Source organism: Ruditapes philippinarum, unplaced genomic scaffold (assembly GCF_026571515.1).
Source record: "Ruditapes philippinarum isolate M1 unplaced genomic scaffold, ASM2657151v2 ctg2298_1_1_1_1, whole genome shotgun sequence".
NCBI lineage: Eukaryota > Metazoa > Mollusca > Bivalvia > Venerida > Veneridae > Ruditapes > Ruditapes philippinarum.
Window position 1 is genome coordinate 28,531 of NW_026867384.1, and position 122,275 is coordinate 150,805.

The 122,275-nt window shown below is 32.2% G+C and overlaps 3 protein-coding genes, 1 long non-coding RNA gene and 1 pseudogene across 7 annotated transcripts in view; 3 read left to right on the forward strand and 2 right to left on the reverse strand.

Annotated features, from left to right (window-relative positions):
* Positions 1-4,658, reverse strand: part of LOC132735912 (uncharacterized) — a 4,964-nt gene extending 306 nt beyond the window's left edge. Inside the window, exons 1-2 of one of the 2 annotated variants that reach the window (XR_009626516.1) lie at positions 4,517-4,658; positions 3,274-3,390 (exon numbers count right to left, since the gene is read on the reverse strand). This is a non-coding gene — a long non-coding RNA (uncharacterized LOC132735912). Of the gene's footprint in view, positions 1-3,273; positions 3,391-4,113; positions 4,264-4,516 lie in introns of those variants that run through there. The other variant, XR_009626515.1, reaches the window with a different exon arrangement.
* Positions 4,659-9,284: 4,626 nt separating this feature from the next.
* LOC132735925 (mitochondrial uncoupling protein 4-like) lies at positions 9,285-27,470 on the forward strand (annotated as a pseudogene).
* A 12,491-nt stretch (positions 27,471-39,961) lies between these two features.
* LOC132735918 (protein flightless-1 homolog) lies at positions 39,962-79,426 on the forward strand. 2 transcript variants are annotated; one of them, XM_060722956.1, is made up of 31 exons: positions 40,027-40,101; positions 40,394-40,657; positions 48,083-48,193; positions 48,543-48,695; positions 49,201-49,286; positions 53,671-53,747; positions 54,143-54,331; positions 55,154-55,270; positions 57,237-57,295; positions 58,068-58,225; positions 58,652-58,736; positions 59,123-59,276; positions 59,747-59,900; positions 61,781-61,863; positions 63,376-63,426; positions 64,215-64,327; positions 64,539-64,724; positions 65,501-65,557; positions 66,151-66,266; positions 67,149-67,284; positions 67,982-68,066; positions 68,805-69,199; positions 69,657-69,753; positions 70,057-70,237; positions 70,718-70,934; positions 72,446-72,483; positions 73,392-73,515; positions 73,903-73,992; positions 74,689-74,781; positions 75,323-75,436; positions 76,021-79,426. In XM_060722956.1, exons 3-31 carry the CDS (start codon positions 48,113-48,115, stop codon positions 76,153-76,155), a joined length of 3,624 nt encoding a protein of 1,207 aa, XP_060578939.1. In that variant the 5' UTR covers positions 40,027-40,101; positions 40,394-40,657; positions 48,083-48,112; the 3' UTR covers positions 76,156-79,426. The 2 variants fall into 2 exon arrangements, with proteins under 2 accessions (XP_060578938.1, XP_060578939.1); XM_060722955.1 differs by lacking the exon at positions 40,394-40,657 and having other exon boundaries at positions 39,962-40,101.
* Positions 79,427-82,150: 2,724 nt separating this feature from the next.
* LOC132735917 (ubiquitin conjugation factor E4 A-like) lies at positions 82,151-104,291 on the forward strand. 2 transcript variants are annotated; one of them, XM_060722952.1, is made up of 21 exons: positions 82,151-82,425; positions 83,007-83,049; positions 85,631-85,714; positions 87,086-87,142; positions 90,987-91,109; positions 91,615-91,718; positions 91,987-92,157; positions 92,808-92,958; positions 94,009-94,214; positions 94,829-95,014; positions 95,553-95,670; positions 96,378-96,593; positions 97,000-97,245; positions 97,676-97,935; positions 100,075-100,235; positions 100,703-100,895; positions 101,207-101,320; positions 101,793-102,044; positions 102,237-102,488; positions 102,992-103,149; positions 103,616-104,291. In XM_060722952.1, the coding sequence occupies exons 2-21, from the start codon at positions 83,028-83,030 to the stop codon at positions 103,746-103,748; spliced, it is 3,207 nt and encodes a 1,068-aa protein (XP_060578935.1). In that variant the 5' UTR covers positions 82,151-82,425; positions 83,007-83,027; the 3' UTR covers positions 103,749-104,291. The 2 variants fall into 2 exon arrangements, with proteins under 2 accessions (XP_060578935.1, XP_060578936.1); XM_060722953.1 differs by lacking the exons at positions 82,151-82,425; positions 83,007-83,049 and adding an exon at positions 84,756-84,804.
* Positions 104,292-105,195: 904 nt separating this feature from the next.
* On the reverse strand, positions 105,196-117,507 carry LOC132735923 (cytochrome P450 4F8-like). The gene is made up of 12 exons (XM_060722962.1): positions 117,438-117,507; positions 115,867-116,026; positions 115,281-115,462; positions 114,360-114,484; positions 113,733-113,795; positions 110,551-110,674; positions 109,949-110,081; positions 109,053-109,182; positions 108,398-108,542; positions 107,608-107,744; positions 107,067-107,132; positions 105,196-106,689 (listed from the first exon to the last, which is right to left on the reverse strand). The coding sequence occupies exons 2-12, from the start codon at positions 116,024-116,026 to the stop codon at positions 106,584-106,586; spliced, it is 1,371 nt and encodes a 456-aa protein (XP_060578945.1). The 5' UTR covers positions 117,438-117,507; the 3' UTR covers positions 105,196-106,583.
* Between the last annotated feature and the right edge of the window lie 4,768 nt (positions 117,508-122,275).

A 122,275-nucleotide genomic window follows, 5' to 3' on the forward strand; every position in this document is an offset into this window, starting at 1 on the left:
TAGTCTATGGGGCGGTTCCAAGTCCAATGCTGTTGTGTTATGGGTCTATTTATTAATATGTACACAGAGTGTGCACACGTGTTGCTAGTTCTATCGTTTAATTACCACTGAATGTTCCACGTATATAAGTGGCGGGAAGATAATGGACATGCGCATTACAGTATTAGATAGTACATCTACTACTGCTTAACAATCAATTCTGATTATGACTAGCAGGAGCGTTATCAGGGAACTGTTAATAAAACAAATTATTTATATGCAAATTTAAAAAGTTAAAAGAAGACTATTAATTTAGAAGACATAGCGTGCAATGGGTCAAACCTCTCAGTAAAGATGTTAAAACTGGGGCTAGACTGAACAGTTAGGGGAAGGCTATTCCAAAGACGTATGCTCCTAGGAAAGAAAGAATTTTGATGGTATTGTGTCCTCGAGAATGGTATCAGATAGTTCAGAGATATCTTGTTTGAGTAAGGAGTTGGTGGTCAACAAAAACAATGTTGTTTTGGATTTTATACAAGTAGGTCACAGCACTGATGTTTCGATGTTGTTCAAGGGTTTGCCAATTAAGATCATTTATCATTTTTGAGACACTACTTGTATATTTTATAATCATATCTATTAGCTGATATTTTGGACTTGCTCTATCTTATAAATTAAGTATTTCTGCCAAGGATGCCAGTCTATGAAGCAATATTCAACCCGAGGTCTAACATAGGTCTTGCAGTTTCCTTTATCTTTTTATTTGGGGTTTTAACATTTCTTCTAATGAATCTAAGGGAGTTATTCGCTTAATATGTAATATTGTTTATATGTTTGGTCCATGAAAGGTCTTGACTAATAGTGACTCCTAAGTATTTTGCTTCTTGGGTTGAGTTTAGTTGAATGTTATGGAGGGTGTAAGGAGATATTACAGGGTTTCTTTTCCCTATTATCCTGAGAACTTCACATTTATCAGGGTTGAACTCAATGGACCAGTCTTTTTCCCACATGTCTAAAGCAGGAAGGTCATCTTGGAAGGTTTGGGCATCTTGTTTAGATCTGATGGTTAGGTAGACAACAGTATCATCTGCAAAGAGTCTAACCTTACCTTTGACACTATCCGGGAGGTCGTTGATATAAGAAAGGAAAAGGCAGGGACCTTTTACCGCGCCTTGGTGGACACCTGAGAGGACTGGTAGAATTCCTGATTTTTGACCTTCAACTACAACTTGCTGCGAGCGTGACTTAAGGAAGGAATGGACCCAATTTGTAACCTCGTGACTTATTCCCAATCTTTCCAATTTACTCACAAGTTTGTGATGATCCACCTTATCAAATGCCTTACTGAAATCCATGACTATGACATCAGTTTGCTGGCCACTTTCAAGATTGTCATGAATTTCCTTGGAGAACCTTACTAGCTGGGACCCACAACTCCGTTTTGACCTGAAGCCATGTTGATAGGGACTAAGGATGTTGTGCTTATTATAAAAGGACATAATATTGGACACTTAGATGTGCTCCATCAATTTGGACGCTATGCATGTGAGGGAGATTGGTCTATAATTGCTGGGTTTGCATTTTGGGCCTTTTTTCTTGAAAACTGGGGCAATTATTGCATGCTTCCAGTCTTCTGAGACAATACCTGTTTTTAGTGAGATCTGGAAGATGTAGGTCAGTATTGGAGTAACCTCCTGATGGAGCTCTTTTAGTAACCTAGGGGATATTTGGTCAGGACCAGAAGCTTTATTTGGGTTTAGGCCTTTTAAAAGTTTTGATTATATTACACTTTGAAAATATCAGGTACCATATTTATTACTATATTTAGCATAATTTAGCCAATAAATACCTATATAAATTGAAAAATCAAAATTAAACACTTTTTTCTTTCCAAATGGGACATGAGAGATACATAAATAATGTTAAAAGAAAAAAAGAAAGAAAAAAAAGTTGACCCTTCTGGGGATTGAACCCATGGCCCTCATTTTCAATGTAGTTAACAGTAGTTCTAGCCTATTTGAATACTCTTCAAAGCGGAGGTAATGCATTAGGGTGCTAATACCTTAACTCCATCTTCCTATATAGGTACTTCTGGCATAGATGGGTGGTGTTTTGGAATAAGCTTCTGTTTGCAAGCCTGGGATAAGCTAAGGGGCTGAGGCCGAGAGAAGACAGACTCAAACTTGGAGTTAAGGATATTTCCTTTTACAACTGGATCAGTAAATGTTTGACCTTCTGATTTGAGGGGTGCACACTACAGCTTTCAGTTTTGTCACTTTTAACATACTGGTAGATTTTTTTGGATTTTTTCACGTTCTGGGAGTCTTGGCTGAAAATGACTGAGTCTAGGTATTGCCAGTATGCTTTCCTTGTTTCTCTTTGGAGTTCACTTTTAAGTACTTTGAGCTTTTTGACCAAATCATTTGATGGGGACTTTGATCATTTTATGTTTGTATAAGTTCTATCACGTTTCCTAATTTTGCGAATTATGGACTTGTTTAACCATGGTAGATCTCGACGTGTTTTAGTGACTTTAGTTGGTATGTGAATAGAACAAATGTGGTTTAGTATATGTATACAACAAATGCTGTCATGAGGTCGGTGTGTAAATGAATACTTTTAAACTAGTGTATTATTTAAAATATTTATAAAATGTGCTTTGCATGGTTACTAGTATAAGGCAAGTTGAATAAGACGTGAATGTGTATTCATTTTAAGTTTTATATCACTATCATTATATCTGAAAATAGATGTACCATGTAAAAAGGAAATGACACGATTAATATCTTATATCTTTTGTAAGTACAACATTTGCATTAAGGCAATTGCAAAACCTAGTTTCTGCTGTCAATGAATTAAGATTTTTACGCATTCGACAGTGGTTGTTCCGTGTACTTGAATAAAGATTATATGAAATAGGCTAAAGGTTTGAATATGGTAATTTTTTTATCGGATGAATTGAAGTAATGTCAAGACTAACATAAACTTGTCAATTGAGCGCTTTTCTAATGTTGTTAGCATGCTTTTAAAATGTAATCACTGATGTTGACGGTGATTAAAAGGCAGTTACGGCAGATCCTAAAGAGAAGGATGCGATGGCTGAACTGTGCTTTGGTGTATTCAAAGTAACTTACTGCGGTTATCCCGAGGGTAAACACACCACCTCAAGAGAACCTACATATAGATAGACAATCGGAATACTTTGGACAGAAGATGCGATTGCCTAGATAGGAAAATTACGAAATAGTACGGACTTTCAAGAGCTATTTGTAAATGAAGAACATTCAAACTCACCAGATTCTGCAACCATTGCTGACACGGCCGACAAGACGAATTTGTACGCCAGCTTCTCTCCAGGCGAGGGTGTGATCTGCACATCATCATCCGCCATGTTAGCCTGTTTGTCTTAAACTAATAAAATTAAAGTCAAGAAATTTGCATTTATAATAAACATCATAGGCTTTACATACAGTTTATTTTTCTTGATTTGCTTTAGCTCGAATTTGACTTGCTTACTTTTTTTTGAATATGCACCTAACATTTCATCCATCATATATCAAGCAATGACAATTTTAGAAATAACAAAAATGACATAAATGGAATAACATATTTAATACTTAACGCAGACTTCTAAATGCAATTCCTTTGTTACTGTATTTCGAAATACTGTATTACGAAAAGTGCCAGAAGTTAATGTTGATGATTTATTAAAAATAACAAAAGTTCATAGTCTGATGACAACAACCGCGCCCAATTATCCTTTAACAGTTTTATTACACTCAGCTTTGATCTTAATTCATTGCCATTTGAGAAAATTGCTGTTTCACATCCAAAAGAGGTACTATAAATTGGCATAAAATTCAACTTATTTAGAATATCCTTTGACCTCAACACAATCTACCCGTTTTACATATAGAATAATGCTAGACTTTTATTTTAACATTGAAGAAAATTACCGTTCATAATTTATGCTGCAGACTAATCAATTACTTCAAATAAGACTTTTGTCCAATATTGGTTTCCGTAGTCATTAAAATCAAACATTACATCTCGAAAGCGTTCATTTATTTCATTTTGTTAAAAAAACATATTTTACATATTTACATCTTTTTATCATTTAATGTCAATGCTAACCTTATGCGTATATCCGAATTAGTTTCATTTGTCCCACATTATCAACTTCTTTCAAATGCGATAAAGCAAAGGGTTGATTGTACGGGCCATTCTTATCACAAGAGGCCGCAAAATATAACCTTGAATATAACCGGTCACTAAAAACTATTTATAACGTCAGTGATAGTTTTATCCACCAATTATTCCCAACCCAAAAATGAAATTTCTTAATAAAAGCTTGTTCTGACACTGTTAATGCCCTTTTCTGCTTAATTATAATGAGATAAAACTCTTAAATTACAAACTATTGAACAGTGAAAATACTGTTTTCATATTTCTCGACAAAACAGTTATTTTTACATTACCTTGTAAAATGTTTTTTTTTTTTTTTTTTTTTAAATATCTTTAAAACAAATATTTTTACCTAGATTTAAAGCAACATTTTTATTCCGATTTGTCATCACAAACCCCTTCCTTCGTTTAAATGTCGTTGCCAGATGAAAGATCATGTTCTAGAACTGCCTGATAATGAGTCTATAAGACAAATGACATCAAAGTGACAATCCTCTTTCCTGGAACATATTTGAAACACTTTGTGAAGAATAATCTTGTGCAACAGAAACACAGAAAAATTCTTTTACGAAAAAATAATGAATGAATATGCATGCTATTTACTTTTGAAATGAAATTGTTATTATTATCTAAAAAGACCATATTTTCAAAAGATTGTGTGAAATATCAAATATGTTAAAGTTACAAGTGTCAACAGGAGACCCTATTTTAGTTTTGTAAAATGCTCCGTCGAATTGAGGGGGGTATATCACAAAAAATGAAAGTCATTAAAACATCCATTGGAAATATTTCACAAAAATGGATGTCATTAAAACCTTTATTGGAAATATATCATAGAAATTGTATTCTTTTATTGGAAAGAAAAGGTACTGTTTCATTGGAAATGAATCATATAAATGGTATTTCTTTCATTGGAAATAAATCATGGAAATCATGGCACACTTTCATTTTGAAATATATCAAAGAAATGGTACACTTTCAGTGTGCAATATATCACAAAATTTGTACTCTTTCATTGAAAATATATCATAAAAATGTAACATTTTCATTGAAAATATACACAATCACCGAAAATTTATCACTTTCATTGGAATTATATGACAGAAATGGTACACTTTCATTTGACAAAAGTGTACACTTTCATTTGAAATATATCATTGAAATTATTTTATTTCATTTTAAATATGTCAATGAAATTGTACTCTTTCACCGGAAATATATTACAAAAATGAACTCTTTCATTTAAAATATACATTATCATTGAGAATTTATATCAGAAAATGTAAACTTTCATTGGAATTATATCACAAAAATGGCACACTTTCATTTGAAATATATCACAAAGATTGGAAATACAGGTATATCGCAAAAAAACTGGTGATCTTTCTTTTGAACTACATCATTTTAAATGAAACACCTTAATTGGAAATGGTACACTTTTAATTGGCAAAATATTACAGTACTCTTTAATCGGAAATTTATCACAGAAAAGGTTCTCTTGCATTGATATACGTGTATCACAAAAATTGTACTTTTTTATTGGAAATATATCACAGAAATGGCACTTTTTCATCGGAAATATTTCAGATGATCGCATACTAAAACTCACATACCTGCAATTATATCACAGTCAAATTGCTAATATAGAATCATTTGGATTAAAATAACACAAAAATACTAGGATATTCCCCGTTTTATAAAAATCAATGAAACAGAAAACAAAACAGTTTACACAGTTTATATGTACAGGCGGGTGTATATTTCAGATATATATATACTCGTACTTAGTATTCCAGCTCACGACAGTGTAATTGTAAGTTACACAGACTTTGTTGTAATATGTATATAATATATGTTTAAATATCATTTACTACTTTAAAGACCATATACATGTAATTAAACATGTTTTATATACAACAGATGTGACATTTAATGATAACTACATGTAGATCTAATCACAGCAAAAGTATTTTCATAAATGTTGTATTAACCAGAATATCATTAAATAGAAATACAGCATTTACCTGTATCAGTTAATCAGAAAAAATAAATCATACCTTAAGAAATCATATAGTGAAAATATCCACAATAAAATGTGCATCTTTTTCATTCGAGCGATAAAATTTTAATATTGATTACTGTATGGTGGATGGTACGCGCCATCATATAGTAGAAATAAATCTTTCGTCTCGTGATACAGCTTAAAAAGCATCAAATTTAAATTATAAATTATTGTAGATAACCATTGCTTTAAGGTCACACAATAATCCACAGACTGTACTTCAAGTGAAGGTTATTGACTCTGTTAAACATGTTTAGGTGTTCAGTTAAGTGGGACGCATTTATTGGGTAAACGGGGCAGTCAATGGCAGTTTAAATAAACTTTTTTTAACCTTTTTAAACTGAGTAAACTATATATAATTCTATTCGCAATCTGGAAGACTGCGGGTTATGTTTTACTGAAGGTAAAAAGTAGATTACTTCATGTCTGTTGTAAGTAAGACATTAACTCTTTCCACGTGAAAGTGTATATGTGCAAATAAAGGGCTTTTAAAGCATCATGCCTAAGATTTTCATGAAATTTATAAAAATGTTTTAAAAAGTAAATATTGTGAAGTGAACAAGGAAAGTAATTACACATTGCAAACGGCACTTTAAATCTACGAAAATTACCCCCCTCTCTCCCCCCAAAAGAGTCAGAATATGCAAACAAGCCTTGACTGCGTCAGCCACGCAGTAGAAACATGGTGATCAATACTGCAAACTCAGTCAGCAGTTGCATAAAACTTTTTTTTAATTGTGAATATTTTCACTTTTCTTAAAATCTTAGTACATTTTTATCAAGGTTGATTTTCTTGATTTTTTTTTTCGCTCATGTGGAGCCATTTATGTTCATGTGAGTGCTCCAAATAGCAAAAAGATGTAAGTCAAGTGTGCTCAGTTGTTGATAGAGCTACATGTATTATCTTTACTAACAAATGCACTTAGGTATTATCAATACACTGACATGATGAAACATAAAATGAGCCGTGTCACGACAAAACCAACATAGTGCGTTTGCGACCAGCATGGATCCAACCAGCCTGCGCATCCGCGCAGTCTGATCAGGATCCATGCTGTTCGCTTACAAACTCTATAACAAGTAGAGAAACTGATAGCGAACCCATTATGTTGGTTTTGTCGTGACACGGCTCTAATAATTTGTTATATTCCCATTTTTGCAAATATCAGTATCACAATGTTGGAAGAGCTTTAGGGAGCATAATCTGTAAAATTCACAATCTGAAAGATACTGTTATTGCATGTAACACATTTGAAAAACTGGTAGGCAGTTGTGTGAGTCCGATAGTGGAGTATTGCGTCTCGTCGTAGGGCTTCAAATCGTACCAATGTGTTGACAATGTCTATCACCGCGCGCTAAGATACTTTTTTGGTGCACATAGATTTGCACCACTCGTAGCAATGTATGGAGATTCAGGATGGATACCAAGTGTGTTCAGACATATACTGCCTATAATACGATTTTGGAACAGGTTGTTATCAATGCCGGATGATAGACTAACCCAAAAAAAGTGTGTTCTTATATGACTACGGTAAATGCAATACATGTGAAAATTGGTCTTCAAATATAAAAAAAGATTTTAAGTGATCTTAATTTAGAACAGCACTTTACAGATTTAACAACAGTTAGTCTGTCTACTGCTAGAGATAAAATACGAGACCTGTACCGTGATAAATGACAGACCGATTTGCAATCATTTAGGAAGCTTCGTGCATATAAACTGTTTAAAGATACCTTTGATAAGGAAGATTATGTTTCACTTAATTCAAGAAAATATGAACGGTCACTTTTATATCAGTTCAGATTTGGCATTTTACCTATACGTATTGAGACTGGGCGTTTCGTTGGAGAGGCAGTGGAAGACAGAATTTGTCGTTTTTGTTACAGAAATGATGTAGAGGATGAGACTCACTTTTTTTTACCATGTGATATTTATAGACACATAAGAAACGATATATTTGTTAATGTTGACTGTGATCAGGACATGAATATAACCATTTCTGAAAAAGTACGTGTGTTGATGACTGATCACATAAGAAAGACAGCCAAATATATAACGAAAGCTTACTTAGACCAAGTATACTTTATTCTTAGATTATGAAAATAATCTCATAATAATTTCATGAAATATTGTGATCTTTAGTAAGTCGGATTGTCTGTCTGCCAGAAGCTGGGTAAATGATGGCGAATAGCCCGTATATTATCTGTCGGCAAAAGGATAACAAATAGCAGTCTATATAATTATGCCTGCATTGAAGCTAATTTCTCATTGGCTGTACGAATTATGTGTGTTATCACAATAAAATAATAATGATGTAGAAAAATAAATAATTTTAAAAACCTACACATGCATCCTTACATGGCATGGTTACCTTACCTCAGACGATTTAAGACATTTAACTATCAAAAATTCGTAGTAAGCAAGTATGAAAATTATATAATGATAACGGTGTGTGCGTGTGTCATTGAGTGGAAATTTTTACTAGTGTAATATAATTCTATTTTAAATGTGACCTGAAGATGACCTGGAAAAGTATGTCATACAAGATATCATTGAAACCGGCGGATGAACCCACCTCCCATAAGCTCAAACAAAAAATATGGCAATAAAATAGAACAAAGGGAGACAACTCTGTAATAAGGTGACATTTTTCAGGGGTAGCAAAAACAGCGGTCTGTCTGGTCAATGAACAAACGGCCAAAAAGAGATTAAAGAAGCCCACTCCCAATTTGGAGAAGGGGACATAAAAATCTTCATGATATCAGCTATAAGAAAAATAAAAATGTTCACAATGGACGGCATTTTTCGCAAACCAAAGAGATAATATTTGGAGGGTGTGGCCATAAATATGTGCCAATTATTATAAATTTATATTTAAAACATTGTCGGAATTTTGTGATTTTTAAAAAAAACAAATCGGTTTAGCATATGAAAATAGGATTAAAACAAGCTTTTTTCTATCTAATAACCACAAGGTCGTTAAGTAGGTTCAACTGATTTGACAGATAAATAATTTAAGGTTGAAATTTTTAACAGAGATAATATTTTTCTATCACAGCGCATCCTTGTGTCTTCTTTTGGTCATGAAGGACAGTGTGACAAAATCATATACATTGTTTTCAACATATTTATTTCATCAAATTGGAATTTACCATCTGGACAGAGTTTTTGAATATTAAATGAAAGTAAATTTTCTCACAGGACTTCAAATGATACCATTATGGAATAATTTTGCATAGTGAACGAATGTGTTTGAGCATTCATGGTTCAAATAAAGAACAACAAAGAATATAACGAAATATTGTGTACCTTATTGGCTGGTTAATTTCTTTCTTTAATTAAGAAAAGAGAAAATGGCGGAAGAGGAGATTCAAAATGAGGTTGAAACGGTGCAGTCCGGTGGTGGCCTCTTTTATAAGTTCGTTTTGTCAGGAATGTCGGCAATGGCTGCAGAATCTGGTAAGGTCCTCCTTTAGATATTTCTTTTTTAAAGTATTTTAATCTAATGCCATTTCTGATCAATTGAAGTTAATTTTACCAGAGTAGAACGTAAAACCTGAAATTAAAGGCATGACTACACATTGGGTGTTTCTAAAGTCTTAAACTGTACCGCCTTCTACATGTGGTTTACTGGTGACTCCTGCTTGTTCGGATGCTGGCGGCGTGGAACATAACTTGCACTTACTTTTCCATTTATTGAAATGCTCGGCCAAACCAACCTGCAACAAATATTTTTTCTCGTGCTGGACGTACGACTGTCAATGGCCCCTTTTTTACTTTGATATATGTTTTTCCTTACAAACTTAGCCAATGATACTTAGTATCTGTTGATGCATCGTATCTGTTTCAAATATTCACAAATGTCGTTTTATTCATATTCTGATTACTTTAATATATATTCTAAATATGATAATATATCTGCAATCATAAAGTTACCTGAAACGAAAAATCAAGTTAGCTTATCAATTGAAGTGAAAAAGATACACCCGAGGTCCAGTAGCAAATAGGCATAACATTTAATAAATAATAATAATAATAATAATAATAATAATAATAATAATAATAATAATAATAATAATAAAATAATAATAATAAAAAAAAAATAATAATAATAATAAACAATGTGAGAGCGCAGTCCTAAACAATGGAAATTAAACTCATGTGGCATAAAAAAGTTTAGCACCATGATCTCGGATGGTTAGAATAAACGAAACATGAATAAGACAATTTATTTTTTCAGTCACTTATCCGTTAGATCTGACTCGAACCAGGCTCCAGATACAAGGCGAGGGTAGCTCAGTCGGCTCCACATTGACACATTCGAAAAGAGGCATGCTAAAAATCATGCACGGAGTTGGTAAACACATTTTCTAGGTATATTTAACGTTCGTACAAAATGTTAACAATGAAAACAATAGGGATACGAACTACATGTATTTTATTGTTTATTGTAATTATTTAACTAAAGACATCTTATTGTGTTATTACTTCAAAACCTGGAAGTGTTTGCACAAAACATGTCTCGGTAACATTGGCAGACTCTGTAAAAAAATGATAATAATCTAAAATCAAGGTGCGGTCCTTTGAAATACAAATGGCGTCTACGATGGCCGCCAAAATATTAAAAAATGCAAAGATTCTGTTTAATTCTTAATAGCTACATATATGTACATTGATTTCTTAAGCAAATAAGACCAATATTGATTACATTTATGTGTTCTTGTTTTTCTTCAGTGACAGAAGAGGGGTTCTTCAAACTTTGGCAAGGAATCTCTCCGGCATTATATCGGCAAATTAGTATGAAAATTATATTTTCAAAATCATTTAATAGTTCTGCTTTCCATGATTGATCATCTTTTATTAACATCTTGAATTCTTAAGAATTTTCTTTTTGTAACATGAAGAGTTTAATTAAGAGTGGCGGCATATGCAAGTACTCTAATGATCGCTAGCACCATGTGTTCAAACCCCAGTCAGGGGGCAAGCCGTTGTTTCCTTGAGCAAGAAACTTTACACTCTCATTGCTTCCAGAACGGATTTGAAAGTGTGTATATATATAAGCTTATATTCCACTATAATCAAACTAAAATAAATTCTGTATAAACCAAACATAATAAAGTAAATATACAAATGACATTGTTATAGATTGATAATGACATGTTGTTTGTTTTTAGTATATTCCGGTTCAAGAATGATCATATACGAGGCTCTCAGGGATCACGTGTTTAAAAAGAATGAGGATGGAACGTTTCGCTATGGTATATTCACATCTTTCCAATATGTATACATGTTTATAAATAATATTAAAATATTGATCATACAGATGTTGATGATGATGTCATATATGATGATAATGATTATAAAATCAAAAAACAGTTATAAATAATATCAGTATCATCTTAATCACTAGAAGTTAACATGTAAGGCATGTACGGTACACCATTTAAAAAAATATAAAAAATACCAAAAATCACGTAAAATAATAACACCAAAAATAAGTATCAAGTTAACAAGTACACAGCTTCTATTATCTATAAATAATAAAAATCAGAGATAAATTAAACTATTAAATTAAATTATTGACCAACGAATAATGTAACATAAAATACATTGTATATTTCTAACAAAGGAAGTCAGTAATTGTGAGTGCAACATGCGGCGCATGCGGACAACTCATTGCTAGCCCAACAGATCTTGTCAAATCCAGATGCAAGATGGAGGGACGGAGGCGGTTGGAGGGAAAACCAGTGAGGTAATTGCAACAAAAAGCATTTAAAGGAACTTCACTCTTTTTACGTGATGGGACTGGAAATAATAATTTTCCGAGGGTGTTTATACCATTTCATGTGGGTTTAATGTATATCAATAACTTGTGTGCACAATGGCAGATCATTTGAGCCGCGTCACGACAAAACCAACATAATGCGTTTGCGACCAGCATGGACCCAGACAGCCTGCGCGTCCGCGCAGTCTGATCAGGATACATGCTGTTCGCTTACAAACTCTATTACAAATAGAGAAACTGATAGCGAACAGCATGGATCCTGAACGCGCAGGCTGGTCTGGATCCATGCTGGTCGCAAACGCATTACGTTGGTTTTGTCGTGACGCGGCTCATTTGCTCTGAATCATCATTTTTATGGTGCAAATGAGCTAAAAATGAAAAAACCTTTAACGGTTTAACCACAAATCGGTCTACATCTAACGAAATGTCGAAGTTCAAATTTACTTTTGAACATAAATTTTCTTTTGCATATTTTTTTTTTTTCAGATTTAAGTGTTCGGGTTGGTCTATATAAGATTTTCATTTCTTAAAGTTTTTCTACCTCTGCAGAGCTCCTTTAACGTGTATTTGGATCTCGTTATTAAAGGCTTTAGTCTATATGTCATGAGGTCGAAACTTCGGCAATCATTTTCTTACGATAAACGTATTATTAAGTTTTACTTGCATCTCCCGTAATGAAAAAGCTTGCCATGTTTCTTTATTTTTTAGAGTAAAGAACTGTTCGCAAGCTTTTCGTTTCAATTTATAAAAGAAATCCGGTATAGGTGGTCTTTGGCGAGGGTGGATACCGAACTGCCAGCGGGCCGTTCTCTGTAACGTTGGAGGTAATGTATTCTATTTAAGTTTGAATTTAGTATCAACTTTGATTTTGAAAATCTTTTGATAATTACGCATTGCAGTTTTACGCAACAAGTGAGTCACTTGACTGTTATATATTTTCTGGTCCTTCGGGATCATTGATTGCAAGCACTTTAAGCGTTGACAATTGAGTACCGCTCAAGCCGGTGCTAGGGACGTGAGGGAAGTTGCACTTTTTCAATTATCCCTAGTGTACGGACTCAATCAAACCGAGTCTGCAATTTTCATGTAATTTTGTTGTGATTAAAGCTTCCGATTTCAATTTTTTTAACCTAGGCTTTCATAAGATGAAAAGCAAATATACTATAATTTAAACATATTGTTCTTTTCCATATAAAATTCAGAGAAATGGGAAAGTGTATTACGGCCGCCACTTACCGCTGTACATAATGGTTTTTACTTTTTCCTGTACATTTGTATTTTATCTAGATCTTGTGACCTACGACACCGTAAAACGCCAACTATTAACCAAAACAACATTACCTGATAATTATATAGTGCATGTGATATCAAGGTAAAAAATCAAATGAATTCAAATATTGATTGAAATGCTTTGTAAATATTAACAGATAAAATTGAATTTATTTTGCGAAACAAATGTAAGGATGTCCTATTCTTTCGTTTGTATTTTTGCTGTACTGTACTTCAAGCTAACTCATCGGCGGGGTGTATTATAAAAGTAGGGTTTATTAGACCAAATATTTTATTCAATGTCAGATATTTCTCTAATGATTTCATATTATTTGACATTGTTACGTTCACTAACTCTATAGCTTTCGTATACATTTTACAAACCTTGAAAAGTAAAGAAATATCAAGCAAGTTTAACGTTTTTGCGTGCACGTTTTTTCTACACAACTAAAGTTATTCACTCCAGACTTCACACGCATTTTATTCAGAATGGCAAAAAGTCTGGAATTGTGTTCTTAATTATTCCCATTTGTAAACTTTTCATGACTTCTGTTTTAGTCGAGTCAATGTCATGAAGTTCTTATTTGGATTTTCAATTTCATTTAGCGCATGCGCAGGGCTAATGGCCGGCAATTATGTCCGTGCCAGCAGATGTTGTTAAGACCAGAGTTATGAATCAGCCAACAGAAAATGGAAAGTGAGTATTTAGCTTTTTTCTAATTAAATATATGAAATTTTGATATAAATTAAAGCGCGCAGTTGTATTAAGCTGAATTAATTTGTTTACACATCTGTGCTACAGACATGTCATTTTATTTATACTTGAATTGATGAACATCCCAAGTGTATATTTTTGTCATAGAGAATAATGAAAAAAACATCTGAAAAAACAACAAAAAGGTATTCATATACTTTCTCATGGCACTGTTATATAGAGGATATTCAAGTTTTTTCTATAAATACATAATTTATTTTCATCGAGTGGTATGAAAATAAATATTTCATGAGTGGCGGTAGCCACGAGTGAAATATGGTAATTTTCATTTCATCCTTCACTTGTATCAATTTCGGCCCGATAACAAGGTGCCGTATATTTTACTGATCTACGGCACTTGATCACGTGGTATGTCATGTTTGCCGGACTAACTTTTCAAGAAAAAATATAAAAACTGTCGTTTAAATCTTCTGTGTGTAGAATAACGAATTTTGGAAACGTTGATAAAACTTTGTTTGTTTATTTTATTTCACTCTATAATTTTTCAAGCGGAATAAAAATTATTAAAAATGAAATAAATGTAAAAACTTAACTCATTTGCGACATTAAAATAGCGTACTTGATTGATTGTTTTGCACGTGCTGTTTGGCGCTACATTGTGACGTCACGTAAACAATACTTTAAACGTCTGTACAGCGTTAACGACTTGAATAAAAGATATTGGTGTTCGATTCATTTTGTTAGTTAGACCATTTTTCTTTCATTCTAGATTGTTTTTTCACAACAAAATTCGACAAAAAATTGTTTTTATCTATCAGATTTTTCAAACAAAATGGCGCCCTCAATGTGAGAATACACAGGGAGATAATAAAAACGGCGAGTGCATTGTTGTAGAATAATGCACGATTCGGCCTTCTTTGTTTATATAGAAACATTTCGATAGTGTGATTAAAGGTACTTTGCTTAATAAAATTCTTTAAAAAACGGTGACAGGATAAATAGAATAATAAATTGGTGCCGTGGATGGAGAAAGTTTATCTGGCTCTGCCTCCGGAATTTATTGGGTGAGCCGAATTCCTCCCGCCTTCGCCAGATAAACTTTCTCCATCCACGCACCAACCTATTATTCTCTATAATACCTCAGGACTGGGTGTTGCATAGAAAATCTTAAATCTGCCATAAGACCAAACTGAGTTTCAAAGAAAATGTCTTAACCCATTACTTCATGAGCATTTTCATTGAAAAAGTCTCCCGTTACAAGTTCAAAATTGCTATAATACTATAAAAAACTGCTTTCAACACTAAGTCAAACTTGGCACAAATGTTGACTGGACCATTGCCCTTGCAACAACATGCTCAGGCTTAAATTTTCTGTTACCATGGCAACGAGGGGACATCTCAAAATTGGCCAAAAAATCACTATTTTTGCGTTGATTTTTTTTCCATCAAAATTGATTTCAAAGCGCTGCAACTTCTTAATGGATTAAGATAGAGTCAAATGCTTTTCAGCGTTGGTTACACGTTACCTTATGATCAATCTGGGGTCATTTATAGCCCTCTCACAAGTCCAAAATTTTCTTGGCGATGAGGGGACTCCGCCACCTTCAACCCCCCTCCCCCCCCCCAAACAGAAGGGGCACATCCCCCTTCTGGCAACCTCCCCTGATGTATCTTTTGGTTGGGGGACCGCGCCGAACAAGAGTCACTTATTTTTAACGAACATTTCTCAAACAAAAACAAGTGTTGGGGCCTAAATAAGGCATTTTTTCACCATTTGAGACAACAAAAAGGGGGAGGGGGTGAAAAAGGCGTTACAAGGCGTGTATACTAACGTAATGGGTTAACTTATGACTTCTATGTTATGACTCTTTAATTTCTGAATAGCAATGCTGATTGGTATTTACACATTGCAAATAAAAAGGGTCATGTCATTGTATTCTTTACTTTTCTCAGGAGAATAAATTGATTTATAATCTACAGTATTTTTTGACTTTGGAAAAGATAAATTTTGTTTATTGAAATGGTGTTAAGTTAGTCCTATAGTTGGTTTTAGTCCTGGGACTTATAATACATTTAGGACTTTCTATGAAACGTAGCCCTGAACGTCATTAATTGTCCTTTTATAACTTTCTTTCACGATACAGGCGTTGTTATACAAAGGCTCTATAGATTGTGCTGTTAAAAACGTTCACACAAGAGGATTCTTTTGCCCTATATAAAGCTTCTTTTCCAACATACTGCAGATTTGTAAGTATATTAAAAATTGTACATGATTATTTTTTACCTACATTTATACCAATGACCGCAGACAACGATTTGACTTTGCAAACACAATCTTAGTCCCGCCTGAACACCACCGCGTTCATATAGTTGGACTGCTCAATGCTACGATTTTGAAGTTGTGGTTTCTTCCACCTTTCAAGGAACCGTTCCGAACTAATGTCAAGTGAGCTAGGAGTGATTCGCCTATTTTGAAACACGCATTTAATTTTTGTTTTGGGTTTGATCGCAGTATACAACAGTATTGGTGATATGGCGACTTCCATCTTAAACTGGTGGGGAAAACTTCAGACGCAATTATTATTTCATTAACCCTTAGCCTGCTTAACACACGCCGCCGTGCAGACCATGATCAGTCAGCATACCAACATTGTCTGATCATGGTCTGCACTGTTCACTGTTCTGTCAGTACATTTCCAAATGCCCCCCCCCCCCCCCCCAAAAGAAAAAATAATAATAAAAAATTGTTTGTCCAGATTAATGGATTGGCGAGTCCATTTAAGATATTTAGCATGGTAATGGTTATTACGTCTGAGTTTTAAATAATTTTAGTATTTTTCCAACTTTTACAACCGTATTATTGGTATATTTTGATTGTTCTATTTTGCAAATGTTAGTCATTTTGCTGATTTTATTCTTTTTTTTTTACAGGCTCCTTGGTCAATGACATTTTGGGTTGTGTATGAACAATTACGCAAACATTCTGGGCACGCATCGTTTTAAATATACTTGGAGTTATAATTTATTACATAATAACAACATACATGTCATGGTGATGATGTTTAGTAATATTCCTTCTCAAAGTGTCGGCTTGAAATCAATAAATCGGAGTCATTGTGTCATTTGATTGATCTGTAAAAACGTGTTCTATAGGTGCAAATTCTGTGCGTTAATTATATTTACAATTCGCAACTTGGCTGACTGGCTATCTAATTGCTATGCTTGAATATAAACAGTCACTGGTACACAGTTTTGTATGTGATACTGTGAGTACTTCGGGGGGGGGGGGGGGGGGGGGGGGGTATATTTTCATTACTGCAACATTTACAGTGGTCAAAATAAAACCATTTCATCCGATTAGTCAATTCATTGATTCCCGTCCTCAAGAACCATTTCAATATATGGGTATAAAGTTAAACATATAAATTGTATATAAATGGTGTCAAAAGAGCTCATACGTGTTAACACTGTATATTATATACACATTATGCCTAAGCAATCCGTGGGACATTGGTAATGTTATACTAAACGAAGCCGAGAAAAACAAGCAAAATATCATAGTAATTGCAAGCAATCCATAAGTGCCCTACCGGTTTAGAACCCATCAACATTCTGAAGGGCCATTGGCCATTTACTTATGTTTCTATTTTAAGTAAATTTGTTGAAAAAGATTCTTTAAAAGTGATCACAGGAAACAGTTTTTGTGTACAGACAGACGGACTGAAAGGACACTCTACAGTTATTTTTTAAAACATCCCTGTTATCAAAAATATAACATTTTTAAAAGCAAAATTTTTAAAAAGGAGATAACTCTTGAAATAAAGATGCCAAGATGTCATACATGAATGTGAGTGTAACAAAGAACAATTAAGTAATGAAGGTATGAATAATGAATGTTTATTTTGAATTTGAAGTAAATGAAAGTTAAAAGAACGAAAATAAGAAAAATTAAAAGTTTAAGGAGGAGATAATTCTGGAAATATGGATGCTAGACTTTATAAACCTTGTCATATTATTATGATGTGGGAGTTTGAAGAAAATCCTATCATGATTGAAGAAGTTGGAGTAAAAATTACCAATTTCCCGAAAAAAAGTCTAACTTCAAAAGGGGCATAATTCTGGAAATAAGTCTTACTAGAGTACTGAACTTTCTCAACAAATGTTGAGTGATAATAAGAAAAAATATGAAGTTTGAAAGAGTTGCCATGAAAATTTTAAGTTCAAGGGAGGTTTCTGGATTTTTGTAAACTCCAGACTAGCCTTATATTTAAAGTTTGAAGAAAATACCTTAAGAAATAAAGAACTTATCGGCCAGGCGCTGAATTTGTTTTGGTGAAGGTGAAGGTTGTGAGATTATATTTGTTTTTGTAAAAGGCAGCGTTTTAATTGTAGTTAAGAGAAAACCAATGTTTATTTGATTTAAACAATTTTGAAAAAAAAAAGAGTTGCCTTCCTGGAAATTACGGTGAAGATATTGATAAAGGCCCCTTATTAGGGTTTTAAATTTCAGACGCTAACTGTTGTTTAACACAGATGTTAATAATTATGGAGCTTATTATAAGCATGTTTATCTATAAAGGATAAAACAATATTAGAAATCTTCGACAATTCGGGAATTATTTTGCTTGAAAATTAATGCGCCTGTCATTTGACCGTCTTTACGCAGTGATCTCCCCTGAATTTTTTAGGCGTTAGTGTACATATAAAGGGAAATAACCGCTTCAAAAAAGCGGCCTACTTTCGGCTTTTGCAATTAACAGCATCAGACTCTGAAATTTCGCTACCATTATTTGTTTGGTCTGACGACCCAAACAAATAAACACTATTACAATAAGCTATGATAAAATGCCATATTGTTTCCAATTTTACGTGTCGTCTGCTAGAGAGATGTCATACCTGTAAAAAAATGAAATAGTACATGTACATGTCGAAGGGAAAATACAATGTCGCCGTACGTAATAAAAAACACATAAATTGTATCTAAAATGAGTTATGTAATACTTTTATTGTCTGTATACAACATATTAAAATTAGTTAGTATTTAATACTATATTATAGCTGTGTTTAAAAATAGTATAGCTCCGTGAATGAATTATATTTTAGAAATTAAAAAAAAAACTAGAATGAATCTTGCTGTTACAGTAAGCAGACATTGTTCCAAAAGGATCCGTCAATGATTCTTTCATATCCCGTTGTTTGCTTGTCGTCTGCAATTATTTTGATCGTCTGCTACTGCTGGCATAGGTTGTCGCGTGCTCGTCTTCAAGGCTTGGTTTTGAGAACCGTGAAAATTCACCAACTGGATTAGGCGATCTGCTTGATGGTTTCTCGTTTGTAGTAAGCAAATGTTTTTGCTTAGGTTTTAAGTATCCAAAACAGATACGTCTGTCTATGCTGAAAGCGTAAACTTGATCGCGTACTTGTTATACAAAGGTTAAATGTGGAATAATGCCAAAAGAATCTTTCAATGTCAACAGACAGTATACCGGAAGTAAACGGTATCCATAACAGTTGTCGTCTGCTGATTTTTTTTGTATTTCTCCATGATGAATTTGTGCAGTTTGAAAACTTTTCTGCAGGTAAGTTAACATTTTTGTTTGAACATTTGACAGGCACGCAAATATAAAATTTAGAGATTAAGTCTATCCAGTGCATGAAAGGGTGTATTCCTGTAAATGGCAGAGACAATGTTGGCGTTCGTGAATGCACGTGCATTGAGGCTCTTGAATATCTTACATGCAGGTGTCTCTCTTTTATGATCATTGACATGTCTTTTGAAACTATATATCACAACTCGGGCTTAAATTTGACACATTCAAATGGTTTCGGATCTGGACATGTCAATGCATTGCTAGCAGTTGAAATATGGCGAAAATTGTCGTTTGCTTTTTTGGCGTAGCATATCATCATGTGCTAAAGATATTGTTTGAATATATTCTTGCAGGTGACTTCTGCTGGAAACATGTAAGCAAAATCCAATAATGGCACGTTTCCGGCTTTTACATTTAATACAAATGTAGTTGCTGGTCTAACACCAAAACTGTAAAACCCCTCGCGTTGCACACCATCTCCCCTTTCGGAATATTAATTTGATGTAAACTTTCGGTTTTAGGAAAGCGTCTACACTGTTGCAATACTCGTAATATGAATGGTTTCGTTTTACCGCATGCTTTCTAGCTTTTTAATTAACTTAACAAGTCATCTACCTTACGTGCCATGTTTCCTTCATCGACTCTTACGGATTTCTTTACAATTAATTTCCCTTTCCTCTTCGGCCCGACGCTCCAGCTTTCTGTTTTTCTAGAACGCTAGCATACTACTAGGTTACAATGCCGTAATATGAAGCATCAACTTCCGTTCCTTGGTCAGCATCAACATCTGATTTATTAACATCTTTGTCATGACTGTCTCCAACGCCATCACTGTGTTTGAAATGACAAAAGATTTCACTGTTGTTCTGACAATCTCTGACTGGTATAACAATTCTGAGATTAGAAGAAAATTGATTTTCATTTTTAGAAAATTACTTTGCAGAAAGATATTACTTGATTCGTTGAAATTAATTAAGATACATAACTCCGTAAAAGTAAACATTAATTTGAATGTCCACTATAATACTCACAAACATCTTTGTTTCTCTTTTTTTAAACAAATATTTCGTAAACAAACAATAGTTTAACTGTAAACATGTCAAAGAAGGTTTTTTAAATTTGTAAAATAATGAGTTTCAAAAAATGTGTATAAGACTGTGTATGAAATGTGTATCAAAAATGGTATAAAGAATGGGTGTATAAAAATGGGTATAAAAATTATGTATAAAAGATGGGTATAAAAATTGTTTCTAGTACGAGTGGAAAAAAGTGGTAATTCTATCGGAGAAATCCTATTAAACTTAATCGTCAAAGGTTTTTTATAGATATGCAAAAAAATGTTTAAAAAATGTTTATGAATAATTTGTATGAAATGGGCATCCTAAAAGGTATCATAAAAGGGTATTAAAATGTATCTGGTCTCTCAGCCTCAGGTTGACTGCTTCAAAAAGCAGGAGAAATCCTGTTAAATATGTCAAAGAATATTTTTTAAATATTTAAAATAGCGAGTTTCAAAAAAAAAAATGTGTAAAGATGTGTATAAAAATGGGTATCATAAAAAGGTATAAAAAATCTGGTTTCCAGCCACAGTATAATTGGCTGGGGGTCCGTACTCTGAACGTAAAAACATATACATGTATAAAAAATGGGTGTCATAAAAAGGTATAAAAAAATCAGGTCTCTCAGCCACAGTATAATTGGCTGGGGGTCCACTACTCTAAATGTATAAACATGTATAAAAAATGGGTATCATAAAAAGGTATAAAAAAAATCTGGTCTCTCAGCCACAGTATAATTGGCTGGGGGTCCGTACTCTGAACGTAAGAACATGTACATGTATAAAAAATGGGTGTCATAAAAAGGTATAAAAAAAATCTGGTCTCTCAGCCACAGGTTAATTGGCTGGGGGTCATTACTCTCAACGATGGGTATCATAAAAAGGTATAAAAAAAACTGATCTCTCAGCCACAGTATAATTGGCTGGGGGTCCGTACTCTGAACGTAAAAACATGTACATGTATAAAAAATGGGTGTCATAAAAAGGTATAAAAAATCTGGTCTCTCAGCCACAGTATAATTGGCTGGGGGTCCACTACTCTAAATGTATAAACATGTATAAAAAATGGGTATCATAAAAAGGTATAAAAAAATCTGGTCTCTCAGCCACAGTATAATTGGCTTGGGGTCCGTACTCTGAACGTAAGAACATGTACATGTATAAAAAATGGGTGTCATAAAAAGGTATAAAAAAATCTGGTCTCTCAGCCACAGGTTAATTGGCTGGGGGTCAGTACTCTCAACGATGGGTATCATAAAAAGGTATAAAAAAATCTGGTCTCTCAGCCACAGTATAATTGGCGGGGGTCCGTACTCTCAACGATGGGTATCATAAAAAGGTAATAGGAGAAATATGTAAAATTATGTGTTTCAAAAAATGAGTATTGTAATGTGTATAAAATGTGTATAAAAATTATTTCTGTTTATTTATTTTTTCAGTGCTGAGGGATATGGAGTTTCATAGTATGGAAGTGGCCTGGATCATGACTGTAATTGGTAAATATCTTTTGGTAAGCAAACAGACACAAATATTTTCATTTTGTGTCTGAAGTGGCGATGCGGAATTCCTAGATTTTTGCCTTCATATCCTTACTTTACATCATAAATTGTTTTGTCATTTACTTATAAATTGTATTTATTTTCTCCCTCCGATACAAATATTTTCAATATAATGCAATGCGATACAATGCGGAATTTCGTGGATTTTTCGTTTCTTTATGGATTTGTAAAAAAAAACTTGTGTATCAAAATAATTTGTATATATGAATAATTTGTATAAAAAGGGTATTATAAAAGGGTATTAAATTGTATCTGGTTTCTGGTTGGCTGTTTCTCAAACAGGAGAATTTCAGCTAAACTTGTCAAATGTGTTTTTTATAGATTTGTAAAAAAAGTGTGTATTAAAATAATTTGTAATAATAATTTATATGAAAAGGGTTTCATATAAAGAGTATATGTATCTGGTTTCTGGTTGGCTGCTTCAAAAAGGGTAAACAGGAAAAATCCTGTTAAACATGTCAAAGGTTTTTTTATAAATAGTAAAAAAAATCAGTTTACAGAAAACTGTATAAAAAAATTTGTATGAAAGTCCTTGTGTGAATAAAGAATATGTATAAAAGTTGTTTCTGGTCGGCTGTATGGAGTATGCTCCATAATATTCCCCATGAAATCAAAAGATGATATGAATTGTGTGGTAAAAAAATATCGAAAAGTTATAATTTAAAAAAGGGTATTAGTTTAAAAGTGTGCATCTTTGATGTTGGTATAACACCTACTAATTTTGGGTTCTGAGCTCATCGTGCAACTTTATGCGATTTCTTCTTTATAGTTAGAAATTTTAAACACAAAGATGTTCAAAGGGTTAACACATATGTTAACATTGGTATGATATGCTATGAATGGTCTTTATAAAGTGCAATACCCGGTATGTGGCAGTAATAAAAAATGGTATAAAGAATTTTATAAATATACCGGTATGTAAAAAGAATGTGTTACAAAAATGTGCTTGAAAAATGTGTATCAAAAAAGGGTATAAAATTAAAAATGTTTCTGGTCAGCTCTTAAAGAGCTATATGTACGTTGTGTAAAAGTATGTTCTGGGTATGGAATGTAAAATTTTTTTTTTTTAAACTTTAATTTCAATCAATGTGACAGTTATAAAAAATGGTATAAATTGTCATGTTGTTGTGTTCATGAAAAATAATAATAGATGCTATATGCAATAAAAGAAACAATAAAAAGAAAACATATCAAAAACATAAAAGTGTCTCAATATGCAGATGATACTAGCTTGTTTCTAGATGGCACAGAGAAATCTTTAAAAAACACAATGAAAATTTTAAAATTCTATGCTAATATGTCAGGCCTTGTTTTTAATACAGAAAAAACTAAAGTGGTTTGGTTTGGTTCTCTTAAAAATAACAATTCTGTGATCTGCCCAGAGTACAATCTTGATTGGAACAGTGAAACATTTACTTTGTTAGGTATTAAGTTTTCCACAGATTTAAGCCAATTAATAAGTCTTAATTATGATGCAAAAATTCAAGAATTAAAGAAACTTTCGCATTTTGGTCTAAAAGAATTATCTCACCTATTGGAAAAATTGTAGTGGTAAAATCTTTGGCATTTGCCAAACTAAATCATTTAATTATGAGTATACCTAATCCAACTTTAGAAAAAATTAATTTAATTCAAAATCTTTTCTTCAAATTTCTCTGGAATGAAGGTATGGATAAAGTTAAGAGGAATATAATCACGCAAGAATATAAGTTTGGAGATTTAAAATGATTGACCTTAGATGTTTTATGAATAGTCTAAAGGTCACCTGAATTAGGAGACTTATACATTCAAACAATAATTATTTGAAATTGGTAGAAAGTATTTGCCCTTGTATTAAGGAAAAAGCAAGGTATGGAATAAATTTTGTGAAAAGAAAATTGCAGTTAGACATCAATCCATTTTGGAAATATGTTTTACAGAGCTATTATTCCCTATCTTTGAACTTACAGCCAAAACATGTTAATCATTATTATTCCATTCATTTGCCGGATAACCCTGATATTAAGGTTGGAAATTCCAGCATTCATCTAATTAGATGGATTGCTGGTGGAATTCTGTTTTTAGGAGATCTGGTCAATCAAGAGGGAAATTATTATACTTATGATGAATTTTGTGCAATATTTAAAGTGAGAAGTAATTTTCTAGAATATAGGAGTATCATAACAGCAGTAAAATTATATTTATTAAAATTAAATGTACAAGACTTAGCAAAAGAACAAAAATATAATCTACCTATCCCACAAACTGTATTGACAATTATCAAGGATATAAAAGGATGTCGTTCTATCTATAAGGTCATGCACTTATCAGAACAATATCCAAATTCTTTACGAAAATGGATGAATGAAATATCTGATAAAATTGATCCTAATTTTTTCCAGAACAACTCAATATATGATATTACATATAAATTTACGAAAGAACCAAAATTAATATGGTTTCAATTTAGAATTAATCATAGAATTCTTGCGACTAATTATTTACTTAAGAAAATGAATATTATAAATGAAGATATTTGTACTTTTTGTCAAAACGAAAAAGAAACGTTGGTGCATTTATTCTTTGATTGCGATATTATAAAACAGTTTTGGACACAGCTACAGCTGTATATAAAGGACAAATGTAATATTAATTTCAATAGTTGGAGCCTTTCAGATATTTTGTTTGGTAATATATATCTGGATAGTGTTACAAACCAAATAATTATAAATGCCAAATTTCATCTATATTATAGCAGAATAAAACAAACAAGGCCTAGTTTAGCAAACTTTAAAAATCAAATATGTGCCATTTATAAAACTGAAAAATATATATCAAAACAATCTTTTAAACTTGATTTGTTTGAAAAATCATGGCATAAGTATATTAATCTATTGAGTTAAGTTAATGATTTTTCTTTTGACATTCTTAATCCGCATTGCCAAATAATATTATAAGGAGACTTCCACCAGCCCCTATCTCATCCATTCCAGCAAAAGTGTTCTTAGTTTTAAATCAAGTCTTAAGTTACTCAGGTTAAATACGCATAGATAGCACCAAACCCTTTTTTTATGTCCTTTTTATTTTTTCTTGATTTTTTTTTCTCTTCCGGTCTTTTTTATACCCCTAAAAATTTTATCCACCACAGTATATAATTTGGTAGATGGTGTTGCATAATTCAAACTGTGAAAACAATTTGTGTAGTATTACTCTGTTATTTCCTTTTTTATTCCTTGAAATTTCACATGTTCACAAATTTTGGTTCCTGACTATGCCAATTTCAAACTTTATTAATAGATAACACATGGAGTAGAATATGTACATGTACTTTTAATTGGATGAAGAAATTGAATGTTTTGTTGTACAAATTGGGATAAATATGTTCATAAGGTTGTATATAAATGGAAAGATAATTCCTTTTAATCCATTAAGTGGGCAACAATTAGCTGTTTATTATTTTGTAAAAAGTAATTGGGCGTTTAAAGGTCAGATAAGACACTTATATTGGTAAAAGTCTTACAAAGCATGCTACTCTCCTCCAAATATCATAATTTTTGATTTTTGATAAATATCCACAAGTGAGGTAACATTGTAGAATGACTTTTACAATTAAGGAACTATTAAAAGCAAATTTTTCCATCTTATTATTTTTATAGGAATCTTTTACTCATTTTTAGAATTGCAAATTACAAGATTCTCTTAGAACTCTATATAATTAATAATTCTTTGAATACACAGATACATATTAAAATTTCCATTCTTTTTAAAGGCTTGAAACTATGTAGTATTAAAAATAGTAGTATTAAAAAGAATAATGATCTATACAAACTTTTAAGTGTTTATGAACTATTAATATATTGCTCTACACAAATGTTAGATACTAATACAACTTATACCTTTGCATACCATATACTAATACTGTAATTGTAAGGTACACTGGGGATGCTCCCCGACCCCTTTGTACCTATGACAGGGTTAATAAAATTACAAATTAAAAAAAAATATATCAAAAACATAAAAGCTATATTATTATAAAAATGATAATTACCTAAAAGTAGTAATAATTATAATAATAAACAAATTATTATATTAATAATAATAATAACATAAAAGTAATAATAAAAAAATTAAATTATAAAAGTAATAATGATTTTTTTTTTATAAAAGTAATAATAATAAAAAAATAAAAATAATAATAATAATAAATCACATACCAACCACATCACAAGATTCGTTAACTGAATGGTGGGAGAAGTGTAGCGCGCTTTAAAAATAATAATACAAAAATAATAATCAAACGTCCATTCAGTCGTGCGTTTATAACGGTTCGACGTATACTATGACTACACTTCTTCCAATGCTGCCTAGTTTTAATAACTAGCATGTCCCAAGCCATGATAAAAGCAGAGGGGAAGAAATGAAGTTAATAGATTTTATAGTGATATCAACAAAAATTGTCTTATCACTGTTCACAATTCAGTCAGTATAATTATTTTGAAATTTTCCCTAAAATAAGATTGAAAGATAGGCAAGTCCATTTAATATACAGCTCGATTTCATTAGTTCTTTCATTAACCTGTTTTTCATTTTTTGCTCAGTTATGCCCCTTTTTTCCACAGAAGCTATTACCGTATATATATTCACTTTAACCTTACGCATCCAATTGGCATGCATTTCTAATGGGAAAATAACCTTGACAGAATTTTTCTTAATTATCTCCCTTTTAGTTTAAGACATTTTCCTTATTTTCATAAAAAAGCATCATACATATTCACTACAAACTTGAAGAACTTGTTTACTATCAAGGGCATGTAGGTGTGTCCGTGGCTGAGTGGTTAAGGTTGTTGACTTTAAACCACTTGTCTCTCAACACTGTAGGTTCGAATCCTGGCAGGAAATCTGAATCTTTTCATGTCAGGTATCCACCAGTAAAGCTGGAAAGTCACCATATGACCTAAACTGTGTCGGTGTGACTTAAAACCAGTAAAAAACAAACACAATCAAGGGCATGTAATTCTGCCAAGCACTTGCAGAATTATGCCCCCTTTTTACTTTGCATTTATCATACTACTCAGCACTGAGTAAAATAAGAGTGTGCTGTTCATTGACAGATCTTGTAATTTTGATAATTTGTCTAATTTATGCCATTTGTACTCTTTTTATTCTCCAATTGGTGAATTTACATTTTTTGTATCTAACATATGTTAACCAATTATTCTATATATACTTGTAGGAGATGGGATGGTTCAATGGAAAATGTTGCAGTGTTTGTTGATGTCACAGCATGAACAAGTGAGAAAATTTCTATAATTTACATAAATATATTTTTAAGTAACAGGTCAAATAACTGATTTTTCTGTCGCCTTGAAAAATTGGACATATAGGGATTACCTTGTCGGCGGAATCCCGTTAGGCTTGTCTGGTAAGCATATCTTACTCATTATATGTTGGATTGACTCCAAACTTGGTATGCATGCTTCTTTCAATGACTCAAAGTGCAGTGCACAAGAATCATTACTCTGCACTTCCTATTTTTAGAGTTATTGCCCTTTGTCCAGGCTATTTCTCCTAAATATGAAAGCTATGGACTTTGTTGGATGATAGAGCTCAAAAAAGGTGCAGCACACTTAAACTGGTACTTTGTATTTCATGATATATTTTTGAGTTATTGCCTCATGTAAATTTTCATAATTAAAATGTCTGGGCCAATTCTCCTACTCTTTAAAAGCTATTGACTTGAAACTTCATAGGATGATGTATCTCATTGAGAAGTGCAGTGCACAAGAACTTGTACGCTGCACTTAATGATTTTAGAGTTGTTGCCCTTTGTTAATTTCGGCGTCCCCTTAGGCTTGTCTGGAGCATAACTCACTGACTATCGGTCAGATTGACACCAAACTTGGTATGCATGCTTCATTCAATGAGCACAAGAATTGCTATTCCTTGCACTTCTTATTTGTTGAGATATTGCCCTTTGTAAATTTTCATATATGTATTTCAATGTTGCAAAACAGTTAAATATCAATTTTATTTCACAATTTCAAAACTTGTAATGCTTACATGATACACAACTCGTAATGCTTTGTGGAAGGAAAATGATGAAACATCACTTTAAGTGTGCTCTTTAGCTCGACTATTCGATAAGAATAAGTAGAGCTATTGTAGTCACCCGAGCGTCGGCGTAACAACTTATGTTAAAGTTTTTGTAATACCTCAAATATTTTCAAAGTCCATTGACATATGGCTTTGAAACTTTGCACACTTGTTCACCATCATGACCTCAACCTGTAGACAGGAGGAGGTAACTGTGTCAAGCATTTTTACAGAATTATGCCCCTTTTTCGACTTAAATTTACGTTGAAGTTTTTGTTGTACCTCAAATATTTTCAAAGTCCATTGATATATGGCTTTGAAACTTTGCATTCTTGTTCACCATTATAACCCCAACCTGTAGACAGGAGGAGACAACTGTATCAAGCATTTTAACAGAATTATGCCCCTTTTTCAACTTAGAATTTACATTTAGATTTGCATACCACCACAGATATTTTCATATTCTATTGAAACAAGTTGAAATTTTTATACTCTTCTTTGAGAGCATAAAAGGACTCTCTTCAAGGCCTATAACTGTAACATGGATTTCAAGAAAAATTTTGTTCTTTTGTTATTAACTATAATATTAAATAAAATTTTACATTATCAAGGCTCTTTTACTGTCAAGCATTAAGAATAGTCGAGCGTTGCTGTTCTACCGACAGCTATTGTTTTAAAAACAATTCTTAAACATGCAGTTGAAATGATTCTTGTAGTTGAAATGATACTGAGAAATTCTTTTTACAAAAAAATAAGAATTTTCAGGATAAAATAGTTTTTTATTCAGAATAGACCCAAGATATTTGGCACTTACCTATATTTGGCTGCTTAAAAAATATGGATGCAAAAAAAGTAGGAAGAATGTTAATCTTTTAAATGTATTACAAGCCATGGCTAGTAAGTTTTAAGCTCTTGTAGTTTAATTGTCAAAATGCCTCTTTAGTGTATCACATAAGAGGATTTCTGAGTCCAAATCTCAGCGGGAGCTCTTATATCAATATGCTAATTCATGGTTTGTAAAATTAAAACAGGGCTGTGAATGTTATGTCTATATCAAAATCTTTGTTATTTGACATTTATTAGAATCAAGGTTTTGTAAATTTAATAAGATATTTGACAGTATGATTTTTAAAAACTGTATCACCTTAAAATAGTGAAACTACATTTTCTAGTGTTTCTCAAATCATTTTTGTATACATTGCTTGCATTTTGTATACATTGCTTGCATTTTGTATACATTGCTTGCATTTTGTATACAGAGTTTTAGCTACAGTTTTGACATTTGCTATTATAGGAACATCACTTTCGGAACATCACCCACCTCCTGAAAAAAAATGTGATAAAATTGATAGAAAGTTGTAAAACTGTATAAAAATATGTCCAAACATCCAAATATACATTGTATATATACGGTAATAGCTCCTGTGGAAAAAAGGGGCATAACTGAGCAAAAAATGAAAAACAGGTTTATGAAAGAACTAATGAAATCGAGCTGTATATAAAATGGACTTCCTGTACGAAATTTTCTGCACGGAAATGAGGCGGAATTCAATGGCAGATTCCGCCCAGAAATTTAAATTCTCCCCCAAATATACAAGTGTTAAACCATTTGCTTTTGGCACGGATTCCGATCGGATTCCAGGCGGAAACGGGACGGATTCTGGGCGGAATTGGGACGAAATATGCAAATGAGTTGGGGCGGAATTATGAAGCGGAATCTTGGGGCGGAATTTTGAAGCGGAATCTCGGGGCGGAATTTTGAAGCGGAATCTCGGGGCGGAATTTTGGAACGGAATTGTCAAACAAAATTCTGGGCGGAATTCTGGGACAGAATTAATGGGGGCGGAATTTTTATGAGTTTAACATGATCACATTTTTTTGGGATAAAATTATCAATCATGTATCACATTAAATTTTCTTTCACAAAATTTAATACATATCCTTTAGTCCAAATACAGAATAGAATACCATACATTCACTATAACACAAACAGTTTTTTTCTACCTGCAGGTTCTGGTAGGTACTGGTTTTCTTAGAATCCAACACTTTGTTTTTTTGCAATTTTTTTGCTGAGAGTGTTTCAATCATAAATTTGTTTTAAATGTTTCTGATTATTTAAACTACTATTTCTTTAATTGATGTCTGTTTTAAGTCCACTGCCTGTGTTTCCAAGAACTTTTTGTGGTTGTGCTGACCTTTAATAATAAAATTAATAATTAATTAAACAAAAATGTAGTAATGAATTATGTTTGATTGCATAATTATATGCAGTTATATTTCATATTTTTTGATAATATCATATTTTATGTTTCAACAGTATTAAATATAAACAGTGCTTATGAATATTCAAATATACTAAAGCTTACGCAGTATCTTATTTCAGTGCACAAGTGTTTAAGAATTGCTCTGTATAAGAATTAATTAACTGCTTTATGTGTGACACTATTTATTACTGGTTATGTATTTTTTCAAAGAAAGATGTTGAATAGTAAAGTATTGAGATTTAAAAATATACCTTCAGGATTAATACTGCACATCTTTATTGAAATACCTTGCATCTCACAGTCAGCACTTAACTCCCAGTCTGAAAATATGAGTGTAAAATGTAATTTTAGATTGTTCCATTGGAAACACAACACAAACATGTAAAATAATAAATGATTATGAAGACCCTGTTCAGCTGTACAAAACTTCTGAATTTGTACCATTTATTCCTATTTAATCAAATTGACTTAATTTGTTTAATTTCCAGGAAATGAAAAAGAATCTAGTCTACATGCTATTAATTTATACAATACACACAATCATTATATAGAATCATTGAATAATTTATATTTTACAGTCATTAAACATGTAATAAAGATTTAAAACAATTATCAGAAAAAAAAACAAATGTATGAAGTTGAAAATATAAAAACAACATTGACCTCTTGTTACAAATTTTAGTTTGCTACCATTGATAGTTTGATATAAAACTTGTTTCAGCATTAATGTAACTAAAGGTTTATAATTACCTGATTATGTTGTTCATCTCCTTGTCCCATGTTTTCACACTTGTTAATCATACCAATACTAAAACACTTTGAGATCTTAAACAAAAGTGTATCTCCAAAATTGTTAAAATATCAAGTACATCCTCTGTTATTTGCACTCTTTTTGCTGACCCAGATATCTTAGAATTCAAAATTCGCAACTGTATAACTGCATGGACAGGTCAATCATTATGTAAAACAGGGTTAATTTACTCATCATCTCAACCTCCATTCATTGCATGTAACAAAAATTCAAGTAACAAATAGATATATATATAGAATTTAAAAATCATTACATATTTCTGAACAAAAAAAAATTGCAATGTCCTAGACAAATTCTGCATATGAAATTTATAATGTTATCTCTCCCCAAATTAATTCAATGGAACAGCCTGATCTGTTGGAATGACCAGTGGAGTAAATTAGTCATGCAAAGAGTTTAAGATGATGGGAAACTGCTGGTCAGTTGAGTTTTATCAGAGCTCTGATCTGTGTAGTGTAAAATCTCAGTGGATATATATTGTAGTATTTATTTACCTAAATGAAAGCAATTATTGGGCATATTGGCTGATCAATTCTATATAGATTAAAAGGGCATAATATATGAGATTATTTCATGCACTGTTTTTGTTTTGTTTTTGTTTATTTTTTTATACCAAAATCATGATTTCTTAGAGTTTAAAATGGCAAGCACACTATCTTGTCCTGTGGCTGTCCTGATACTCAAATTTAAACAGCAGTCTTATTTCAATGTTGCTACTTTTATAAACTTAAGCATTTTGGAGGTGAATGTTTTCAAGTTCTACACTAAGATTATTACAGTTGTTTTTCAGTACAAAAAAGATTTGCTAAATTAGTCTGACAATATATCATTTGCCACAATATTTAAAAACATTGTTTAGGCATATTTTAATGTCTAAAAAATAACCCTATTTATTCTAAAAATACACCTGTAATTATTGATCAATTGCTTCAACAAAAATAATAAGTACAGTTGGTAAAATTTCAATGTCTGCAAGTGCAAAAACAAGAGTTAACAATTATGATTTAGACATCTTATATGTGAAATTCTGTTCAAGAAAAATGTTTAAGTATAGAATTCCGCCCATAGTGAAGACCATTCCTTCCCAAGAAAATTTCAAAGTTGAAAATTCTGTCCAAGATGAAATGTTTAAGTATAAATTCTGCTCCAAATAAAATTCCAGCCGGAATTTTTCTAGTTTTCCGCCCAGAAAAGTGAACAAAATATTTTTCTTGTGAGACGGAATGACACGGAATTTGCGTTTCCGTTCCTGGTCCGCCCAGAAATCACTGATTCCGTGTCAATTCCGTGCCAATTCCGCCCAGAAACCGTGCCAAAATTTCGTACAGGTTGCCTATCTTTCAATCTTATTTTAGGGAAAATTTCAAAATAATCATACTGACTGAATTGTGAACAGTGATAAGACAATTTTTGTTGATATCACTATAAAATCTATTAACTTCATTTCTTCCCCTCTGCTTTTATCATGGCTCGGGACATGCTAGTTATTAAAACTAGGCAGCATTGGAAGAAGTGTAGACATAGTAGACGTCGAACCGTTATAGTACGCACGAACGTCGAACGCACGACAGAATGGACGTTTGATTATAATTTTTGTATTATTATTTTTAAAGCGCGCTACACTTCTCCCACCATTCAGTTAACGAATCTTGTGATGTGGTTGGTATGTGATTTATTATTATTATTATTTTTATTATTATTACTTTTATAAAAAAAAATCATTATTACTTTTATAATTTAATTGTTTATTATTACTTTTATGTTGTTATTATTATTATTAATATAATAATTTGTTTATTATTATAATTATTATTACTTTTAGGTAATTATCATTTTTATAATAATATAGCTTTTATGTTTTTGATATGTTTTCTTTTTATTGTTTCTTTTATTGCATATAGCATCTATTATTATTTTTCATGAACACAACAACGTGACAATTTATACCATTTTTTATAACTGTCACATTGATTGAAATTAAAGTTAAAAAAAAATAATTTTACATTCCATACCCAGAACATACTTTTACACAACGTACATATAGCTCTTTCAGAGCTGACCAAAAACATTTTTAATTTTATACCCTTTTTTGATACACATTTTTCAAGCACATTTTTGTAACACATTCTTTTTACATACCGGTATATTTTTAAAATTCTTTATACCATTTTTTTTTACTGCCACATACCGGGTATTGCATATTATAAATATAAAGACCATTCATAGCATATCATACCAATTTTAACATATGTGTTCACCCTTTGAACATCTTTGTGTCTAAAATTTCTAACTATAAAGAAGAAATCGCATAAAGTTGCACGATGGGCTCAGAACCCAAAATTAGTAGGTGTTATACCAATATCAAAGATGCACACTTTTAACCCTTTACCACATATATACGCGAAACAACGCACTTTCGACCCCCCCCCCCTTTTTTAGGCCTCAAATAGTGAAAAAATGTCCTATTTAGGCCCCAAACATAAGTTTTCGTTTGAGAAATGTTGCTTAAAAAATTGAGCACTTTTTCGGCGCCGCCCCCCATCCAAAAGATACAGCAGGGGGTTGCCAGAAGGGGGATGTGCCCCCTTCTGTTAGGGGGGTTTGAAGGGGGGCGGAGTCCCCCTCATCGCCAAGAAAATTTTGGACTTGTGAGAGGCTAAAAATGACCCCAGGTCGATCATAATGTAACGTTTAACCAACGCTGAAAAGCCTTTGACTCTATCTCAATCCCTTGAGTAGTTGCTGCACTTTGAAATAAATTTTGATGGAAAAAATCGAGGCAAAATAGTGATTTTTGGCAATTTTGAGATGTCCCCTCGTTGCCATGGTAACAGGAAATTTAAGACGGAGCATGTCGTTACAAAGGCAATGGTCCAGTCAACATTTGTGCCAAGTTTGATTAGTATTGGAGCATTTTTCATAGTTTCATAGCAGTTTGAACTTGTAACAGGAGGCTTTTCAGTGAAAACGGCCATTTTTCACAATATGCTCATGGGGGAAAGGGTTAAACTAATACTCTTTTTCAAATTACTTTTCGATATTTTTTTACCACACAATTCATATCATCTTTTGTTTTCATGGGGAATATTATGGAGCATACTCCATACAGCCGACTAGAAACAACTTTTATACATATTCTTTATTCACACAAGGACTTTCATACAAATTTTTTTGATACAGTTTTCTGTAAACTGATTTTTTTTACTATTTATAAAAAAACCTTTGACATGTTTAACAGGATTTTTTCCTGTTTACCCTTTTTGAAGCAGCCAACCAGAAACCAGATACATATACTCTTTATATGAAACCCTTTTCATATAAATTATTATTACAAATTATTTTAATACACACTTTTTTTACAAATCTATAAAAAAACACATTTGACAAGTTTAGCTGAAATTCTCCTGTTTGAGAAACAGCCAACCAGAAACCAGATACAATTTAATACCCTTTTATAATACCCTTTTTATACAAATTGTTAATATATACAAATTATTTTGATACACAAGTTTTTTTTTACAAATCCATAAAGAAACGAAAAATCCACGAAATTCCGCATTGCCTAGTCAGGCACGAAACGAAAATATTTGTGCGGGGTAGGAACAAAACGAAAATATTTGTATCGGAGGGAGAAAATAAATACAATTTATAAGTAAATGACAAAACAATTTATGATGTAAAGTAAGGATATGAAGGCAAAAATCTAGGAATTCCGCATCGCCACTTCAGACACAAAATGAAAATATTTGTGTCTGTTTGCTTACCAAAAGATATTTACCAATTACAGTCATGATCCAGGCCACTTCCATACTATGAAACTCCATATCCCTCAGCACTGAAAAAATAAATAAACAGAAATAATTTTTATACACATTTTTATACACATTACAATACTCATTTTTTTGAAACACATAATTTTACATATTTCTCCTATTACCTTTTTATGATACCCATCGTTGAGAGTACGGACCCCCCGCCAATTATACTGTGGCTGAGAGACCAGATTTTTTATACCTTTTTATGATACCCATCGTTGAGAGTACTGACCCCCAGCCAATTAACCTGTGGCTGAAAGACCAGATTTTTTTATACCTTTTTTATTCCCATTTTTTATACATGTTTTTTTCACATGTTTTTATGTTGAGCGTTAAGTGGACCCCAGCCAACCTGTGGCTAAGAGATCAGATCTTTATACCTTTTTATGATACCGATCCTTTAGAGTACAGACCCCCAGCCAATTATATGGTGGCTGAGAGACCAGATTTTTTTATACCTTTTTATGACACCCATTTTTTATACATGTACATGTTTTTACGTTCAGAGTACGGACCCCCAGCCAATTATACTGTGGCTGAGAGACCAGATTTTTTTATACCTTTTTATGATACCCATTTTTTAAACATGTTTATACATTTAGAGTACGGACCCCCAGCCAATTATACTGTGGCTGAGAGACCAGATTTTTTATACCTTTTTATGATTTTTATACACATTTTTACAAATTTTTTTTTTTTGAAACTCGCTATTTTACATATTTAACATATTTAACAGGATTTCTCCTGCTTTTTGAAGCAGTCAACCTGAGGCTGAGAGACCAGATACATTTTAATACCCTTTTATGATACCTTTTATGATGCCCATTTCATACAAATTATTCATAAACATTTTTTAAACAATTTTTTTTGCATATCTATAAAAAAAACCCTTTGACGATTAAGTTTAATAGGATTTCTCCGATAGAATTACCACTTTTTTCCACTCGTACTAGAAACAATTTTTATACCCATCTTTTATACATAATTTTATACCCATTTTAATACACCCATTCTTTATACCATTTTTGATACACATTTCATACACAGTCTTATACACATTTTTTGAAACTCATTATTTTACAAATTTAAAAAACCTTCTTTGACATGTTTACAGTTAAACTATTGTTTTTATATCCAATTTTTATACCAATTTTCATACAAATTTTGTATACACATACATCCTTTTATATATTTATAAATAAACCTGTTTGACATGCACAAAATACATGTATTAATAATCAGAACGCGGCGGGAGAGTTTGTCAATAAACAATAAAAAAATTAAACGAAAAACGCCGGAGTAAGTTATGTTGCGCAAAGTATGTTATGTCACGCGGCTGGTCAGACTGGCCAATCGAGATCGTCAAATTAAACATCAACCATATTTCATCAACACGATAACTAGCAAGTCATGTGGGGGCGGGGTAATAAAACGGCCAGGTGTCTCAATTATCAAGAGCTACTATGTATACAAACCATCAAAATAAAAATAAACCGTCATATAACAAAGGCATTCAATACGATAGGCTAATGAAAAAATCAAATGACACAATAAAGTACAATAAAAATATCAAGACACCTGCACTCCATTTCTTCCATCTTCGCAGAGCAACTCTCTCTTCTAAACAGGCTTCTTCTTTTTCTTCTTTTACTTCTTCTTCCAGTACTGTACATACCTGAAAAAATCAAATGACGCAATATTAACACACCTGCAAAATCAATTTTCCATCTTCGCCGTGCGACGTTCCCTCCTAAACTGATCTTTTCTGTGCTCAAATGATCACGTGATCTATAATGTGTGAAGCGGGAAAATTGTCCGGGGGTTTTCGCCGTACTTCGGTCAACTCTGACCTGACCTTTTCATTATTGAAACAACAATAGATTTAACCAAATGTTCATTTGTTAAAATAAATATGGCGGGGTAAAATTCCAATTGCAACTTTTCGGCCCTTTCCGTCTGTTTTCGGATAAGGACCTCGGACACGTATGAATACATTCATTTAGTTCTTTTAGTTTCAAGTTAAATTTCAGATACTTAAGTTCTGTTTAACCGTGCCTTCTCCTACACATTACAATGCATCCTCTTACAAATTATTTTATGCTGCATTAATGGGTTAAACTTTTTGTATGTCTCGATACTCATGCGCAACACACAAGAAACATTTACAAGATTGTCGCCCTTGCACATATTTTGAGAATAGCGTAAAAGACGTTAGCTCTGTGGTTTTCAATACAGAATATTAAAAAATATTTGATTCAGATTTCAGCTATTTAAAAACGAAGACGGAAATGTTGTCTTTAAATTGTAGAAAAGGTATATACGAAATATTTGTCTAAAAAAAGAGAAACAAAGATGTTTGAGAGTATTATAGTGGACATTCAAATCAATGTTTACTTTTACTCCGTTTATGTATCTTAATTAATTTCAACGAATCAAGTAATATCTTTCTGCAAAGTAATTTTCTAAAAATGAAAATCAATTTTCTTCTAATCTCAGAATTGTTATACCAGTCAGAGATTGTCAGAACAACAGTGAAATCTTTTGTCATTTCAAACACAGTGATGGCGTTGGAGACAGTCATGACAAAGATGTTAATAAATCAGATGTTGATGCTGATCAAGGAACGGAAGTTGATGCTTCATATCACGGCATTGTAACCTAGTAGTATGCCAGCGTTCTAGAAAAACAGAAAGCTGGAGCGTCGGGCCGAAGAGGAAAGGGAAATTAATTGTAAAGAAATCAGTAAGAGTCGATGAAGGAAACATGGCACGTAAGGTAGATGACTTGTTAAGTTAATTAAAAAGCTAGAAAGCATGCGGTAAAACGAACCCATTCATATTACGAGTAACAGTGTAGACGCTTTCCTAAAACCGACAGTTTACATCAAATATTCCGAAAGGGGAGATGGTGTGCAACGCGAGGGGTTTTACAGTTTTGGTGTTAGACCAGCAACTACATTTGTATTAAATGTAAAAGCCGGAAACGTGCCATTATTGGATTTTGCTTACATGTTTCCAGCAGAAGTCACCTGCAAGAATATATTCAAACAATATCTTTAGCACATGATGATATGCTACGCCAAAAAAGCAAACGACAATTTTCGCCATATTTCAACTGCTAGCAATGCATTGACATGTCCAGATCCGAAACCATTTGAATGTGTCAAATTTAAGCCCGAGTTGTGATATATAGTTTCAAAAGACATGTCAATGATCATAAAAGAGAGACATCTGCATGTAAGATATTCAAGAGCCACAATGCACGTGCATTCACGAACGCCAACATTGTCTCTGCCATTTACAGGAATACACCCTTTCATGCACTGGATAGACTTAATCTATAAATTTTATATTTGCGTGCCTGTCAAATGTTCAAACAAAAATGTTAACTTACCTGCAGAAAAGTTTTCAAACTGCACAAATCCATCATGGAGAAATACAAAAAAAAATCAGCAGACGACAACTGTTATGGATACCGTTTACTTCCGGTATAGTGTCTGTTGACATTGAAAGATTCATTTGGCATTATTCCACATTTAACCTTTGTATAACAAGTATATACGCGATCAAGTTTACGCTTTCAGCATAGACAGACGTATCTGTTTTGGATACTTAAAACCTAAGCAAAAACATTTGCTCACTACAAACGAGAAACCATCAAGCAGATCGCCTAATCCAGTTGGTGAATTTTCACGGTTCTCAAAACCAAGCCTTGAAGACGAGCACGCGACAACCTATATGCCAGCAGTAGCAGACGATCAAAATAATTGCAGACGACAAGCAAACAACGGGATATGAAAGAATCATTGACGGATCCTTTTGGAACAATGTCTGCTTACTGCAACAGCGAGATTCATTCTAGTTTGTTTTTTTTTAATTTCTAAAATATAATTCCTTCACGGAGCTATACTATTTTTAAACACAGCTATAATACAGTATTAAATACTAACTAATTTTAATATGTTGTATACAGACAATAAAAGTATTACATAACTCATTTTAGATACAATTTATGTGTTTTTTATTACGTACGGCGACATTGTATTTTCCCTCCGACATGTACATGTACTATTTTATTTTTTTACAGGTATGACATCTCTCTAGCAGACGACACGTAAAATTGGAAACAATATGGCATTTTTTCATAGCTTATTGTAATAGTGTTTATTTGTTTGGGTCGTCAGACCAAACAAATAATGGTAGCGAAATTTCAGAGTCTGATGCTGTTAATTGCAAAAGCCGAAAGTAGGCCGCTTTTTTGAAGCGGTTATTTCCCTTTATATGTACACTAACGCCTAAAAAATTCAGGGGAGATCACTGCGTAAAGACGGTCAAATGACAGGCGCATTAATTTTCAAGCAAAATAATTCCCGAATTGTCGAAGATTTCTAATATTGTTTTATCCTTTATAGATAAACATGCTTATAATAAGCTCCATAATTATTAACATCTGTGTTAAACAACAGTTAGCGTCGAAATTTAATAATAAGGGTTACAAACCCTAATTTAGAATAATATGGTTTTCTCCAGGCCTTTTACATATAACTTCACCGTGGCCGAGGGGTCTGGAGTTCAAATCCAGGAAGGCAACTCTTCTTTTTTTTCAAATCGTTTAAGTCAAATAAACATTTTATTGAACATCAGTGTTGCAGTTAGTCTTAAAGCCAATTAACTACAATTAAAACGCTGGAAAACACTGGTGGCACTATACAAAAACAAATTGGTTTATAATCTCACAACCTTCACCTTTACCCGAACAAATTCAGCGCCTTCTGTGCTTTGATTATGAGTTGAATTGCCCCGAGAGTGCCGAAAAGTGGCGATTACCTTTACTTCCGTGTGTCATTCGGAGTATTTCGGATCGTATCAGCAAAATGGCTGCGACTGGAGTTTTGCCTTTCGTTCGAGGCATTGATTTAACAAAAAATGATTTTATGGTAGAGACAATCAGCATTCAAATAGATTTAAAAGTCCAATTAAATTAAATCTTTCATACTAATTAAATATTTGTACTCTTGCTTCGTGAATTACTAGCAGGCTTTGAAAATATCTTGGACTGTCTAAACAAGAAAATTTGCCTTTTATGGCCATAACGCTTTATTCTGACATAAAATAATTAATTGTCCTTTAAATGGCATGAGAGTACGAAAAAAATATAGTTATAGATGAAATGGATGATCTTTGGCTCTGATGAAAGAGCATGACTCTTATTCATGTTTTTTGTTCCAGGAATTATTTGGTTTCGTCTCTTATTTGGTACGGCTAGCCAAAAGTTCTAGCCGTACGTGAGTCACGTATGGTAAATCCGTCAAAATTCGGACATCGCATAAGTTGGGACAACTAAGCGTGTCTTTAATCTTCTACCCAAACATGTTATCCATGTACCTAGCCGTAACCTAGGTGTTACACGCTCCAAAAAGAAGAATATTTCGCGGGAAAAAGCATACCAACTTGTCAGTGCGTAACTAATACGTCAGCACAGAATCTGATGAGGTATTACACAGTCCTACGCATGCTCTCTCGAATCCGATTGACTTCCAACGTGCGGGAACATTTGAACCTTTGATAATGAATGCTTCTCATCATATCATTTCAATTGCAAATCATGTGATTTTTTTAAATGTTGATCTTGTTTTGTTTTCCCAGGGTCTTTCAAAATAGAATGGTCTGGAAACACGCTATGTAAACCCTTCTCTCTACAATTAAACATGTCTCGGTATAAATCGGTATAGTTTGCTATAAGCAAATTATGTAAATGTTCAAGAAAAGGGTGAATATTAAATACAAGAGCAAAAATGAAAATTTTAACGACATGATGTCTTTAAAAATCTTTAAACTTTTGAAAAAAGGATAAATATTTCAGGAAATGCTGTTTTTTAAAGCCATCTTTGTTAAAAAAACATAGATTGTTTGTTTAGAATATTTGCCGATAATCGGCGCCATTTTGAAAATGCACCAAATTAAACATCAAATATTTGCAAATAATATCGTGAAATATTATAATATTTTTACATGATACGATTTAATAACATCTTTTCTCTGTAAAATTAATTTCTATATTGTCATTGAACAATGCATAAATTTTAAAAAAGCTCATGAAACTCGGACCTATTTTCAAATATGAGCAGTAGATTTTTACCTTGACACCTGGAACGAAAAATTTCTAATTTCATTGCAAATCTATAAAATTGTTACTTTTAAAGTAAAAACTGATAATATAATGTAGTCAGAGTTAGTTTTTAGTATTTTTTTGATTGATTTAACAAAATATTATCTTCTAATTTGATTTTTGAATGGTGCTGTGCTATGCCATATCACATGACTCAACCGAGACAGCATTTTTCGTAAAATTGGTCTGTCTCCAGACCATTCTATTTGAAAGACCCTGGTTTTCCTTATGAGAAAAATGCAACTATATGGAAAAATGTTAACTCTTTAAAAAATAATTTAGAAAAATATAAAGTGTCCGAATTTTTCCTGTTAAATTCCATAAGTCACTTTAACTCGGACAATCATTTCTGAAAACGATTTGACGGACAGGCTCTATTAAGGCCTGGATTCTATTTTACCGTTTGATCAAATAATATAGAAAAAGTAATTTAATTATTACTACCGTTGGCTTGCTCTGTATTTTTTCTAAGATATGACATTTTAACCGTTCGTATCTTTAAGAAAATTAAGATTTATTTTAACTTATAGATCTAATATCACATTTTAAAAAATCGTTTATGTCTATTAGTGATGGAAATCGGATGAAATTTGTCCCAATCGATCATCGATTCAGTCAGATTAGACATAATCGATAACTTTTCGGATAAAGTCGCGTTAAAAAGAAATAGGGTAGAAACATTTCTTCCCAAGACACTTGATTATATTCAGGAACATGACCTTCTTTTAGCACTTTTCAACACAGTTTTAACCTCATAATTTTACGAAATAGATTTTATTTTTCAATGGATGTCAAATAATAACATTCACATCACATTATATTACTATTGTTTACATCACTTATTGATCCTGTTCAACTCCAAATTGTCTAAGAGATGATTTTTTGCGATCGGCGAGGTGTTCTTAAAAGAAAACTACCAACAGAATTAATTCCCTTTGATACTTTAAACATTTTCGACGACGTCGCGGAACAAATTTTTGTGAATCGATTATTGTCGCTTTACATACCAGTAACTGATAATCGGCGACTTGCGACAATCAGAACATCACTAATGTCTATCAAAAGAAGAGTTGCCGCTTCTGCAAATAATGATAATGATGATGAAAATTTTCGCAACACAATAACAAATAAATATAATTATAAAAAATTTCAGTATAATTAGAAACAATAGCTAGGCCCTTATGTATACAGCCCTACAGTTGATAAAAGTTGAACATAGACAGAAAATTTATTGAATGAATTTATTTCAGTATTGATCTGAAAACAAAAATGAAGACCATAACTTTGCGGGACCTGTTTGCCGTCGGTATGCATCATTGGGGAAGAAAAGACTTACAAATAGGCCCTGTTTGTTATTGTTCCCCGGAATCAAATCCACATGACCGTAATGCCATAGCCATTTTTGATGATAAACAATTGTTACACAAAGTGGCTTATCTCCGCAGAGGACGCAAATGTTGTAAGGCAGTTGTTTAACAAGTCATTTATGGCATCACACTGCTACTTAAGGGCAAAAGGTGTTCCAAAAAAATGTTTGGGAGACAGACAGGCCCTATGCAAAATGTCAGCATTGGATGCTTATTTCCTGAAGGGAAAAAAGACGAAATTTTGAACTTTGTTCATGAGGAAAAGTCTGCATATAAAATATTTTAACTTGAACATTTCGTATACATGTACCTGTATTAATATATGTGCATGTGATCAATGCCAAATACAGAGTTTTATATTGATAAAAGTTTCTTAGTGAAAGAAAAATCTAATAAAGTATTGATGTTTTGAATATTGCCTTTTTCCCCTTCTCGTTAATTGGCAATTTCTGACAGTAACCTGCACACATTTATATTTATTTGAATTGAATGTTCGTCAAAAACACGAGACACACAAAGCGACGATATAATGCATTTTACTTGCATACATTTATGATTAGTGCATTATAGTCTAACTATAATTATTTGCATTTTGTTCAAAGCCTTCGTTATCAATATTTATACAAGTAAAAATAATGCAAAATGAAAATCAGCTTGCTAATAAGTATATCAATTTGTCGTATGCACAGGCCAGTAGCTAATTACATTTATGTATTTATAAGTTAACCTGCAAGGTGCGTGATTATTTAATTTAATGACTGGATTAAGATTAAGAAATAGTATATTTACATTTAGACTTCCATAATGCCATTCTTTGTCTTCTTTAATCAAGTTTATTATAAAAATAAGAATTTCTGTTCTATTCACATAATCATACATTAAGATTTATTTTCGAAAAACAAATAGCCATCAAAGCATTGCTTTCTAAGACAGTTTCAGACTAAAACAATCCAAGCACATCAGATCTCATTGAAAGTGCCTTTATGCCCCCTTAAACTTAAATCAGGTACGTATATTAACGTTAATATACATACCTGCTTAAATCAAGACCAAATCATGATAGAACTGAAAGACCCGTCAAAAAAGTCATACTCTGCTTACAAGTGACGAAATAGTACAACAGAAAAAAGTGTTCAATTAAAAAAAATAACCAAGGCAAACAAAAAGGCTTCTAAAACTAAAAAGGAAAACAAGTAAAATGATGTATTATACACTGCATACTGTATAGATGTTACATCACCATGTAGATAATTGTATGTGTTGAATGAAAACTCACACATTATATATTTTAATCGCATGAATAAAATGGAGTTAAGTGCGTGTATTCTTTTTCTTAAACTCTTTTACGTAACTGAATCTAAAATGTACATTTTATTTTAAAAAACAAATGTATGTCCGAATTAAAATCACTAAAATAATGCTGTCCGAATTTTTACCTCATTGTGTCCGACTTTATACGACACTGTCCGAATTTTAGCGAATCTACATAGGGTCATAAAACCGTTCAATCTCCTACGCAGTGATCTCCCCTTATCAGTACAGAGATCTCTGCCATCACAAACATTGAAATATCAATATTTTGATAATTAAATTTTTTAATTTATTTTTCATTATTTTGTATATTTTTGATACTTTTTGGATTAAATATAACGGACACAGGTACAAAAAGTTAAAAATAAAACAGACAGAGAAAAATGATGTTAGATTTTCTATGTAACGGTCGATATTTATATTTGAATTTCGACGTTACGTCATGTGACTTTCATCATCATGTGTCGTCTGTGAAGGCAGTGATTACAATTCTGCCAAGGGAGGTAATCACTGTGAGGAGTTTGAAAACCGTTTATTACCGGAATTTCTCGGTTAATATCGCTGAATTCATTATAGGTTCTTCTAATCGGATGGCTTTTAACTTTATATCAGCCAACATTCCCTTTTTTGGCTGAACGGTTTGTGAAAAATAAGCAATCGAATGAACCACAGACACTTGAAAAAATTTCATATTTCAACATCTATAATGTGTATTATTATAGATGTTGAAATATGAAATTTTTTCAAAACGGCTTATATTAAGTTTTTTTTATATATATGATCAGTCCATGTGCCCATGTGCTTGGATTGACAAATATGCATTTTATTTGGATTTTAAAGGCGTTTTGAGCTCCAAACCCCAAGTGTCTATGTCAAAAAATTAAAAAAGCACCGAAAATAATAATTGTTGCCAGGCTCTGATAATTGCATCAATTACCGACTATCATTAGGGAAAGTTTGCATGTTCAGTGAAACGAATTCTAAAATTCTATTGTCAGTCCCTGGATAGACTTTAATTAAGGCTAATTGATTGTGCTTTTTTACTTTTACTGTATTAAAAAAAATATTTTAGCTTTTCAAAGTTTTTTTTTTCAATGTTCTTTTTATGTATTTATTCCTCTACGATCATACCGTTATGAAAAAGCTTCATTTACCGTTATGATTATTTATTTGATTGTGCATAATTAACAAATAAAAAATGATTTAATTATTCATCTTTCATACAAATAAAACAGAGCAGAGCATCTTTATTAAACAGTTAAAGAGAGCACAGGAGGACAAATGCGGGGACTTGGTTAAAATCCTTGTTTAAGGACACAAATAACATATGCATTTTCGACAATCATATAATTTTGAAAAGTGCCGTACGGCTAGACAATACAGTGTGTCCTGGCTAGTCGTACGTGACTCACGTACGGCTAGAACTTTTGGCCAGCCGTACGGGCCCGTACGTCTAGCAACTTCCTTGTTACAATGCTGAAAGTTTACATAGTTCTGACTTCCAAAACGTTTTAACCCTCTTTTTATCAGTTTTGTTTTTATATTATATAACAGAGGCCTAATTTGAAATTAGTGGCCTAGTGATTAACGCTTAGGACTTATACATAAAGTAGTCGACTGCTGACCGCGTTGGTTCAAACACTGTCAGGGGCAAGCTGTTGTATCCTTGAACAAAAAACTTTACACTCATTGCTTTGTCCTGGTTAGTTCCAGGAACAGATTCGAATATTTCAATAACCTAACAGCTTCCAACACTATCAAACTAACATAGATTTGTATAAACTAAATGATAAGTAAGTGCAGGTATTTTATACCATTAACAGAAATGTATAAAAAATATTAAATTGGTGGTGTTCAACTTATTACTGGAGTTTTTCAAATGATGATTTATCAAAATGGATGTTAAAGTTATTTTTAGCTCGACTTTTCTATGAAAAGGGCAGCTATCCTACTCGCCCCGGCGTCGGCGTTGGCGTCACACCTTGGTTAAGTTTTTCGTACCACCCCACTTTATTTCAGAAGTATTACAAGTATGGCTTTGAAACTTACCATACTTGTTCACCATCATAACCTCCATCTACAGACAAGAGTACATAACTCTGTCAAGGTTTTTGACAGAATTATGGCCCTTTTTTGACTTAGAAAGTGTATTGAGCTTGGTTAAGTTTTTTGTACCACCTCACTTTATTTCAAAACCATTGGAGGTATTGCTTTGAAACTGACCATACTTGTTTACCATCACGACCTTCATCAACAGACAAGAGGACATAACTCTGTCAAGGTTTTTGACAGAATTATGCCCTTTTTGACTTAGAAAATACATTGAATATGGGTAAAATCCACTTATTGCCTTAACCCTTTGAGATATTGCTTTGAAACTTTTAATGCTATTTCACATCATTACCCCCATCTGTACGCAAGAGAAGGTAACTCTGTCAAGGATTTGTTTTAAAAATTAAGGCCTTTTATCGACTTAGAATCTTGGTTAAGTTTTTAGTACCAGTCCACTTTTTTGACTGAACTGTTTGAGATATTAATTTGAAAGTTGGAATACTTGTTTACAATCATGATTCCCAAACATGTCCAGGAGAAGGTAATTCTGTCAAAGATTTTATTTGAATTATGGCCCTTAACTGTCAATGTTTTGTATTATAGGCAAGCACTAAAAAACTTAAAAAATCTAAAAAAATTCATTCCTATCCACTTGTTCACTTTACCATAAATTATGTCATATAAACATTGCTGTAATATTCAAGGGTATCAAACAACTAGTTTTTTTTTCTTTCTTACCAGCCCTCTTTTGACTTAAACATTTCAAACTTTGCTGCAGTGTTCAAGGGTATCACACAATTCAGTAAAATAATTCTTCACTAAATATCTTAATGCTCATGGCCATTGTTCACTTTAAAAATACAGAGATTCTTGTATTGCCTTTTACTGCAAAAACTTTTTTTATTGGCAAGCAATAAAAAAGTCGAGCGCGCTGTCTTACGGACAGCTCTTGTTTATGTTTCATTCTTATCAATGATAATCATGTTTATTTACTGATTTTCTACTTCATAAATGCAACGGAAGTGTTATTTAGCGCAGAAGACTAGGGCATCTTCTTGCAAGTCTCTGAATTATGTAGATGCTTTTATTAAAGGTTTTTCCAAAAGCTCCCTGATATCTAAATATAGCTGAAACATAAAACCTGTCCAAGGATTTCTGGCTGAGCCAAGCTAATTAAGGATTTTTCTCAAACTTTCTAGACTTCGACGTATATTTTTTTATTGATTTTAATGAGATTTTAATTTAACTTAAGTTATATATGTTATCTAAGAGCGCTTTAAATAGCCTGTGGCCTCGCTTGGACTTTCCAATCGAAATTTTGTTTTAAATCCTGCAGTTTTCCCATATATGCAGTTTTTCCATATTCTGAACTTACACTGGTCAGCCTTTTTACTTTCTAAATTTGCAATTATATTAATAATTTTTCTAAAAGTCAAGAGGCTAGGTCTGTTTTGTCAATTAAGTAAGAAAGTCCACTGCCAATGAACTAATTCTTTCTGTTAGCTGACTTCTAGAATAGATTGGAGCAAGCATAAATAAAACTATTTTGGCAAAAATTATTATGGAAACCAGATGACATAAAAACCTGATTAATTTTGATTTGATCATGTGACTTAAATGAATGGATGCATGAACACATATTGATATGGAATGCTGCTTTTGTAAATGGTTTAGGAAACCTGATACAATGTATCTTTGGTTGATAAGAACAGATAATGAAAATGGAAGGCACATTTTTGGAAGCTGAACATGGTCATTGCTCAGATTTGAGTTCTAATTGCAAGATTGCTATGGTAAAGACAAGGTTATGTGACCATTATGTCAATGAAATGATTGTAATAAACTGATTCCACCTTTCAATTAGTGGAAAAAAACACCATAGAACATGAGGAGATATACGTGTATATAAGTTTTCAGAAATCCAAATATTTACAAATATTGTCACATGTAGATATAAATTGCAGAAATAATATGCTACGTTTTAACATATATTGCTAATATAACTCTATTTATTTGTAGGATAACAAATTCCCTGCTCATGTTGCTGACATGACTGGTCTTAGATGGCTAAAACTGAACAAGACTGGCCTTAAAAACATGCCGAAAGAGATGGCTAACTTAAAGAAATTGGTAAATCTTTAGGTTATTAATTAAATAAACCTGTAATGAATAGAATTTACCATTTCTTCTTGATTATCCACAGGTCTTTGCTCTTGTTTGTAGATGATTAATGTAAAGAACTAAAAATGTATATTCAAGTTAGAAATTGAAGGTAGAATGTACATTGAACAACAGTTGTTGATTTCCATTACCTGGTGCTACAGTCAAAGTCTCTGTTTACAGTATGAGGTCAAAATTATTTACTTGTGCCTAGATTCTGATATCTAATGAATTATAGAACTAAACTTGAAAAACAATATATTAAAGTTAATACTGGGACATATTTTTTAGCTGTATTATGTTCTTTGTGTCTTTATAGGAGCATTTGTCTTTGATCAACAACAGTATTGAGACACTGGGAAAGGATATTGAGAACTTGCCAGCACTCAGAACTGTTAACTGCCGACATAACAACTTGTCAGACAAAGGGATATCAGATAAGATATTCCAGTTGCAGGATCTGTCTGTTGTTGTGAGTTTTATTCATATATATATTTTTCCAGTAATAGGTATATTTATATGTTTGTAGCTTCGTGTATATATATATATTAGTTTTCGTATTTTGTTAGTGTTTTGTTTTTCATGTAAATATCATATATACAACAAATGTTAAGAGGGGGAGCATGGCCCATTTGTTAACATGTTGGACTTGTCATCTAAGGATTTTTGGCCATCAGGGTACAAACCCCATCAGCGGCAAGCTCATGTTTCCGTGAGTAAGAAACTGAATGCTTAATCTAGTTCTGGTTGGTTCCAGGAACTGATTCGCCTTTCTAGAGTGTTTCAATACGCTAATGGCGTCCTATATAATTGAACTAAAATTAATTCTGTATAAGCTGAAACCAATGTTAGTTTCAAAACTGTAAAATTGATATCATTATATTTTATCTTTTAATTTCTATGGTAGCAATTTATTGTCATTTATTCTGGAAAAGTTGACGTTACATAGCATGATCATTTTGTCTGTTTTATTCCAGGATTTCAGCCATAACCATTTGAATGAGGTTCCACCAGAACTGGAGAATGCCAAAGGTGTGATTGTCCTTAATCTTAGCAATAACAAGTAAGTACTATACTCCTATACTGGTATATTGTGAGAAGCCTATGTAACCAGTATGGAAAGCTTTTATTTACTAAAGGGACATGTCTGGATTTTTTTTGTTTATGTTTTTTTTATTAGCTCACCTGTCACAAAGTGACAGGGTGAGCTTTTGTGATCGCTTTTCGTCCGGCGTCCGTCCGTCCGTAAACTTTTACTTTAAATGACATCTCCTCATAAACCACTAAGCCAATTTCATCCAAACTTCACAGGAATGTTCCTTTGGTGGTCACCTTTAAAAATTGTTCAAAGAATTTAATTCCATGCAGAACTCTGGTTACCATGGCAACCGAAAGAAAAAACTTTAAATATCTTCTTTTAAAAAACCATAAGAGCTAAAGCTTAGATATTTGGCATGAAACATCTTCTAGTGAGTGTCTACCAAGTTTGTTCAAATAAAAGCCCTGGGGTCAAAATTGGCCCCGCCCCGGGGGGTCATTGATTTTCCCTATATGCATATAGTAAAAACTTAAAAAATCTTCTTTTAAAGAACCCAAAGAGCTAGAGCTAAGATATTTAGCATGAAACATGTTCTAATGGGTGTCTACCAAGTTTGTTCAAATAAAAGCCCTGGGGTCAAAATTGGCCCCGCCCCGGGGGATCATTGATTTTCCCTATATGCATATAGTAAAAACTTAAAAAATCTTCTTTAAAAGAACTCAAAAAGCTAGAGCTTAGATATTTGGCATGAAACATCTTCTAGTGAGTGTCTACCAAGTTTGTTCATATAAAAGCCCTGGGGTCAAAATTGGCCCCGCCCCGGGGGGTCATTGATTTTCCCTATATGCATATAGTAAAAACTTAAAAAATCTTCTTTTAAAGAACCCAAAGAGCTAGAGCTAAGATTTTTAGCATGAAACATGTTCTAATGGGTGTCTACCAAGTTTGTTCAAATAAAAGCCCTGGGGTCAAAATTGGCCCCACCCCGGGAGGTCATTGATTTTCCCTATATGTATATAGTAAAAACTTAAAAAATCTTCTTTTAAAGAACTCAAAGAGCTAGAGCTTAGATATTTGGCATGAAACATCTTCTAGTGAGTGTCTACCAAGTTTGTTCAAATAAAAGCCCTGTGGTCAAAATTGGCCCCGCCCCGGGGGTCATTGATTTTCCCTATATGCATATAGTAAAAACTTAAAAAATCTTCTTTTAAAGAACCCAAAGAGCTAGAGCTAAGATATTTAGCATGAAACATGTTCTAATGGGTGTCTACCAAGTTTGTTCAAATAAAAGCCCTGGGGTCAAAATTGGCCCCGCCCCGGGGGGTCATTGATTTTCCCTATATGCATATAGTAAAAACTTAAAAAATCTTCTTTTAAAGAACTCAAAGAGCTATGGCTAAGATATTGAGCATCAAACATGTTCTAATAGGTGTCTACCAAGTTTGTTCAAATAAAAGCCCTGGGGTCAAAATTGGCACTGCCCCGGGGGTCATTGATTTTCCTTATATGTGTATAGCAAAAACTTAAAAAATCTTCTTTGAAAAAACCCAAATAGCTAGAGTTAAGATATTAAGCATGAAACATCTTTTAGTGAGTGTCTACAAAGTTTGTTCAAATAAAAGACCTGGGATCAAAATTGGCCCCGCCCCGGGGGTCAATGATTTTCTTTATATGTGTTTAGCAAAAACTTTAAATCTTCTTTGAAAAAACCCAAATAGCTAGAGTTTAGATATTAAGCATGAAACATCTTTTAGTAAGTGTCTACAAAGTTTGTTCAAATAAAAGCCCTGGGGTCAAAACTGGCCCGGCCCCAGGGGTGTCGTTGTTTTTAACTATATGTGTATAGTAAAAACTGAAAAAAAATCTTCTTTTAAAAAGCCCAATGAACTAGAGCTTAGATGTTTAGCATGAAACATCTTCTTATGGGTGTCTACCAAGTTTGTGCAAATAAAAGCCCTTGGGTTAAATTGGCCCTGCATGTTGGGGGTGGGGGTTGGGGGGGGGCCTATGTACAGGTGAGCGACCTCAGGGCCATCATGGCCCTCTTGTTAACAAATTCATTGAATTTGACTAGCTTTATGTTTAAATTGAAATGTAAATATGAATTATCTATCATAGTGATTCAACAATATGCTGTATTCTGTAATCATATTAAAGTAATTATACATGTATAGGTGGCAGTTCTTATCAGTTGTAAATAATAAGTATATTATAAGATAGCTATAATGCTTTAAGGAGAGAATTTTTATGCTCCCCGAAAAAATTTGGGGGAGCATATAGTCGGCGCCTTGTCCGTCCGTCCGTCTTGTCCGTCTGTCCGTCCGTTGTCTTGTCCGGAGCATAACTTGAAAACCCTTGGAGATAATTTGTTCAAACTTCATACAGTGGTAGAGGGCATTGAGGGGGAGTGCAGTGTCAAAGAACCATAACTCTATTTTGCCCGGTTTTTGAATTATCTCCCCTTATAGAAAAATCTTGTCCGGGACATAACTCTAAAACTATAAGAGATATCAACTTGAAACTTTGTAGGTGAATAGATCTCAATGGGTAGATGTGCAGTGCATAAGAACAATAACTCTTTTTGTCCTAATTTTGGAGTTATTGCCCTTTGTTAATTTTAACACTTTGAACTTTGTCCGGGACATAACTTGAAAACTATAAGAGATATCAAGATGAAACATTGTAGGTAGATAGATCTTATTGAGTAGAAGTGCAGTGCAAAAGAACCATAACTCGGTTAAGCCTCATTTTTGAATTCTCTCCCCTTTTAGAAAAATCTTGTCCAGGACATAGCTGTAAAACTATAAGAGATATCAACATGAAACTTTGTAGGTAGATATATCTCATTGGTAGATGTGCAGTGCACAAGAATCATAACTCTGCCTTGCCTAATTCTGGAGTTATTGCCCTTTGTTTATTTTTACTTTTGAAGTTGTCCGCGACATAACTCGGAAACCATAAGAGATATCAACAAGAAATTTTGTAGGTTGATAGATCACATTGATTAGAAGTGCAGTGCAAAGAACAGTAACTCTGCCTTGCCTAATTTTGGAATTATTGCACTTTGAACTTTTTCCAGGGACATAACTCTGAAACTACAAGAGGTGTACTTTCCTGTGTCCAAAACCTATTCGGGGAGCATCACCCGGTTCAAACCGGGCTCTTGTTTATTTTTTTGTAGCTATTTTGTATCTTGGCAAGAAAGTGAATGTTTTTTAGCTCCACTTTTTAGATAATGATAGTAGCTATTGTGTTGCCCCCATGTAATAGGCATTAGCGTTTAATTTGTCTTTTTGTTATAGCCATTAAACATCGATATGCTTGTACTATCACAATGTGAACATACATGTATTTATGAAAGGGCTGGGATCAACAGTTTGACACGCGCACATGTGTCGCTTACGTCATCCGGCCTCTTATGATATTAAGTAACCTTTAATTGTGTAACACAATGCAGTTTGTACCAGAATCTTGTTTTAAGGTAACATTTTTGAAAACAACAAAGGGCCGTATTGCTATTATGATATGATAATTAAGGTAGTATTTAGTCCCGGTTAAACTTTTGTTGCCGCCGATCAGTCTATTTTATTACAAGAAGAAAAAGATGTTTCAACTGCTTAACATGTTGTAAACCTGATATTTCATTAATTAAAATGTCCTAAAGCTAAGTATAATGTCGTTGATTTAATTTTAGTTAATTTGTCTCCTTTGCAGTCCTATCTATAGTTACGAATTCTATGAATGTAAATAGAAAACGAAAGTAGCATACGGACGGTGTTGATAAATGTGTGATAATCTTTGAAGATCATTGGAAATCGTCCGAGTAACCGAGTACTCGATCGGAAAAATGACCGAGTACTCGAGTATTAATTTTGGTATTCGTTGCCATCCCTACTAATTTTGGAATTATTGCACTTTGAACTTTTTCCAGGGACATAACTCTGAAACTACAAGAGGTGTACTTTCCTGTGTCCAAAACCTATTCGGGGAGCATCACCCGGTTCAAACCGGGCTCTTGTTTATTTTTTTGTAGCTATTTTGTATCTTGGCAAGAAAGTGAATGTTTTTTAGCTCCACTTTTTAGATAATGATAGTAGCTATTGTGTTGCCCCCATGTAATAGGCATTAGCGTTTAATTTGTCTTTTTGTTATAGCCATTAAACATCGATATGCTTGTACTATCACAATGTGAACATACATGTATTTATGAAAGGGCTGGGAACTCTCAAATTTATTTTTTTTACCCAGTTATGCCTTTGTTCCATTTTCTGTGTTGGTTAAGGTCCATTTCCCAAAAAGCCTTAGCTAAGCATTTTATTGTTAATAAAACTTATTCTTTTTATTTGAACTTGTTGCCTAGGCGATAGTGTATGTATTTTACTTGATATGTGATGAAATATTATTACAGTATTGAGATGTTACCCAATCAGATGTTTATCAATTTACTGGACCTAACATATCTTGACCTGAGTAATAATAGCCTAGGTAAGTTTTCTTCTTTTCTAACAGTCTTTCAAAACAGCAATCTAAATATCATGCTGCAAAGAAATCATTTTTAACTGTAAACATAATATATGCATATAAGGTATCATTTTAAAATTTTCTTTCAAAGGTTAGGTTAAAGTAGAATGTACTTGCATTAAATTGTTGTTATTTTGTCTTAGAATGTGGTTAGTAAGAAAAAAACGTGGTAGAAATCATATTTGATCATAGCTGAAAATAGAGACTTATTAATTGTTAACAAGCTTATCATTGATTATTATGAGATCTAGAAATTTAGAATGTGTTCTATTGATGTTTCTTTCCGATTAACTCCTGTAAGATTAAAATTCTTTTGAACATAGTTGTAACATATTATAATTTTTTCACAATTTGTACAGAAACATTGCCACCACAGATGCGACGTTTGACCAGTCTTCAGACACTTATACTTAACAACAACCCTCTGATCCATGCTCAGTTACGACAACTTCCAGCCATGACATCACTACAAATGTTACATCTTAGAAATTCACAGCGTACGCTAGCTAACTTCCCAGCTGCTCTTGACTCCCTGAACTTCCTTCAAGGTGAGTGAGAATAAAATAATTGTAGAATAACGCCATACAATGATAAATTTAATTTTGGATTTACTCTGCATTAAATTTGGAATTGGCTGTAGGTAAAGTCAGATATTGATTTAATTGAGCAACCTACAGCTGTCAAGACAGGTTTAACTGTATAGCATTACAGACTTGTCTGGTATCATACGGTTTACCAGTGACATCTGCTTGTCATTCTGGTCTACTTTTAAATGGGTGAAGTACAAATTTAATCCTCTGTTCAAGACATGAAAGTATGATACCTGATTTAAAAGTCTTTCGATATGTATAAAAAGAAAACAGTAATCCAACATTTATCTAAATCATATTTTGATCCTTTAAAATATGGGAAAATAAAAAAATTAATTGACCAAATTAAAAAGTTGTCTGAGTTTTGTTCTACAAGTGTTACCTTATGTTTTATCAAAGGCAGGAGGAATATTTTGATTTTCTATGACCATTGATATTTGAATCCTCTTTGTGTAATACTTCACTGTGTGTCTAAAGCCATAAAATCTCGGTTTTGACTATGTACAGTTATTCATATGAGCCGTGTCACGACAAAACCAACATAGTGCGTTTGCGACCAGCATGGATCCAGACCAGCCTGCGCGTCGGCGCAGTCTGATCAGGATCCATGCTGTTCGCTATCAGTTTCTCTACTTGAAATAGGGTTGGTAAGCGAACAGCATGGATCCTGATCAGACTGCGCAGATGCGCAGGCTGGTCTGGATCCATGCTGGTCGCAAACCCATTATGTTGGTTTTGTCATGGCACGGCTCATATGTTAATTGTTCTTGTATGTTTTAGATATTGATTTGTCTAGAAATGAGCTTCCCCGTGTACCAGAACCACTGTACAAGTTGAGTTCACTGAAACATCTGAACATATCAGATAATCAGATCACAGAATTGTCTCTACTCATAGGTCAGTTGATTTGTTTTTTACTACATATTTTACACCATTGTTTACTTCACAGAATAACACAACTTTAATTTTTGATCATTATAGATATGGACTAGAATAACTACACTGATAAGAAACAGATATATTAAATCATTTAGTATGTAGATCAAAATGTATCGGATAAATCAAGATGAAGAATTTTAGCAATAGAAATGATAATACACTACTGTAATAACTATGCAAATTAGACATCAAACACTTCATTTACATATTCATATTCACTGTCAACAAAATAAACAAATGTCATGTGTCATTAGGCAATAGTAATGTTTATTCTGTCAATAATTAATCCTATTGCGATCAATTCCCTCATGCCCATAGAGTTCTATCTATATAATAACAACAACACTGTCATGAAATAACATGGTCCATCGCACACTGTCACTGAAAAAGTTTAACATAATCCAGGTCAAATAATCTATTTGGTGTAATGCATCACAGCCTTGTATTTTATCACTTTAATTCAACTTGTTTGATAATTTCAATATGAAAAAAAAAACACTCATATAAGATCCTTTATATATCTTGATAATTCTAGAGTGTAATTATCAAGTATAAGTTTACTGATGTTTATACGAGGGATGTCTGAAAAGTTCATATACTTCTTCATTTTTTATTGTATAACAAAACATACGCTGTCGAATTTTGTCAGCATAAGTATACATATCTAGCGAACATATTTAAAAAAAATTGCTGAACTGTGACTTATTTTTACATTTTAACAGTATTTACATACAACATATATACATCGTCATGGAGCACTTTGACAGCGTCAACGGCTTCAAATTAACAAACATGTTCACCAGCTATTCAATTTCTTCCAATTTCAACAGCAATGGTACCTGTCTGGCGTATACTGAATACATGTTATGTTCCTTTGCTATTACTTTATCAATTTCATATTTAAAAATATTATTTAAAAACAAAGATGTCACTGATTCCCATACAGTGTGTGATATATATCTGCCTTGTTGAAACGCAATCTACGATATTTCGGCCATGCTACTTTTGGTCGTCTGGAGCGTTTATTATACGATATACTGTCATCACCGTTTATTAATCTTGTTTGACATTTAAACACAATTTGCCTTTAATATTTTATGGTTAATTTTATTTTTAAAGTAAAGATTAAAATCTCAGTTGGTGCCATATTAGTGTTGCTATGAAGTTAAATATCATAATGTTGCTACGTCCGTGAATTTGACGTAATTTTTGCAACACAAAAACTACGAACCTTCATTTCTGTAACCTGTAATCGTCGTTAACAAGCTAATTCTTTGCGTATGACGCAAAATTATTTACTATAATTTAGCAACATTATTTGAGTAGCAATCATCATGAAAACAAAGTGCCCCGTGATTCGTTGATCATGTTGCCATGGTGATCGGCGCTTTACGAATATTTCTTTTATCATGTTTTTTAATTTAGAAATATGTAGCAGATAAATACTTTAGCAAAATATTCAATCATCATATTGATATGACTGCTTATAATAATTTCATAGCCTTGTCTACGAACTTTCCAGACAGCCCTTGTTGTATTTAAATGCAGAAAAAAACCCTCAAAATGAACATATTGCATTACAGAAATCATTTCAAATGTATAAAAACCATGATGAATGCAGGGAATACATAGCAAATTTGTTTGTTTTATGTAAATGCTTTAATACTTATCAACATTACCTATTTTATTACTGTTAGTCAATAGTGGCAATGCCACTTATGAACATATTGCATAAGATGTTCCCAAGAACATATTGCATAAGATGTTCCCAAGCTGTCAAATATTGAAATCTTACTCAAAATAAACAAGTTATTTTTTTGTAATTCAAACTTTACAATTCAACATAGGCATTTCTTGTCAACAGCTTGAGATTGTTTGTTTTGGTTTATTTTGATTTATTCATACATTTTTATGTACATTACAGATACCTGGGTGAATCTACAGTCATTAAATCTTTCACGAAATAAGATACAGAACTTACCAGTAAGCCTTTTCTTTATAACTTTAGAATTGATACTTCTTTTTAGTATGGACTTTTAAAGCAGCACGCCTCTATATTCATGTTAATTTTCATGAACATTTTGGAAATGTATTTAAAGGTAAAATATTGTGAGGTGAACAAATAAAGTAATTTACATATTGCAATTGGCATTTACAATCAAAGAAAATTACCAAAATGTGGTCAACTTATGCAAAAACAGCACTTACTGCGTTCCTAATGCAGTAGAAATATGGTGATAAAATACTGCAAAATCAGGTTAAAACTATGGTGACTGATTTGTGCATTCATGTTCTAGCTAATTAGCATGTTTATGCTCTGTGTCCCCGCCAATTTAACTTGTTAATTATCGACTTTTTGCTTGGTGTGATCGCGGGACGAAAACATGCTTATTTGCGGGGCAAAGTTAAATAAATAAAACTTGGCCTCCAATCCACTAATTAGCCTGTTTTCGTCCCGCGACCCAAGCATTTTATTTCTTGAATCTCCCTCTGTGGAGATTTATTAAACTTCGCCCCGTGCCCTCACTAATTAGCGTCTTTTGCTCCGCAGCCAGGAAATTCTACATTATACAGGCTCTTGTTTACTATCAAGCACTGCAAATAGTTTAATAATTTCCTGTCCTTCCGTCAGCTCTTGTTTTGATGTTCTTTTTAAATTGCGTAATAAGGTATCATTACTTTGTTTGTTTCTGTTTTAAAGATATAGTCATATATATGACGGCTTTTAGGTAAAGTTCTTTATATGTTGTTTCAGGCTTCTTTACACAAACTTCAGTCATTGAAAAAGTTGTACATAAATTCTAATCAACTTGACTTTGAGGGTATTCCATCCAGTATAGGCAAGCTACATAACCTTGAGATCTTCAGTGCTGCAAATAATAACATTGAGATGATCCCTGAAGGACTCTGCAGGTAGGTGGTAAATACTGGAAATAATAATACTAATATGCTCTCTGACTCTGTCAGTTGGCATAGCATAACTTTGAGATTGTCCCTATCACATGTATCTCTACTTCATGGCTAAATTTGATAACTTGGTAAATTTGGTAAATCCCTCACTGATTGAACTATATCTATTTGCCAAAGTTATCTAAACGTGGTTGGAGTTTCACGAAGAAATAAATATAAATTCACTTATTATTACACAGAGGGTTTAGTATTGTAATTTGAATGACCAGCCCAATTTTAATCACTGATGAAAATATAAGAAAGTATTAATTATATGTTAATGAATAAGTAAAAACAGTAACATAATTATATTTTACAGAACTTTTAGTATTATATTGTTATCCATCATACAGTGAATATATAAAGTCTATTCAATCTATGTAATTACAGGTGTGGGAAGTTGAAGAAACTTTTATTGAATAGCAACAGATTGATAACCTTGCCAGATATTCTACATTTACTACCAGAACTTGAGGTAAAGTTCTCTTGAAAATCTAACTTTTAGCATTAATAAATTATCACCTTTTTAATTTTGAAAGTATTTTTTAACCCAGTGAGATGACAAAAAAAACAACAGATGTTTTATTTTCATGTCAATTAAAGTAAATGAGATAAATTACTGTTTGTTATGTTGGTGACATTTTGTGAAGAAATACTGTCCGAGATTTGTAATTTTGTATAGTACCGTTGTTTTAAATGATTCATAAGTGTTAGAATTTCTTTTACTTGTAGCAAATTGTTGAAACAGGTGCAGCCATTAACTATGAGTCTTGAAAAAAACAACAACTTCTTACTTATTTTCATTTACTTGTAAATCACATGAAAATGTTATTTATAAATAAATGCAATCTTATATTTCAGACATTAGATGTAAGGGACAACCCAGACCTGGTTATGCCCCCTAAACCCGCAGAAATGAGGAAAGATAAAGAGTTTTATAATATAGATTTCTCTCTAAACAACCAATTACGTCTAGCAGGTGCACCCACAGCACAGGCAGCTACGTCCCCTCAACGTATGTTTTTATCTATAATAACTATTCTTGTGATTGATAAGTTTTATAATAATTTTTTAATATCAGTTGACTATCCTGTGGCAGTTGATTCTATTTATTTCAGAAATGGGTCACAAGTTGGCATAGTAATAGCATTTTTTTCGTAATTTAGATATGTAGCGTTATATAATTACAATTCTTCATCATAAATTAATTGTATAATGATCATATAGTTATTCAAAATTCTCAAGATCAACACTGTTATCCATAAATACAATGTAAGACCTTCATCGATTTCACATTTTTCATGTATGTATATGATTATATATTCATTTTGAATATATGTCTCTTTGTCTGATCGTATGTCTGAACTGTGTTTCTTTCTAATGATGCTATCAATCATCATGACGAATATGTTGCATATTTTTCTCTGTCTTAAGTATTCATTCACAAAGCAATCAAACAACAACTTATTGTGACTGTATTTATAGCATCTAAAGACCCAGTGGCACGGAAGTTACGTTTGCGACGTCGGAGAGGCAAGGACGACAGTGAAAAGGTTCTAGCTGGACTGAAGGATGTTGCCAAGGAGAAAGATAGTGTAGAGAAAGAACATCAAGAAGAAGAAGAAATGAAAAAACTAAGGTAAGAAAATTTTTGTTTTTTTCGCAAAAGAAATAAAGAGTTGTTTTTTATGACCTTGTGTTGATATAAGTGGCAGGGTGGCAGAGTGGTTAACATGTCGTCCTAGTAATCAAAGGTTTGCTGACCACATGGGTTCAAACCCTGTCAGGGGCAAGCTGTTGTTTCCTTTAGCAAGAAACTTCACATTCATTGCTTAGCACTGCTGGTTGGTCTGGAACGGATTTCGAGAGAATTTCAATAAGCTTTTAGCTTCCGACACAATCAAACTAAAATAAATTTGTATAAACTAAAGTAAGTTTTTTTTTAGTTATCTCCCTTTTTAGCTTGACAATTCGAAGAATAGGAGAGCTATTGTACTCACTTAGCACTTGGCATTGGTGTAGAATTTATATTTTAGTTAAGTTTTTGTTTGCAAATTAGTTTCTCCATAACTAGTAGGGATGTCATTCGGAGTCCGGATATCCGAATGTTCGGATCACGATTCGGTGTCCGGAGCCGATTTTCGGATCCGGATGTTCGTATAAAATATTTCAGAATATTGAGAAAATGTGAAAAATACATGAACATGCGTTGAGATAATCAACGTAGACATGGTGTTGACACCATATTGCATATTGTACTTTAATTTGACAATACACATCATAATCTCTCCAGACCACAAAAAAAATCAATAATTACTATAAAAATTACCAGTCGTGTATGACACATGTTGTTAATCTACATGTATGTTAAACACCAAACAAATTTAAGTTTTGTAGGATTCAAGATGAATATTCTAAGTCCCGTGCGATTGTCATCGGCAACGATTTTACATCGTTCATGTCCAAATTTAAATAATTAATTAGGCTATTATTTCTATATATATTTCGGCTTACCGAGCCGTCGACTCCTTATTTTGAGAAAATAAAAAATCTGCAGAAATAAAATTAGCAAATAAAGAAATGCACTTACGAATGGTTATATGTCAATTGTCACAGCTTTTATTCAAATTGATACGATAATTATCCGTCAAAATATCTTTCTCCTTTAGTATTAATCAAACGTGCCTTTTTTTAAAAACAATTTTTTCACAGTTTTTTTCACTTATGAACACTTAAAATATGTGTAATTCATGTAAGTTTCGGCAACTTCTTTGATGATTCGAATCAAACAGCCAGGTCTACATGTTGGTAAACATCAAAGATTGGCAGATTCTTTTGAAAAGCCGGCTACACACCTGTCAAAGGTCATCGTGTGTAAATTGTATGCATGTTATTGAACAATGGAAACTTTTAATTTTTTACGGGTGTTATTTTGTTTTCACAAATGTGAGCAAGTGTTATTGTGTATTATAGCACTAATTCAGGAATTTAGACAATCAGCGATAAATTTCATTTTCATTTCTTTTGAAATCGTAAGTATCGTACGCACTTAATTTATCGATAACAGTCATATTATATATAGAAAAAATAAAATCAATACCAAAATTATTTTGATACGTAACATTCAATTAAAAAGTAAATGAAATGAAATTCTACACTTTGAAAAAGGTCGCGAAAAAATGGTTACGTCTTATCAGCCAACTAAGAATATAACAACGATCCGAACATCCAGATGTATCCGGATGTTTGATTCGGATATCCGGATGGCCGTTTCGGCTCCAGATGACATCCCTAATAACTAATGAAGGGAAAGGGTTGAAACTTATCACACTTATTTAAGAGCAAAATAGGAGCTCACTGGCCAAGGCCCATAATCTGACATGGATCTTGACAAAAGAATGGACCTTTAGGAACTTGAAAAGTGTACATTATATAGGCTCTAGTTTTACTTTCAAGCACTAAGGATAGTCGAGCATGCTGACATACCAGCAAAGTTGATTGACTGTTCTATGATTTCAGGCCAAAGAAATGGAATGAGCATCTAGAAAGACCCCATCTAGATTACAGTGACATCTTTGAAGAGGAAGTTGGTCAAATACCTGGTGAGTTAGGGTGTTTTTTGTGTCGCCTTGAAAAAGGCGAAATAGGGGTTACTTGTGTTGGCGGTGTCGTTGTTGGCGTCCCCTTAAGCTTGTCCGGAGCATAAGTCAGTCATTATAAGTGGGATTGACTTCAAACATGGTATGCATGCTTCTTATAATGACTCAAAGTGCAGTGCACAAGAACCGATACTCTGCACTTCTTAATTTTTGAGTTATTGCCTTTTGTTTATTTTCATACTTTATTTTTGTCCGGGCCATTTCTCCTAATGTATAAAAGCTATGGACTTGAAACTTCATAGGATGATAGATCTCATTAAGAAGAAGTGCAGTGCACAAGAACCCGTGCTCTGCACTTCTTATTTTTTTGAGTTATTGCCCTTTGTTAATTTTCATACTTTATTTTTGTCCGGCCATTTCTCCTAAAGTATAAAAGCAATTGACTTGCAACTTCATAGGATGATAGATCTCATTAAGAAGAAGTGCAGTGCACAAGAACCGGTACTCTGCACTTCTTATTTTTTTGAGTTATTGCCCTTTGTTAATTTTCATACTTTATTTTTGTCCAGGCCATTTCTCCTAAAGTATAAAAGCTATGGACATGAAACTTCATAGGATGGTAGATCTCATTAAGAAGAAGTGCAGTGCTCAAGAACTGGTACTCTGCATTTCTTATTTTTCGAGTTATTGCCCTGTGTTAATTTTCATACTTTATTTTTGTCCAGGCCATTTCTCCTAAAGTAAAAAAGCTATGGTCTTAAAACTTTAAGGATGATAGATCTCAATAAGAAAAAGTGCAGTGTACAAGAACTGGTACTCTGCACTTCATTTTTTTGAGTTATTACCCTTTATTGAGTTTGCTACTTTATTTTTGTCCAGGCCATTTCTCATAAATTATAAAAGCTATAGACTTGAAACTATATAGGATGATAGATATTATTGATAAGAAGTGCAGTGCACTGAAACTGCTGCTCTGCTTTTCTTATTTTTTGAGTTATTGCCCTTTGTTAATTTTCATGTTTCATTTTTGTCCTGGCCATTTGTCCTAAACTATATTGTTCACAAGGCGACACATCAGACTCGCGGAGTTCTAGTTTTTTTAAAGGATTTAAAATTTTATAAAAATAGAATGTACATTTTCATATTGACTAGAATTTAAATGTCTGCTGCATAATATTGTTATATAATATCAAGTGATTTTCAATATTTTATTTGACGATTTAGTACCATGAAGCATTTGATTAAAATAAACAAGACACAGAAGAGCTGACCCCTTGATAAAAGTTATTTAAGTAAAATCATTTTACATTAGTCATATTGTTATAAATTTAGGCAAAGAAATTCCAAATAGAACATTTTCAGTTGAGCAGAAAGAGATACATAACATCTGCATAAGGAGACAACATTCTTTACTTTTGATTTCCAAAAATGTGCTTTGACCTTTGATAGAAATAATGATATACATAGTAGAAATTTTTGCCAAAAAAAATAAAAAATTCATGTATTTGTTTGTAGGGGTTTCATGTTGGGAGATTGAAAACTTCTTGCCTAACCAGGTTGAGGAAGGTATGCTTCTTTCTTTAATTCAATAATTTACTATAGAAATGGTCTATGTTTCATGCTATATGATTTTTGTTTAATATAGATATGGCTTCTAATTTGTAGCTCCACTTTTCAAAGAGAAGTAGGAGCTTACATATTCATTTTAAACTTGAAACACTTCTTTACTAGGCATTGCTGGTAGTTCTGCCAAGAATATTTTAAAAATTATGCACCCTTTACTACTTTCATTTGCTTTTATTGTTCTATCCGGCACTGAGAAAAGGGGGGTGCTGCTCCAAGGACAGCTCCTAATATTATAAAGTTTAAAGGTTTCATTAAATGCACTTTATGCCTCAGAAATGAATACATTTTTCCTTCTTTAGAAAGGGCAAACATAAGTTTTGTAACATTGAAATAGTGGTTTTGACGCATGTTAAATGCTTTCTACCTTTATTACCTGAAGAAAGTGAAAATATTTATCATTAACGTAACAAAATGTGAATAAGTAGTATTTTGACTTCCATGCAAAATACTAAGTCACTATAACTGAACTTATTCCTAGAAAGCATCAGAGGCAAAATATGATTCAGGTAATTGGCCAGTGAGTAACCTTTTGACACCAGAAACAGAAAGCTGTTACGGAAAAAAAATAAAATGATTTCTTGGACATAATGGGCCTTAAAGATTTGTAATATTAGAAAATATTGAGATATTGAAAAATGAACTCACTTATTTTGCTTATATATGTATGTTTTTTCTTTTTCATCATTTTATATTTTTAAATGTAATTTTTACATAATTCATTATTTCAGCATTAATTGGAAAGTTCTATGAGGCTGATTGTTACATAATCTTGAAAACTTTCATAGATGATTCAAACAGTCTAAACTGGCAAATATACTTCTGGATAGGTGCATTGGCTACGGTAAGAGGAAAGATTGGTCTAACAGCAATTTTATAAGAAAAGTTACTTTATGTTTATACAAAAGAATTTAAGAACTTAATTGTTTTTACTTATCAACATTTCGACTTACACCATTAGGATCATCATGTCTTTCTTTATGTAAAACACTTAACAAATGATATATGGTTGGTTCGGTGTCAAATATAAATAATGTATGTTTTAACTATTAAAGTTGGACAAGAAAGCATGTTCAGCCATCCATGCTGTTAACCTGAGAAACTTGCTAGGTGCTGAATGTCGGACCATACGTGAAGAAATGAACGATGAATCTGACGAGTTTCTAGATCTATTTGACAATGGTGTATCTTATATAGAAGGTGGAAGAACATCCAGTGGCTTTTATACTGTTGAAGAACTGGTAAGAGTTTTAATAGTTCTTCTCAATGAAAGTTTGTTATTTTCAGAATCCAAGAGTGTAATGAATATCTCATAGAATCAGATTCCATATAATTATTGCCTATGTTTAATTTGTATTTGTTGATTTCAACAAGAATGATTCAGATGAGACATGTATTTTTCAAATCTGTAAAATGAATTTATATTGTTGTGTTTTCTTTTTCAATCTGCACATTGACTTGCTATATTCAAAATAACCCAAATTTATAGTAAACACCTGTTATTAAATATAATTGTTGTAATATTAGAAGCAATTATTGCCTAACTTTAAAGGTCTCCTTGACTGAGTGGTTATAATTGCTGACATTGAATTTGGTCATTGATTATAAATACTTTCATGTGAGGAAGCTATCTAGCTAACTTATGGATGGTAGTAGGTTCAACTTGTGTGTCTGTGGCTGACTGAAATAATACACTGGGGGATAAATTAGGTCTTCCTCTTCTAGTAAAGCTACAAGAGTCGCCATATGACCTCATAAATTTAACAAATAAAACAATTGCATAAATTTAACAAATAAAACAATTACATAATGGTAATCTGCAAGTCTTATGTCCGATTCAATCTGTCATAATGCAAGGACAATTTGTAACAGAAATAGGTCTAATTTTATGGTTTAAACATAAAAGCATATCTTGATTTATTAGATATTGATTTTTTACATTTATATCTTAATTCATTAGATATACTTTAACCATCTTATTTATACAACACTACAAGATATAATTGATGTGTTTCAGACATATGAAGTAAAAGTTTACAGAGCTATTGGTGTACAGTCAGTACATATGGAAAGGGTATGTATTTATGTCTTAATATTAAATACATGTACTTCTTCATATCTAACAAATAATGTTGAAACTAGTCATAATTTCTAATAATAATAACAAATAGAATTTTGAAGACTTATTATAAAAAGTTTATTATTTTTGAACCCACTGAACACATTTCATATATTGCTAAATATGTGAGACTAAATAATGTGTTGGAGCACCGCACTAAATACTGTATTCCAGTATACTGGACAAGGCACTTGAATAATTAATACCTAAATCTTGCCTTTTCACACGCTGAAATGCTGTTTAAGATGTAAATTCATCTGTTTACACCGATTTGTGTACGATAAATGAAAAATGTAAGAATCCTCGAAAAAGCAAAATTTGTCTACTTTCTGCAAGCGTCTAGAGGTACTGCTTCATAACTGTAGTGAGTTAAATCCATTGCTAAATAGCCTGTGTTACTGAAGATAACCTGACTGATTCCAAAACATAATATAGCTGCTTGATTGATAAAGCAAATGCAGTTTCTTAGAAATTTTATTTATTAAATATTCATTTACTTTTTTACTTGAACTGTTTCTTAAACAAGTTATTGTTTATTGTAATTTTAGTGTCCTGTGACAATGTCATCTCTGGATCCAAGATATGTTTACCTGGTCGACAGTGGTAAAATACTGTATATCTGGGTAGGAAAGAAATCTAAAGGTGTCACAAAAACAAAGTCTAGGTAAGATGTGTACAATCTCAATATGTTAAAAAAAAAAATGTGTTAAAAAATGTATAAACCTATGATAAGATCAATTTTAATATTTGTAAAATTCAGAAAATAACTTTTTTGTTGTTGTTTTTTTACTAGAGAAAAACTCAATTTGTTGTGTTATTGTCAATCATTACTATGCTGCATTTTTTGTGATGAACATTTTTCTTGCTTTTAATTATGAACTGTTCATTGTTAGTTTAGGGGCTTTCATAATCATTTTTAGAGTTAAATGTTTTATGAGCACACTTTATATACATTTGTCTTCAGTAACTATCATTCCTTCATTGAGTATTTGTCCAGAAATTATTACACAGCAAACTGCAATTATTCCATGTCATGCTTTAATTGTGCCTAATTGACTGTGCCACCAATCAAGTTTAATAAATAGTTATGCCCAAAATGGTTTTTTCTGATGGTGATTTTTTGAAATTTTCGAAAATAACACTGTTTTTAAAGAAAAAATGTGAGGGGAAGGGACACCATACAATATCTGGTAACATAAAATTCAATCTGTCATAATGCGAGGAAAATTTGTTACAGAAATAGTTCTTATTTTATGGTTTAAACATAAAAGCATATCTTGATTTATTAGATATATATAGTAACATTATATATTTAGTAACATAAAAAAGCTTTTAACCATCAGTAGAAGAAAACTTTGGACAAAAAAATTCTTAATGAAATATTTGGGAAAGAAACGAAAAGCTGCACTGTTGCAGTTTCCTTTGCAGACAGTATAAGAAACAAACATCTTTTTGTTTTTTTCTACTATAGTAAAGCATTAAGTATTCTATAATCAAAATATCGTTAAGATAAACTTTAATCAAGTATATTGTGATATTAATATAGGCTGATAGCTGAGAAGATCAATAAGAATGAGAGAAAAAGTAAATCTGAGATAGAAGTTGTTACACAAGGTGGCGAGGAAATGCCGTTCTGGAGAGCTCTCAATGTTCATTCTGCCAAGGATGTCTCACCTATTAAGGTAATTGCATTTGAGCCGCGTCACGAGAAAACCAACTTAATGCGTTTGCGACCAGCATGGATCCAGACCAGCCTGCACATCCGCGCAGTCTGATCAGGATCCATGCTGTTCGCTATCACTTACTCTAATTGTTATAGGGTTTGTAAGAGAACAGCATGGATCCTGATCAGACTGCGCATAGGCACAGGCTGGTCTGGATCCATGCTGGTCGCAAACCCATTATGTTGGTTTTGTCGTGACGCGGTCAATTTTCTATTACAATGACGGTAAAGAAATGAAGTCAGCCTGTTTTAAAATAATTGAAAACAATATGACAATCTCCATGTGTCATCTTTTAAAGATGTTATATTCAATCTTTTATGAAAGACTAATGGCAATGAAAAATTTAAAATAAATATCAAGTCCCATAAATATAGGAAGAAATAGGAAGAGCCATAAATAGGGATTAATGCAGTTTTCTATAAATATGGAACTAACAAGGAAGTCTTATAAATATGGTTGGAATAACAAGGAAATAAATAGGTAGGGCCTTGAATTTAGAAATAGATAAAAAAAACCTGATAAATATGAAAATTAATTTGGAGCCCTATAAATTTCGAAAGCAGTGCAGACTCTAATAATTATAAGTTTTATCATTATTTTGTATTAAGTTTGTCAAGTTAATAGTTTTTAATTATTGTATGAATTTATTTTCCAGGAATGGATACCTGATGACTTTGAACTAGCAGAGCCAAGATTATACAAGGTTGGACTGGGTATGGGTTACCTAGAACTTCCTCAAGGTATGCTTTTGTCAATTTAGGGCATTTTTGACATCTAACCTTATGCAATGGCTATGTCCTAATGAGGGCTGTCATTGATGGAAAATGTTGTATATCAAAAACCAAATATCATAGATACATTGTACATTTGAAAATATTGGAATATGTGTAATAAAAATGCCATCTTGTGGCTATGCAAGCATGTTTTATACTTACAATTTCAGTATGATACCCAAAGATGTAGTATATTTTCATGGTTTTATATCTTACAGATTTCTGAAAATTAAATCCAAGGTTCAAACGAGAGAAGACAAGTGTTTTTTTTTCCCTTAACATAATATAATTTCACTAAACATGAAGGAATGGGTTTTAAATTGTATCAATACTCTAAACTATTAATTGATATTGTCCTGATTGTTGCATATCGATGATATATCCATATTGCAATATTCTATGAATGCCCTAGTCCTAATTAAGATATTGAATTATCCATTATTAAATGCTCAGCGTGCAGTCAGCAGCTGAATATACACATGTGACCAGTATAGACTAAGATCAGTCAGAAAATCTGTTCATCATTCATATTTTGAAGGTTTCCCTAAAAGTAATGAATGGTTTTGTCCAGATTGAAAGATGCACAAGTCCATTCTAGATATTTAATGTGGTAAGGGGTTAATAGATGGGAGTTCAATATTACAATATTTAATTTCAAGATGAATGATTAACACATGATCTGAAGTAATCAAATATATATTTCAGTTGATATTCCTGGTGGTAAGTTGAAACAAAAAATACTAGACACAAAGCAAGTATACATTCTTGATTGTAAAACAGACGTATTTGTTTGGATTGGTAAAAAATCAACACGATTGATCAGAGCGGCTGCATTAAAACTGTCTCAAGAGTTAAATGCCATGTTAGAACGTCCGGATTTTAGTAGTGTCACACGTTGTCTGGAAGGTACCGAGCCGCAAATCTTTAAAACAAAATTTATTGGCTGGGACGATGTTTTGCCTGTGGATTATACAAGGACTGCAGAGTCTATTACAAGAAGAGGGGCTGACATGAAGGTGATCATGGAGCGAGATAAGATGAAGACCGATCTGTCAGCATTGTTTATGGCTCGACAACCTTCCATGCCTAGAGATGAAGCTGTAAGTAGAAAGAAATCTACATTTATAGGTCTTTAAATTTTGAAATATGACTGTTAGTATTTGTTACACATACAAAAGTTCAATTCCATGAGAAAAGAGTTGTTAGCCAATTTATAATTTGCATGGTCCTTTTTATTGGAAATTAACAGTACCCGCTTAAAGTTGGTTTTGGCATTGTTTTTTTTTTTTATAAGCGTTTTATTTCTAAATTTTAAATAAATGTTCTCTACAACTGACTTGTTTAGCGTTCACATTAAAAACAAAACAATTTTGTTATTTTTTTTATTTAATGTTTACAAAAGAGAATATGTCTTACAAATTAACAAAGATGTTCTTTTCACACTTGGAACTTTAAAAAATGGAGCATGCTGACTCTAGCACAGGTCTTTGTTTTTCAAGAATCAAGAAGTATTTAATTGTCATCAAATGTAGCTGATGTTTAAATTATATTATACAGGAACAGTTGATTGAAGAGTGGAATGAAGATTTAGATGGTATGGAAGCATTTGTCCTTGAAGGAAAGAAATTTGTCAAGCTGCCTGAAAATGAAATAGGTATGGTTACCTACCTCCAGTCTATCATAAATACAGTTTTTTAATTTCTCTAAAAAGTAATTTTTTAATGGGTTTGGGATAAAAAATCTAAAAATCCTCATTTTTATCGTTTTAATATATTTATTTGTATTTTTATGTTCTAAAACAATGAAAAAAAATAAGTTTGTTGAATATTTGTTTCTTTTTTGGGTTTGAAGTTAATTTTAAGGGATAAAATTATGTTTGTTATTGTTTTAAACAAAACAAAGGTTAAATAAAAAAAACAAAAAAAACAAAAAAAATTGATGAATGATTTTTTTTCAGGTATATTTCACAGTGAGGATTGTTATGTATTTCTGTGTCGCTATTGGATACCGGTTGATATACCGGAAGATGAAGAAGAGGACGAGGAAGGTGAACCTCCGGAGGAACAAATAAAATGTGTCGTATATTTCTGGCAGGGCCGTGATGCTGGCAATATGGGTTATCTTACCTTCACATTCAGGTAGCGAAAAAGATTTGGTTGTTTTCGACCATAATTACAATTTCATAAATAAATTTCTCAAGTTTTTGCATTTAATCATTTTTTGTACGTAAAAAGAACCAAATGAATACCATTATGGGTTTATATTTTTTTACTTTTTGATATGTACATTATTATGTCGTTTATAAAAACAGTATTAAAAATACTGCACTGAAGAAACTGGAAATACTATTGAGAGATTTATGTAACAAATTGATGATGGTCTGGACGAAAAACTTGTTTAAAAGCTCATATTTTGCTTACTTTGTTTTTCCAGATGTTTACTTTGTTTTTCCAGATAATTCATTTCTAAAGTGCAAAGTGACTAAAAAATGAAAAGTAATTAAACACTTGTAACTCAAATTGTGCTGTGAATGACATGAAAAATTGATTTTCATTTGAATGTTTGGTATATTTCTTTGTATAACTTCATATTTTGTATTTTGTTTTTATATTTATCAGCTTACAGAAGAAGTTTGAGTCATTATTTGGTGACAAGTTAGAGGTTGTAAGGACTCATCAACAACAGGAGAACCTTAAGTTTATGTCACATTTTAAACGCAAGTTTGTCATCAGGAAGGGCAAGAGAAGACAACCTAACCAGGATCCTAAGAAACCACAGGTTGAGTTCTTTGAAGTTAGAGCCAACGGTGGTATAATATCTACTAGATGTATTCAGGTATTGTTATCATTTATATATACATGTATGTCACTGGTTGTTTTAATGCCCGTGGGCAAGTTGAATCTATCTTTAAGTTCTACCTGTACCAATGGCTTAACAATTTAGCAATGACATGCCAACTTATATTTTTTACAATAACAAAAAGTCATGCTCTGTCAAGTTATATAACTTTGTTTACAATTTAATTGCCAATTTTTCTTCTGACCATAACTGAGTGAATGGGAAAACCTTTTTTTAAAAATTGTTTCTGATAAGAATTGGGACTGGGTCATTTGTGTTTAACAAACACGTTCTTGTTTTATATTTAAATAGTTGATATAATTGAAATATAGGAAGGCAGTGTAAAGCCTAGGTCACAAATAAGAAAATGCCGCCGGGCGGCATCTGTTTCTTCAAAAAATCGCAATATCGGCCGGCGTCCGTCCGGCGGCAGTGACTATCGGACGGCAGCAGCTGAAAATTTTGCTCATCGGGCGGGCGCCTTTGAGTTTTAAGTAATACTTAAAAGCTAACAGCGGCCGGACGATAATTTTTTTTGGGGTCACTGAGTATAAATATCATCGGCGGACATTCGTTCGGTCGCCAGGTGGCGACCAGCGGGCGATGATTTTTTTGATAGGGGGCGATTTTTTTGTTCTACTAAACAGCGTCCGATTTAAAAGGCGTCCGGGCGGACAAATCGGCCGGGCCCGCCCAGTGCCTTAATAGAGCTAAGTAGTCAAACGATTTATCGCCCGGGTAACCCGGACGATTTCATGTACAGGTGAACCGGGCGGTCATCGTTTTGTTTCATCCAACGACCAGGCTGCTTGTGTTTGTTGTAATTTCGCTTGAAGAAGTTTGTAATTGCCTCAAAAATATATTTGTGAATTTCTTTTGAATACTAGTAAACATGAATTTTTTCTTCAATGTCCATGCGAATGTCTGCTTGATTTTCGCCTTCTATGGTCCTCGATATGGCCGTTGGTGACTCGTTGTCCCAACAACACGGACCAGCTCCTTGGCCTTCCCCCCTTGGGTTTGGCAGCTGACTTCTTTGATGGATAATTAAACTGGCTGATTGATCTAGGATGTCATTAAATGTAAAGCATTGTCGCCCGGTGCCCGGCGGCAACCGTGCCCGATTCACTTTTAAATCGCACAGGCGCCGTACGGACAATCGGGCGGGACCGCCTGATCCGTTCAATTTTTGTAAAATCCCACTGGGGCAAAAATCGCCCGACGACTGTTTCATTCGTGACCACGCAAGGTATCAGATTTAAAATCGCCCGGCGTCCACGACATCAAAAAATCTGCCGATTTTATAAAAATCGTTTAATAGGACGGCGCCCGTTTCATTTGTGACCTAGGCATAATTACAATCTAATTAGTAGAATGCAGAAATTTATATATGTTAAAATTGATATAAAGTAATTTGAGTATATCTGAGTTTTTGTAACAAAAAGTCTTTTGAGTAAGTAACAGTTCTACGTAATTTTGATTATTCATTGTTTTATTTTATGTTTCAGATCAGGCCACATGCTGCATTACTAAATTCTTGTTTTTGGTAAGTAAATGCTTAAAGTAAAGCTTTCACCAGGAACATTAGAATGTCTTTTATTAGCTTTAACTTGTTGCCATGGAAATATTTGTATACTTTGAATATTCTGTTGTTATTGTATAAAATGATTTTCACTGCTCAAACTGCTTTAATTCATTCATGTTGTCTGTATATGAAAATGATTTAATATTCATTATTTTAGAAAATAAAGAAAAAGAACTAAATAAACAAGACTTTTATAAAATCTGTTCTGATCTAAAGCAGCATGCCTCCAAAATTGTGCTAATTTTCATGAACATTTTGAAAATGTATTTACATTGATTGAACAAAGACAGTAATTTACACATTTCAAACGGCACATACAATCCACGTAAATTATAAAAAAGAGGTCAAAATATGCAAAAATTTGTAAGTCACAAAGTAAAAATTGTTGTAAATACTGCAAAATCAGTCAGTAATCACACAAAACATATAATTATATTATTACTTGAATCTTCAATCTTTTTACTTTTCTTAAAATCTTAGTACACTTTTCTCAAGTTTGATTTGCTTGAAATATTTTGGCTCATTTGGAGGCATGCAGCTTAGAAAAATTGTCAATTTTACCCTTTCATGACCTTGAATAAGCAGCTGAAGTGTTTTTAATAGAGTAAGTTTTACACAGCAAATTTCTTTTTGTTCAAACCTCTGTGTCACACTTTTTTTCCAATCGGACAAAAACCTGGATGATTTTTGTTTTTACCTCCCTTGCTAATGCGGACTGGATAAACTCCATTCTGTACCTTTTCACTAGACAGTTCATAAACACAGTACCCAGACTATGTGTTTAAAGAAGATTATCTAATATGAATTTCTTGATAATCTCTTTAAAGTAGCTGCAGTATATGTAAGTAAAGTATGTTGTATAATTTCAGTTATATATTAATGGTACCGTTTGATACAGAGGATCTAAATGGTGTGGTGTATGTCTGGTGTGGCAGCAAGGCGGAGCATGAAGATGCTTCACTTACTGAAGAAATCGCATATCTTATGTACAAGGTATTTGAAATATGTCAAAATAACATTGAAAATTTTGTAAGATTAGTGAATAATGTAATCATTCTGTACAAATTTTATGGTGAAAACAGCTAAAGTAACTGTTGCAACTTAAATGAATAATTGCATTCATGACATATACAGTCAAACTTGTTTAAAAAGGCCATGCAAGGAGAGACCAATTGGTTTTCTTTCAAAGCTGGTCTTTAACACAGGTTTAACTGTATAAAAACTCGAGTATTTCAGATCTCTTATTAGCCCTATTTTTTATTTGACATCATAAACATTTGAGTTTAAATATGTGCACATATAAGTTAATAGATTATGCTAGATTTAGCAGTTGTTAAATAAGGTTATGCTATCTTATATAAACCATGGTTGTATTTGCAGGATAATTACACAGTACAAATGATCAATGAAGGTGAAGAGCCAGAGAATTTCTTCTGGGTTGGAATTGGTGGCAAGAAACCTTATGATAAGGTAGGTATTCATTTTTGCTTCTTTACATTTTAGTACACCAAGAAATATTGGTCATACAGTTAAATGTTGCCTTTTGCTAGATAGAGTTATCTTTCTTTATATGCTATTTTAAAGCATAAATTTTATGCTTTTAAAAGTAGCAAATCAAGGTTTCAAACACTATCCATAAATTAAAGTTTTGGGAGCTTTCACATTTAGTGATGGACATTTAAGAATATTTGCAAAAGATTCTAAGTCATGCTGTTGTTATTATCTTTAATATTAGTTTTAACAGATTCAACTTAGGTTTATTATGATGAAAGATTTTCACTTATATGAATTTATATGAACATTTATTGTGCCTGCTTACTGAACCCACAAGTTTTTGATTTAATGCTCAAACCCCATGACCAAAAGGCAGACACATTAAACACTAAGCAATTTCTTCCCTTATTACAAACATTTTTTTTATCTTGTTCATTAAATATTGATATTATTGTAAGTAATGTTTGACACTTAAATTCACCACATAGCATAACATTTTCTGGAGAAAAATATGGTTTGCTTATAGATTTTTCTATTTTGATAGATATTTTAATATGATAGACCCAAAGGCAAAGCTAAAGGTACAACAGTAGTGAGCTAGATAGTTTTGTTTTTATAATATCATATTGTGCTTGTAATTGTTATGAAAAATAATTTATCTTTTAATTACAGGATGCTGGATTCATGAACTTTGCCAGATTATTCAGATGTTCAAATGAGAAAGGTTACTTTGCTGTCTCAGAAAAATGTGCCGACTTTTGTCAGGTAAAATATTTAACATTTTTAAGTTTCTTGTATGTCATTAAGAGCTAAAACAGGATTCATATAGATTGTGATGTCTTGACTTTGTTTAATATTATCTGACTTAATAAATGTCCTAAACTCATAACATGTTCTGGACCTTTTTCCTGTTGTATAATATTAGTATAACTTTTAGGGGGGACTCAGTGTCCAAGTGGATAAGGTTATTCACTTCAAATAACTGGCTATTGTTTACTAAGGGTTTAAATCCCATCAGGGGCTTTGGATTCTTTTATGTGTAGAAGCTATCAAGCTGTCTTACAGAATGTCAGTGGTTCTACTTGGATACCTGCTGGTGCCCGAAATAATGCACATATGAGCACCTGAGGTCTTCCTTCAGCAGTTAGGCTGCAATACTGCCTTTACAAGTACAGTGTGACCAAACAAACATATATGTTGGATCTACATATATTACAAGGTGTTGATTTAACACAATGAATCGTTTGAGTAATTGGAAACAAAAGTAAGGTTTAAATTGTAAGTTAATTGATTGATTGATTTACAGGATGATCTGGCTGATGATGATGTCATGATACTGGACAATGGTCAGCAAGTATTCCTTTGGGTCGGCAAGAAAACATCCGATGTTGAGATCAAATTAGCTTTCAAAAGTGCACAGGTATGTTAACTATTTATACATATATACATTGTATAGAGTGGAAACTTTCTGACATAAGTATTTTTCATTATTCTAGATTTAGTAATGTCGGAATTTAAGATATTTATGAGAAAAAGACCTATAATTCTTTGACTGAATGGCATCAATATGAAACTTGGAGAACTTAATAATCATGATATTTGGAATTTGGAAAGACATTTATTTGACTAGAATTTTTTGTTTAAATTGCAAATTAAACAGGATGTTTTTAAAACTATCAAAGCTTTCAATATGAAACTTGCAACACTTGATAATCATGACAAGGAATAGTTGTTAGACAAGAGGAATTATCTTGAAAGCAATAATTTTAGGAGTTATGCCCCCTTTTAACATTTATTGATATTTATGAAAATGTAATGTTAACACAGCATGCAGTGCTTCCTTTTGTATTTAGATATTGAAATCTCTTAAACCTTCAATAGAATTTTAATTTCCAAGTAGGACAAATCTACTAAACACAGCAGGTTAATAAAGGTTAATGTAAAGAATAGAGATAATATGATTGTTGAAATTTAAAATAATCTGTTCATTTTGTTATGTTGTAGGTGTACATCCAGCATTTACGAGCAAAACAACCAGACAAACCAAGAAAATTACTACTTGCTATGAAATACAAAGAACATAGAAACTTTACTAAATGTTTCCATGGCTGGGGCAGATATAAGGAAGTAAGGGAATAGAAAAAACCATTTTGTTGAACTTGTGACAGACTAGACAGCTGTAATGTGATGAGGTGCTAAAATGGCCAATTATAGACTATGTTATGTTAACATGTTGTCATAGTTGTTATCATAGCAAGTTATAGTCAATTTATTCATTATTATGATAAGAAATTTTGGGAAATGGAAAAAGTTACCAAAAGCTTTGCCAAGACTTGCTGGTATAATTATATACAATACAATGTAGTGTATTATTTGTGCAATTTGACAAGAATGTTATGTGTGTTCACAAAGAAGAAATATAAAGATTCCTATGATACAAGCTTGCCATATGATATATGACAAAACTTGTAGTTATGTTTTATCTGTAGAAATACCTGTATTTATCAATGAATGATATAATAGATATAGGATATTAGTGCCATACATGGAAGTTTCTACATCTTTTATTCACATTGTTGATATATATATTTATAAGCACTTATACAAAAGACCTTTTTTGTATGTGCACTGTGTTCAAGAGAAAGTGAGTCATTCGAAATCCTCATCATTTATTGTCTGTAAACAAACAAACAAAATGTCAAGGTAAATGGCAAGGTAGATCAAGAATTTTAGATTATTATAAAATATTTTTTTGGTTTTGAAAAACAATGTGAATGTAAGATTTAGTGTACATGACTTACTATGATTGTAGCCATCTTATTAAATAATTTACTGTCATTATTTGATATATACATGTATATATGTATTCAGATAGTTTATTAATTAAACTATCCAAACAAACTTTGATGACAGCCTTAGATGATAGGTTTTATAAATTTATGTTTTTCACCAAAATTTACTTTAATTTTGTTCATTTATGTTCAAAATTTATGACTAGATTTTGTTTTAACCAATGACAGCATAATAAACTTGCACAATAAAGCTTTACAAAGGATTAATTATACTTCATTGAAAACATTTTTTTCACAAAAGCAGAACTTTGTATAATTTATGGGGTATTGATATATTAAAAGTAAGATATTCAATAGGTTTAATAAGGAAACTGTAAATATTCAATGATTTTATCATACAGTAATATGAACTGTGATATTTATGTATCTCTTATGTTTGTATTTCTCTCTAGGTCTCTGTTTGAACAAGGACATTTTAAGTTTTATTATAGATTCTTCTTTATGTATGTCTTTCAATATTTCAAATAATTATAGGGAGTTCATGCACGAATGATTTTTTTACACTATTTAAAGGTACTGTGAGGTCTTTTATGTAGAACAGGTTAATTGAAATAGGGGCACTTGCTGGTTTAAAGTACAAATATGCTGTTTAGAGTAAGTGAAGGTCAAATTTCTTAACTGTTATTCTAAATATATATATGATTTTAAAGTCCCTTTTCTTCTGTAATTTGATACCAACACTTTACATTAGTTAAACATAAAAAGTAATAATTGTCAAACATAAAAATTATTATAATGAAAATTGGTAGTTCAATAATTGTGTACTGTATAGAGGTGAACTTAAGTATTGTGACTCTTTCATAAAAATAAATTTTTAAAAAGACCAAGTGAACCATTAAAAGGTGAATAACCTGAAAACAGATTACAATTGAGTGATTAATTGAATGGGAAGTGAAGTCTAATATTCTGTACTTTTCCCAGGTTTAATATGTTTCCTATGGAAATTAATTTTTTACAGATAGCAAGTTGACTTTCAGACAGTGAGTGTATGAATGCTCCTAGGTTACATACCTTGTCATATATATGTTGTTCACTTAAAACATTAGTAAAAATTAAAAAAAAAGAAATTGAATATGTTTAATTTATACTGGAAGAAATACACCAATTAAGGAGGCTATTAATAGTTTAATGTATGGCACTTTCTACATCAGTTGTTTGTGCTAGCAATATTTATTATATCTTATATGTAAAGAAAACTCTATCTATGCGAAAAACAGCAACTTTATAGTCACACCATGACAATATTTATGTTTGTAACCATGTCAATATGTGATGACAATTTTGTGTGTTACCAAATATTAAGATTTAGTGCTATGTTACTTTCAATGCAATATCAGAGAAGAGATAGAAAATAAGGGAAGTGGTTATAATTTATTAGCCCTTGATTGAATATAATTAGAATATAATTATACAATTACTCTACAAAGTCTTAGAATTAGTTATTTGAAACATATACTGTGTAATACCAAAAATTAATGTATTGAGTAACCATTGACAACCAAGATAATGGCAAAAAGCCTTTTTTTACTGCATGCTTTCCATACTATTCAAGGCTTTCTGTACAAGGACTGTTGAAGCCCAGTAGCTTCAAAATTCATTCTTTTTTTTTCTTCAAATATTTAAACTGTTTTCCACAATAACCAATTCAGTATAGTTATTATACTCACAATTCAAGCTGTATATAAAAGGACATGTATTTATGCTTATGATATAAAACTATATCTCAAAATATCTTAAATTGATTTGTTTTATGTTTGTAAGAGGTTTGCTTGTAATGTTTGTGTGTTTCTTCCTCAATCCTGGATTGTATTAATGTATTTATGAAGGTGTATAATTCAGGAGTGTTTATGTTCAATACGTAGCCTTATTATGAAATATATAATTCCTGTTTTGAATAAACATTCATACTGTGTCTTTTAAAATATGTGATAAGCGTATATTATCGTTGGTAAAATCTGAAAGAATAGTAGTCTTGAAATATGTCTATTCCTGTTTTGTTCTTTTCTTAGGGAAGGTCGGTGGTTCTTTTTATTTCAAGAAAATATTCACTCATTAAACGAAGGAAAACCATACTGAGTAATATATCATTTAAATATGTAAGATATAACATACAGAATGTCGGCGGTTCTATTCACGTGCCCGCTTGTTCCCCCAATAATGCAAGAAGAGGCACCGGAGGTCTTCATTCACCAGTAAAGTATGATCTTAGCAGTGTCAGTGTGGATTGAAATGAAAAAAAACAATCTTGAAGAATCCTTTTACTGCTGAATTTTCATCATAGAATTGTCATATTTTGAACTTGGAACTGTCGCTTATTATTCCAAGACCTATCATCATCCCATTAGCGCTATAATGGTTAACGCCGTATTGAAATAAATTGTAATTTTCTGTGAATGACTGCTAGAAAATATGCAAAACTATCAAAATATTTCAGTATAATTTTTTTGTATTTGAAAAAATATCTATGAATCTCTTCCATTGAAGAATATTTATGTATATTATTATTATTATATCTTCCATTATACAATGTACTTCTTAATAAATGGAGAAAAGAATCACACTTTTGTTTGTTATTATGTATAATACTAGGATGATAAATTATGTAGATACATGTAAGTGTACATTTTTTATAAATGGCTAGATTTATCGTCAGTTTCTCTGAAAAAAAGATTTGTAACCCACTTTATATTGACAGCTGTTTTGTTAAAAGTGGAGATGCTACTGAGTTGCTATGGCGTCCATATTGCGATCCCATCGGCGTTCTATGCGATGCCACACTGATGCTGCGGCGAGGCTTGCGATCTTATTGCGCCCACCTCTGCGTTCAAAATTTTCTTTGGACGCCGTGAGAATGCCGCCCTAGTGTGACAGGGGTTTTATGTAAATCGAACTGAGTAAACTAAAGCAATCTTCAGAAAGTGTTGCCTACATGTGTTTTATGTGGTGCTTATAAATAATTACAATGTATGAATAAATACAACAGAATAAATTAAATTAACTCCCTTTTCGGAGGAAGTGCCCTTGTATATTTTCTGTGACGGCTGTAGATAAATGGAACCGAATAAATTGAAATGTTAAAAGTGTCTTAACGTAAATCCTATACCTAAATATATCAACCCAAGGCTCCCAACGTATCTACATGTTTTGCGATTTGTTCTTTAAAAGAAAGGTATTAATCTTGAAAGTCTATCATGCAGTATTGATTGGGTTTGTAATGCATGTTTGAATGGTAAAGCATTGTTCACAATTGATATCATTTCAACCGCATGTAACTTGCAAAAAAAAACACAACAATGGTTTTGACGTCACACAACTCAACTGACGCACACAGTTTGAGTGGATTAGTTAGTATATAATTTGATACACTTTATAAGTATCAATTCATTGATCGTTATGATCTCAATAAATCTATTGTACAGGAGCCAAAACACTTGTCATTCATTATAACAAATTTATTTCTGCACTGAAATAGTTAACTAAAAGTTCATCGTGACGTTAGTACAATGTCAAATCGTCTTCCTTTAAGTTTGCAACTTGTTGATGTGACTTTATCCTCCTTTTTATATGCTCGAAAGAATTTCGGACATATTATGTTATACCCCCGTATTATGTTTGCCCCCTGGCGTCCGTCCGTCCGTCTGTCTGTTCTAACGGGACAGTATTAATGGGCTACTCTATTGTTCTCTCTATTGTTCTTTTTAGCCACACAAAAGAAAATAGACACATAAAAGCATTACGGAATGAATGAGAGAGAAAGAACAGTTACCTATTGTCCCTCTAGCCACATTATTACTGTCCCGTTAGAACGTCCGGGCGAACATCAAATGGTCTATGAGCTTCATTCCGTCCATAATTTTAGTTAAAAAAGGAAGAAATCCCACAAACCGACCGGTTTATGTGGTCATTTAACTAATTTTTACTGGTTTATTGGGAATAGTGCCACAAAAAGATCAAAGAAAAAGCACATAAACCCCAAATGTTGACAGTCCGTCCGTCCGTTAGCAATTTGGTTTCCGGAGCATAACTTAAGTTCAATTTGGCCCATAGTATTCAAATTTCATAGGCTGATTGTCCATATTGAGTAGAGGACCCCTATTGATTTTTGGGTCACAAGGTCAAAGTTCAAGGTCACTATTACCTTAAAACTGAAAACAGTTTCCGCTCAATAACGTAAGGATTAATCAACCCGCAGCTGTAAGATTTTATAGGATGAACAGCCATGTACAATCCATGGCCCCTATTGATTTTAGGGTCATAAGGTCAAAGATCAGGGTCGCAATGGCCCTAACACTGAAAATTGTGGTTTCTGGAGCAAACCACAAGTTCCAGTTGGCTTACAGTATTCAAACTTCATAGGATGATTGGCTATTTTGAATAAAAGATCCATATCTATACTGGGGTCACAATGTTAAAGGTTACTTTCAAATGACCTCAATATTGTTAACAGTTTTTAACTGTCAAACTTCATAGGATGATCACTTATATTGTTTACATTGTATTTCCTTCATAAATTGGTACAATGAAAGATGGCTGTTTTACAGACGTCACAATTTTGTTTTGTTTATTCATTCAAGACTAACACTTTTTTGGCATATAATGCTCCGCCTAGCGGTACTCTTGTTTATTTTTTTCGACTGGTACAAATATTTCGTTATTTCTTTTTATTGCATACATGGTGATTTCATTGTGTTATTCTCGACAATTTTCTGGCATATTAATATCATATAATATCATAAATATTTTTGACAGGTTATATGGCCTTTATAAAAAGGTCTTTAGCAAATGTAACTTGAGACGCTAGTCCAGCTTTATATGGCAAACAACCGTTTATATACGGCCATATAGCCTGTTAAGAATCTTTATAATGAATTTACAATACAGCAAACTTATTTTTGAGGGAAAAAAGGGAAAAAATCTGCAGCCATGTATATAGTTGATATAAACGTCCCGATTGTCCAAACCAAAATTCACTATAGGACGCATTTATTCTGTTTACTTTCAGATGCCGTACTGATCGACTTTTTAAAAGTACACTGTATTACAATTGAACAGTTTACGCGATATTTTATTATATATATCATTCAAACCATGATGAAAATGAATGTGTGCGACAATTAAAGCTGTCTAAAAGTAAAATATCTTGTTATTAAGATTTTGTGCGGGAACATGATAGAGAAAATAAATATATAACCTACATATCGATCTTAATAATAAAAATATTAGTATATCGATTGATCCTGACTTAACCACTACGATTTAACTTGATATGTATTGGAAAATACCCAATAGGTTTGTATTAGCATACATGAAGTGTTTGTATTCAACTATATTCCGGGTCGATTTTATCTTTTAAAGACAAGCTCTATTTGTTTTCTGACACAAAGACAAAATTAAAATACGTGTTTAATACTTAATGAAGACTATTTTTGATTAAGAGTTATTATTTTGACAACAGAGCGGGTGATTTAAATGTAGGAAAGAGTGATTTATATAACAGATATTTGGAGTATTTTCTAATAGACAGAATGGATCACATGTTGGTTTAAAAGTGTTAATGGTAAGTGAAACTATTGATATATCTATAATATATCTATATGATATGTAATTAAACGGGAGTGTAGTCTCTAATACAATGTCTATATTGTACATGTATAAAAAAAATTGGTATTTAAACCAGACATATAAATACAATACTTAATTGTAATAGTATTATCAGAGGTTGCTTTGCTATAGATTCAAACACTCAGATTATCGTAAGCATAGAAAGAAAAAAGTCTCTAAAGTGATTCTTGCCGTGGTGGTGTGTATGTGCCGAATTGGACTCTATTGTGGATATTTAAATATTTTCATATGATGTTTTATAAAGAAAGAAGGCATAAAAGCAATAATAATTTTGACTGGTGTGCTTAGAGTATTTTGTACAGTTTTCGCCCTCAATAAATTCGTCCCTAGAAAATTAAAGTTCTTATTTATATATGAAGGTTTTCGACTTCAAACGGTTATTGAATAGCTAAGTTAAACGTAGTTAACACTATTACATTTAAATAGATATTCTTTCATCAGCCTGTATTTCTTCTTGTATATCTGTAAACAAATTGATTTAACTGAAATTAACATAACGCATCATTAATATTTCAGGTACTGTATGGTCATTAAACAATGGGTTCATCGGCCAGTAAAGGTAACTATTTTATCCAATATTTACGCTTGTTTATTGATAAATAACTCGTGCAGATGTTGAAAACATTAATCATTGTTAAAAAAGACTATATAAGGTCGCACAACCCTATGGGGATCAATACAATTCCAGCGGGCCAATGTTTATTTTAACCAACTTAACTATGCTATTAGCTGTAATTAATATATTGATTTAAATGAGAGCGAAATATATCAAAGTTATTTCAAAACTTCATTTTTGTCACAAATATACATTATGTGTTGTCACAATCATACTTTTTAACTTTATTTATAAGTTCTTTCATAAAGTTTCTTTCACACATTTACAATAAGATATACGGTTTATTAATTGCCCTTTCACGCAAGATCATTCGGCATTATGTATTACTGTAGAAGAGTATTCTATTTCTGAACCTAATTCTATATACTCTGACAGGTTGATCATTTAATATAAAAACAGTATATATAGATTGACATTAGCAATAGGCCAATATTTGGCTGGTGTATTTAAATAAGGAATAAACTAAGCTTGAAGCTAAAAGTCGTCCTCCATTATCTAAACTGATACATTATCTCAAAATAATGTTGTTTCTCAAATATTAAGGAAATTGGTAAGAATAGAAAAAACTTCTAAATACTTCGAACGGAAACGCACAACTGGTGTTAAATTGTATGATCTCATTTTAAAAAGAAAAATTTAAATTAGCTTAGAATGAAAACGAGATTAAAAGAAGTAGGTTAACAAAATAAATTTGTTATAACATGTGATCGTGGGTTAAGTCCCCGACGTTCATAACAAAAATATGATATTATATATGATATTATTCATACATGTACATGTATAGTTCAATATTATTGACAAGTCTATCCTCTGCCACTGTTTCATGTGATTTCAAAATTTAAATGAACTTAATTTATAACAATTATATGTATAATTACTTAATGCATATTAAATTAAGCAGAAATATATAAGCCTATTATTATCAATAGAAAAACCTTAACAAAGGCTCAAATTTGTGTATATTGAATAGAAATGTGTATAATTATCGAATATTTATGAATGTTAAATGGGAAATACAGTTTTTTTGTTTTTGTTGTTGTTGTTGTTGTTTTTAGCTGTATTTAATTTCCATTAACAATACAATACAAAGTAAAAGACAATACAATGTGGAAAACAATACAGTGCAATGCACTATGAAACACAACACCACACTACATAACACCACACTACATAACACCACACCATACAACACTACACGGCACTGCCCTACATTACACTTGTAAAGGTTCATTATAAAATGCAATGCGATTCACAACAATATGGTCTACGATACGATACGATATAACAATACAATACGATACAATAATACAATACGATACAATAATACGATACGATATAACAATACGATACGATACAATAATACGATACGATATAACAATACAATACGATACAAACCAATTAAAAATTACCCGGTATTATACACTACAATAATGAGCAAAACATTACAAAACAATGCACTTCAAGAAAAAGAGAATTCTTACTTTCCATAAAAAATATGACTGTATTGTAATATAGTTTGGATCAGAATCTAAGTTAATCTATTGTGTTAACTTAATTAATAATCATGTTTTATCTCTTATCAAATGTTTATTTGATTTTAAATAGAACATATCTCTCTATAAAAGATAAAGTAAGTTTATCAAATACAAGTACATTAGACATACATGTATTAAATAATGGACAAGGAAGTTTTCACAGGTACATCCTTCTGTATCATATAATTTTTATTATAATCTTTGAAGTGTCTATTATCAAAACTTTTATATTCTGAAGTGCTAAATGACATTTGCGTTTTCAAAATTGATTTTAACGTAAATAGATTTAACAAATGAAATCAATTTATTTTTGATATACCCGCAACCGGAAATACGTCAGTCTATACTATCGTAGGTTGCGACATGTTACTCAAGGGGGAATCCCTTTAGGTCGCCGTTTTTTTTTTCACCTTTAAGGTTCTTGTTACTGAGTATATGCAACAAGAGTAATTCTGGAGGTCTGGTTCTAAAATGCCAGTCTTATGTTACAGCTTTTCCCCTGCTGAAACCGAAAGTAATATTTAACCCTTGCCACTAGTATAAAGCCAAGCCAGGCTCTCTCCATTGTGTACACCGACCTTACTGATATTTGAGAGACCGAGGCTTTCTCTACACGGTTGACTGACAGACTTTAAATTTTCATCTTGGTATCCCTTAAGTTGGTAATAGAAAATACCTAAATGAAAGCGGGGCAAGTCCATTTAAGGAATTCAGCAGGTTACGGGTAAAACTTCCCACTAAACAGACATAGTGATCAATGAATAGTCTGGGACTATTTTGGTTTCTTACGTTATCATTTTGATGTAAACTGTGGCCATATCAGCCATTACATCAATACAGGCAAGCAAGGGTCAAAGAACGTTTAAAATAATGTAACATTCATCTGACTAAATTGAACGATTAATTATACATGTATTATTATTATATTTACACTGTCATATTTTTTGCTCCATAACAACACACCATAATTTTTCTTTATATTCAAAAAGAGCCGAAGACGGAGCCTGCTACACGCGGGTCACCGGTACGAGCCCGGAGGCAACAGGAAACACAAGCCAGCCCTACAGATAAACGTTAGTAGTAATTAATTAATACGACTTTATAATTAGCTGACGACGATTATACATTTCAGCATTTGTTTCTCTTGCAATCAGTCCGAATTAACCTATACAATGAAAACTGTACGAAACAGAATAAAATGTTCCGGGACAAAATATCACATTACAATAAAAAAAGACTTTTCCTTTTACATAAGTAGATCTACACACTTTTGATAAATCTAAAATAATTTGAATTTGCTCAAAAGAAAATATGAAGAAACGTATTTAATACATGTATTGGTATCCTAAAGAAAAACAAAAATTGATTCTGATTGCCTTCGATTCTGGTTGGCTACACACACCGTACTTCTGTAGTCCCCTGCTGAAAGTTTGAGAAGAAAGATTTGATGTATTTACTTTAACATTACTGGTTGGGGACCACCAAAACCGGACAACCACCAAACCCGGACGGCCCCGAAAATGCTTAATTTAGTATTTTCTTAGTTTGGTGGTTGTCAGTCACTTTTTTTATCAACAATTAGTGCACATTTCTTTTAAAATTCAGTAAATAAATTTATGTCAACCTCCGTAAATGGTAATATTTTAATGTCTATTTCAAGAATGTAGACGTTGAAATTCGGGGGTCAAGAAAGCAATGCCTGACCTCATATACCAGCTATAATCATTTACAGAGTGAATAATAGAATATCCAAAACTTCAGCATTTGTTGCTGACATATTGTATATTATGTTACAAATGAAAAATCAAAACACACAAGCTTTTATCTGAATTAAATCACATCATGTACATATCTGTCCGGACACATGGTACTGTAGTGTAGACAATTTAGGTAATTTTGATACCCTCCTTGTCAAGCCTCATATATAAGTGTCAATAAAATCAGAAATTAACAAACTAGTTTGTTAGTTAGGAGAAGAACCTAGCTGAACTGTGTCAAATTATTTGGTCTTTAGGTTAAAAATTATGAAATCTGTACGGAAAAATGTTTTAAAAGTGTCCGGTTGATGGTCTCTGACCAGTATATAAGCACCATTTCACATCTTCGTACCATAGTAATTTTTTGTCAAACTGATTAAATATGCTTTACGGTTATTTATACATGTATAATGTCTTTTGGATATCTACAAAAGTTGCATTATTATCTAAAGTACATTATTACGATAAGCAGAAGACCCATCGATTTAAAAATAAAAGTAGTCAGTAACATTTTTAGTTTTGGTTTATGATAACCCTTTTTATCTTATTTCACTTTTTTAAATAGTTTTTTCTCAATATTATTTTTCATTATACGTATTTTGTATCACTTTGTGAAAGGAAATTATTTTTTTATCATTCATTTTGATATGAGAGTCAAATCAATATATAATGAATTTATTTTTCCAGAAACATCTAAAGGCAAGTCGTCTCCAATCAAGACCCTCAATACACAATTTACAACTGGTAATTATTTTTTTTAAATATTTACCATTATCTTGTTATACCTCAAAATTAAGAATATATGATAATTGTCTACGATCTCTAGATAGCACCAAACAGTGTCACATGACCACAAAATCAATTATAAATAGTAAAACCATGCTTCTGTACGGCTGTTATCTACTTTTTAAACAAAATGTATCGCCAGTCGTGCATTATAATTTGTACATGTATCGTAACTAATTTTTGATTATTTTACATTGTGGGCTATAGTACATCCTTACTTATCTTGCTGGCCACCATCTCCATGTGTACACATTACTCGATAATATATCCAACTTATCACTGATAATAACAAGTAGAGATTTTGATGCTAAAGCATCAAGTCGCCGGATAGAAATATGATTGTATTATCATAAATAAAAGAAAATATCAGTTTAATGGTTCGAGTATAAAGAAAAGAGGAACAATAAGTTCAGTAATGTTTATTCATAAACACGTTTTCATGTACTTGCCACAATTACATCTTTCTTGCTATAAACTTTGTAAAAGAGTTTTATGCAATAAATTTATATATGTTATGTTATAATAAAACATCATATTTGAAGCAAACTTGCTTAGCAATTTTGTCAAGAAACTGTTATCATTATTAAATAAGCAAGTACTGTTTGGCAATATTTACCCGAGACTCAATAATTTTCGGGAGCTGTTTCGTTAGCTTACATAATTTATTATGAATAATGTTAACGATTTTTTTGTAAGTATAATTACATGTATAATTATATCAATTAATACTGCTCGATGGCCTAGTGGTAAGTATGACGAAGTTGTAACCTACATATGTAGTAGGCGCAAGTTCGAATCTTGGACAAATCCTGTGTGTAGTTTTCATAAATTGATTTTTATTATATCTTTCAACTTTATGAAACATAAGTTGATAAATGGTGTGTTTCATTTCTAGCACTTTTTTATTTCATAATTTTGATAAATCGTCAAGTTTTGCAAAATGCAAAAAGTATTATAAAAGAAAACATAAAAAATCACTTTATCGAACCTACAGTAACTATAAATCTAACACCTTGTCATCGAGGCTTGTAAAGCAAGTGATATGATTATAAATCTACTTGTAATTCTACTTTATACATATACCGTTGTACCATACATTTGAACTCCGTATGGTTTTCTTCAGAATCCGATAATTACCGTCAAATTATTACCGATCATTGAATATTTGCAAAGTGACTTTGAAAATATATATGCTTAATTATTGCATAAAACAATGTAATTCTACTGTAAAAGTGGTGTCTGCATAAAACAATTATTCTTATGCACTATCGAAAAAATATATTATTTAGCTGAAATCAATATTCATGTCGTTACATACGATATAGTTAACGTTTAATTGCCTTTCAGTGCGAGTTTTCTCTGTGTATCCAATACGATTCCGGCCCTACTGTCATGCCGAGATTTTTCATACAAAATTACTTTGATTTGCACTTTTATCAGCTGCCAACCATTCACAAGTTACCTGTATGTCTGTCTTATCAGCCATTTGTTACTATTAATAGATTTTATAACAATAACATACAACGTGTAGTCACGTGATTCTGGGAGAAGCTGTTTATAATAAATAAGATAAAAAAATAGAATAGGTCTCATAACATACAAACAACCAGATAATTTAAAAGTGTCATTTCAAATATCATGCATGATTTATTTATCATAAAATAGCAACGCTTGACACTTTGAAAAAAAGGAAAAACATCCCTAAATTCAATGACTTATCCATAGGGATACGTCATTAATTCATTTTATAAAAATTGTAATGTTGCTTTTTACGATGTCAATATTTGAATATTTCATTTCATTGAGCAACATTATTGTATGTTTGAATTTTTGAGATTACTGAAAACAATTGTAGTCTTTAATTGTTCAGTAATTGTTATGCTTTTATTTACAGAAATTAATGCCTTCTCCTACCATAGGTATAATATTAAACTGTTACAAATGTAGTCGCCGGTTTCTACCGGCGACTAATAAGAAAAGGCTCGGGGTATAGCTTCTTTCAATCTCATTTTTTATCAAGATTATTCTAGGCGAGCAATATAAAAATAGTTTTTTTAAGGTTTTTTGCAGGCAATCCACCCTGTATCAAAATCATTAAAGACGGTTAAAATTTCGACTCTAGCTCAAAATTACCTCCTCTTGTGGGGAAAATATATCTATCTTATAATTTACTAGAACAATTTCAATCAACACAGCATAAGTTAAAGATTAAAGTAGAAACGTTAATGTTATTTTGACAATTTTCTGTTCCACAAGTCTTTCAGTGAGTCTATCATTGTCATCAAGATAATGATTACCTGGATACATACCTCACAAATACGGATAAATACGGTGTTCTGTTTGGGCTAATTAAAATGTCACAGGTTGTCATTGGAGATTTTGACTAAATCTCTTATGTCGACTTTTTAATTTCAAAAAGCAAGATCGGAATACAAACACAGCGACATTGGGCATTTAATTTGTGGCATGTTAAGCCTCAATCTATATTCTTAATCAACCCTGTTCGACCCTTGTGAGTATATATACCTTAATAAACCTTGTCTTTCGGATATCTTCAGATATTATGATCAATGGGTCAATGGCACTGCACGTGCTGCAAAAGACATTTAGTAAAAATATCGGCAATCTACAGGCGACATTTCAATCGACCCAAACATGCATTAGTCTAAAATAATCTCGTCATACATTGATTATCTTGACACTAGCATGTTTGTTATACGTATATATCAGTCAGCGTGAAGTAACCATTTTCATTCGTCCAGGTGGTCCAAGCATTTTTTGTAAGAATATTAAATTGCAAAGTTATTACACACTAATGCAATCTGAAAACGTTTTCCTTTTAATTGAAAACTGTTTAGTCGTCTGGATAAATCAGCTACTCCATAACTTTCAAAGGAACTCCACTGTGGTCCAAAAGCCTTACACGTAAAATTTGAATTTTCTACAAAGATCAGCTGGGGCATAACACTCAAAACAGAAAGATATGCGAAAGATTATTAAGAAAGATACAAAGAAATATATTGAAAATCGTTTATAGCTATTCTTAGTCCGATTTTAGGGAAAAGCGTTGAAACGCTTTTCAATTCTGGGCCATTTTCACAATTAGCAAAATATATTCTGGTGAAGTGGACTAAACGAATTATCCTAAACTTTTCACTCAAGTTATTTGTCTAGCCACACATCAAATGAAACATTAATCTCGAAAATTGATTTCGGGTCCCGGAATGTCCAAAAACATAAGTGGAATTCCTTTAATAACTGAAGTCATGAACGCCGCTTTAAAGAAAAAAGATAAAGGTTTAAGCTAAACCGATCCTTCACTCAACTTCTTAATGATATCTGTAAAAGCTTATTGTTTATTTCCCAGAATTTCGTAATGTCAAACGTACATATATATATAGCACTAATTTAGACTGAAACCAAAGTTATAAATTATATGAAGTTTTGGCATCCACACATTAACTAATAATTAAGATTTTTACGATGTGATAACAAAGAGCTATTGGTAATAATTATTTCATCATATTGGAATACATGTATATCAGTTACTAATAGCTCTAAGTATGTTATTACAGTACAAAAATCTGTCTAAATATTATCACTGACAGACTGTAGATTTATCTGGTTATGGAAGGGGGAGGTGGACGGCATCAGGTAATGTAAGGTGCTGTTCAATTAACTGGTGTATGACTGAGGAGTAACACAAAAACACAAAACATGTTCAGTTTCACTTATTATTTACAATAATTTACTTTATATACCAACGATAAAGCATTAAATTATTTACATTTGTCTCTGTTAGGTGTAACTGGTACTCCAAAGAGAAATGATAATTATGTTATATTATACCGAGATAAGAGTCTTCAACAATTGCCGACCACGACGACCAATACTTTGATAGAAAATGTGTTCCTTATATCCGCCGGTATGTACAAAATTTAATTATCTATTTACCAACCGACAGATATAAACCTTTGCCACCAGTATAGAGCCAGGCCAGCCTGCACATGGCTTGCAGTTTTTGTGAAGTCTGATCAGCTTCTGTCCTGTTGCCTCACCAACTTAAAATTTCCATCTTTGTTTATCCAGAAAATTGATAATAGACAGTTCCAATAAAATCTAAGCTTGACAAATACATTTAGAAAAATCAGCAGGTTTCAAAAACGGTTATTATTTGAACAGCACTATCGGCTATTGAAATGCCTGGAGGATCTTTTTCAAAATACAAATTTTACAAAAATTCTTCTGTCTTATTCTTTATATATTTGATAAGCATTTGCAGACAATTACGTGTATTAATCGGCTTGTTGAATGATATATGTTTAAATGAACTGAGATTCCAACATGAGAGAAAATATATCAAAATGCATTTTTTACAATGATCAGATATTTTATATCTAATTAGTGGAAAATTGTATTCTGTGTATTAGGGGCGGCTGTCGGAGAAGAGTTACCGGAACATTGTGTATATGTCCCTGAAACTGCCAAAAAAGCCGAGAAACAACCGCTTCTAAGCAACAACAATTTGGAAGAAGTAAGTATTTGTTCATGTCCTTCGCTTAAAAAAATAGAAAACTTACGTTCATGAATTGCTTATATAATTATAGTTTCATGTAAAATGATATATATTGTCTGACGTTGAAAAAAAAGAGAAAAAGGTCAATCAGTGAACATGCACAGCCAAAGTATGATTAAACTGTACAGGTTTTATTTAATTTATCTATGTAATAACATCTACAATTGAAAAGAACTGTAAGTAGTCATTCATTAACGGTGTTTCCTTTCCATGTGTATATTTTAAGGCTGTATTTGAACGGTTAATGTTGGACAATCCTAGCAGCGTTACTGTGATGTCTGTCACTAACAGGTCAAAATGGAAAACTTCTATAGGAGGACCTTGTGATGAGAAAAACGTGCTCAAATATTTATTCCAATGTTTTATTAGATGGAAAAGGTGCAAAGAGGATAATCAGGTACTTTTCCGTACTGTTTGTAAATGCTATATGCATAATTAAATAATATGCCCTTCTTGCGTGATTTACGTTTACATTCGTCTCTGGAAAGCAGTACGGGCGACTTACCCCAGAACACTGTTAGAAATATGATTCTCTGTTTTGGATATTGCAACAGGTAAAGAAATAAGTACTTTGCAAGAGGAACACATTTGCAACATTACATGTATATCCTGAGTTTCTGTCCGTAATAGGTATTGGAATGAACTTGCAACCGTTGGTTTTATTGTCACACTAAGTTTCCATTGGACTAATGCTAGTCAATGAGTTAACAAATACATCGTTTCTTTCTTGTTTGGCGCTGGTGGAAAGACATGATGACATAACGAGAAAACGTTTACAAGGCGACTTACGCCAGCGCCTGGTTTATACCGCATTGTCGTGCCATGTTTATACTGCATTGTCGTGTCATGTTTATACCGCATTGTCGTGCCATGTTTATACCGCATTGTCGTGCCATGTTTATACCGCATTGTCGTGTCATGTTTATACCGCATTGTCGTGCCATGTTTATACCGCATTGTCGATAAAGCGCCTTGTGCAGAATTAAACATAATAAAAATGACATTACAGAAATTTAAGTTTTAATGCACTACAGCATTTATTTTCAGTATGCAACCCTAACTGAAGAGATGACTAAATGTGAAGATGCAATATTTGAAAACACGAGGACGTGTCTTAGACAACCAGAATTATTTATAGGACACGTGATGCATATAGAGTTTATTGATCTGTGTGTTGACAACAAGGAACTTCTACTTGGTTTGTTTATAGATGTTGTTCTTGCAATTATCTTAATAACATCTCCAATATATCTGATACTTTATCTGTGATGGCAAAACCTTATACTATCAATTCATGAATTATTCATTTAAAATACCTTATCTGTGATCACTGCTGATTTGGTGCATTAATTTTGTATGAAAGAATTAAACTGGGAACGACGGCTTTAAATTATAACAAACGAATAAATGTATCTGGTATTGTGATATATTCTATTTTCACGAAACATGGATTTTTTCCTTCTTTGTTTCCAATTATCGTATTTAATTTTACAATTTAGGCATTCCATATGTAAATGTGGATATGCATATCTAAATTTAGCAAATTGATAAAAATTCAATCTATATTTTATATCCAATTTATTGCTTGATTGTGCTTATCAGACACAATTAGATTAAACTATTGTGCAGTTAAATAAACATTTCTACGGCCAGGAAAATGAATGAGCTCTTGTGTACAGAACATTTTAAAGAAAACCCAGTAACGTAAACTCAGTAATTTCATGAAAGATTTTCGTATGTGTGATTCAATAATGACTTCAAATTTTAAAGGTGCATGCCTTCATGATGAATCGAAATAATACAGAAAAAATAAACTTAAGAAAAATGTACTAAGATTTTAAGAAAAGTACAATGATTCAGATTCAAGTAATAATTTACATGTTATGTGCGATTCATTTGCAGTATTTAACACCATATTGCTACTGCGAGACTTTAGCACTAAGGGCTATTTTTACATAATTTGACCTCTTTTTGGTAATGTTTGTGGATTGTCCGTGTAGTTTGTAGTGTGTAAATTACTTTCTTTGCTCACTTTACAATATTTAGTTTTAAATACTTTTTCAAAATGTTCACGAAAATAATGATGAATCTGGTGGTATGCTGCTTTAACTCAAATCAAGAATTTATATTTTTGGAAAGATGTACGTTATTCGATCGAAATTTTAAAAAGGGCAAATCTAGTTTGTTTATAAACATTACTATTCGTATACAGATAAATACCTTATCATATATGTTTTTTTTATTTCAGACAAGAATAGTATTATATATGAATTTTTGCTGAAGTTGTACGCGACTCTCGAGACAGATCAAGGCTGTTTGATGGATTGTTTCTCTCCAGTTTTAAAACATATAAGACAACATTTTCAGACAGAACTGAAGCTAATGAACTCATCTGAGGTCTCACAATATATGCTAGTTCTGAAAGTTTTCACACTTAAACCATCTGTGGCACAAGTAAGAATGTTGTCTGTATCATGTTATTTGACTATACAGTTTGGTTGCAAAATTAGTTAAGAATGTTGTTAGACAAAACGGCCATTTGAGATGTACTAATGTTGAGACACAATCACGGCATTAAAGAGCATTAGTTCTATCTCCTCCATAAGTTTAAAATCTGAGGATGTAACTCAATTTTAGATGCTAAAGAGCGCCCTCATCATTATCAGCTAACACAAGTATGATATGTGTGAACTGGACATTCTGTTTTACAAAATGCACGTGTACATGCTGGCTGTATGGAATTTCCACCACAATCTTATAATTTGATTATGACATTGACTCCTGCTACATGTTTTTTTAAGTCTGTTGAACAAAACATGTTTATATTTCCGTTGTTTTAAATAGGGTATAATCAATTATGTATGTATATAAAAATGTATGTAATGTATATAAAAATGTTTATGCAATGTATATGAAAGAATGTTATGTAATTTACAATGTTTATCAAAATGTGTATGTACGCTATGTAAAAATATGTATATAAAAGTATGTGTGTAATGTATATAAAAGAATATATGTAAATAAAAGTAGGTGTGTAATGTATATAAAAGAATATATGTATTGAACAGATGTTTATGGACTTTAATTCACCGACGGATTGGGACGTGGCGATATGTTATGAAGCAACTCTGATTGGCTCAATACTTAATATGAACCCTTGTCCAAGAACTAATAAAGGGCCATACGAATTTTTCAACAGTCCCCTAGATATTTCGGGGCAAGAGATAAATACAACACTTGTCTTTATTTGGCAGGTAGGTAAAAATGCATTAGTATACAGGTAGAAGTTGCAAAAAGCCTAACTTCTTACTGGACGTGTTCACGGATTAACCCGTTTAAAACTCAATATTAGATATAATAGAAATACATAAAACAAGTCATGTGTTAATCATAGCGTTCAGCTATATACTATATAGTAGGTGCTACTGATCATGTGACATGTAGAAACATTAAAGTGAATTGGTCTATAACAGAAGATCTGTAGTATGTAGGTTTTATTTAGTACCATGCGTAAAAACAAATCACGAAAGAATTATAAATGGGGTTGTTTATACATGATCTGATATGACATATCAATATATATCAGATAGCAGAAAATATTATCATTCATCATATATTATGTTCATACTTTAGTACTCTGTTAATATTTTCTTTTCAAAAATATTGCATAAGCATATCCAAATGATTTTGATTTTTTATCAATATTTGAAATACTAAATGGAAAATATGCCCGTTGTAGACCAATCCACTTTAAGATATGCGCTGTTATGTGGTACATGTATTGTATTTCAGCGTTTGCGGGATATTTGCAGTGATCTCAACAGTGTGTTAATGGCAATTGTTCGTTTATCAGAGGACCTCAGACACATGGTGCTTACCTGGTTTGGTAAATGTTTGCAGGCAAACAGAGGTATGCTCTTGTTATGACAGTCGGAACATCCTCGGCTATTGTCCGAAGACCGGCGGAATTGCCGAAAAATTGCGATTGTATTTTTCCAAATGTATTTTTGTTTTGAGTTTTAAGTCACATTAACAATATTTTGACCATGTCGTCTCTACGGATATAGAATTATTTCTCAAAATAATACATATAATATAAAACGAGTCAGTTTTAACTTTTAACCGATTTTTTTTCCAAATGTATTTTGTAGAGTTTTGAGTCACATTAGCAATATTGAGATCATTTTGTCACTAAGGATATACAAATGAAATAATATTTCTCAAAATAATACACATTATATAAACTACTAATAGTCAGTTTTTAAGCGTCCATTCTCTCAAATTTGACAGAAATGCAATTTAGAACACAAAAATACTTAAAATATACGATTTGAAACGTTTGCAAGAATGGGTAACATCCGTATAATTAGTTGTTCAACAAACGATAACAAAGTGCATGTAAATGCGTATGCATGAACAAAATATGTTCGTGAAATACATTTAGATATTTCATTTTTATGATGTAATATTGTGAATTCAGGGTATAAATTAAAATGATATATTATACTCATATTGATTATCGACCTTAAAAATACTGAAAATGAATTAAGAAGTTCAGCAAAGATAACATGTATGTTTGTAATCGCCTAATCTAATTGTGTACATTTTTGACTTTAGCTAAACCAGATTTGTGGTCGGCTCACGAAGTAGAAGTTTTTAATTCTGAGTATTGTTCGGATGGCTTTTGTCTCAATCTATGCCATGTACTTTTACACATGTGTCAGCCATTTTGTGAAGCAAAGAGTCACAGACTCTTGAAAGTTAAACCATCATACTGCAGGGCTGCTCCTAAATCAGATGATGAAAGAAAAACTATGTGGGTTCATGCAAGAGGTGAGTTTTATACAACATAAAATACAATTTGATAAAAGTCAGAATTTACCTTCTATTCTAATTTAATCAAATCTCCATTATGATACATTTTAAACTTAGCATACCTTTATAATTTATCTTCTTTAAGTTTACTGTTTTGTTATTATTTTCAATTAGGTACTTGGCTATGTGTTCTTTTCATGATATAATCAAATTCATTGTATTCTGCATATATATATCTACGTACATAGATATGCATCTATATTTTGTCCTTTATTCGGTAATTTAACGTGCCGTTTACATGTATATAAACTTAATATTTCCATTGTTCACTTGACAAAATTTTACATTTTTTTTTAAATACATTTTCAAATTTTAAGCATAAATCTGGAAGCATGCTGCTATTACCATGTAAGATGTTTTACAGGACTGGATAAAGAACCTACATTTGTGCCTTATAGTGAAGATAAAGAGTTACCCAAAGAAGAGACCTACTCCTTCATTGCCGAGTGTTTCTTTTTAACACACCAAGCATTACATATAGGATACAACATCATTTTTAAGATGTTGAAATTAAATTCTGGTATAGCAAGAATGCGAAAACTTTATGAAGCAATCAAAAATGTTTACCCGAAACGTGTGATTGAGTTGGTGAAACAACAACTTAATAGAGGTATTGTTACATGTCAGTTATTAGATTACTGAATATACAATTGTTAACCAGAATAAAGAACAACCAATTGTTTCTGCATATATGCTGATGTTTCTATATTCAAAATTTTACCATTTCATGATAAATGTTGAATACTGCTTAAGCCGGTGCTGGGGGGGGGGGCGTGGAAGGTAGCTTGCACTTTCCAGCACCATTCGTCAATAGCCTCAATCAAACAGAGCTGCAACATTTTCAGTTTTATCGTTTTGGGCATTCTTTAAGGATTAATTTTGTCTTTAGTTTAATAAACTTTTACAATGCCTTTGATAGTTTCGTTATTTTATGTTGAATACATTGTGATTACAATTTAAATCCTAGCTCTCAAATCGTTTACAGCATTAGGATCTAAGTATTTGAATTACATGATGATTACATTTATTTGATTCTTCAGAAATTTGTTGGTACCTGAATATCAAAGCAGCTATTACAGAGTACCATCTTACCAAAATGTGCCTTAACTTTCACATCGCCACAGCATCATGGCTGGTCCAAGTTGCCACGTGCGATAACGTCACAGAGTTCAAGCCGGTGACACTTCCGTTAGATAACAATGTGCCAAAATCGTTGTCATACCTACCACACTATATACTGACAAATCTGACCCAGTTTGTCACTCCGCTGGATATATTCCAGAGTCTGGAACTGTTAACAGTAAGATACTTCATTATTTTATTTATGTAATATACGAGGGAAAGTCAGAAAATATCCGGACTTTTGACTCGTTCTCGAAAACCATTCATCATTTTAAAAAAAATCTTTCTACCCTTTTTCAAAATATACTCCACCTACGTCTACGCACTTTTGCCATCTTCGTGGGAGCTTTTGTATTGAACCATGACGAAGACCTATGTTTTAGGTACTGTGTAACAGCAGATATCAAATCCGCCCTGGTCTTATATTTCTTTCCAGCAAGCAATTTTTTTCAGTTGGAAACAAATAAAAGTCACAGGGGGCGAGGTCTGGGCTATTGAGGGTGAGACAACAATTGCCATTTGTAAGAGTTGATAACCTCCACTGTAGCTTCGGCGATATGGGAGGGGGCGTCATCGTGAAGAAGGAGGACATTTTTCTGTGCTAACCTGGGACGCATTTCCTTCAGCTTTTCTTTGAGATTTTCAGAATTACTTCAGAATAGTACTTGGCGGTGACAGTTTGACCTTAGTAAGTATCCTTTCTCGTGAATCCCAAAATGCAACAAGCATGACTTTGCCAGCCGAAGGAGACAGCTTAAACTTTGTAGGAGATGGGGAACCAGTTCGTTTCCACTGCTTTGACTGAGCTTTTGTCTCAGGTTCGGAATAATGAACCCACATCTCATCTCCAGTGATAATGCGGTTCACAAACTTATCTCCTTCACGACTAAAACGACTTAAATGTTCTTTTGCATTGGTTACTCTGGTTGCCTTTTGATCTGAGGACAGCTGTCTTGGCACCCACCTGGCAATTACTTTGCTCATGCCTAGGTGTTCGTGCAAAATCTTGTTTGCCGATTCCTTACTGATGCTAAACGTGTTGGCTAGCTCCTCCAAAGTTACTCGACGATTTCTGTTGACAAAAGCTTTATTATTTGCTACCATTGTTGGGGTTTAACGCCTCAGCTGGCCGCCCAGTCCTAGGCCTGTCACAAACACTTGTTCTGCCTTCACGAAACCGAGAAACCCAGTTGTAGAAGGTTTAACGTGGTACACATTTATCAGAAAATCTTTTTAAGCCTCTGAAAGATGTGGCAGGGCTTTTCACCTTCTGCAACCAGAAACTTTATTACAAAGCGTTGTACCTCTAACAAAGAGTCCATGATAGACGAAACACCTATCATATATCAGAGGGCAAAATACTGTGTATACACAACTATCATTGAAAATAAACTGACCACGTTATTGGCGAATGAATGTAGTTTTCACCAATATAATAATGTGTGTATATAGTTGCACGTGGAAAGAGAGGAACAAGAAAAGTCCGGATATTTTCTGATCATCCCTCGTACAATATGTGTAGCCGATTTGAATTTAAGACAATCAGAACCACATGATCTATTCTTTAGAATTTTGCAATCAAAACAAAATGATTCATTGTTAATGTTCTCTTTGAGAAAGGATTCAAATTATATATATGTTTGAAAACTGTGTATTTGCATAAAACGAAATATCTGTTTTTTTTGTGATGCAGATGTGTTTAACATTTTCAAATTTTTCAAATATTTTTTTATAGTTATTTATAATGTTTAAGTGATATTGAAAACTTTTTCAATTTCTTTTCCTAATGTTGTTTTCCATTTTTTTCCCTGCAAGCCTTATTGATTGTTACAATTTGAAAAAAATAACGACGTTTTGTAAAGAAATGGCATCATTAATCTGTATATTATACATATATAATATGGGATACTAATCTAAAATGATCCAACTAATTCTTTTTACCAAGCGATTCTGATTGGCTACACTTACTGTATTTGATATTGAAACTCAAATTATGTTTCAATTTGATATCATTGTAATATTACTATATGTATGTAAAAATTGATTGAATCATTTAATGAAATACACTTTGCCAGATTTGTAACAAGAACCTCTATAGATAATCTAGCTATGTTTTTTATTCATTACAATGTGATAAAGGTGTTATACTCTTATCAAAAAATAACTCGGTGGTTTGATTAGATAGCATGCTGTACCTGATTATACAATAATTGACTAGTGAGCCATTGAATATTATGTGATATTCACCGGTAAATGTCATATTTACCGAGGCGATGGCAAAGATGTACCTAACTTCCAATGATATTCTATTTTCAAGTCTAACGTGGAGTCATTAGAACATTACATCACGGTGATTCTGGTGTTTATGGGACGTGCAGATAGATTGGTTAGTTCAGATGTTCGGGCCCAGTTAGCTGAAGCCCTAGAAATCATCGTACCTTCAATTAAAGACGACGGTACGTGGACAGAATCTGCCAGGTAACATTCTTATCTGTCCTTGTCGAGTTTGTGTTTTAAATTTTTATCATACGGTATGTACAGTCGGTGATAGAGAACGTTTTCGCATGACGTCTTTATTAAAAATAAATATCTTTTAAGCTTAAATGGTATATTTAGAAAATTATCGAAGACATTATAATTATACATGTCCTACAATGTAAAATTTCACAAATTGTTTTTGTCTGAATCTTAAATATTAAAGATCTAGAGACACTTGCAAAAAATCGTATAAGGAAGTAACTTTTAAAGATTTCCATTCAATGGTGATTATAAGGACAACTATATTAATAAATCATGTAGAACTGTATTTTAAACTCTTTGTAAACTGGTTTTTGTCTTCTGCCAGAATATTTGGATGCTATTAATACGTGCGTACGAGCACTATAATAATGTAATTTGAGTTTTATTTAGCAATTAATGTCTTAAATGATATGGGTTTTCTTCAGTGGCAACCCAGAGAAACTGTTTAGGGAACACCCGCTTATTGAACACCTTGGTGAAACATTATTGTCGGTGTTTGTCAGTATTGAGATGACAGGTCAAAATGTAGACGACGAGAAAAAGTTCAACTATCGTAAATCTATGCACAAGATATTGCAATATATCTGGAAAATACCTCTACACAAGAATGCCATTAAGGTGGACATTACATTTATTTGATTTACTGTGAATACTATTATAATATTGATCACGTCTGTGTTTCTTTATATATTTTTGTTCATTACATGAGGTAAACTAAGTTTAAAGTGTTCAATAAAAACACATCATAATTTTTATTATTGGCACATAACGTTTGTTTGCTTTTCTGTCATTTACATTTTCCGTCGTATTTTTGTAATAAATGGAAAAAAATCTTATAGAGAAAACAAGAGAAGTTTTACTAAGACTTCACTCGATTGAAACGTCATTGTATTTCATTACTATTTTCTAAGATGTTTTTGTTTATTTAGCAACTGTCAGAGAACGCAATGTCCACCATTGACAACCCAGAACCTCCGTTGTTTTTACGCTTCATAAACTTACTGATCAATGATGCAATATTTCTGTTGGACGAGGCACTTGATGTAAGTAAAACCAATTTTGTTAATATTGAAAAACATTATCCCACTCGAACCTAGAGTGATTAGAGTGATTTCCCTTTTTCAAGCTCAGTCTGACAGTTCCTGAAATAAGAATTATAGCACAATTTTTGTAGTTTGATATTGAAATCTTTAAACCATAGATTGGCCTGTTCTAAATTCAAAGCAGGAAATATAAATTTCACAAATTAAGGATTAAATGCTTAAATATGGAAATGAATCCAGAATGCAAACAACGAAAAATATTGAATGTTGAAGCCATATGGCATTAAATTTCTGTAAAGTATTACATTTTTCTTTAGCAATGATTTGATCAAACTTTACGCTGTCTAGATATAGAACACAATAAAGGAAAGAAATAGTGTACTAAGGAGAACATTGCTAGTAATCATGCATTTAAAAAGAAATAAGAAATGTACATTATTTTCAAATGTATGTTATTTTTTGTTGTACATAGCATATGAAGCGAATTCGTACAGAAGAACTAGAGAGGGACAGTGGTAAATGGACCAAGTTAACAGCAGAGCAATTCCGTGACAAGGAAACTGGCCTTAGACAACTTGGTATGATGGGACACTACAGGAACATTATGGCAAATCATACGATATATACGTTAGAAATTCTCACCAGAGAAATTAGAGGCATTTTTTGTCATCCAGTGATGGTCGATAGAATTGCCGGCATGTTAAATTACTTTATGGAACATCTTGTGAGCACTTTTTCACATATTTAGTTCTCTTATGTAAGATTCAACTGATTGCAACTATGTTATTATTGTTATGACAACCAATTGCCAGACACTCTTTGTGTCGCTGAATTTATTTTTTATAAAAGTGATGATTTTCATTGACTGCTGCCGTGTACTTATTAATGATTGCTTCTATGTTTTAAAATGTTCCAGGTCGGTCCAAAGCAACGTGATTACAAGGTGAAGGACAGAAAAGAGTACGAGTTTAAACCGGAGCAGATTGTGTCTGATATTGCTCACATCTACGTGTATCTTGGTCGTGATGAAAACTTCTGCAAAGCTGTGCTAGGCGAATCAAGATCGTTCTCACACAATCTCTTACCGCAAGCAGTATCTGTTCTCTCTAAAATAGGTGTTTCACAGGACTTTATTGCCAAGTTTGAAGATTTATCAGTCAAACTGAAGGTATCTTTTTCTTGAAATACCCAAAATGTAATACCATTTTTATTTGTTTTGAAGTTGGGATAAAAAAAAATTATATTCCATCGAACATGAACATTAAATTTCATATCAGAATAAATGCACTGCATGCGCCTTTATCTTTTAAAGTGACACTCCTGAGATTTTGTTTTTGACCATTTACTTGTGTGCAAAAATTGATGTCATCTGCTTCAAAATTATTCAAATTTGAAATTGAAAATCGTTGCAACGCTTTTCATTCAAATTGGTTTTAGGGTAGAGATAAGATACAATTTTAATTCTTTTAATAGTACAATGAATACTCATAATTTTCTTTTGTTACTCTTTCTGTTTTAAGTACCACAGTTGATCTATGTACGAAATGCAACTTTCATTGTTTTAGGCTTTTAAACCTCAGAGGAGTTCCTTCAACTTTCCTTTATCTCGTAAAATTTATTATATCTGTAATAATACGTTTAATATAAATCATTAATTGTTATTTTGCTAAGTCGCTGGAAGTGGACCAAAAACGTGAAGAAGAGATGGTAACTGATGCACCTGAGGAGTATCTGGATCCGATCATGGGGACATTGATGCTTGATCCAGTTCGACTCCCAACTTCTAGCACAAACATAGACAGGGCCATTCTCGCTAGGCATCTTCTAAGGTAATAATTTGCTTTGATTTCAACAAAATTTTAACATATATATTTCTAAGGAAGTCGGTATTGCGTGAAAAGTTTATTGTTTGGTTTATTTACACTTACACAGTAAAGATTATTTAGCGGCATTTCAGCTTTACTGGTGAAGGAGAAAAACGGACACCTGAGTAGATCCGCCGACGCTCCGAAAGCTAACTGGATGGCTTTCTCACATAAAAGAATCTAAATTTCCCTGGCGAGATTCGAATCCACAACGAGGGCCAAGTGGTTTGAAATCAACAACAATTTACTTTAACCACTTGGTTACTATGTAGTTTAAGAAACTGATTAAAGTTATTCCATATAAGTTGCTTGTATTTTGATATGGAAATCCGTTATACTTTAAATGAACTATTCCTGATTCAAAGCAGACATGTTCATTAAAAAAATTCAGCAGGTTAACTTAAAGTTTTATTTTGTATATCTTCAACAGTGACCAGAGAGACCCGTTTACAAACCTACCACTGTCTATGGAAATGGTAACACCCAATACAGAATTACGGGAGAAAATAGAAGAATGGAAGCGTTCCAAACTTCAGGGAGAAAAATCTTCATCAGATTCCTGATCAATTTTACATTAATAAATCTAGAAGGGATATCAAAGTGTACATGAATAATCTCGATGGCAATTTAAAATTTATTTACAAACGCGCCGAATTTGTATGTATCAAAATGCATCGTTTGTGAAGTAAAATAACAAACAGGTGAAACTGTATGGTTAAATTAGTGACAAAAGTACTAGTTAAATCGCATGCATAATTGAATATGAAACAACCCCACACCCAAACCCTACCCACCACCAAGTAGAATTGCATGAATAATTGTATTATTTGTCTACCAGTGACAAAATTAATCAGTAAAATTGCATGTATGTTACTGAATAAGTGAGAAATAAAGAATTCATTGTGCATTTACATGTAGTAAGAAAAGAAGCCGTTAAAAGTAATTGAAGAAATCAGTGCTGGTCATTGATAAATTTTATGAAAATTGTAACCTACAAATATCTTATCTATTCTTATACAACAGAAAGGTGTGCCATTTGAAACTGTGATAAAATACCCATTTAATATTTATATTTTATTTTAATTAATAAACTTGCAAACATTTTATATCTTTGTTATTTCTGTTCACAAGTTCATTAAATAAATTCAAACATATGTTCAAAAACATATAGTAACCTTCCTCACCTTACCAATATGATTAAATTGTAGTAATAAACTGATCGGTATGGGCAATGAACTGTTTGGTTTGGCATTGAACTTTTTAGTTTGAGCAATGAACTGCTTGGTTTAAGTAATGAAATACTTGATTTGGGCAATGAACTGCTTGGTTTGGGTCATGAACTGCTGGGTTTGGGTAATGAACTGCTTGGTTTTGGTTATGGACTGCTTGGTTTGGGTAATAAACTGCTTGGTTTGGGTAATGAACTGCTTGCTTTCGGCAATGAACTACTTGGTTTGGGTAATGAACTGCTTGGTTTGGGTAATGAACTGCTTGGTTTCGGCAATGAACTACTTGGTTTGGGTAATAAACTGCTTGGTTTCGACAATGAACTGCTTGGTTTTGTTAATAAACCGCTTGGTTCGGATAATAAACTGCTTAATTTGGGCTACTTCGTGTAAATAAAATTTTATGTTATGTTCTTTTTTAAGATAAGGAAACGCTATGTAAATGGCGGCTGCACAATGAGATTAATAATTATTATAATACTGTGAACATTTTTTGCGATATCTTAATATTCGCTGTTATCGCCGAATCTATGGGATTCCATAAACGTCACAGTCTTCTGTTTACTGTAAACTGCAGACGATGTTTTTGTTTATGTTTGGTTCCATACAGATCAAAGTTATGTTAGCCAGATCATAGTTATGTTAGCCAGATCAAAGTTATGTTAGCCAGATTAAAGTTTTTTTAGCCAGGGCTTTTCGTTGGAATTTTTAATTCGGACTATATACAGATGATTTTCAACGAATATACAGAGTGAACAATTGGAAAAAATAATGAAATAATAAAACATGTTAATGGTTTTATTATTCTAATTTAATTGTATATATGTACAAGTATAGCATCCACTTCACTACATTAACGCCCACTTCACAAATAAACATTATAATTTCATCCATATACCATATTGATAGATCGAAGTTTTCTTTCTATCATTATTATATTTTTCTGTATTATATATTTCTTTGAACGACAACCGACCTCTTTCAATACACATTTACATTCTGTTCATTTTTTTATACATGTATTTAATATTATATTTTTTAAATACTTTAAATTATAAGCTATCAAAAACTTATTGGACGAGTGAAAGGAATTTCATGCACAATAAAATAAGTTTTCAAATACTTAACTCATAAAGCATCATATTCAAATTATTGTTGTTTTATGATATGAAATTGCAATCAGATATCTAAACATAAACTGAATAACATTCAATGTAAAACACACGTCTTCCCGTACAATAACATTCAATGTAAAACACACATCTTCCGTACAATAACATGCAATGTAAAACACACATCTTCCGTACAATAACATGCAATGTAAAACACACATCTTCCGTACAATAACATCCAATGTAAAACACACATCTTCCGTAAAATAACAATCTATTATGCAACTATTAAGAAAAGCAACAAAAAAAAATGTAACTACTGAAAAGTCTAAGATATTTGTTTATTTTAATGAAGGGTGTATAATTTCACTGTTGATTAATTTTATAAAAAAATGTAATAAAAGATATAGCCTAATACCTTTTCATAGTATGCACTTTTTATTAGTTGTATAACTTTACAAATATGAAAGACACGTATCATCAAATAATTAATAAAAGATTATTTAGAAATACAAGTATTTTTCTATATGATATAATAACTAAGTGTCAGACTGACATAAATGACAATCAAAATAAAGAAATTCTGAATATATAAAAATGAACAATACAAATAATATGAAACGTAATTTCCTGAAAACAAGATTCATATCATCTGATGCTTACAATATTGTTAGATTTTCTGTTAAAATATCATGTACTATCAATTTCAATAAAATATTTGTTAAGAATATTTAATTACTGTTTTAAAGATAAAAATAGCATGGGGGTACACGCTTTTAAGAATAAGCTAGTTAATATTATGACGTAATTTCGTTTCATCAAATGGGCTTTTCTTGGAATGGAGTCTGCTTATAATATTGAAATTGGAAACTATTTGATTCTAATAACGTATAGTTCGTATTATCATCAGGATATGTGTACCAATGTATCATCAATTCAAAACGCATTAATCAAATACGGTAAAAGAACATTCTATGGCAAAAAATGCAATTTTCACAAACACATTGAAGAAGTTTTGTCAATAGAAATACATGGTGGTCATCCCAATTTTAGATTCTGGTTAGTGTTGTCTTCTTTGAACATTAGTTAATATTCCATCCTGTGACCTCATCACCGCTGACAATCGCCATTTTACTTCATGATCCGGGTTTAGGCTGAACTTGAAACTGAAAATGGATTTTACACGAGCTTATTTTAATATCATAGATTGTTATCGTTCAGTTTTTAATAAACTAATATAAGCATACTTTGAGTGTCTTCACATATAACCAAATTATTAGTTCAAACATATTTATATTACGAATATATACATATAAATATGTACATTTACATTACAAATCAAACTTTTATATTCAAGAGTCTGATGAAAGTCTTTTGAAATTCTTCTCCTTTTAAGTGTGTCGTGTTTTGTACTATCAATTTATTTAATTGATTAAAATCGTGGAAATAAAGGGAAAATCAGAATGACGACCGAGGTGGTAGATTAAATATTGAATATAAATTAAATATATTCCTTATGGCATCTGATAAGATAAAAACTTACTTATACAGAAGTTTCGCAAGAACTACTTTCTCCTCGTTCATTGCAAAATTTTGACCAATACAGTTCCTATAATAAAAATAAAAGATTTTGTAAAATGCAATTACAATAAAGTAAAGGAGCATACGTGTTCCGAACAATAGCTCACACGTAGTTTTAAGTGTCCGCTTAAATGTGTTTTGTGTTCCTATAAAAGTTAATATTTTCCATTGCTTTCTAGTATTGTGTTATAAAATTTGTTCTTATACTGTACTACAATGATATCTTCCTAAATATAAAAAAAAACTTCACAATATACTGTTTCGCGTAATAAAAATTTCAATATTACTGTTTCGACGCTGAAAATACAAGCAGATAAAGCTTATCATAGCAGGAAACAGTGTATTTTTTGGCGTCAAAATGCACGATATATCTTTGTTGCTTACTTTGCTCAACATGTTATTGGTATTGAAGTTAGCGCAATAGCGACACAATTTCACTGAACATTTACCAAGTTTCATTGACAAGTTTCTTGCCCTTGACCGCAAGAAAATGGAACACTTACCTTGGGCCACCAGAAAAGGGAACAAACTGGTATGGGTCCATCTTTGCAACATTATCTTTAGTGAATCGTTCAGGTTTAAATTCCATATGATCTTTTCCCCACACATGTTCGTTATGATGTAACATCAATATGTTTATCTGAATGACAAAAACTACCTTCGTTAAACCATAATAATAATAATAATAATAATAATAATAATAATAATAATAATAATAATGATAATAATAATAATAATAATAATAATTATACAAGCTTTTAGCACGTGATCTTAGCAACATAAAAACACGTTTTTACTGTGAGATTATATCCGGACCTAAAAAATAAACGGTGTTTAATATTATGTCACGGACTTGTTCTTGGAATTGTGTCTAGATAACGGTATCAAAATATTACAATTCAGCATCCAACACTTTAGTCTGTACAGGTTGTAAGTAAGTGTAGACTGGTCCGACATGGTGATATCATCAAATACATCATCATTATAAATATAAAACATAATGATTAAAAAATCCCTACGCTTAATTAGACTAATCATAACCGATAAAACAGTCTTAGAAAATAACAAACCCTGGATGTAGTAATAAGGTATATATATATTTTTCACTTCTGATTTGGAAAATTATGCCTGTGTCACATAAACAGTAATCGATCGTCTTAAAGTTCATTTTGTGCCACTTTTGTTAAGCTTGTATATAGCTTCTGCAAATACAATCAAATTCCTCTTTAATACATTAACGACACATAATTATAAAATACGTGCGACTATTATAAATAAAATGAAACCACTTACCATTACAGAAGTTCCTGCTGGCACCACGGTATCCCCTAGATCAAATGGTTTCGTTGTTTGACGAGCGACTATAGCAACAGGGCAGTGAAGTCTCATACCTTCCTTTATACACATAGATAAATACTCTAGATGTGGCAAGTCCGACCTAACAATGTCAAAAATATCAATTTAGGACATTTAAATACACTTATGCAAGTCCTGAAATCCTAACCTGCAGAATGTGTGGAATAGACGTGAATTGAAAACATTAACAAACATTAATTGAAGAAACAACAATAATATGTTATTGCGTTTCAGTATCAACGCATTAAAATTAAATTGTTAATATATTTATAATTGTATGGTAAAACTGCAATAGATGTATAGACTGGCAGGTAGCTGTATTCGATGCACTGGTTCAGAGGAACATGCTTTAAACATTTGCTAGATAATAACAGGTAAATCATTAACAAAATGCATTGTCATTTTCAGTGTAATACAATGTACCGTTATTTTAAATAGAATGAAACATTTTCACGACAGAATAAAATATATCATTTAACAATGGAGATAGATTTTAACACTGTGTAATCAGACATATGTTCATGTATTATAGATTTCCTATGGACATAAACGTACAAACAACAGTAAAAAAGTATTGCTTAAAAACAGCTACCATTTAATATCGTCTGATTCTCTACCATTTAACAAATCATCAATTTCTTCCTGACATTTCTCCTGACATTCCGGATGTTTAGCAAGAGAATATAATATCCACGAGATGGCGCTAGCTGTAGTATCGTGACCTACAAAATCAAACAAATTCCATACGTATATATTGCTTGATAATATACATTTTTACTACATGCATTTTATTAATATGTGTATATTGTCTTGTTTAAGTCCTGTTCCATTTTCGTCCTTGTTTCCAAATAATTGATAAGATTGACAATCTACGTTGTCTCTAACTAACGTTATATGAGAGAAAAAATCCGAATGGATATGGAATTTAAATTCAGCAAACTGCAATAGACGGACTTTGAAAGCTGTTAAACATAAAATTACATGTAAACCTATTTTAGAACGGATGATAATAATTTATAGAAACACCGATTGACTTCAATGATTTCAATCGCATGACATTCGTATTTTGTTGATTTATATCTGGCTCCATATATTTTAAATTAAAAAGACCATTAGAAACAAATGACCATTCGGGTAGATTAATAATAATTTTTCAAAAAGGTATATTGTTGTTTTTAGACAATTTATTACAATAGCACAGTTGACATATTCCCACACTGGTTTAATAGTACTTGTTAAACATTAACAATTATTACTTGCTAAAATTGTGAAACGGAAATGTCCTGTTTGTGCAAAGGCCCATTACAAGTGCAAAGGAATTCACTATCAAAATACAAAATTTGATCTATAGACCAACATGTAGTATATAGCATAGTCAGACTGCATGCACGTGCAGGAAGGCTTGTTTATACATTGATGACAAGGGCAAATCATTTCCGGGTTCTGCATGTTAAGGGTTAACTGTACTTGCAGATAGAGTATACATACCTTCAAATAAGAATGTGTCGACTTCGTTTCTTATATCCATATCAGATAGGCCTGTTCCATTTTCGTCCTTGGCTGTGAGTAAAATATCCATAAAGTCACGGTACTTTTTCGGTTTTAATTCTCCCAGCTTTTCCTGATTAAGAAAATATCTAGCATGTCTAAAAATCAAAAAAAAATTATTTCCGGAAGGATATTTTTGTCCTTAAATAAAACAATATATAAAATTTCATTGTGTATAGTATCGACTTTTGTTCTTCTATGAAAATTAATGCACACAAGTTTTAAGAAATACAGCGTATCCATTGGATGACAAATAAAGCTGGACACTAAATAAGTATTTACATGTTACCGATCGCGTCACGAAACAAAATGACTTACTAAATCATGTGTTTTGCATTAAAGGACATCTTAAAACACTTTTTATTGTGTTTATTGTAATCTACGTATCGAAATCTATTTTAAACAGAAAAAAACATGCCTATTCTTGGCCACAGGCTTTAGATAAAACATTGCAAATTAGTTTTAAAAAAAAAAACATTCGAAATAAAAGATATTGGGTCATCGTACACTTTCGTTGGTATAGAATTATTTTTTATGAATACCAAAGTGCGTCTCCGTTTGTTTATAATGTCTTCTGCGACACCGTGAACAAAATCACAATCTTGCTTGTACTTTTTCCCCATCTTAGTTCTGTAGAATATTATATCTGGTGCCATAAAAGGATTTCTGTAAAACAATAGTGAGTCAATGCACCTTGTTCCTCAGAAGCACGAGGACATATCTAAACCCCGAGCACGTAGGGCTTGTGATTAAATAAGTCTGAGGACTTCTGCAGCTGTTAATGCACGAAAAAGATGTGCATTAGTGCTATTCTTGCATAAAAGTATATTTGTTATTTGTTTTTTTTTTCGTATAAAAAACGTTTTAACATGCTCTTTATGTCCTAGTGCGATGACATTTGACAGACATATTTTAAAATGTACGTCACTTCAGTAAGTTATTATTACATGTGCAACTAACGACGAAAACTTAGCAATAGATGGGCTAAATGAAGAAGAACTCTTATTCCGGAGTGATAACATTAGGTAATTGTAATCTATTTAATTTAACAAGAAGTATTGTTTTATAAGTAGAATCATGAACTAGTCTATTGTACTGAAACAAAACAAAGGTTGCACGTTAAGTTGGTATGTTATTATTCAAGAATACTTATACACTTATCAAAACTTACTTAAACAAGAGGGCCATGATGGCCCTAGATCGCTCACCTGAATTATCAAACTCATCCAAACAATTACCTAGACAAGCATTCTGACCAAGTCTCATGACAGGTGAGTCAAAAATGTGACCACTACAGTGTTAACAAGGATTATCCATATTTGAGCAGTGCGACCTAGTTTTTTACCCAGGTGACACATATTCAAACTTGACCTAGAAATCATCAAAACAAACTTTCAGACCAATTTCCAAGATACTTGGATCAAAACAGTAGCAACTAGAGTGTTAACAAGATTTTTCTATTTTTAGCTCCGGTGACCTAGTTTCACATGCGATTTCGAACTCATCCAAGCAATTACCTAGACAAGCATTCTGACCAAGTTTGATGATAATGGAGTCGAAAATGTGACCACTAGAATGTTTACAAGGTTTTTCCATATTTGGGCGGTGTGACCTAGTTTTTCATCCAAGATGACCCATGTTCGATCTTGACTTAGAAATCATCAAAACAAACTTTCAGGCCAATTAACAGAATATTTGGGTCACAACAGTAGCCACTAGAGTGTAAGATTTTTCTATTTTTAGCTCCTGTGACCTAGTTTTTCATCCGAGATGTCCCATGTTTGATTTATTTCCAGCAATGACCTAGACAAACATCTTGACCAAGTTTGATGACAATTGAGTCAAAATTGTGACCACTAGAGTGTTAACAAGGTTTTTCTATTTTTAGCTCCTGTGACCTAGTTTTTCATCCGAGATGACCCATGTTCGAACTCATCCGAGTTATTACCTAGACAAGCATCTTGATCAAGTTTGATGATGATTGATGCAAAAATGTGACCGATAAAGTGTTAACAAGGTTTTTCTATTTTTAGCTCCGGTGACCTACTTTTTCATCCGAGATGACCCATGTTCGAACTCATCCAAGCTATCAACTAGATAAGCATCCTGACCAAGTTTGATGATGATTGATGCAAAAATGTGACCGCTAGAGTGTTAACAATGTTTTTTCTATTTATAGCTCCGGTAACCTACTTTTTCATCCGAAATGACCCATATTCGAACTCATCCGAGCTATTATCTAACAAGCATCCTGACCAAGTTTGATGATGATTGGGTCAGAAATGTGACCTCTAGAGTGTTCACAAGGTTTTTTATTTTTAGCTCCTGTGACCTAGTTTTTCATCAGAGATGACCCATGTTCGAACTCATCCAAGCAATTGACTAGACAAGCATTCTGACCAAGTTTGATGATGATTGGTTCAAAAATGTGACCACTAGAGTGTTCACAAGGTTTTTCTATTTATAGCTCCTGTGACCTACTTTTTCATCCGAGATGACCCATGTTCGAACTCATCCGAGCTATCACCTAGACAAACATCCTGACCAAGTTTGATGAAGATTGGGTCAAAAATGTGACCTCTAGAGTGTTCACAAGGATTTTCTATTTTTAGCTCTTGTGACCTAGTTTTTCATCTGAGATGACCCATGTTCGAACTCATCCGAGCTTTCAACTAGATAAGCATCCTGACCAAGTTTGATGATGATTGAGGCAAAAATGCGACCGCTAGAGTGTTCACAAGCAATTGTGGACGGCCGGACGGACGACGGACGACGGACGACGGACATTCATCGATCCTAAAAGCTCACCCTGAGCAAGCTCAGGTGAGCTAAAAAGCGAAAAACGATCGCATATTTTCGACGTAATGTTACTCGATTACAGCTTGATTAAACTGGACACCGTCTAAACTTAAACTCACACAATTGGCGAAGAGTTGTTCTGTCGGCACTTTTTCAAAAGAGTACACAATAATGTTACAAAAAGTATAATTTGTCAATTTCTTTACTGGTCAATTTCACATCGCTGACTCTGTGATGTCAGAAAGATTGAGATATTAAAATAATTTGCCGAAAATCGTCTGCATACCGTGAATATTGGCATCGCATAATGGCAAGCAACAAGAATTAACCTTTAAATAACCATCTTTTTACTAAATAACCATCTTTTTACATGTAGCTTAATGAACTTGGGTATTAACAGCTGTAACTGTGCTTAATATTTCCAGAAATAAATGAAATGTTGCATGGTTTAACTGTTAATAAAAAAAACAGAATCCCTAAAGAAAGCCCAACACTGCAAAATTGAAAATGTTGCAGGCTCGGTTTGATTGAGCCTGTTTATGAACGGTACTGGAAAGTGCAAGTTACGTCCAAGACCCCTAGCACCGGCTTAAGCAGAATTCAACATTTAAACAGGAAAATGGTAAAACAATTTGAGTTGAGAAACATCCTTAAATGTGTTCATAGAGTAGTGCCATTCCATGAAAAGCGATGTATGGTCCTCAATTTACAATGTTGCGCTAATTAGATTTTGCTAGACTTTTGATATGTTTTATTTCATTCCATATGCTTTCTGTAGCAGGCAAAAAAAATTCTGTTGCAATTTCTTTAGGTCGATTTACAGACTGACTAGACTAATAAAAAATAAACCACCTCAAGGTATTATCACATTGTTGGAGGTTTATAGAATTTTGCAACAGAAGACGACCTTGTTGGTTACTGATACCTGAGACGCTGCGTATTCAATGTAGCCAAGTCATTCACTGCTTGTACATATGGATGAGTCTCTCTGAAAAGTAATTTATAGATCGTCACGATATATGTACATGTATCTTATGACAATAGCTTATTCAGTAACTATACAAGAAAATCGCAAGAAAACATTAAATTCAAATACTTGGATTAACAATAAATGTATGTAAAGAAATTGTATTGAATTTCAGTTGGAAAATTTGCTATTCGCTTGAAAATATAATTGTGTATATTTGTTTACAATTACAAGAAATTGTACAGTTAAGTCTCCACTGTTACCACATCCTCCACACACAGTGATTATTAATCATATTCACAACGCAATGTTCAAACATGACATATTTTAAGATGTCATTGTCTTTTATATTGAACGCCATGATGAAACAGATTAAACAACTAAAGTAAATGTTTGAAAAGTATAACAATTTGCAGGAACAATTTTGTACAGCGGTATCCGTGCAATCAGCTTCGGACCTAAAAGTTTTCGTTTCATTTTGTATTCATTCAGTGTAGCGTAATGAAAAAAATACTGCTTAAAGATCATTGGCAGTTATATTTGCAGTTTTAATAATATTGTATGTCAGAGAAATTAAGTTATCACCCGCTCCGCTGCACGTCAATCTCATACGAGAACGCACATCTTAAAATGATGTCAAGTGTACAAAGGCAAATCTGTTGAAATACATCAAACTCCGTGTTCTTGTCTGCAAACTTTCCCAACTTCTCCTGTAAAATATAAAACATATACAATGTATATTTTTCTATACATCTTTATCAACAACTGTCTTCAACAACTTGATGTAGGTATCTACAATATGTTTATTTCTTACGTAATCAAAATAAATATCTCAAATGTGTCAAATATTTTGATTTAAATTACCATTTCACTATATGATTACCAAAAAATAAGATAAAAAAACGTTGTACACATATTATATTGTTCAGAATTTAGTAATACAACGACACATAAATATCGATATCAATAAAGTCATTTACGATTTATAACACGTCACTTACAAATAAAATCGCGTCACTTACGATAGTAAATAAGGTCATTAAAGATTAATAAAATGTCACTTACGAATAAAATCACGTCACCAACGATAATTAATAAAGTCATTTGCGATTAATGACCCATCACTTATGAATAAAATCACTTCCCTTTCAATAAATAATACGTCATTTACGAATAATATAATAGCACGTCGCTCACGAATAATACTGCGAGAAAAACGCGTCACTTACGATTCATAATACGTCTTTTAGATTAATACAAAGAAACAGCATGTCACTCTCGATTTATGCAGGAGACAACGCGTCATTCACGATAAGTACAACCAGAAAACATGTCACTTTCGATCAATACACCAAGTAAACCCTTAAAACACGCAACTTATGATAAATGCACCGAAAAAAGCATGTTCTTACGATTTATATATCGCGCCACTTAAGCATTAGGCCTATACACCTAGGAAAGGGTGTCACTTACGATTATAAAGAACGAGAAATACACGTCACTTACGATTAAGACATTTGCTGAGTCGTTGTAAACATCAATGTACGGTTTGAGAATATCGAAGTGGAAGGCAGGTGTTAGCAGTCGTCGGTTTCGTGCCCATTTTTCTCCTCCCGAGATCAATAATCCATCCCCGAGCCAGTCCTTTAATGTTCTGTAACCGCTAGTTAGGTGCATAGGTTTTGGTTCTGAAATAAAAAATTAGTGAAAGTCTCTATTCAACAGCACAAACATTTTATAAATATTATTACGAAAGACTTGAATAAAATTTAAAATTGAGACATAATTTATGAAAATTTTCTAGCAAAGACAGTAACATCATAAAATCTTGTTTGTTTGTTTGTTTGTTTGGGTTTTAAGTCACACAGACACAGTTTATGTCATATGTCGACGTTTCAGCTTTACTGGTGGAGGAATACCTCAGGTGCCCTTCCGTGCATAATTTTAGGCATGAACGGGCACCTGAGTAGAACCTCCGAAGTTCCGTAAGCTAGCTGGATAGCTTCCTCACATGAAATAATTCAACTCAGATCATGATGAACTTTAAATTTGATATTTGAATGATTCCTTAAAACTAGAATTGTAATTGTACCTGCTGTTTTAAGAATTCTCTTCATGCTTGATGGATGACAAGCAATGATTATAGGAGTCCCTAAGGCTCCCCACATTCGAACGTATCCCCTCTCTTTAGAAAACGTGTTCCCCCACTCAAGAAATTTATACAGTCTTTGTTGTTGATCAAGTGTTCGCATCTGAAAAACAAGTGTCTTGGTGTGGTAATGGTAGAAATTATCATGTTGACATTTTAGACTTTGATACAGTCGTATATAAAATTAAACAAAGTATCAGAACATCGTGGCATTAACATTTTCAACAATCTCTTTACGCGTATTAGAAGAAAACATGACAAATTATCATAAGAATTTCCCCTCCCCAGTGATAATATTAAAAACGCGAATCTACAAAAGTATGAAAATTCAACTCGCTGATTATATATTATATTATATTATATTAAATCATATCATATCATATCATATCATATCATATCATATCATATTATATTGTTTTCTTTTTAGTCAAGCCAGCATAGCCTTAGACGGCTGCGTTTTTCGTGTTTTTGTTGGTTTTTTTTTCATATATAAAACCGATTGTCGGACAATTTACACCAAGCTTATCACCGGTCAAATTACGTGTATAGATATTGAAATCCGGAACTCGGCAAATTTAATCCCGGGTACAGACAAATGTTAATCGTTATAGCCGAGTTTAAAATAGAGCGATCAACGCGTTGCGCTTAGTTCTAGGCCTAAACCAGAACCAAGTGATCTCCTATGTCAGTATCTCCTCGTACTTTAACAAGGCGTCATCAGTATCTTACAATATAACCTAAGTAATGATTTCACTAACATAAATATTATCTATCTATCTATCTATCTATCTATCTATCTATCTATCTATCTATCTATCTATCTATCTATCTATCTATCTATCTATCTATCTATCTATCTATCTATCTATCTATCTATCTATCTATCTATCTATCTATCTATCTATCTATCTATCTATCTATCTATCTATCTATCTATCTATCTATCTATCTATCTATCTATCTATCTATCTATCTATCTATCTATCTATCTATCTATCTATCTATCTATCTATCTATCTATCTATCTATCTATCTATCTATCTATCTATCTATCTATCTATCTATCTATCTATCTATCTATCTATCTATCTATCTATCTATCTATCTATCTATCTATCTATCTATCTATCTATCTATCTATCTATCTATCTATCTATCTATCTATCTATCTATCTATCTATCTATCTATCTATCTATCTATCATATTACTTTATGGTGACTAACATTGTCGAGTTAATGCAGATCTAAGTAAACAAGTTTAAGAAATTTATTTTTATGCTTTGACATCAGATTCGTACAAAGTTCTTACAGAACTTTGCCAGAATCTTTCTCATTAAACAGGACGTGATTGAATAATTTGGCAAAGAAACGAGCTAATGATGTCAATAATACATAACAACACGTGATGGCGAACTGTTACCATATAATGTATGCTCTGTCAGAAATATAGCTGTTGTAATAAGTTGTCATCTATGTGACTGATGAAGCATACAAAGTGGTAAAATTTTACTTACATCTACAAAACTTCCATAGAGCCAGTTGCGTTCTTTTGGTCCTGGAAGATCGCCGAATATCCTCTCGACTTGTTCTACGAGTATTTCGGATGAAAAGAATTAATTTGGGAAGATCGCAAAAAATGGCGGGCCAATCACCAATGCCCGTCTGCCAGCAACAAGTGATGTTTGAGGGCACGATAACTTTTACTTTTGGGAAACCAGTGACGTTCAAATCCTAAATGCACCAATCAGACTCAACATCTTGGAAACTGTGGAGGAAAAAATTGATGTTATTAATACATGATTATTGGACTTTCGAAAATATCTACAGTAGTTTTAATGTTAATTTCAATCAGAGCTTGACAATACGACAACCGTGTAACGTTTGATATAGAAATTCGTCGAATACTAACATACATGATGGGTTATAGGTAAAACTTTTTTACCAATTATCTGTATTTCACAGATGATTTTGCCAATATAAACAATCACATGTATTATTTTGATTGTTATTGTATTTCCAGTGTAATAATAATAATAATAATAATAATAATAATAATAATAATAATACGATAATAGGAATAATAAAGACTTTATTTAAAGGTGGGGAACTCTTTTGAACAAGCTATCAATCTTTTATGGGGCCTTTAACAAGGAACAATATAATGTTAACATATTCAAACTATTAAAATACATAAATGATAATATATACATGAAATTATCAATTTGTATTTATGAATGTGTGATAATATCTCAAGTATAAGGTTTTGAAATGGTTTACAGTTATTTAATCAGGAATGCCGTTCTATAAACAAGATCCAGAATAAACAAAAGACTTAAAGTCTTTCTCTAGAATTAGTCTTGCAGATATCTTTTGGAACTTAAAATGAGTTTATCGTCTAGAAAAGACGTACAGTTACCGTAAATTATGCAACAATAGTCAAGATGTGGTAAAATATATGCATTTTATAAAAAAATTTTAACGTACAGGTATAGATTATGAATAATTTTATTACGAGATAATAAATTGTAACAATAGTTGCATTTTTAAGAACAATTATCAATATGACTTTGTAAAGACATGCGTTTTATAATTGTAATAACCAATAATATTTCTTCAGCAGCTATTCAACAATTTGCTCTGTATTATTTACGAAATTTACCAAAGGATTACTTTCATTTTAAGATAAAAATTTTGCTTGTGTTTTGAGGAAATATAAATGACCTTTAATTTTGTTAGCATTGATAGACATGGCGATTCAAATCACACCATTTGTTGACATTTTAAAAGATCATGAGTAAGAGATTAACTACTCTGTTTAATGGGTACATCAGATGTTGTTAAGGGTGGTTCAGTCAGCAAAATATTCAGTTTCTGTTTTTTTTCCCTAAAACCCAAAGGGAGGTCATTTATATAGAAATTAAAAAAAAATAAAGGACCTAGAATTGACCCTGAGGGAAATTTTTTTATAACTTTAATATTGGAAATTGAAACCCGGGTATTAAGTTTGGATATCTTTCAATTAAATAAAGGGGGAAAAAACCCAAACAACTGATGAAGGGTCAGGTTTTTTCATTCTTAAACTTTTCCCCAAAAAAAAATTTGGGGTGGGGGGGTTTAAAAAACTTTTTTTAATTTTTTAAGGGAAAATAGAACCAATATTTCCTTTTTTTACCCAAAAGTTTTCCAAATCAGGATTATTTTTTAAAAACAAAAGGGAAGGAATGTTTTTAAACCCCCTCCCAACTAGTTGGTAAGCAAAAAATTTTGCCCTTTTTGTGGGAACCTGGAATGGCGTTTTTTTCCAAAAATAAGGATTTTTTCCCAAAGTGGAAATTTTGGGGAAATTTCTTTAAATTTTAGGACCCCCTTTTTTTTAACTGGGAATTGACCTTTGGGATTTTTAAAAAATTTTTTAGGTTTTAAAAGTTTTAAATAGCATAAATTTTAATACCTAGGGTAAAAGGGTTTTTAAAAAAAAAAAAAAATTGGGGCCAGGTTTAATTTTGAAATCTTTCAAAAAAAGGGGAACCATTTTTACCCCCAAAATTTTGTTATAAAATTTATTTTTAATTTAATTGGTTTTAAAACAATTTCGTGAACTTTATTTTTTTGGTAATTTTAAATTTTTTAATCTTAAAGGGTTTTTATACATTTTCCCTTCCCCAAAAAAAACTTTTTTTGGGTTTTTTTTTAAACCCGTTTTCAATCCAGATTTTGGGAAATTGGGAAATATTGTAAGGGTGTTTTTCCCCAAAAAGAATTTTTTAATTGTAAATGGGGGTTATTTTATTATTTAAATTTAATAAAACACCTTTTAAAGTAATTTAAAAAAAGGAAAAAAAATCCTTAAAAAGGTAACATGGAAAACAGAAAATTTCAAATAAAATTTTTTTAATTTAGGACAAATGTTTAATGTAGTTGGTCCCCCAAGGGCGTTGAAGTTTTTTTGAAACCCCGCTTTGGATTAAAAAAATGGGGAAAACAAAATTTTTTTAAGTTACATTTTTATTAAAATAATGAAAAAAGGGAATTCCCCCCGGGAAAAATTTTCCCCCAAAAGGGAAAATGAAAAAAATAAAAAAATTTTTGAAGGGGAAAAAGGGGGTTTTTTAACCTTTCATAAACCCTAAAAAAACTTCCCAAAAAGAACAATTAAAAAAACCCGGAAACCCCCTGAAGATTTTAAAAAATATTTTTTAAAAAAAAAAACCAAAAAATTTTAAACCTTTTAAAATTTTTAAAATTTTTTTTAATATTTAAAGGGTTTTTAAAATTTTTCCAAAATTTGTGGTTAAAAACATTAATTTTTAATTATTTTACTTTGGGTTTCTTTAATTTTTAATTTAAAAGAAAAGGGAGGAAAAAACCTTTTTTAAAAAAGGAAAAATTCCCGGAAAATTTTGAAATTTAATAAAAACCCCCCATTTCCTTAAAAAATTTTTTAAAAATAAAATTTGTTTAAATTTTAAAAGAATGGGAAAATTATTGGGGTTAAAAAAGACAAAACATTTTTTTTCATATACAAGAAAGGGTTGTTTCCAAAATATATTTAATTTTCCCAAATTTTTCTTTTCCAAAAAATAAAAATTCTTTACAGTAAAGGGGTTTTGCAAAAAGAAACAACAAAAAAAAACAAAAAAAAAAACAAATAAGAGCTGTCGGTAGGACAGCAACGCTCGACTATGCTTAGTGCTTGAAAGCAAAAAATCCTTGATATTGTAAAATTTTCTAAGTTAACAAAAGGGCAATCAATTTCTTTAAATCCATGTTGCAGGTAAAGGCTTGGAGAGAGTCCTATTATGCTCTCAAAGAAGAGTATAAAATTTCATCTTGTTTCAAAGCCATGTGTCAATGGACTTTGAAAATATTTGAGGTATTACAAAAACTTTAACAAAAGTTCTAAGTAAAAAAGGCATAATTCTGTCAAAGTGCTTGATAGAATTACCTCATCCTGTCTATAGGTTGAGGCCATGATGGTAAAGAAGAGTGCAAAGTTTCAAAGCCATATGTAAATGGACTTTGAAGATATTCGAGGTATTAGAAAAACTTTAACATTAGTGGTTACGCCGACGCCGACGCTCGGGTGACTACAATAGCTCTACTTATTCTTATCGAAAAGTCAAGCTAAAAACCAAATAAAAACGCCTTGGTATCTTAGGAACGGGAATCCCGAAAGAATGCCAAAAACGACAAAATTGAAAATGTTGCAGACTAGGTTTCATTGTGCCTGTTCATTGGCGGTATAAGAAAGTGCAAGTTACCGTACACGCCCCTAGCAACGGCTCAGAATTCAACATTTAAACACAAAAATGGTGGAATTTTGAATTTATAAACATTAGCAACGCTTGTTTAAAATATTGAAACTATATAATTAGTGTAGTAATGTTATATCTGCTACCAGGGCCAGATCAAATGTGTGCTTCAATGAAGTATAGCAGATATTTTTTAGATAAAACAATTACGAATTTATATGGATTTCATAAAAATAACGATCATATTTTTGGGTCGGCGGGGTTTCTCTTGATACGGTCGGGTTGTCAGAAACACAGAAATTATTGTTTGGTCTTGATATAAAAAGAATAAAAAGGGGACTCCATCTATAGAATATTTGTACATGATTCGTGGCATAATTTAAGCATTCTATAAGTATTGCATATTTTAACACAACTATTATCTACGAGTCCACACAACTATAAGCTATTAGTCACGTAATTTCATTAAATTAAAAAGTATATGACCAAAACCCGCTTACATAATTTTTCATAGCTCTCGGAGAACAAAATTGAAATTTGGAAGACCTATCTTTTTACAGTATAATTATCATGCATATTCTAACAACATAACAAGGTGTGTTTAGCATTCGGAACATCACGTCATTTACCGATAATCGGAATTTTGGCAAAAGCTGAAGCACTATTGATATAACCGCGAAATTATCAATAAGTAACAATATATTGCCAAAAGTAACAGGACACTGACGTTTAAAAAGCAAAAAAGAATATGTTACATATTTATTCATAGGTTAGTTTAAAGATTGGCTAAATCTTACGGTATAATTTCTTCATTTTTTTTTATTTTTTAAACTTTAATTTCCTATGTTTTTATCTTAGTTCATACATTTTCTTTACATTCCATTTAAAAAAAAGTTGTACCATTATTTTTCGATATGGATATCAATATTTTCAGTCTTAACAACAATATTTCATATAATGTTATATAATGGTTAATTGCAATGAAAAATGTACTTACATGTTAATCAAGATGGTTCACCTGTTAACTCGTTTACCTGTCAACTTGGTTATGACTATTTATCGCCGTCCTAGTTTAATATACATAGGGCTTATTTCGTCCT

Bases quoted from the DNA above. Each gene is read 5' to 3' on its own strand.
- LOC132735918 (XM_060722955.1), top strand. From the start codon at position 40,039: ATGGCTGCGACTGGAGTTTTGCCTTTCGTTCGAGGCATTGATTTAACA. The intron at 58,737-59,122 runs GTAAAGTTCTCT...CTTATATTTCAG, and splicing joins ATTTACTACCAGAACTTGAG to ACATTAGATGTAAGGGACAA. The intron at 72,484-73,391 runs GTAAGTAAATGC...GTATAATTTCAG, and splicing joins TTACTAAATTCTTGTTTTTG to TTATATATTAATGGTACCGT.
- LOC132735917 (XM_060722952.1), top strand. From the start codon at position 83,028: ATGGGTTCATCGGCCAGTAAAG. The intron at 87,143-90,986 runs GTAATTATTTTT...TGTCTCTGTTAG, and splicing joins CAATACACAATTTACAACTG to GTGTAACTGGTACTCCAAAG. The intron at 97,246-97,675 runs GTATTGTTACAT...TTGATTCTTCAG, and splicing joins GAAACAACAACTTAATAGAG to AAATTTGTTGGTACCTGAAT.
- LOC132735923 (XM_060722962.1), bottom strand. From the start codon at position 116,026: ATGCGAACACTTGATCAACAACAAAGACTGTATAAATTTCTTGAGTGG. The intron at 110,675-113,732 runs GTATCAGTAACC...ATTGTTTTACAG, and splicing joins TTGAATACGCAGCGTCTCAG to AAATCCTTTTATGGCACCAG. The intron at 108,543-109,052 runs GTAGCTGTTTTT...TGACATTGTTAG, and splicing joins GAATCAGACGATATTAAATG to GTCGGACTTGCCACATCTAG.